This window comes from Rhinolophus sinicus, linkage group LG02, assembly GCF_036562045.2.
Source record: "Rhinolophus sinicus isolate RSC01 linkage group LG02, ASM3656204v1, whole genome shotgun sequence".
Taxonomy (NCBI): domain Eukaryota; kingdom Metazoa; phylum Chordata; class Mammalia; order Chiroptera; family Rhinolophidae; genus Rhinolophus; species Rhinolophus sinicus.
This window is the reverse complement of record NC_133752.1, coordinates 186,271,272-186,415,450: the sequence shown is the minus strand read 5'-3', so window position 1 is coordinate 186,415,450 and position 144,179 is coordinate 186,271,272. Positions and strand designations below refer to the sequence as shown.

The window sequence follows — 144,179 nt, the reverse complement described above, 5'->3', positions numbered from 1 at the left end:
CTGATTAGATTCTCCTTTCTGTGACTCCCTGTGAATGAAGAAGAGTTGATGAGAAAGGCCTGATGGCCTAGCTATGTGCATGAATGATTGGCCAGTTTCCATTTTAAATTTTCCTAATGCTGCTATGAATTGGAGAGCTCAGACCAGCATCAGGAAACCCCCTTTAAATGGAGTACCCTGTGATTTCATGACAAGCTGACTTTGAAGCTTTCATGAAGTTAAAAAAAACAACAAACAGAAAAAACAGTTAGCTTTGCAGACTTGACCTACTCAGCTCATTTCCATCAACATTTCTCCTTTGAACTTGGGGTCCCTGTGGCCTGTCTCTCTTTCCCACCTCTGCCTCCTTCACCGTCCCACTACCCAGGTGGTTAATGTTTCAGAAAAATGAGAAGAGGCTGAGAATAAGGTGAAGAATGTGGGGGCAGAAAAGGGACAATTGATTTTAATTTCAGCTCTTTTCTTAGTCCAGAAGCTTCTGTGTCTGGGGGAGTGGCCAGCTGCCTCCCTGCTCTGAAATCCCCAATGTTCATTAAACTGTATTGTTTTGAAATATCACTAACAATAATAATAATAAATAGTAAAATTGGTTAAGTACATTCTTTGTGCCCAAAGTGCCCTGAAACCTTCCATTCCTTATCTCTTCTAATCCTCACAACAACCCTCCAAGGTAGGTGTTATTATTATACTTATAGATACAGATCACTGAGGTATAGCAAGTTTAAGTAATTGGCACAAATAGTGGAACTCAGGCTTGACCTATGCATTTTGACTCTGAGTGCTGGGTGTATAATCACTGCATTAAACTGCTTTTCACATATTATAAGTGTAATATTTTGTTGTTAAAATTCAGATGCTACAAACATGCATAATGTGATTTCCACCAGTTCCTATCTTCCAGAACATTCCAGCCTGGATGACCTAGCCCAATTCTGCCTCCTTTCAACCTCTGCCAAATAACTATGCTATGAAGGGTACAGATTCTGTAAGGAGCCAAGCTACCTGGGGCAGGTGGCCTCCGAAAAGAAACACCTCCAGAGGGTCAGGCAGGCCCACACCCAGGAAAGATTAGGCCAGAGGTATGTGCACATGTGTGAGGAGAGTTCCTTTCACAAACCAAGCCTAGGAAATCCCCAAGTGGCCAGGCTAGGCCATGCTTCTAGAGGACAAAGGCCTTCCCAAGCTCTTCTCCTGGCATTCAGCATAGACTCCCAATGGCCAGCTGACTTCTGAGGCTGAGTGAAGTCCCTGGGGTGAGGGGAGCATGGAGATCCTTAGAAAAATAAACTGAATCTTACCTCCTCTAATAGGCTGTCCAAGATTCCCCTATTGTTATGCATTCACGCTTGAATCTGGCTCGCCACTTACTTTTTTTTTTCTGGGTTTCTTTTAAACACAGTTTTTTTATTTTTATTTTTTAAAGATTGTTATTAGAATAATCTAATCTAAAATAAAGCTAACACACAATATTATATGAGTTTCAGGTGTACACAATAGTTGTTCAACATTTACCTACCTAAAGAAGTGATCACCACGATAAGTCCAGCAACCATCTGACACCGTACCACAGTATCACGATATTATTGACTACATTCCCTATGCTGTACATTACGTCCCCATGAATTATTTGCTCTATACTTGGAAATCTGAACTTCTTATTCCCCTTCACCTTCCCCCCTTTTTAATTTTTCAATTACAGTTGACATTCAAAATTATTTTATATTAATTTTAGGTGTATAGCACAGTGGTTAGACGTTTATGTAATTTAAGAAGTGATCCCCCTGACTAGTCTAGTACTCACCTGGCACTATACATAGTAACTACCATATTATTGAGTATATTCCCTATGTTTTACTATACATTCCTATGACTACTTTATAACAACCAGTTTGTACTTCTTAATCCTTTCCCCTTTTACATCTATTCCTAACCCCCTTTCCGTCTAGCAGCCATCAAAATGTTCTCTGTATCTATAAGTTTGTTTGTTTTGTTCATTTGTTTATTTTGTTCTTTAGATTCCACATATAAGCAAAATCACATTGCATCTGTCTTTTGCTGTCGGACATACTTCACTCAGCACAATACCCTCTAGGTCCATCCATGCTGCCGCAGATGGCAAGAAACCATTCCTTACCATGACCGAGCAATATTCCATTGTATATATGTGCCACCTCCTCTTCAGCCATTCATCTTTCAATGGATACCCAGGCTTCCTCCACCTCTTGGCCATTGCAAACAATGCTGCAATGAACACATCCCCTCAAAGTGAAATTCTGGGTTTCTTCAGATAATTACCCAGAAGTGGGATTATGGGGTCTTTCTTTGTCACTTGTCATAGCCTTTGTTTTAAAGTCTATTTTGTCTGGTATAAGTATTGCTACCACAGCTTTTTGTTTTTGTTTCCATTTTCATGAAATAGCTTTTCCCCATCCCTTTACTTTCAGTCTCTGTGTGTCTTTTGATCCAAAGTGAGTCTCTTGTAGGCACCATATGTAAGGGTTTTGTTTTCTTATCCATTCAGCCACCCTATCTTTTGATTGGAACATTTAATCAATTTACATTTAAAGTAATTGTTAATAGATATGTAGTTTTTGCTATTTCATTATTCATATACATGTACTCATATATATATTCAAATGACTATATATATTCATATATATATATATATATATATATATATATATATATATGCATATATATATAATTTGTCTTAAAGAAGTCCCTCTAACATTTCTTGTAATACTGGTTTTCCTGCCAATCCTGTCTGGCCTGCAAAGTTTCTGTTGAGAAATCAGCTGACAGTCTTACGGGAGCTCCCTTGTACCCTGTTTCCCCAAAAATAAGACGGGGTCTTGTATTAATTTTTGCTCCAAAAGATGCATTAGGGCAAATTTTCAGGGGACGTCTTATTTTTTCATGTACAACAATCTACATTTATTCAAATACAGTCATGTCATCTTCTTCTGGAACATCGTCATAATGTACTAAATGCATCCATCTGGCTGACAATCTTAATCGGGGCTTATTTTCAGGGTAGGTCTTATTTTTGGGGAAACGTGGTAGGTAACTAACTGCTTTTCTGTTGCTTCTCTTAAGATTCTCTCTTTGTCTTTACTTTGGCATTTTAATTATAATGTGTCTTGGTGTAGCCCTCTTTGGGTTCATCTTCTTTGGGACTCTGTGCTTTCTGGGCTTGTGTATCTATTTCCTTTGCCAGGTTAGGGAAGTTTTCTGTCATTATTTCTTCGAATAGATTTTTAGTTCCTTACTCTCTCTCTTCTCCTATTGGTACCCCTATAATGTGAATGTTGGTATGCTTGATGTTTTCCCAGAAGCCCCTTAAACTCTCTTCATTTTGGGGGATGAGGGATTCTTTTTCTTTTTGCTGTTCTCATTGGGTGTTTTCTTGTATGTTATCTTCTAGATCACTGATTTGATCCTCTGTTTCATTTAACCTACTGTTGATTTCCTCTAACGTAGTCTTTATTTCAGTTGTTGTATTTATTATTTATGACTGGTTCTTTTATGTTTTCTATCTCCATTTTTATGTTTCCTGTCTTTGTTGAAGTTCTCCCTGAGATCACTGAGCATCCTTATAACCCATGTTTGGAATTCTGTGTCTGGTTGATTGCTTGTCTCCATTTTGTTTAGTTCTTTTTCTGGAGCTTTGTTCTGTTCTTTTATTTGGGACACGTTTCTCCCCCCCCCCCTTTTGGCTGCCTCCTTCTGATTGTTTTTATGTAGAGATGCTATGCCTCCTGGTCTTAGTAGAGTGGCTTTATGTAGTAGGTGTCCTGTGGGACTCAGTGGTGCAAGCTCCCTGGTCACCTGAGCCAGGTGCTCCAAGTGTGTCCCTTGTATGGGTTGTGTGTGCTCTCCTGTTATAGTTGAAACTTGATTGCTCTTTGCTTGTCAGTAGGGGTGATTGACCCTTAGACTGATTTGTTATGAGGACTGCCTGTGATTACAGTGGAGGAGCTGTTGTGCAAGGGCTGACACTACAGAGCACAGTTCACTTTAGCAGGACTCTGGTGCCTTCCCAGTCTGCACTTTGAGTGTGTCATTCTTGGAGGTGGCCGGGTGATGCTCCAGCCCAGCCTAAATCTGGCCACTGGGGCTTTCAACCCCAGGGCCAGCTGGGAGGGGACCTGCTGCAGTCCAACTTCAGCCACAGTCTGTGCCCTGCCTTGGGCCACCTAGCATAAGCCACAAAGCAATCCAGGGATGGCCTCCTCCTGCACTGTACTTGGAAGCACCTTGAGAGGCCAACTGTGAACCAAGACCAGCTGTAGCTAGTGCCAGGATTAGGGCTGCTCAGCCAGAGATGCAGGACATGCCGAAGCCAGATGCTGCTTGTTTGGGTTTTGTGAACCTTTGAGAGACCCTAAGAAAGTCTGCAGCATGAGCCAAGGCAGGCCATTTATAGGAAAAGACACTGGAAGTGGCTTGGGTGTGCTGAAGTGGGGCGTGGTCTCAGGGAATCACTAGGACGGGACAAACAAAAGGTGAGAGCCAGTTTGATGGAGACTCAGATATGGCGTCTGCCTGCGTCTGCAAGCAGAGAAGGGGAGGGCTCAACAAAGAAACAATGGTTGCTGCCAGCTCCTCCGTCTGGAAGAAAGCTGCTCCTCCAGCCCTCACCATGAAGCCAAACAAGCCAGTTTCCTCCAACACATCCCCAGTACCCCCTCAGCTGCTGCCACAATGCCGGAGCCCAGAACAAGGGAGTCCACCAGTGAGTAAGTCCGTGCATGATCCCTTTAAGGGGAATGTCTGGGACTGCAGCCACCCTCTGTCTCACTCAGCCATAGTCTCCACTGGTTTTCACAGCCAGAAGTTATGGGGACTTCTCTTCCTAGCACTTGGAACCCTGGGCTGGGGAGGGGATGGGACCCGTTGCTCCTCAGGAGGGGAACTCAGCAGCAGAGATACACCTTCTGATTTTTAATGGTTACACGTGGGTGTGGGACCAGACTGCTCCATGTCTCTGCCAATTTCAGGTGGTTTCTTCTGTATGTGTATAAGAGCTTCAGTTCAGTTAGACTTCAGGCAATTCTCAATAATAGTTGTTCTGTGGTTTAGTTGTAATTGATGTGGTCATGATAGGAGATGAGCACAGCATTTACCTACTCTGCCATCTGTTGGTTTGTTCTGTAATCAGGCTGCAGAAAAGTCTTCCTCCAGTCCTGCTATCTCTTCTTCCAGTCCTGAGAACATTATTTCTTCTTCCTCCTCCTCACTGTCTTCAGAATGGGAATCAAACACATCAGCATAATACCCTTCAGCTGTAAGTGGGTCTTCTGGGACCCTGACAGAATCACTGGCCCTGAGTTTCAGTAGTGGGGCAGCAGCTGGAGAGGCAGCAGGGACACATGTGGTGGTGGGGAACTGAGCTGCCTGGCCCCAGGTAGAGGGCTGGAGGAGCAATCCCCTTGGCTCTGCCAAATGTCAATTGTGTCATATTTCTTATTCTTTGAGCCCACGTTTGCTCATCTATAAAATGGGATTGATGATTTTTATATCTCAAGGAAGTTGGGAGGCTTGGGATTTCTATGTGCAGAGCCTGCAGTGCGTGGCTCATAGCAGATGATCAGCAAGGATTGAAATCTAGGCAGAGGTGTAGGAGGGGAGAATAAACCAGCTGGATGGGCTATGGGAGGGTTGGGTGTGGTCAGCTTTTGAATTCATGGGATTGGGAATTTTCCCTACTTCCCTTTACCCAGGTACCTGGCAGAGTGCCCTGCCATGGAAAGCACCTCTGAATCATTTGCTGACTGTACTTGTGAATAGAAATGAGCAATTAAAGGGGTTGGGGCTAGCCGTGTACTCTGAGAAGTTAAGACTTGGGGGAACAAGGAAAATCCTACTAAATGTTCTGAAAATATCTACTAGTTGAATTGATAAACATAACAAGAGGAAATTCCCTGTAGGTATTAACAAGATGCAGAGAGGATGAAATTTCTTTGGCAAGTAGTTTACAAACAAAAGAAGGGGTGGATGAGGTGGTGGGGCCTAGTCGGGAGAAATGCCAGGTTGATGACTGAAGACGTCAAACTATTTACAAAAATAGCAATATTTCTTGCACAGTCAACCTCTGAAAATGCATCAGCAAGCACAAGGAGGCTTCAACAGCCAGAGACACACCGGAAGCTGCTCATCTCATTAAGTGATCCAGGCCTATCCAGACCAATGGGAGCAAAGAAGCATGTGACACTGAAAAGCAGCCCAAAGTGAATGAAATCTCATCCAGTTCCCCCAGCTAAAGGATGTATTGGGCCCAGAGCCAGAACGAATTATTACACTGGAATTTTAACCAGCTGGCTGTAAATTTAACCAGCTGGAATTCTTTTTAAAGTACCATCCTATTCAAAATTTTGAATTGAAGAATTCGCCCTTTAGTGGGATTTGATTATAGGCCGAACACAATGTCCTTGGCTTGGCTCCTTCTTTTTACAGTACACCATCCACCCCAGTGGGACCATCTGCAGCAGTGCGTGTTAGCACAGGGGCTGCAGGCAGACACGTTCGCAGAGCAAAGATCTTGATAGACTTGACCTTTCTTTGCAGTAACCCAGCTAATGTCCTTGCAACTCTTAGTAGGCCAAGAGAGAAAAATTTTCCAAAAATGGAGAAGAGAAGGAGAAAAAAATCTTAGCATAAACTAGGATGTAAGAGAAACAGTATTTGCAATGGAACCACACCTGCGGGATGGTTTAAAGTACACACACACCTTCCTCTCTTTCCCCGAGGATAGACACTGGCTGACACAAGCTTTAGCCAAGAACTCAAGTCACATAAACATTTCACTTTAATGCCATGCTTGACTTCACTTTAACATGAAAATTCTTCTTTCTTCTTTTTGGTAAACAAATAGAGATTGATGAAATCCAAAGGGGAAATTAGATTGATGAAAGACAATCTAATACTGCTTAGCATAATCCTATTATAGGCATGTATAATGTACGCACAGACACATTTCAAAAATCTAGGATTTATATCAAAGTGTTGACCATAGGTACCTCTACATGGGAGAATTAGAAATGGCTTAAGTGCATCTTCTTTTTTCTTACTTTCATTAAAATATTTTTTGTAAGTGAACATGAGCTACTCTTGTAATTGGAAAATATTTTTTTAATTTAAAAACTTGAAAAGCTGATATATGAACCCGATTGAATTATTTACTCCTCCAACATGTGTAAAAGATGCCAAGGGTGGGGTGAAAGCAATGTGTTCTATAATGGAGGGAGACGAAATTCTCTTGGGAATGATTTCTTTACACTGTTCAGTGTGCTGATCCAATGTTTGACAATGAGACACACTCAGTAGCCTTTGAGTGCAACATTTTTCTGATGTATAAACTGAGTTTGACATAGTTTCACACTTGTGAAGGATTTTTTAAAAAAAATCAGCCATATAGTTTTAATATTCATTATTTTTACCAAGCGATCAAAGCCATAATATCAACTGTGGTTAAACTGTGCTTAACATATAGCCTATGTTGAATGAATGGATAAAGGAATGAACCAAGACAATAAAAGACACTGTCCTTGCCCTGACAGAATTCACAACTTAGTTGGCGAGGTAGAATCAAGTGCATGAAACAACTGAAGGATAGAATGAAAAAGGGAGTTATAGAAAGACAGCTGGAGAAGGAGGTTAATATTTATTAAATGCCTCCATGTGCACATTGGGCTAAATGCTCCCCATAAGGCACCTGATTTACTCCATAGCTATCCTATGGAGTAGGTATCATTTTCTTCATTGATGACTGAAGAAACCAGGGCTCAGAGAGGTTAAATCAGTTCCTAAAGATGCTATAGTCTGTGTGAGACTGAACAACTAAAGGAACTTAGGGTCAGTGTTGGATCTGCTCTACCCAATGCCCCTCCATGCATGGTCTCATGTAAGTGAGGAGCTTACCGTGAAGGTGTGTGGCATCCAGCAAGCCCTAAAAGGAGAAACCATGAAGCATAGACCCAGCAGGGGATGTTCCTACAGTGAGAATGCAGCTTGGCCCTTTGAAGCTATGGTCTTATTTCCATGGGCACCCAATAACACATTAAAGTGTGGGGTTCCAGCACATTTGGCGTCTTTTCATCCTCATCCCAAACTATTCGCTCCAACTCATTTTATGCCTCCCATCCCAGCCTGCTCCAGGTCCCCTCAGCCCCTAATCCTTTGGTAGGACCGTCCTCAGGCATTTCGAAAAGTCCCCGGAACACTCTGCTCAATTTCTCTCACATCTCCCTTTGGCTGCTTCCTGCCCCACAACTTAGTGCTCTAACCGATAGTGGCCTCCTTGGAGGGTTAAGTGCAATAATTGCATTAAGCACCGAGCATAATGTCCAGGACATTAGAAGCTTTTAGTAAATGTGAGTGCTTGTGACTGTGGGACATAATATCATGCAGGGGTGGGGACTTGAGCCCTAGAGTCACCTTGGGTTCAAATGTTTATTCTATCATTTGACAAGCCTCTCCCCACATTTTTCTGACTCGCCTTTTGACCTTGGGCAAGTCGCCAAACCTATGTGAGTCTCAGTTTCCTGTTCTGGAAAATAGGGACAATGATAACACTTTACTTATTCAGGGGCTGAAAAATTAAACGAGGAAATTATATGTGAAGCATTTAGCACAATGCCAGTCATAGAGTAAAGGATCGATGAACGTGATCATCGTTATTAATGATATCAGTTGCCATGGTTACAGAAATTCTGTCTGGAAAATTGCAGGTGCAGGGCCCTGTAACTCAGCAAAAGCCCACATTAGTAACACTTGCCCTAGCCTCACTTGGCAGAACAAGCAGTAGCTAGACATTTAGAATTCAGGACCAAAATATCAAGAGGATTCAGCACGTTGGACCACAGAGGAGAGAAGATAAAACAGCAGGAGTGGGCATGATGTGTTTGTAGGGTAAGGTATAAAACAGTCAAACATTGACAGATTTTCTGCCAGAGGTATTACCGTGTTTCCCTGAAAATGAGATCTAACCGGAAAATAAGCCCTAGCATGATTTTTCAGGATGACGTCCCCTGAACATAAGCCCTAATGTGTCTTTTGGAGCAAAAATTAATATAAGACCTGGTCTTATTTTGGGGGAAACATGGTATAGAAGGAAAATAATGTTTCATTCATTCATTCATTCATTCATTCATTCATTCATTCATTCATTCAGTAAACATATATTGCCAGTTGTTTAGAATCCAAAGATAAATAAGACAGTTCTCAGAGCTTCCAGTCTAACTGGGGCTATGGTTTCCTAATGAGATCAACTAATGCAATGTAAAATGAGCTACACTGCTGCAGTTGGAGAATAGAGAAATGAGGATCAGATATTGAAGGGCTAAGGCATAAGTGTAAAATGTTTTGATAATAAAAAAAAATTTGATAAATGCATACCCAGAGATGTTTTTATACTGTGGCTTGTAATGCTTTGTCTTATATGCTCTTGTCCATAGAACCATCACAGGTTCCCAGTTAATTGCAGGATAAATTCCAAGCACTAAGGACATTCCACCACCAATATCTCTTGTTGACTGAACCCTCCTCTCCCCCAGGCAGCCCCATTTTTTACTGTCTGTAGAAGACTCTGTGAACATCCATGGTTTCACCTTCACTCATGACTAATCAACCTAGAAAACTCTCCTTTCCCCTAGCCTTTCAGTAAATATTTACAGATCATTAGATGGTAGCTCCTGGAAGATATAACTAATGGCTGGAAAACTCACCAGCAGGATTAATAGATGTGAGTCACCAGGTTGTTGTTTTTTTCTTTTAACTCCTTGCGTGCTTTTAAAAATAATGTTTCCCATTCTCTTCGTTTAGCCAATGTGGTCGCCATCACATTCCTGGTGAGATGGCCCAAGGCTTTGGGATCATAGTCGTTAGAAGACCCATCCCCTGAACTCAACTGTGAGTGAGGACACTCAGGCTGGGCTGAGGACCCTGACCCAACTTGCCTCAGCTTTCAATCAGGGGCTCCCTGTTGTGAGCAGAGTTCACCTCTTCAACTGACTGAGTGTGCTGAGTTGTGTAGTCCCAGTTTTGTCCATGTCTGGCTTCTTATAAGATAGTCTCATCATCATACCGTGGGTCAGAGATGTGGCAAAAGATGGTGGAGAGCCAAGAAACAAGGACAGTCCAGCCATGAATGGGTCCAGATCCAAAAAGGCCAAGGTCAACAATGAGTGAGCAATAGGAGAGCTTGGAGGGATGCACTGTGGCATTGAGGTGGGTGTCCCTTCATCCACCCTTCTGCTGCTGTGAGTGAGGCTGCTGAGAGCCCAGAGCTACCTTCTTGTCTCACTAAAGAGGAGACACACAGCCTGAAGTGGAGTGGGGAGGGGAGGAGAGTCAGAAGCTAATGACTGCTGAGCACAGAGATGCAGAACTGTCAGTCACGCTCTAGAGCTCCCGGAGACCAGGCTGAAGCCCATCTCCAGCTAGGATGGAATTCTTCCTTAGCTTCCTTCCCTTGCCCTATCCTTCCCCTGCCTCATTCCCTCCTTTCAAGGGACCTCCCTCAATAAATCATTTTCACAAGAATTCTCATCTTAAGCTCGCCTTATAGAGAACCCTCACCACGACACGCACCAACCAGCTGAGGTCAAACTGAAAGACCATTTTTTTTTTTTTTTGACAGTAATTCAATTGCAAGGTGCCACGTGTGTCCTGGAATAAGAACCATGTTGGGAGGGGTTTGCTAGCACTTGCCCCGACTTTTCCTGACCAGAGAGCATCAGGAGTCACACTTCCTAGGCAAACGCTCAACGGGCCAAGGTGACGTCTGTATTCAATTGATAACATGTTTAAGTTGGACTGAACAGGGACATGGAAACAATTATAAAGCAGTTCATTGTTACATCATCTAAAACAAAACAAACTGCTATGAGCGTTTTGGTGTATTTCTTTCATGATTTCTATTGTACAGAGTTTTAATTACATTCCATGTTAATCTAATGGTGATTTTTCACTTTATATTACATGTAAGCATTTTTACTAAGTTATTTAAATGTCTCATGCTCTTTATTTTGGTAGCTGCATACCATTTTGTCATTTGTGCATATCATAATTTACTTCAAGATCGCCTTACTGTTGGCCAATTACACAGAGAGCTTTGACTGTATTTTGGATTATGCCTTTAGGATAGATGCCCATAAGTGAAATTACTGGGTCAAATGTATGCATATTTTAAAGCTAATAAGCCATATTTATTTCCCTAAGGATTGCATACATTTACCATTTCACCAGTAATGTATGTGAGTACTTATCTCACCCTGTTACTCCCACTCTAAGTGTGATTTAAATTTTGTTTTCTAATGTCACGAGGAAAGTAATATTTCAGTGTCAGTTAAATTTGCATGTCATTGTTTGCTTATAAGGCTAGGCATTTTCCCATGTGATGTTTACCAGTTACGGGCCTCTTTTTTCAGTGTTTTATATGGGTTCTTTGGCCATGTAGCTTTCAGGACCACAAGTTCTTCTTATCCACGTAGATGAACCCTTAATGCTCCAAAGATATGATCACTTTTGTCATATGTGTTACAAATATTTCCTCTCATTTTTCTTGCTCTTTGTTTTCTAATATTACCTTTGAACATGCAGATATATACATTTTTTCACTCAGATCTATTAATTTTCTTTGTGATTTATTGCCGTTATTTTTAAACATAATAACTTAGTAACAAAACCACTTTGTTGTTTAAAAGACTATCAACACCAAAATATTAGCAGATGTTGAGTTTCTTAGGATTAAGTGATGGTAGATTTTTCTTATTCATATTTTCTAAGTATTCTGTAATTAATTTTCTATAATAAGGAACAACTTTAATGTATTTCCTGAAAGTTCTTTTTTTAATGTCAAGTTTATTTTAGGGAGAGATGAATCTTTTGACTCTTTCAGGGATTTGTCATTGGCATTGTTTAAATTATCAATTGCTATGTAACAAATCAGCCTACAACCGAGTGGCTTAAAAGTCATTTATTATTATAGCTCATGTGTCTGTGGGTCATCTGGATGATCTTGGCTGGGCTCTCTCACGTGTCTGCAGGTGGACTGGTGGGCTCAGTAGAGCAGAGTTGGGCTGGGGCTACTAAGCTGGGGAGCTTTATTCCACATGTGTCTCAGCCCCCTCCTGGGATCCACCAGCTAGCTCCACCATGGTTTTCATCTGGCAATGGTAGAAGTGGCAAATTTAAACACACAAGACCCCTTGAGACTTAGGTCAACTCTCACTTCTCCTTCATTCTTTTAACCAAAACAAGTTGCATGGAATAAGGAGGTATACTTGGCCTACTGGGGGAACTCCAAAGTCACATGAAGGAATAATAAAGAATTGGGCTCAATAATGCAATCAGTCTACTCTAGGCAAAAATAGATTTTTCTCTCATTACCTATATTTCTAAAGAGAGACCTATTTATGTCTGGTTTGGCTTATCAATAAAATTGTCTGGGGAATATAGGCAATAGTATTGTAATAACTAGTATGGTGACACATGGTTACTAGATTTACAGTGGTGAGCAATTCGTAAGGTATAGAAATGTTGAACAAATATGTTGTACACCTGAAACTCATATAATATTGTATGTCAGCTATACTTTAATAAGAAAGGAAATGAAAATAGTAAGAAACATAAAGCTGATAGAGATAAAAGTCATGTTCATTTATACACATTCCTATTATTAAGACATGCATATTATTTAAGATGGAGTTGCTTAGAAATTGTGCAACTTTTATATAAATATAGTTAGTCCCAATTTTTAGAAAAGTTTATTAAGAAAAGTACTTTGTAAAAATTTCACTGACAAAAAAATTGTCTTTTTTTAATACAAATAGTATAGTACAAATTGATAGAGGATCTACCTTAAATATTTCACAAAGGGAAACACCCAGTTCCAGACCAACAGCAACAACAAAAAAAGAGCAGCTTCTGGTTCAGACATAGACTCCAAGGAACTTGGAGGAGGTGGGAAATGGAAGAGCAAGCTGGGGAGTTCTAAAAATGCCCCATTTATGGCTAAGCAGCCCCAGGGGCATCTCAACACAGAAACAAATAAGACCAGGGCAGACTTTCTTTTGTGCCTTCAGACTATGAACAGCCATCAAGAGCCGTGGACACTGATCACAGAAAGTAAATTAGAACAGACAGGTGCGATGACAAAAGCAATTCCTATGAAAAGCTTATTTACACTGATGTCAGACGTCTGAGACAGCAGGTGTGCAAGAACAAAAGGGAGCTAGACGAGAAGCTCTAGGCCGGCTCTCTCACCCGCTCCTGTCACCAGTGTCCTAGTCTGGGCCCGGTTTCACTGAGACATTGCCTTTCTTGTGCCCTGGGGACTTGCTGGCTAAGAGGTCATCTGAAGAGTGTCTAAGATGGCAGTGTTAACCATCCTGTACATTCACAAGCATGCCGCAGTTCATAAAAGCTTGCCATAGACTTCACTTCATGTATGTCTCACAATAACCACTCAAATATATAGGAATGTGTATTTTCTCTTAATACTGAAAGAAAGGAAGTCAGAATGGCCGTTGTTTAACTATCATAAACCAGATGAAGAAACAGTTTGGGTCAGAATAATGGAAACTCTTCGCAAGGTCCTTTTGTGGAGACAAAAATGCAATATGTTTGTGGTCCAAGAATTATAGTCGAGCAAGTGGACCTCCCTTGAGGTGTCACCAACAATGGACTTTGGGATGTAAAGGTAGATGAGGTCAGAGCACGGAAGGGGGCACCCAAGGGAACCCTGGGACCCCAATTCTACTCTTTCTAAGGGAGCAGCTGGAGCTCATGCCCAGGGTGGAGTGAGAGGAGATGGCTAACCTGACTACTGGGCCTGCCCATTCTCTTCTCTTCAAAGCACTCACTCAGACCTGAGGTCAAAGGTCTAATCGTAATTCTTACTGATCCTTTGAAAACACTAATGGGCTACTTGAAGGGCTCACTTGCTAAAAGCTCTACTGCTTTTGGAAAGAGGAGCTTTTAAAGAAGAGAGGTTTGTTAAGTGGGCACTCTGGAATTCTCCATTTGTATGGAAAAAGTGTTTGATACTCAAGAGGGTATTTGTCATTTGGGGGAAAGGTTAAGTCAATTATTTGGTCTGGAGATGAAAAAGACGAAGAGTCAGCTTAATAACAGGCTTCGGGTCTATCAGAGGTTGTTTTGGGGAAGATGGTGACCACCTGTCCATTCTCTCTAAAGCAGAAGAAGAATCAGGCTTTTGTGAAGGAAAGAAGATCTAAGTGAGGCCAGCAGAGTGATGATTGGACTGTAGCACTGCTTGTCCCTACTTTGCAGACTATCATTGGGATCTCCTCAATGGAAGGTCAGCTGGAAAGAAGATGGAGGTTGATGACCCTTAGGACTTTTCTTTGGTTTTCTGACTCTGGGATCTGCTGCTGTGAGATAAAATTGGAAGAGTACAAGCCAAGGAGTTCCAAGATTTAGATGTAGGTCCCGGTTACTGCTTACTTGTTGAGTGTAAGAGACAATTTCCCTGTACCTCAGTTTCCTCATCTGTATAATTGCATTAATGGTACCATGTGGGTCTCCTATCATAGAGTCATGAAGATGGACCAAGATAATATATGTGAAAGTGCACTTCAAACCACATGGTGCTAAGCAAATGAAAGATATTATTTTTCCTGGAATAAGTGCTGATTATTTTTCAAGTCTAGTGTGTACTAAAATTTTTCTTCCTGCTTTGGATAATGTTGCCAGATTTCTTTGGACCTAACTGTGAAGTAATGCGCCAATTATTTTTTCCTTTAACTCTCAGGCCTCTTCCGGCGTGTCCTCCTTAAACGAGTCCTGCTTGCTACCAGCTGTTCACAGAATTGTACTTTTTAGGGAAGGAGGGGGGCCTCAAACAGCATCTTCTAAACCAACTTTCAATTCATGTCAGGTTTCCTTGTATGGGTGGTAGTTCTGCTACATCTTGAATGTCTGTGGTGATGGGGAAACTCACTATCTCATTTTTAAAGATATTTCACTTTTAAAAATTTCAGATAGTTAATAATTCATTTCTTCTTATAGGAAACCCAAATCCATTTCCCTGTAGCAGAGCTCAAAAACAGATACATCCAGAAGCTGGTAAATAAGTGAATGGCATGGGCTTAGTGAGGGGATCCTAGACGATGACAGTTAAGTGGAAAAGAGATGCCCTTCCAACACAGATGGCAGCTACTCCACACCAGTAGATTATTGCCCTGCAGGAATGTGGGCTTTGCTTGGGCCTGGGGTAGCTTAACTCATGTGGCGTGCCCAAAGAGTCATGCTTGAAAAGATGCCGTACTTTAGGATATTGTTAACTATCAAAATTAGAAATTAAATTTGAATGCTTTAATAAACTTTTACTTCCAAAAAGAAGAGTAAGGTACAGTCACCTTTCCCAGGCTAGTCTGTCCCTCATCCCCAGTGCAGACCCTAGGGCAGCCCAGTCACTCTAAGCTCTTAAGAGACAATGGGAATCTTTATTTTTGTGTGGAATGTCAAGGTTTTGAAGTTAGCTTTATGTAAAACGTTTCATAAAGACCGTATAAGCCAGACAACACCTTCTCTGGGAGGTGAATGTGGCCCCCCCAATCTGCCATCTCTGCTGCCCTCGAGCTGTCACCCCCTGTCTTAGTTCTACTCTTGGGATCCAAACAGAAACAGTCCATTCCCAGCTCTGTAAGAGGGGCCTTCAGAGATTCAAAGACATCTCTCTGTGTCCTCTTTTGGTATTTTCACTACCAGGGTGAAAATCACTAGGCAATTTTTACTTTCACCTTTGTCAAAACTTCCAGCCACATCACCATCTCCTCCAGCCCAGAACCCTTGAAAGCAAACTATTAGAAGAAAAGCAGTCTAGAGTCAGCTTCAAGTTCCAAAACATATAATGAAGGCGTTCGGGGAACCTTCACAACACAAGGACTTGAAAAAGGCAACCTCAGAATTGGTTCAACATCTCAATGATGGTCATCAAATTGTTTACATCATTTTGTTTTTTTCTTGCTCAGAAGGTGTTTCTAGGGTGACAACCTGTCCAGGTTATCCTGGGACTAAGGGGTTTTCTAAGGTGTGGGACTTTTAGTGTTAAACTTGGGAAAATCCTAGGCAAGGTTGGATGAGTTAGTTATCTTAACTTCTCCCCTCTCAGTCACAAGATGGCTGCCTCAGCCCCAAGCTGTGTCACATGGAAGACTGACCATCTTTTCACACACTACTGTCTTATCAAGAAGAAAATCATCTTTCCCTAAAGCCTCAGTAGACTTTCCTTTATATCATTATATCATTCCATTTTTGGACCCTTAGTCCGAAGAGGAATGCGATCGCTGTAGTTGGCTTAGAACAATCATGGTTTGGACACCCTGTGAACAGACCTTAAATTGAATTCTGTTGTTATGGAAAAAGGGAAGAATGGCTTGTGGGTGGGCAAATCACAGTATATGCCACAAATGCCATGCTGAAGATTTTGGGCTTCATCCTGAAGACAGTTTTAAGCAGAAAGCGATGGGCTATCAGTTATAGTTTAAACTTGGAAGCAATATCATAACAGGATTAGAGGGGATTTGGGAACAAGACTGAGAGAGGAGAAGAGGTTCGTTGGCAGGTTACCGTGATAACCCAGGCATGAGGTGATAAGATTTGAACTAGAACTGTGATTATAGATGTGTAAATAAAGTGATGAATTTGAAAGAAGTCATAGGACACTTATCTCACATGCTGTGAATGAAAACTCTGCACAACGCACAGATTGGGCTGTGATTGTTCCCATTTGTGAATGAGAAAATTGTGGCACAGATCTTAGAGGTAACATGTCCTAGTTTCTCTCAGATGCCAAACATTACCTGCCTAACAAAGCTAAACTCCCATTGCTACTGGAGTGGGATTTCTCCTATTCCTTGGCTCTTGGACAAGTTCAACACCAGCTGGCTTGCTCTCCTGGGGCCCCCACATCTACCTGGCGCCCAGGTGGGGTGTCCGACTGGGCAAAGAGCCCTCATTCCTTGTAGTTACATAGCTTTGTAGATGATGACTGGAGCAGGATGTGTTGATTAGTGAAATCTACCTCAGCAGAGATGAGCAGTAATGTAGACTTAAGAGAAAGGACACGAGATTGGCAATATGATGTTCAAAGATTTGCCTGTCACTCCTGGGAATAGTCTTGTATTGTTATGCATGTTTTACAAATGAAATCAGCTAACATCCCAAGACCTCTAAGAGTGGAAACGTAACCTAGTGGGAAATCCAGCTTGGGGTGATGCATCCTCCCTGGGGAGCCATGAAAAGGACTATGAAGGAAACATTCTGTGAATGGTGGCTTTGATGTCATTGCTGAATGAAAAGAGGAGTTGGGACAAGAATTAGCATGTATTATGCCTGTGTCACTTTCCTTTGTAGGTTTTATCTCCTATGGCGATTATACATTCATAAATGTAATTTCTAAGTTTTTGTCTATGCAGCCTATGAGGGGAAGGGTGATGCCTAGTTTGCTCACCACTCTATTTCCAGAGGTGAGCACAGTACTTGGCACAGAGTACATGCTCAGTAAATATTTGTTGAATTAAATTTTTATTAACTGATTACTCCATGCCAGTTGCTTTGCCTGTATCATCTCTGAAGCTTTCCAAAATCCCAATGAGTAGTGAAACTGAGATTATTTCTATTTTATAGATAATAAAACTGAGATTCAGAGCTGTATAATGAATTAACTAAGGCCATACATTTAGCGAGTGGTAGAGAGAGGGCTCAAACTCTAGGTGGTCCCCAGACCCCATGTTCTTTTTTCTCTAAATGCTGTTTGGGTTTCCACTTCATGTAATGGTATTTCTCAATACAGAGGAACTAAATGTTGGTTTAGCTCTACCCTCACTTTATAGATGAGAGGCTATAGGCCCAGGGAGGCCAAATATCTTGGCCAAGTTAAATTGGTGCTCAAGTAAATCTAGCCCAAAGTTGTTTTCAGTTGGACCTTGAAGATCCTGTCAGATAAGGCAGCCACTAATTGAGAAAGAGCCAGAGTCTGTGGGGTGGACTTGACCTATCTGTACAGCACTGCTACATGTCTGCTTAGCAGAAAGGCATGAAAAATCTCATCAAATACAAGTTTCAAAATCTACACGGTTATTTTCTGGTTCTTAGCTTTAACTGGCACAGCCCACTTTTTAACTGAAGGGAAGGCAAGCCGCAAACTTTTGGAAAGCCACTGCAACTTTGCTGTTGAAAACTTCCAGGTTTGGATGTAATCTAGACTCTGGTAAAGTACTTAAGCTAATAAAGGTCTAACGCTTCTTCCAGATTCCTTAGAAACGCCCCCACTGGCTCAGCCTGCACAAACCCAAAGGAGAACGCTGTGTCCATGGCTGGGACAGCCTGACACACTGGATTCTGGCCAGAGAACTGCACCAAAGTCGGGACCTTTGCACTGACATGCCCCTCTATCCGCTCTTGCCACTTTCCTCCCCAACATGCTCCCCAAGTCTCTTCTTCAAAATTTTAATTTGTATGTCCCTGAATTTCAGCCTAGGAAGTATGTTACCTGCATGAAGCTAAGCTTGCAATTCAGCTGAAAGCATTGAGAAAACCCCAGCTTCAAAAATCCATCTCTGTTCATTCTCTGCTTTCTGAGCTGAGCCCCTTCTCCATGCCAGGCCCTTCTCCATGTAACACCCAGCTACCAAGCTCACTGCACCAGGCACATATAATAGCCAGCTGCTGCGGATGGGGCCCTCATCATCAAGTTGGGAAAGGAGTCACATCACAAGACCTAACATGATCTTGGGTCATTTCTTCATGACTCATTGGATTTTGTCCTCCTCCATGGCCTGGTGTGGTCCTCTGCAAAGAAGAAAAATGACTGCCTCAGTCCCTGTACAGCAGTCCCTAAGGAATGACAGAGCATCTTTTTCAGTAGCAAAACATTTCCTTTCCCAGAAGCCTCAACATTCCTCAGGTCTCATTGGCCTGACTTGGGACACGTGTCCATTCCTGAGCCAATCCTAGAGACTGACAGATAACATAAGATGATTGACTCAGACCCCAACTCCTAAATACATACATATATGTATGTACATAGATACGTACATATATATGTATATATTGCACTATATATATATGTATATATGTATTGCAACGAGAAAGCAAGAACTTTCTAATAAAAGCCAATTTTCATTTTCAGATTTCTGCCAAAGCATTGTTGCTTTATTTAATTGATTCCCCTCCTTCCCCCATTTTTCATCATCATCATCAGCAGCAGCAGCAGCAGGAAGGTGGATGTTTTAAACAAATCAATCATGAAGGAGAGAATGAATGACTCTATGACAACTGAGTGGTAGATTTCTTTCTACTAGTAAATTTAGAAATTTCTCATTTTCATCCCATCTTGGACTTTATCCTAAAAGCAAGGGGATGTCACCAAACAGTGCTAAGCAGAAGGTGGTAAATAAGCTCTTACTTATATTCCAATGACTCACGTAGGTCAAATCTGACAGGAAGCCAAAGTAATTATGACACCCCCGTGGGACAGCAGTGTAAATCCGTATGAGACAGACTGTCTTGAACAGGCCTGCCTGCCAAACATGCGGACTGATCCAGACTCGCCAGAAGTGTCCTGAAGGTGCCACTCTCATGGGCAGTAACCCTCTCCCCAGGCCCAGCAGCCACCTCTGATCGCACACTGTTGGTGACACACACAGGGTTATGGAGGAGATGGCCACAGGTCACGTCTCTGTGCCAAACGGACAGGAAACACTTCTCTCTTACACTTTCAGGTTGTTGGAGTTTGGATTTTTCAGTAGCCAAGTAAGGGTTGACAATGCTCGTCTTGGCTAGGGCAGAACAGAGGCTGTGAAAGAAATTCAGATCCTTGGGCAATGCTTCTCCTCTGTGGTCCTATCCCCCCAGCCCCCGGCCACCTCCTTAACACACTTACTTCTATCAGGGTGAGTTTCTGAGTACCGTGCTTCTCAGAGCAAACATTCCTAGTGAGAGGACTTGCCCATTGTATGGCTAAACCTAATGTTGGGATAAATTGAATTTTAACTAAGAAATTATTTTGAAATATTCGATTTTCTAGAGCTCAATATGAGGTCCGTAAAAGCTCCTAGATGGGTTACACAGAGGAGGGCTGCACATTAGAAGCCTTGTGTTTGATAGAGTTCCCCCAATGCCAGACTTGGTGACTTTCCTTTGGTGACGTTCCTTCTGCTTTCTAAGCCTTCACTGTTCTCAGCTGTGAAATGAAAGCAGGACTACTTCTCATACTTCAAGAATTCAATGAGATAAAATGTCCCAATCTCCTTTGGCTCATGATTTTTATTCATCTGAGAGGCATATTTTCTCACGTGTGAAATGCAAATAATACAAAACGCCTTCCTTGCTGTAGAGTAAACAAGATAAGGAAGGTGGAAGTGTTCTGTAAACTGTAAGCCTGATGCACGCCAGGCACTTCTTTTCCAGGATGAAACTCCGAGGGGACCAATCTGAGGTTCACCGGTAGCACAGAGCAGGCAGGGTTGAGGAATGTTCCAGAGGATCAGTCTTACCAAGAAGCCAGATGCTCTGCTTCCTCCTAAAGCCAATTCGCACTGCGAAGCTTCTCTGTTCCAAGAGAAATCTTGAGGGCCACTGTCTTCCCCTCATTCTGAGGGGACTCCCACATGGTTCCTCTTCTCAATCAGGAATTCCAGTCAGCTGAGGTTTACTAATGGTGTTTTCTTTCCTGTTAATCATCCCCCCCTTTTAAAGATAAATAAGTAAATAAAGGAATATAATTTTTAAAAATTCAAGTCAAAATTCCCCCTTCCCTGAAGACTTCCTGTCCGTAACCGAAACCATCTCCTGAAATTAACAAAGCATTCCGTGTGTCACAAAACGACAGGCCCTTTAAAGAGAGAGAGAGAAAGAGAGCGCTATTTCCTTTTTGGACGTGGATTGATGTAAGAGAATTGAACAGGGGAAAAATGAGCTTCCATCCAGCTTTAGCCGTAGCTTCCTCATTGGTTCAAAGATGGCCTGTTATTGGGATTATGTTGTACTCATTCAGGAAAGGGCTGCTCAGAGGCAAAAACTCAAATCATCAGAAACCGGACACTTTAATTCACAGACTCTTAAGTTTGCACGTGTATCAGGATCTCCTTGTTAAAACACAGAGCGCTGGGTCCGAACCCCAGAGTTTCTGGTCAGTCAGTTTGGCGCGGTGCCTGAGAATTTGCACTTTTAACAAGTTACCAAGTGATGCTGTTGCTGCTAGTCTGGGGACCATATTTGGGGACCAAAGCTCTAAGTTGACAGTTTTCATTCCCCAACAACGTTTTGAGAGAAGAAGCCAGTCTGGCTGGGATCCCTGTGACTTCCAGTCTCCCGGTCTTGGAGGGCATGGCTGCACAAGCTGGGTGTTTGCATTTGATCCTGCTGTAGCTACTTTCAGCCCATGCAGCGGTGCTTGGGTCCCGGCTCTGGCTGGCATCCCTGTGTCATTGTTTCTACTATGCTCCATGGTGGCTCTGAACTTTTCTTTCTTCTTAAGAGGCTGTGTGAGAATTGTCAGGGAAACAACAGTTTCGAGCGTCCCTCAGATTAATTGGGTATGAAACTGAATTCCTTTGCTTATGGATATGTGATCTGAGCAAGTGAAATAACTTTCCTGAGTATGTTTATTTGTCATCAAATACGAATAATAATAACACTCTATTGTAGTGGTTTACAAGCCTAGCTAAGATCTCTCTTCTCTCAAGCCTATTTCCCCTTGACAGTCCCCTTTTGGTCAATGACATCGCTACCCAACCAGCTGTCCAAAGACCCCTAGAAGCCATATTCGGTACTTCCCTCTCTCACACTTTCTCCATCTAATCAATCACCATGTCCTGTCCATCCTACTTCCTACCTTGGCCCTGCACACTTCTCTGTTGCCAGTGCCCTTCCCACACTCACCTAGCCACCATCAACCCTTAACTCAACTAAAAAAAAAACCAAAAAACTTTTGACATATCTTACCAGTTCCCATTTCACGTAGAATAAAATAGAAAATCCATAACGTACACTACAAAGGGCCTCAAAGTCTTCTGGTCCTGCCTATTCCTAGATGAGCTCCTCTCAGTCACTGTTTTTCTTCACGCTCCAAGCTGTGCTGGAGGAACCAGCCTTGGGATGTTTGTGCCAAAGGCTTTCCTGCCTCAGGGTCTTCACACACGCTGCTCACTCTGCTTTGTGTGCTGCCCTCCCCCACCCCATCCCCAAGTTTTCCAAGCATGTTCCTCCTTCGGGGCATTTATACCTTTTGTCCTCTGTCTGCGTCCTCCTAGTAGTAGATCTTTCCCTCACTTCCTGTAGGCCTGCTCACATATCACTTTGTCCGTGAAAGGAAGGGAGAAAAGTTGGAGCAACGAAATGAAAGAGAGCCAAGAATGACATTGAAAAAGGGCATTACAAAAAGGCCTTTCCATGGCTATGACTGGCTACAAGCTCAGTTCCAAATTTTTTAGTGGCCAACACAGAAAGGGAAATAAAGACTATGACACAATTCACCAAGTATATGAGATTAAACACTGACCAGTGTCTCAGAAGTTGAACAAGTCTTAGTATGTAAACCAGACAGGACCCCAACTCTGGAGGTAGGTAACAAATGAGGTTGTCACAGCACCCTGACAGGGGACATGATGGCAAATGTCATAAGCCCGCAGCTTCTTCAGCCTAGGCTCATGCCAACATAGCACAGCTCAGGCCTTCCTTCGTAGGGTGAAGCCCAGGGTGCTAATCTGGCTTCATTGATGACAAATTTCAGAATCGGAAGAACAAACAGGGTTTACATCTCCCAGGTGATTTATGTTGCCTTAAGGCCTGAATTACATATTTATTTTTTTCCTACAATAAAGCTTATTGGGCACCATTTGTGTGAAGTGCCGTGGCAACTCAATCACTTCTTGGTGATCAAAAACATGGGACTTAGCAGTGACTTCTCAATGGAAGAGTGAAGTCACTTGAGACATTTTCCATGTAGGCATCCAATCACCTATCCAATTGTTTATTCTCCTGCAAATATTGATTGAGATCCTGGCATATGTCAGGCACAGTGCTACATGCTAGGGTCAGAAAAATGAATGAGACAAGGCTGTTGGCCACAAAGAGTCACCATGTGCTGAAGGAGAAAGCCCATGTCAGCACGCTGCTGTATCGAACTTATGAATCAAATACTATGGGTGCTCAGAGGAGACAAAAATGGATACATTAGCTATTTGCCAGTAATTAAACCCCCGGAGAATGAACTTCTTTGGTCACTGTCCTTAAGTAGAGTGTGGATAGTGGTGAAGGAAGAGACAATAAAGTATATGAGAGTTTAGTAATGAATGAGGGTGGCTTAGAATGCAGGCATTAGTAGATGAGCCTTGAAAGTGGATAAATCTGGGCTGGAGGATACCACTGCCATTCAGTAGATATGGGACTTAAAGGTGATCTAATGCTACCATATGGAGCCATGAGGATCAAGAGAGATAATGCCCATACAGAATTTAACACAGTGCCTGGTGCACAATACATTCTATTTGTGCTTATGTTATTGTTCCGTCTTGACTACTTTGCATAGGAATGTATGTTTAAACATCAAATGGGATTGGGATGTGGGAGGACCCTGAGGACAGAAATAGACTTGCCCTTCGAAGGACCAGAGTCCAGGTAATGAAAGATTGGTAAAGTGGGAATTGTGACAAGAAGTCACCTGGCTTTTGTATGGCCTCAGACTGGCAACATCTGCTATGGCAATGAGAGTGGAATGCTAACTGTCCTCTGTTCAGTGTTGGAGGCTTATCTCTCAGAATAGTGCTTTTGTGCAGTTCACATTTATAGGTCTATAAGTCATAATCCTTTTTTTTTTTTTTAAAGATTTTATCGGGGAAGGGGAACAGGACTTTATTGGGGAACAGCGTGTACTTCCAGGCCTTTTTTCCAAGTCAAGTTGTTGTCCTTTCAGTGTTAGTTGTGGAGGGCGCAGCTCAGTTGCCGTTGCTAGCTGCAGGGGGCACAGCCCACCATCCCTTGCGGGAGTTGAACCGGCAACCTTGTGGTTGAGAGCCCGTGCTCCAACCAACTGAGCCATCTGGGAGGCAGCTCAGCTCAAAAGGTGCCGTGTTCAATCTTAGTTGCAGGGGGCACTGCCCAGCAAGGGACTCGAGGAGTTGAACCGGCAACCTTGTGGTTGAGAGCCCACTGGCCCATGTGGGAATCTAACCGGCAGCCTTCAGAGTTAGGAGCACAGAGCTCCAACCACCTGAGCCACTGGCCGGCCCTAAGGCTTATTTTTAATAGTAGCCTCATCAATCTAATTTGGTGGGTTATATCTCAAATACTGATCTCCTTGGGGAAAATAAGTCAGCTCAGCATAAATTTTTTGGGGTAATCTTTGGCTCTGATAAATTTTGAAAAACGTTACTCCTCTTTACCAAGATTTCTGAATTGTTTAAGAAAGTAGACTACGAATGCATATCTAATAGTAATAATGTTATTATATAATATGATATATTATTACATATTTTATATATTATATACAATATAATAATATCTAATTTATTGGGTGCTTATTCTGTGCCAGGAATTGTATTACATGCTTTACATAAATTATTCATTTAATTCTTGCAGTATGGAGGATTGTATCCCTAGGAGGTGGACGTGTTTAGATAACAGACTGAGGCTAAATCATTTCTTCAAGGTCACGCATCTGGTCAACTGTGCTGAGATTAAAGGTAGGCAGTCTAACTGGAGACTAGCTCTCAATTGTTGGGCTTTCCTGTATCTGTGTCCTTACCTATCTTTCTACATCTGTATCTATATCTATAGCTATTATATAAATGCATTTCTTGTAAAGCTTGGTGTAGTGCCTGATACACGCAGGAACTAGATAAATGGTAGCTATGATCAGTGGTACCATATGCAGATAAGTCTACAACTGCTTATTCTTAGTCATGAGCCCTATAGCATGGTGGTTAAGGGACTGGACTGGGGAGCCAGAGCTGCCTGAGTTCAAATCCCAGCTCTGTTGCTGATTATACATGTGATCTTGGGTGAATTCACTCAATGCTCCCACCTGTAAATTAAAACGAACATAATAATTTACCTACGTGGTTGGTGTAATGCTTAACAAGGGCTAATCACACTCATCTAAGTATGTGCCAGAATTATTATCATAATCAGTGCTAACCCAAAGAGTGGGAACCAAGCTTCTTAATGTTTTGGCTCAAATCTGAGAAATGAAGACGTGTGAGATTCAGCTCCTCGACCCCCCACCCCCACCCCCCATGGGAAAAAGATGTGTCAGGCCAGCCGCACAGGTCACTGGGTACAGATGCCCCGTCTTTGAAGACCTGAGCTGCCACACTGGATAACGGTTCAGCTAAAAGTTCACATTGCTGCACATTTGAGAACTTCCTGACCAGCCGCCCCGGTGTCAAAAGGATCTGAACCTCTCCTTGTCTTGGGCGCTGGCGTGGAATTGTGAGCAAATGCTCCCGTTCACAAGACAGCACAAGGCATCAATGGGCTAATTATGTCAAAACTTCAGAAGACAAAGCGAAATGGCACTTCAAAAGATTTAGGAAGGCCACAGAATCCCCTTTTTAGAAGTCGGCAAGTTAAGTCGTTGCTAAAATTTTGGCTTTGAAATTAAATAAAATTCTTTAATGTACTTAAACGTTGATGAAACTGTTTCACCCTCTAATTCGTGCTGAAAAAGATATTTATCTTTTTCATGAAGGTTTCCCTTTTGAATGCGATATCTATATTTGCATTCCAGCATTCACATTGCTTTCCTAAATATGTGTGTATGCATATTTATATACATATATTTTCCCCTCCAAAATGGAAGGAAGGGGTGGGGTATTGGAAAATTTAATACATCTTTTTTATTGTACAGAGGATTGTATGTTCCTTGGGCTTTGAAAAGGAAATACTTTCTAGCTATTTAGCTTGGCAAGTCTAAAAAAAAGGTACACAGAATTTTCTGAAAGGATTTTTTAAGGAAGGAAAGGATTTTGTGAAATGGCTTTTAAATAAAGGCACTTAGGGAAATATAACTCTATCTAAAATCTAGTCTTGCTTCCTGGTTACTTATTCTTTTTAAAAATTTTATAGTGTATTTCATTTTTACATGTTGACTTATGCAATTCACACTTAAACAAGTTTTTTTTAAAAAAACTTTAATTGTAAAATAAAGCACAGATACAGAAAATTATATGAACTAAGCATATAGCTTAGTGAATTATAAAGCTAACACTAAGATCAAGAAATAGAAATTTTCCAGATTTTCCCAAAGTCCTTCCCATGTATCCCCTTCCTCTCTCCAAAAATAACCATTATCTTAACTTTTAGAGTAATGACTTCCCTACTTTTTTATGATTTTTTTTTTACCCAAGTGTACATTCTTAGCACTACAGTTTATTCTCACTCACTCTTAACATTTTGATGTTTTAAATTTTCTTTTAATCTGTTTTCCCTCCATCCCTTGCTTTGGCTTATAATTTGTTAAAGATCCTCGGAGGTTTGACCTATGGAATTTCCCACTTGTCTAGACTTTGTTGATTGTGTACTCATGGTTCTGTTCAACACGTTTCTCTATCCTCTGTATTATCTGCAAATCAGCAGCTGGATCCAGAGACCAATAAAACTTTGACTCAGTCATTTTTGGCAAGACTATTGCAAGTGGCATGTTATTTCATTAGATAGCATATGTCTGGTTGTCTCTCTTTCTGTGATGTCAACATCCTTTGAGGGTGATTGCCTAGACCCATTAATTCACTGGAGATTGAAAAATAGTGACATTCTAATTTTACATCTCATTTTACTTTTCAGCTGGTATAATTTATAAAGAGATGTTTCTCTCATCTATTATTTGGTTACCCAGTTGCATAGGTTATATATAAAAGTTAGGACAGATTATTGATTCCTTCCCTTTATTTATCTGTTTTCAAGATAATGAATTAGTTCTCTATGACCCTGTAAAAGTGACTAATTCAATTTAAAAAACATATATCATTATAAACTCATGAATTTAAACATATTTAATGGATTTAAATCAATTGCATTTCTTATCTTTATTCAAACTCAAGTTGTCTCCTTCCTGGCCAGTGTAAATCTCTTAAAATTGGCAGGTGAGTCCTTTTGACATGATTCCATTAGTCTTTGACAGCATCATTTCTATTGGGTAGGACAAAATCTTCCAGCCTTGTCTTGCATAGTTTCTGCCCCAAACTTGGAATCAGCTATTTCTCCAAGAAACCCTGGTTTCTTATAATGGGATGTGATATTACAGTCTAGGTACTAAAGATGCTTATTGCGACTATAGTATTTTCTAGACATTTTTGGTAGATGGAGTTAGGAAATAAATAGATTTTTCAATGTAAAATATCTTATAAATTCATAATAGTGTTTCCAATTCAAACTCAGAGTTGTAGAATTTTTACTTAATTCCCTCCATATTATGCATGTATCCCCTTTCTTTCATTCTAAAAACCTCTGCATTAATGCATGGTGGTGATCACCTGCCACTGCAAGACAAGCAGAAAACTCCTGTGAATCACTCCCTCCCACTTCAAGGCAAAGATTGGCTGCAACAGAGGAAGGGGTAGAAAGCAAGCCTTCATAGGTTGCATTGAAATCAGAAAAACCCTTTTGCTCCTAGTGAAGGGGCAAGAAAACTCAGTCATGCTTTGGATCCTGCACTGATACAAAGCAGAGGTCTGCTGTCACTGGATGAAGGACAGGCAGCTCACTGTCTTCCAGAGCCCACTGCCTTCACAAGGCAGAGTTTGAATGCAACCTGGAAGGAGGGGCAATTTGCAGGAACACTGAGAAAGGCAAACTTAAAAAAAAAAAAATTAGGCCATTTACTTTTAATATGATTGTAAATATAGTTGCATTTAAACTTACCATTTTAAATATGTTATTCTATTTTATCCAGCTATAAAGTGTGGCCCAAAAATCTGGAGCAAATTTCTTTTCCTTGATAAGTACTAGCTGTTTTTGCCTTGGTGCCCAAGGGATTTTGTTTATTTGTTTTTTATTTTCTATCTAGTACTATTTCTTGTTATTGCTCAGTCTACGTTAGTATTCTCAGGTATACAATAAGCTCTTATAATATGAAATTCTAAATATTTAATTTCAGGAAAATTTTCATGAATTACATTTTTTAGAATTTGTTCTGTTCCCTTGTTTTGGTTTTCTTTTCAGGGGACTGGTTATTTGTATATTGGATTTTCTTGACCTCTCTTCAATATTTGTCATGTTCTCTTGAATACTTTTCCACTCTTTCTTTATTTTTTATTTAAAAATTGTTGCTCCTATCACTTTCTATTTCTCTTAAAGCATCATTTGTTCTACTTATTTGTTCTGTGCTTCTTATAGTTTGATCCTTATTTCTAAAATGATTTGTTCTTTTATTCTAAATTATTTCTTAAGTTCTGTTTCTGAGTTTTTTTCTAACTATGATTTATTTTATTCTTTCATGTCTTGTATCATATTCTTAATGTCTTTTATTCATTTTGAAATAATATATTGTAGTTTTAATCTGTTTTATGGACATGCCTTGCTGGCATGTTTTCATTTTCCATAGGGATATTACATATGTCCTAATTTCCTTTTTCTTAAAATAACTTTTCATGAAACTTGACCTCCCTAGTTTTCTCTTGCTCTTTTTTTCTTGTCTGCATCCACCACAGAGGTCAGAATAGGTAAAACCTCATTTTCCCATCTCCTGTGACACAACTTTGGCCATGAAATGTAAGTCTGTTTAGTGCTTCTGGAAAATGTCTTGCTTTTCTTATAAAAAGGACACATGTAGCATGTGGCTGGTCCTAACTCCTCATTCCTAGCTCTTCAATTGGATGTAGACTTGATGTCTGGTGCCAGGGCAGCCATCTTACAACCATGAGAAAAAGACAAAAGAATCACGGAGTACAGGCTCTGAACCAAGGATGTCTATTTGGGAAAATATTAAAACAATGACAAAATACCTTTTATTTGTTTAATCCACATTTAGTTAAGTGTACAGATATTAACACCCAGAAGTGTTCCTAACTGATATACTTGCCTTTGATATAAATAAGAACATCATAAACTTTTTAAACTTTCCTTATTCTAAGCAGTAAGAAGTGGTTAAAAGCATTATTGTAACTATAAAAAGTGATTCAGATACAACTGGAGCTAGAGTCCCCCTTTTGATGGACCCACTTGCTTTTCTAATTCTAGAATGTTTAACTTTATATTGAGCCTTGCTCAAGGCAAACTAGCAGCTACTGTATTTGAGCAGTCAACATTCATGGGGTTTCTGTTTACTAAAGCATTAGCAGAAACATATACTGAAATATATACCACCATATAATAGATCCCAGATGTGTTAAATCTTTTTAAGAGGGGAAAAAAGATAGTTGGAGGAATAAGTAACCAAAGAGCATTTTCTGTCAATTTGATCGAGCTTGGTGGTAACTCATCAGAGTGAAAACAAACGAAACTCGGAGTAAAAATGCACTGGGATGAAGATCTGGTTCACTTTTAAATTCGACAAATGATCACTGAATCTTCCTTAGGGCCAGATTACCTGTGTTATCTCCTCTCAACAGCATTATGTCTTTCTGGTTCTTATTCCAGTTTTAAAAACAATTAAAGGAAGGTTAGTGGGCTGCAGGGGTTCCAGCCATAGAGAAGCAGAACTGGGATTTAATCCTGGCCTGTCTGACTGTAAAGTCCCCATGATTTCTGCTTTCAAATATTTCAAAAGCAATTATGGTGTCTATAAACAGAAGTGGGGTGGGGAGGAAGCATTGTTTTTTAAAAGCACAGGCTGTTCTGCAGAAGGGAGAAAACATTTTGGGGATGGCTCCAGTGAGGGGGCCAACGGCATTTGGTAAGTGGACACTACCAAAAGGCAAGTTTTGACTCTACTATCATCATCCAGAAAATCTCTGTTTCCTGCCAGCTGTGTATTGGACAACATGGCAGATATGTCTCTACATGACGTAAATAAAAATAAAATTCTTAACTATCCTGGAAGGAAAGAAAAATCTCACTGGGGACATGGAATACATATGCACAAAGTGATTACACCTGTATCTTTGTTCATAGTGCCTGGTTGGGGGCCATGTTCTGAATGATTGAGGTTGCCAGGTAGTAATACATCATGGAGTAAACAGGGAGAAAGCACGTGTCCAACCAGAGCTATCCCATTAACCATCCCTCAAACTCTGCCACAATAGATTGTGGGGATTTGTGAGCCATGAGAACACGCCTAAGGGGTGGCCACAATAGGAAGGGAACCTCAAGGCCTGCTATGGTCTTCCATATACTGGAGAGAGGCAGATATATAGGGTGTGATCACAAAATACAGCGAATACTGCTGCCGAGTGCCATCCAACAGAAAGGCAGGGATCTTCAATATGGGAAGCGGTGCGTCAAACCTTAGTAACCGTATGTGACAAGTTTCAACTTGTTCGGTGCAGTCAGTCAGGTGTGAGCTACAGTTAAGAGAAGGTGTGTTTTAAAGTGTGTCGTAAATCATTCTCCATCATGACAATGCTCCATGTCACACATCACTTCTGGTATATGGCAATTTATGTCAAATAAAAACATTACAGTGTGTCCTCATCCACCTTATTCACTGGATCTGGCACTGTGTGATTTTTGGCTCTTCCCCAAAGTGAAAATGACTGTGAAAGGTAAACATTTTGAATTGATTCAGGACATCGAGGCAGCCATGACAGTGCAACTAAAGACACTCACAAAAGAGGACTTCCAGAACTGCTTCAGAAAGTGGCAAGAATGATGGGATAAGTGTGATCTGAACGAGGGGCAGTATTTTGAGGGGGATTAATGGCAACATGTCTTTTAATGTAATAATTTTTTTAAAAACATTCACCGTGTCTTTTGGTCACATCTCATATAGAGCAGGTCCTTGAATAATGTCATTTCATTCAACGTCATTTCATTATGACATTGATGAGATGCCATAGGAACTTAACTCTTACTTATATCAATTAACCTATGGTAAAATTTGTATCATTATAGGTTGTTTTGCTTCAAGTCACGGAACCTACTGGCAATATTAAGTGAGGACTTACTGTACATGCCTTATTCCTGGGACAATTTTCTCTCTTCAGAGATTCCTGCAGGATACTTTGAATTCAGGGCGTGAGTATTACCTGAGTCCTATAAAAGAACTTGTCAAATAGGTAGAATAATAGCCTACAATTTCTATGTATTTTAAGGCAAGAGAGTCGCTGCTGGCACACTCTCTAGGTGCTTAAATGTGGATAGTGCTTCAAATTTAATGCAAGTTGAAACCCTCCCTGTACTCCACATCTGGGATGGCTAGATCCCACAGAGCTGGAACCCCAGGAGCTAGAACGTTACTCGTTTTGCTCTCCATGAAATATTTAAAACATCCATACCTCTCAGGAGGCTTGATGAGTCTTAAAGACAGAGTAGATGGAAGGAGTGGAAGGAGGCTATAAACTACTTTCACCTGGATGGGCTTGGGTCCAAGACACCCTAAATTTTTAGCAACACAGGGATGGAAGAGACTGGGGGGGAAATCTACTCCATAAATCCAGTATGGAGTGGTGATACTAACCCTACTACAAAGAGCCAACCTCTGAGGATACTGAAGAGTCACAGATGACTGTGTAATGATCTTATCCAAATTCTGGGTCTGTCAATGTGGATATTGCCCAGCAGAAGGATGGGGAGGTTGAAGTATATCCCTGTTCTTTACTCAGAAGTCAGAGAGATGGGGTCCAAGACTCTCCACCTGAAACTATAGTGAAAGACGTTTACCAGAAGTCGGGTCATCAAACAAAAATCCAGTCCCCAGGGAGAAGGAGAGTTAGGCAGCAGAGCAGGGCCCTAGTGAGGCACCTGGGGCAGCTGGAAACTAAGCAGCACAAAGACTCAGGATAAGTGAGTGTGTTTTAATAGAAGACAATCCTATGGCCTGGGCCAATCCCAGGAGACTGGGAGAGCTGAGATTTGGACATCAGGGCTTCCCCCCAGCAGAGACGTCCTTGGTCTATTCAACAACCAGAAGAATCACAGGGTCTCCAAGGGAGCTGAGTGGTCATGGTCATGACCCCAAATTCAGGGACTGAGAGCCTGACCCAGTTCCAAGCCCCACAAAGAGTGTGATGGAGGCTATTGCTACAGCTTCTAATGAAGGATTTGGCCTAAGAACTGCCTGCTCCTGCCGATCTCCTTTAGGGTTTGTCTCCATCAAGCAGAAATCAGCTTTGGACACTTACATATATTTCATGGCCTTTGTTCCAATCAACTTGCCCCAAGTTGCCTTGAATTCTGCTCTTCCTTCCTCTGCCCTACTCATCCATCTCCCTGTTGATGCCTCGCCTCGTCCTGCAGACTCAACGTCCAGTGCCACTCTCCAGTTTTGATTTTTGCTTCCCTGGTCAGTACAGTTTAGACTCTGCATGGCTGCATTTCTTTCATTTGCCCTAGGTAAGCTCAGCACAGAGTCCGGGGGGCAGCAGCTCTGCCTGGCATTCCCAAGTTCATGTACAAGACCCAGATGGGGACTGGATGGGCTGAAGCCTGCAAGTGGGAGATATCAGTAGCCAGCAGCAAGCTACTGGAGGAGAGAGAACGAGGTAACAAAGAAGGGATTAGACCTCTGTTCTATTTAGAGGCTCACAACATTTTTCAAAAAGTTGCTAATTTTTTATTTTTCTGAAGGTCCTCAAGGTTAGGGGATCATGTTGGTATTAAGACTAGGAGGAGTCATATAAAGAGACTTTTAATAAAGTCAGGTAAGGGAAACTACAAAGGACAGCAAATTCTCCTGGGAACTAGCAATGGTAAGACTCTGCCATCACTCCTAGGCAAGGAGAAAGTGTGGCTCCTTGAACATGGAAACTGAAAAGGTTGGGAGGAAAAGGAAACCTTTAGAAGGACATAGCTAGTTCAAGGTGCCTTGATGGAGAGGATGCTGATGGTAAATGCACTGACATCATTCTCCCATCTCCTGCTAGTACCTCCCATTGGCTGAACTCAACAGGAAGCCAGAGGGCAAGAAAGCCCATTGATGTCCGCCACGCAGAACAGGGGTGGAAAAGGGGGAGAGTGGTTCTCCTGCAGAAAGGGGCTCATGAGCCATGGAGCTAGAGAGGGGAAGGTGTCATCTGTCAGCCTGTACTCATGGCCCCCCTAATTAGGGGACACCTCATTTGGGTCAACAAAGAGGAATGTGATTTTGGAACTGTTCAATTACTAAAGATGGGTCAAAGAAGACTTATTCCTGCTTTACAAAATGAGCTATCACCATCAGCATCAGATATAATTGAGTATACACTCAGCTGCCTGGGGAATAACCCAGACACTGGACTAAATTCAAGCGTCCACTTTGAACTTGGCACTGTGATCTAGTGGATATCTGTGGAATTACTGCCCCTCTTAAAGGATCAAAAGCCATACATCCTGGAAATAACTAAAGTATTTGAGTAAGGTAAGTAAGAGAGCAACACTGATAATTAACATGTGTAGCATTCACAGTTATAGGCGCTGTGAATGCATATCTGCCAAGCTTTCTCCCTCTGTCTCCTAAGCAGTAATTTGTAGCTGCCATGATTGGAGGGCCAGGCATTGTATTGCGTGTGTAATTCTCCAGGTGAATGGTGATTCTCTGTCCTCAGCGGAGGTCCTGGCAAGGAAGGCAGACATGCCACCTTCTCATCCTGTGCTGTAGGTGATGCAACGGTGTGAAGCTAGATGTGGCCAGAGCCTGATGAGATGGGGGTGGGGGGCTAAGACTCCTCACAAGGTTTTCTTGAGTTGGCTCTTGACAGAAGCCTTGGACTTCTGTGACAAAATGACAAGAACTTTGGCTCTATCCAGGGCCAGATTTTCTGAACGATTTTGCTGTATTCCTATGACTGGACAAGGGAAGCAGCACTGACAACTGAATCTGTGTCACTATCCAGACTGACTCAGTGCCCTCCACAGTGTTCTCCTGGCTGGAATCTAGTCACCTTATAAAAAGACTTTCTGCCACATTCCTGGGCCGCAGGGACTAGTCTCCAGGCCTTATGTCCTATGCACCACTGGGAGCCTATCTGCTCAGACTTGAGTTGTTTTTTATTTATTTATTTATTTATTTATTTATTTATTTATTTATTTATTTTCTAACCCATTGCTTCCTAACTGTGTCCTACCTCCCTCCTGGTCCTTTGAGGTTGATCTTGGCTTGGACCAGGCCCCTGAACTTGTGCGTCAGCTCTCCCTTAGAGGCAGCTCCCTTAGATTGCACCTCCCTGGCCAGGCCTACTCAAGCCCTGCAGCCACCCTGCCTCCTACACCCCGGGCGAGGTTCCCACATGATCAGGAGAGTCTGTGTGATGCCATAGTCCCTACTGGTAGTGAGGTCCCTTATGGGACCCAGGGCAGACTGTTACATGAATATCATTTCATGTTACCCCACAGCAACTCTGTCAAACAGGGGTCCTTATTTTCGCTTTCAGATGAGGAAAAAAGACTAAAGTAACCTATCCCAGGCCGTGTGGCCATTAAGTGGCAGAGCAAGAATTCAAGCTCATCTGTGTTGGAAGTACAGTACCAGACTGCCTCTAACTTGGAAAACTGGTAGGACCCACCGCTAAGGCTTTGGGAACTAGCCACTCCAAATGAAGACAATCCACTCCTGTCTCATGAAGACTGATTGTCTCTTTCTGCTAATTATTGTAGCATAGAGATCAGACAGAAGATTGGCTGTCTCCCTTCAATAAGTTTGTTATAGATGTGGGGTATTCATTCTCCACCCTCTGCTTCCTAGACCAACAGAAATGAAGGACTCTCCACCAGCTGGTGTTTTGAGGGCCTAGACAATCCATTTTGGCACAGCAACAAAGTTAGGCCAAAGTTAGAACAAAATGTCCTCAGACAAAATGAGCAATCTCTCCCATTACACATACACACACACCTCTTGACGTACTTGCTGATTACAGCTGCACATGGGACATGAAAACTTGTCACCCCAAGTAACATGGACACATCCACTTGACTTCCTTCCTCAGCTGCGTGTGTGCACCTGTTTGCAGAGTGTGGAGGAGGGACCGGTGGTGTCCCCCACCTCATCTGTCCATGTAGCCATAGGTTTGTCTGCAGAACTTAGGCAAGGTATATTATCACACCAGATAGCACTGACTTATGAATTGCCATTGGCAATCATCCCACAGGCACTTCCCATGATCTACCAACATTCCATAAGATACTGCAGGAAAATGAAACAGTCTGTTCTTAAGGAATCTATGGTCCCTCAGATATTCCCAGTCATTTCTGAAAATTCTGGGGCAGCTCCAAAGAAGAAGCAGTCCTAACCATGGAAATAGCTTAGGCCTGCTGCATGTGTCTTCTAGCCTGGGAGTAGTACCAGGGGGATATTTTTATAACCTTCAATTTGGCTTCAGGGACCAAGGCTTGAAACTAGCTTAAGGAACTGGATGAAATAAATTTGCAAGTCTCAGCTGAAATCTTGAAGCAGGTGATCTAACATCTGGAGTACCTAACCACTATGACAAACTAAGTGCTTCCTCAACCTTTTTAAAACATGTTGTTAGTCTGAAAGAGGAAGAGGAAACCAACAGGGTTTTGATGATGCTCTGTTTCCTGCTGTCATTCTCAAATAGTTCTGCTGACCCCTCAGACAGCTAAGTTTAGAAAGTACACTATAAATATGTACAGGAATGGTGATACTGCTTGGTATTCAGAGCATCAGACCTCTTCCCCAACAGTGATTGCCAGGTGCTTTCCCAATTGTCTGTTGTGTGTGTCCTCTCGGTTCGTGGCTCGGCCCACAGGTGCACTGCACTGCAGGTCTTCTTTTTAGTGACTTGAAGTCCCCTTCACCACATCTAGAAGGGAATCACCTGCTCTGCAAGTGCTCGTTCAGCTTCTCCTGTCCGTATTCTCTCTTAATCCTCTGTTGCCCCTCAGTCCCTCCTGCCTCCACCTACCCAAATCCAAAGTCATGGGCAGGTGGGCAGAACATAGAAGTTGTGGGCACCAGTCTTGGAAGGAGGATGCTGTGATCGGGGCAATGAAGAAGAGAGGCTGCCTTCTTCTTTTCTCACCTGAAGTCCCAATGAAAAATAGTCTTCATAGTTCTTTGTAAAATAAAGGGCTTGAACTTGCAATTCTCTGAGGTTCCAACCAGCTCTATTGAGCATTTCGTGAACATTCCATACTCATTTTTGGATCATCAAGATGCTATTACTTCCTTTTTTCTCAAACACTTTCCTCCATCAAACCTGCTGTAAAATTAATGCTTCTCCCTCCAAATAGCATGTTTCTCCTGTCGTGAAAAATTAACAAGGAAGACGTCTGCCATTATTCTACCCTACTTAACTCTTTCACTGAATTAATTGATTTCAAGTTTTTCCCCCAAAATGTGTCAGAAATCCACAAAAAACCAAAGTGTTGATATTTTGACTATTTTATGTATTTAATAACAACTTGAGCTGCTTTGTATATAAATTACATTATTTTTAGGTATAAAAATTTCCTATTGTTATTCATTCTTGAAAAGCACAAAAATATAGAAAAGTGTACATCTGCTTTCCTAAACTTCTTTTCTGGAAGTTTCCTTCCAGTCAGTGGATGGAAATATTCATTCGGATATATCCAACCATCATGGCAAAAGACTTAAGATTGGGTATCTGTGGAGATATTTTTGTTTTCATAATGATTGGGGGATCCTACTGGCATTCAGGGAGTGGGAGGTCAGGGACCCCTTAAATCCTGCAAGATTCAGATGAGTGCTTCTGTGTAGCCATTAACAGGCACTTCACAAATACTTGCTTATTGAATGAACAGAATCATGGTCATATTTCCCTCTCTGAGTCTTCATTTTGTAGGGGAGTAACTTGCTCATCTGAGGACTTTCAAGTAGGCCAGGGACATACACCAGAATGACAACATGAGCTCAATTCCTCATCCTGCTTCTCTAAACTGTAACCTTCTTGGGGGCAGTGATGATGGTCCATGTGGTGGTTATTAGGGCTGTTTACAAATCTTTCCAGGTTGCTTAGTTATGGACATAGGGTAGGATTACAGTTGATCACCCTTTGGATGTTAGCCATGAACAAATGACTTGCTTTGGCCAGTGAAACATGATGGGAGGTGATGTGAATCATTTCTGGAGGGATGCTTACGAGCCATGTTCGTTTCCTCCCACTGTGGTGACCATGGATCCTTGTAATGAGATGGGGACGCTGGGTGGCAGGGATGAGTAGAGTGTTCCTGCTGAGCTGTATTGGACACATAGAATCCAAGTTCCACCTTGGCAGGATGATGACCTATTGTGAGCAAGGAATAATCGATTATTTGGTTAAGTCATTGAGATTTGGAGGCTACTTGGTACCACAGTAGAAATTGCCTATCCTGGCCACTATGATCTAATCTGGAGTTTTTGAGGAAAATCAATAAAAGGTATCTCCACTTCTTCATCCAACAGCTGAACAAAATGAGGAAAAAAGACTGAAAGGCAGATGGAGGCCAAACTCTGAGCTTTGTTCTTAATTTAATCCAGAGAAGACTGGATGGAAGCAAACTTTTCCATGAAGAGTGGGGTTGTGATGAGGGGACACCTGCTCAGCTATGTCTCACAGCTTTATATGGACATGGGTTCTTGCCCAGCTAGAGTAGGTATAATATTTTGTTAAGGCCACCGTAACAAATACCACAGACTACATGCCTTAAAAAACAGAAACATTTTCTCACAATTCTGGAGGCCAGAAGTCCAACAGCAAAGTGTCCACAGGGTTAGTTTCTTCTGAAGCTTCTCTCCTTGGCTTGTAGATGATTGTCTTCTCCTACTTGTATTTTTAAATGTGTCCTGATCTCTTCTTATAAGGACACAAGTCATCCTGGATTTGGGCCCACCTCCAAAGACCTCATTTAACCTTAATTACATCTTTGAAGGTACTAATTCCAAACACAGACATTCCAAGGTACTGGGAGTGTGGGGACAGAGTCCCAGAGAGCAGTTTCCAGGCTCTTGGCCTCACATGGAAAGGTGCTGGCTCGGGTAGTAGATGGCCATCAGCTGTGACTGGTTGGCCATCAGCTGTAACCAGTTAGCCAATTAGCCACTGATATAACTGCCATGACTGCGTTGGTTCATTGGGAGTTGGCAGGCAGAAAAGTGAACGGGGGATTGCACATTGTGTGGATCCTACTTCCTGTGTGTCTTGCCCGGATGCCAGAGAGACTGGGGTGCAGGAAGACCCCTTGTTGGGGTACTGGTGGATGTTTGCTTTCTGTGTCTCCAACCCAGCCGCCAGCGAGACTATAGTGGTACGACTCCCCTATCTATGGCTCCATGGGTGTGCCTTTTTGGCCTCACCACGTCTTGCATTCTTATGTGGGGAGCGGGAGCTGAGACCCTGCATGACACCCTGCATAACAGGGAGTTAGGACTTCAACACATGAATTTGGGGTGGGGAATGAAATTCATCCCATAACAGTAGGTTTCTCAGTTGGCAATGCAACTCCAAAGAGCCAAAACGGTGGAGCTGAGACAAGCATGACCCATTATAATATTTGCAAGTGTCCTCTTCACATGGCACTCTTTCCAAATTGATTCATCGCCTGTTCCCCAAGCTCTCCGCGGGGGAAGTGGAAACTGGGGTTGTGGGGATAGAGTCCCAGAGAGCAGTTTTCAGGCTCTGAGCCTCACGTGGAAAGGTGCTGGCTCGGGTAGTTGATGGCCATCAGCTGTAACCAGTTAGCCATTAGCCACTGATATAACTGCTGTGGCTGAGCTAGCAAGCGCGATTGCAGTTAGCAAGGGGTTGGTTGATTGGCAGAGAAGCGACGGCAGGTTGCAGATCGTGTGGTTCCTGCTTCCCGTGTCTTCAACCCAGCTGCCAGTGAGACTATAAGGTATGACTCCCCTACCTATGGCTCTGTGGGTGTTCCTTTTTGGCCTCACCATATCCTGTGTTCTTGTGCGGGGAGTGGGACCAGAGTCCCTGCATGACAGGGGTAAAGAGATGTCAACCATTTCATACCAACTGTACTCCTTCCACATGGAGGAAACATTGAGAGTGAAAGGAAGTGTCCCCCTCCAACAGTCTGCATTTGATTCACCTCTGTACCCTCAGCACCCAACACAAGACTTGGTTCATGGAAGACACTCGGTAAGAAAAAGTGATCTCTTTTTTGACATTTCTTACATTGTTTTTTATTGTCATTTGGTTCCACCACTGTTGTGTCATATTACTGTTTATTCCATGTGTCTATTTTCTGCCTCCTCCACCCCAACTGCCAGTTCTGCTGGGAGGAAGGGTTTCCCAGTATCCCTAACAACACCCTGTATTGTGCCAGGCTCATAGCAGCTGCCTAATGGGGTAGTGGCGAATTGAGCTCTGAGTTTGTTTTTGATTTCTGAGTTTCTCATACTGCAAACAGGCCTGAGAAATAAGAATATGGTACAGCAGAGCCTGGCTAAGCACATGGTAGGGGAATCTTTCAGGCTCAGAGCTGACAACTATCTCCTCAGGTAAAACTGAGCCACTGTGGTACCAGCCATTGGTCCCTGCAGCCCCAACAGATATTGGGCGAGTCTGCCAAGTTCCATTGCTGTGGGAAGGCAAATGAATGTGAGGGAGCCAAGCCAAATGTGCACAGCTCTGCCACAAAAAGCCAAAGTGCCCTTTCTGAAAGATTAATGTGGCATTTGGCTCTCAGCTTCTTAACAAGGGAGAGGGGAAAAAGCTTTCTGAAATATAGCAGGGGCTTCTGGCCAGGATGCCAGAGGAGGGGGTTGAAGGCTGCAGGATATCCCTCCCTCCACACTCCCCCCACCACAAGTCTTGCTTTCTTTTTTCCCACAGTCTCTCACCATCCTACTTCTCTTGCTTCCTCTTCTCACTTCTTCTTTGGTGCTTTGGCCTCCCCAAAGGATTTCTTCCTTTCCTTTCCATTGTCCTTTCATCTGATCTTCCTATTCTCATTCATTTAGAGCAGGGCACTTTGTATGGGGGAAAGACACAGACTTCGGACTGCAGCCTGAGCTTTCAGCTCCACTCTGCAACTTTCCAAAATCCATGCAATGGTCGTGGATTGTGTTTGTCCTCTTTGCTTTGAGGATGGCTCCCATATATTTAATTGTGGAAATGTCTCTCCTTGCTGAAGATAATTCTGGTTGAGATGTCAATCAAGTGGCACTACTATCATGTGATCAGAGCAATGCAATCCCACTTGACTCAGTGATTGGTCCAAAGTAACTAAGCAGGGCCAATCAGAATGCTTCTAGGGGGTCAATATGGGCGACAAGCTGGACAGACCATAGGAATCTCTGGAGGGAGACCCATAGGGACCCATGGAGGGGAGAGAGGCTTTCTGAGGGTAAAGCAACACAGAACAAAGCAGAGTCAAAGACAGGGCATGGATGGAGCACGTGGAACCAGGGAAGGAGCCAGATTAACACTGGCACCCTGTACTTTTCCATTACGTGAGTCACTGTAGGGTTCTTTTCTCCTGAACTAGTTTGAATTTAGTTTCTTTCACTTGTTACCAGTGAAGCCCTAATGATCACATTGTGTGACTTTAGGCAACTCATTAAACTTCTTGGAATGTCAGTTTTCTCCCCAAAATGGACTCCCTGACCCTTGTGCCTGCAGCTTCAATGGGGTGCATCCAAAACAAAATACGTTCCCCTCTATTATAAAACTCGACATACTTTCTTGTAACATTTCTATACCAGACTTTCCTTCCACTAGACTGAGAGCTGAAGGATATGTCTTATTCATCTTAGTATTTTCAGCGCTTACCCTGGGACATAAGAGGAGCTTAATAATTGCTGATTCACTTCCATTTTCTCCCTTTATTTAGAAATCTAATTATAGCCTTCTGCTTATAGCTCTTACTTCTTTTCTTCTATTTTCTTTCTTCCCTGGGCCAAGTTTCCATCCAATTTCCCATAGTCCTCTTTCAGGTAAGTTCTCTTCCCTGGGTACTTGGTGTATGTTCAAAAATTAGAGTCATTAGTAATTGTGTGCCAAGTGGTGCTGTAAAGAAGATCTGTTTCATCTGTTCTTGCCAAGAAAGGGCCAACGGGCCAACTGTGCCCACAAATGGCTAGTTGCTGCAAGTATTGCAAAGCGTTAATGGCCAGAAATCATTGCTAGTACAAGATTAGGTCCAACCAAAGGTAATTTTAGTTTGGTGTTAAAGTGACGACTCATGAAATTAGTCACATGCAGATTTTATTTCTTCCCCCACCACCTCAAGTATGGCTGGTGTCTCTTAACAGAGGACATTTTTGATACTGTAGTTATCCTGGAGCATTCCCACACCAATGTGTGGTGATCCCAAGATGAGCATGTCACCAAGCAAACGCCCTTCTCCTTCTTCCCCCCTTACCAGTCCCTTCTTCTGGCTTTCCAGTTTGGGCATGTGGCACCAACAATGTCCCAAGCACCAGGCCCCCAACCTGGTGATTGTGTTAAACTCCTGTCACTTTATTCCCAAGTCACGAATATTCCATCTCAAATCCATCTCTTCTTTTACTGCCATTACTCTAATGTAGGACCACTTACCTTTCACCTGTGTTATTTTAGGCATCCTCTATTTGCTTCCTGCCCCTCTAGTATCTTCTCCATTCAGTCTAGCCCTTTACTCCCTCACTCTAACACTCATGGTGGCTCCCCACTGCCAGGTGAATCAAGGAAACATACAGTGGTACCTCGGTTTTTGAACGTCTCCATTGATGAACATTTTGGTTTATGAGTGCCGTAAACCCGGAAGTAAATGCTTCGGTTTTCGAACAAGACTCAGAAGTCGAACATGTCACACAGCTTCCGCTGAGTGCAAGATCCTGAGACCTAGCTGTCAGCTGTTTTAGAATGTTTCAGAACTCGTGGGTTATGTTCAAAAACTGAGGTACCACTGTATTGGACTGCAGCATTCAAGATACTCTGCAAAATAACTACAAGCCAAGTCTCTGGCCTCACCTTGTTTCCAACCAAACCGTGTTACATCCTATCCCCTGCCTGGTCTGCTCCTGCATTTGCTCTGCCGCCCCTTCTGCCTTGAAGAACTTCTTTCCTGTTAGAAACCCATCTGTTTTCCCAGGAGTGATTCAGATGCTGTACAGATAGTCTCCCTTTCAGCCACCACGGAATTAAGAGAAATGAGAAAGGAGAAAAGGAGAAAAACACCTTGTTGGTTTAAGTTGCCTCAAGTTTGGTGAGTTTGATGGCAGATTCTGTTTCACCAGCTTTGACTCCAGAGGGCATCTTGTTGTCTCCAAACATTAAAGCCGTCCTCAAAAGATAAAGACTTTCCATCCCTGAAAGTATTCCAGGGTAATAGCTAGCCCTCAGTGAGCGCTTCCTCTGTGCCAGGCTAAGACCTTTCCATACATTGTCTCATTAACACCTCGTCATGAGGTAGATGCAGTTGACAACTGAGTCAGGAGGCTTAGAGCAGTTAGCTTACTTCCTCTGGCAAACGTCACTGGCAACAGGCAGTTCTTCAGATTCTAAAGCCCGTGCTTTCCACTCAAAATGTGTTACAGTGAAGCTATGGAGCAAAGGAATGAGAGCTGTGCCAGCTGGAGGAATACCTTTGGTCAAGGCTCTTAGTCTCTGAGGATGACCACTTTCCTAAGGGAAACTCATGCCTTCCATATGCTTTGGGTATAAATCAGTCTCGTTCCTTGTGTGATGATCACATTTATATAATCTTGTTTTCAAAAATAACTGTTTTGTATGACTATTTAAATGTGAGATTTATGGTCATGCCTGGGGGGGAAAAGGGGGGGTCTCAGTTTTTCCTGTCCTAAAGCTAAAGAAAACAAGCTAAGACATTTTCCCTTTTAAGATTTCCGCAAAAACAAGTACCTGGGTTAGTGAGTTAGACAATCATCTGCTTATCATTTCAGTGCTTAACCACTTTTTTCTTTCTCAAATTCATTTATTTTAGATAGACTTAAAAACTATTAAAGACTCACTCACAGATGCTCTCAAAAGTCCTTCAGCCTTTTGGGTCATGCCTGTTTTCAATGTAAAATCAAATGGCTTGAGGCCACAACCTTTGAAAATAGCACAATCTGGCCAGCTATCAAAAGCTTCTAGGAAAACAAAAAGCAGCTTGCGGAGGAATTTTGAAAGCTTTGATAAATGTTAATTATAGTCACTAAGGGTAAAAAAAAAAGGGGGGAAGGGAACCAATTTAGAATGAGAGGAATATTGTAAATTAGTCAGGGTGATGCTGAGTTATGCTGCAGTGACAAACTCCCAAATCTCAGTGACTTTCGCATGAAAATCTGTTTTGCTCACATAAAGTCCACTGCAAGTCCCCTGCCTCTCCAGGGAAATTCCCTTCCAAATGGTGATTCAGGGAGCCTATGTGTTTCTGTCTTGTGATTCCAGTATCTCAAAACATGATTTCTGGGGTAACTGAGTCAGGGAAAGAGAGTCATGAAGGAGTTTTCACTACCTCAGCCTAGAAATGATACATGTGACTTTTGTCCATTGGCCAGAAATAGTCCTATGGCTTTGTCCAGATTGCAATACAAGTTCAAAGTGTGGAAACATGAATGCATGCTCTGTAGGCAATCTGTGCTGTGGCAGATCAGGGCTCCAGTTGATTCATTTACTTTTAGTCTATTTACTAGGCAAAGTCCTAAAACGTATGAAAATTTCACACTTATACTTCTGTACTTTCTACTCTAGAAACTGATGCAGAACAAGGAGAGAGGGAGAAAAGAGGTGAAAAAAAGAAAAGCAGCGATTTACTCTCTGACTTGGCTTTAATCGCTTGGCAGACAATTTGAAATTTACATTTGTATTTCATTTTGAAGACCTTAATATATTTCAAAGAACATCACAGAACAGTCTGGCAACAAGAATTCTAATCCCTATTATTTCATTAACTAATCTGTGACCTTGGATGTCTAACTGTACTTCTCCGATTCTCAGCCTGTTTATTGAGAATAACTCATATGTTTCACTCAATTTTTGTCAAGTTCACATCAGATGTCTGAAATGCTTAGCAAAGTGCTCAGTTCCTAGTAGGTGCTAAAGAATTTGTTGACTAAATATCCACGAGCAACTTAACTTCTTTCTGTTTAATCGAATAGAAGCTGCTAGCATCATGACATTAAACCTAAATGGTACGAAGCGCAGAGACTCATTTTAGTCCATCAGAATGACATGGTTGGTAAATTCATTCCTGTGGGAAGATATTTTTAAATGAAGGCAACACTCATTCTACCCCACTGAGCTATTGTGAAACTCACATTAGATATCTCTGAAAAGGCCGTGTAAACTGCAAAGGGACAGACACACACATGTGAGTGTAAAGTATTGATATTAATAATGTGACCAGGGCTCGCCTCCTAGGGGTCACCTGTGTAGTCACACAGAGCTCCACACAGAGAGAGGTCTCACACTTGGTTGAATGATATGTGATAGCCATCTTGAAATTCTTCTTCTTTTTTTTTTTTTTCATTTTTATTCCCTCCAACCCCCATCCCATCTGGTATCTTGAAATTCTTAATAATTTTTGGACAAGAAGCCCAACATTTTCATTTCGCACTAGGCCCCACAAACTATGTAGCTGATCCCGATTGTGAGTCAAAATGTTGCTACTTTTTGTCAAAGAAAGGGAGTTTTAGAAGCATTTTCTTATCCCTTTCACCCTTAAAATTATATGATTCTAAAAAATATTCCAAGTGTTGTACCATTTTTTTTAAAAACCCTTCCACCATTCTTCTATTTCTAATCAAACATTTTTTAAAGTATCTGTTATTTCTCACAAGCTCTTAATCTTTCAGTTTCCACTCCCATGAAGCTCTGGGAAAAGATTTTATTTTCCCCACTAGATTCAATTTACTTAGCAAAAGTCCTCAGAGACAATTCCAACTTTGTATTTTTATGAGGCCTCTTTCAAAATATGCCATTCTGCACCCTTGCTGGTCTGGATTCTACACTGAAGACTTGTCTTGGTATCGAGCAGTGTGTTTTAAGCTTTTGCAAAAGAACATATTTTTTAAACATCTACTTTGGAAAGAAAACCTTGGAGTTACGGCATTCTGCTTCCGAACCAGGGAAGCTGTAATGCAGTGGGAAATATAGAAGACTTGGCATGAGTAGATTCATGTTTAAGTTCTTATGCCATCATTTACCAGACATGTGAACCTAAACAAGTTGCTTACATCTCTCTGGGCCTTAGTTTCCTCATCTGTAAAGTGGGGTCGGAGCGGGGGAAGGCAGGGGTAAATAGTATCTATTTCATAGGGTTCTGAAAAGAAGATATGAAAATAATGTTCTTGAAACTACTTTTTAGGTGTGATGTATCCATAGAAGGGAATAATGTGCTATAGAGTTGTTCTCATTCTAATTTTATCTGATTAATGATAACTTAGAGAATTAAAATGACCCTGTACCTCTTTGCACTGTTTCTCTTTAACATCAAGGTGGTTAGCTCCACAGATTCCACTGGGTTAGGTAGAAAACAAAGGATTTTGTTGACCGATATTCATGTAACACATATCTTTTTATTATCCACTGTGATCTGGGCACTTTGCTAAGCATACACCAAGAATTCTGATATTAGGTCACAATTTAATATATCCTAAAAAATAAAACTGCATCGCATTATACATTCCATCATAAGCATTCCATCAGAAAATATTTAATGGACATCCACTATATGCCAGGTTCATAATACGAAGATTTTTAAAGGGGAGGTAGGAGATGCTATTAGGGATTGTAACAGAGAGACTAACGAAGTCCTTTTTTATTTTTCAAATAATGTGGCAAGGAGAGGCAAGAAAGTTAATGTAAAAAGCTGGAAGCAGAAATCCTCAGAAAATTAATAGCAAAATACCACAATGGGCCATTTTAGTTAAGAAGGGTCACCCTTGGCCCAGAGGTGGGATGGGTAAGAGACAGAAATAGAAAATCAAATATTCAAACCAAGGAAGAATGTATGCGCTGCTTGTCAAAGTAAAGTAAGAATTATACAGTTCTCCAAGGAACCTCAGAAGAGAGTCAAAGAACCTAGACTAGAAGGAAGCTGATGGAGATTACAGCAAGAAATGGGGTGGGGAAAGAGAGAGAGAAAGAACCAGGCATGAAGATGCAGGAAAACGGGGCTCTCAGAGGCAGTGATGGCCAGTGAGCAGCTCTCGGTGGCGGGAATGGCTGCAGGTTCCAATTGTATCCATTGTGCTTTGCAGAACTGCAGGCAGAGGGGTCAACCTCCTGGCCATAGTTATTAAAACAAGTTCTCAGCAGATAATAAAGATCTCCAAGGAGATGAGTTGTTTTTGCTTTTGTTTTTTTCCTAATTCACACAAAGCCATTCTTTGGAGTAGTGGGACTGCACTGAGGAAGTTTGAAAAGTGCTGTTCTCTTTCATGCTGCTGTCAGCAGTGTGGCCCTTTCAGCTCATCGCTCGCGGGCATCATCCCCAAACGGTCACTTAAACTATATTGTACCAAATTTCCTCGTATAGGTGGGATTTTTGAAAAACTCGAGGGAAAAGGCCAGTCAGTGGTGGTTAGAAAGAATGAGCTGTGCAGGGAGACGCTGGTAAGACATCGGAACTCAATAGGAGTTTGAGGTCACCAGGAAAATCTTAAGTACCTAGAGAATCCCTGTGGATATGAGAGGTTGGGGGAGGCACATTGGGGCTCCCCCGATTTATAAGATGGATGTACAAGTAGTTTTTATTTAAATATCGTAAAAACCAGGTAACTCCAGTAGGCTGGAGAACTGGGGTTCCTAAAAAGTCAGCATTAGTATTATAGGTGTTAACCACATTAGATGTGTCTTTCAGATGAAATCCTCTCCTGCCCCACAGATACTCGAGCCATTCTGTTAGTCCTTCATCCTCATAGGCATGCACAAAATGGGGCTACTGTTTATTTGGGGTTTTTTTGTTTTGGTTTTTAATTGGGGAATAATGTGTTTCTCCAGGGCCCATCAGCTCCAAGTTGTCCTTCAATCTAGTTGTGGAGGGCACAGCTCAGCTCTAAGTCCAGTCACCATTTTCAATCTTTAGTTGCAGGGGGCACAGCCCACCCTCCCATGCAGGAATTGAACCAGAAACCTTGTTGTTCAGAGCTCATGCTCTAACCAACTAAGCCATCCGGCCGCCCCAGGGCTACTGGTTTTTAAACTCTACCTATTTGGTATGGTCTGATGGGTAAATTGCCAGATATCTTCAAGAACCTTGGTACCATCTTTCTCCCACCCACAGTTGTAATGTGACTTTAGGGAAGATCCTGTACCCTCCCTAAACCTCAGGTAAAAATACCTGTCTTGCCTCTCACATCAGTTGTGATTAACACCAAACAAAGTAACACAACCACAACAACAAAAGCATCCTTGGATGCAAACATCCTTGGAAAATGTAAAAGGGCCATAGAAATGGAGGAAGCTATTCATGCAAAGGTACATGTTCTTGTCCCTGGACTATGTGTGACCACATTCAGAACGGTAAGAGACCCCGGAACAGGCCATTGTTGTCTCGGAGGGAAGACGCAGGCCCATCTAACTGGTTCCAGCTGCTCAGAAGTGGTGCTCGCTGGGGCCCAGGCGGTGTCCTCGTGCTCCACAGCAAAGGTTCTCATTTTAGTTGAAAGCACAGACTTCTCCACCCCTCACCACCTCCAGAATTTGTAATCTAGATTTGAAACCACATGTAGTCATGCTGGTCATTTTTTTCTGAGATTGTCAAACTTTTGCAGCTAATTATCAGTTGGAGTCAGTGTAACAAAACATACGTTTCTATGCTGGATTTTATTAAAATGCCTGTGATATCAGCCAGGGGTTGTGGTAAGTATGCTGCTAGTATGTACAGTGGGGTTTTTCTTTTCCCTCTGAGGAAAGCCTCAGCAGGCTTTATAAATCAATACTATGAACTGGAATGGTTGAGACTTACCATAAGTGAGTGCTATTGCTTCCGCTTTTGAGAAACAATGAACAGTTTCCTGGCTTTTCAATTAAGGCTATTGGGGGCTACAAAGGAAAAAAATGTAATGTCTAATAAGCATGTTAAGGGCCAAGTATGATTAATGGCTGTTCAGAAGGATCCTCAAAGCTGATGCCTTATAGCCCAGGAATCTGCATTTACTGGCAACCTCTGAAAATCTAGCTTCCATGAATACTGTCATGAATACTCATAATCACAGAAAACACAAAAAAACCTCTTCAAACACTACGCATTTGGCTCAAGACTTAAATCTTCCTCGAATGGTGGAGTAGGTTAAAAGGCTTTGAATGCCCCTCAGTGTCTTTTTATCATTTGCTTTGAAAACTCAACATCTCCCTGCAGATGATTTGCTGGGGATGGAGGGAAAGGAGAGGGAGGAAAGGAACACAGATAGTTTCTACCATCTTCTTTGGACTTCTGAGCCTATCAATATAGAAAATTCTAGAAGAGGTCATCAGACAAGAACATATCCCCCAAATCACTCTCATCTGTACCCTCTCCTCTCTCCTTCCATCCCTGGCCACAGAGAACCAGGCTTTCCTCCTGTCTGAAGCTGTGCCTTCCTCGGCTTCACATCTTCCCGCTGTATCCGCATCTTAATCACGTCCACTTCTTGTCTCTACAGATGTGCTCACGTCCCCTCCATCCTAAGGATGGGAGAGTCCTTTTCTTTGCTTTTCATCACAACTGAATGTCGAAAACGTACTGCCTACACACTCTTTACTTGTCACCCGTTGCAATCTGGTTTCTTCTGACACTACTTTCCCTGAAACTTGTAAGAATCATGTACCTTCTCCTGGCCACATCCTGCAAACCTCTCTTCAATAATTATTGTAATTTACCTTTCTGCTGCTGTGATTATATTCATACTGATGCTTCTAACCATCTTTCTTTCCACTGCTTACATAACGGTTTCTTCTTCTCCTGCGACTTCCAATTGCTCTTTTTCAGTTTCCACTGTCAGCTCTTTTTCTTTAATGACTCTTTAAATAGAGGACCCTCACAAAAGTCCATCCTCACTTTTCTATAATTTGAGTTTCTTCGTCTGTAAAAAGAGGGTGATGTTGCTGGTGGGAATGTGAAATGGTGCAGCCACTTTGGAAAACAGTCTGGCAATTCCTCAAAATGTTAAACATAGAGTTACCATATGACCCAGCCTTTCTACTCCTAGGTGCATACTCATGCACCCAAGGGAAATAAAAACATATATGAACACAAAAACTTACATACAGTTTTCACAGCAACATGATTCATAATAATGAGAAGGCAGAGACAGCACAAATATCCATCAACCGATGAATGGATAAACAAAATGTGATGTACACATATAATGAAATATTATTCGGCATGAAAAGAAATGGCATACTGATATATGCTACAGCATGAATAAACTTGGAATAAATGCTACAGCTTGAATGAAGGGAGTCACGAAAGACCTCACATTATATGATCCCAATTATATGAAATGTCTTTCATTGAAAAATGTATTGTTTTAAATCAACAGCAATTTACTAACCTCTCGTAATTCTGTGGATCAACCATGTGGTTCTTCTGTCTCAGGTAATAATAGCTGGGGTCCTGGGAGGGCTGGAAGTTCTGAATGTCCTCATTCCCATGGCCAGCAGTGGTGGTGCTCACTGGCTGGGTGCTGAGCTGTGACTGCCAGCCAGGGACTTCAGTTCTTCTCTGCAAGGGTCTCTCTACAGAGCTGCTTGAGCTTCCTCTGAATATGGTACTGGGGTTTCAAAACAGAGCATTCTAAGCTGACAAACTCAATGTGCAAGCACTTATCAAGCATCTGCTTTTGCAACATGCTTACCAATTTCCTATAGGCAAAAGCTAGTCACATGGACAAGACCAGAGTCAAGCTTGGAGAAGGCTGACACAGGACTTGAATGCTGGGGGTCACAGTTTATTGAGGACCACCTAAGTAACAGGCTTTATGAAGACAAAATTGTCAAGTATTGGACAAGTTTTTAGAGAACTGGTGAGAATTTTTCTGCCCCTTTGACAAGTTAGTGTAGAACACTTATAAGCCATAGAAGGTAAATTTATTCATCAAACATCAGACTAATGTTTGGTCCTTCACTAGGTGCTAGAAATACTTTATAGAGTTAGGACTAAACCTGGCTTTGAGGAGCATATAGGCATATTGGAGAGACAGGTATGCAAATATGCAACTATAACAGTGTGATAATATAATAAAAGTGTACATCTTCAAGGCAAAATGGCAGCCCAGAGGAGAAAACTCTTAAGTGTGTTTAAAGAAAGAAAAGGAGGCATTTTCTAGCTAAACAAGGGCAGGGGAAGAATAGTCTTGGCAGGGCAAAAAGGCACATAACCATCATGGCAGTCTTTGCAAGGATTACAGGTCAGAGCTCTGGGCTGTAAAGGGTGGGTGTGGGTGTGAAGATACAGTTGGACAGGTATGTGGAGATCAGATCAAGAAAGATCTTGTATTCCATGCTAAAGTGTTCCAGGGCCCCATGACCACCCCATGGGGGATGGGATCCATGGAAAATTTCTTCAGTGGAGCAGGGAGCTTGGATGTATGTGTTATGCAGATTGGCCACCTCTGCATCCTGCCTTGGATTTTCTTTTCTTTTCTTTTCTTTTCTTTTCTTTTCTTTTCCTTTCCCTTCCTTCCTTCCTTCCTTCCATCCTTCCTTCCTTTTTTCTTTTGTTCTTTTTTTTCTTTTCTTTTTTTGCTCCGTATCATTCCTGCAGCATGACTCAGTGCTTCCACACATTCCCCAAATAGAACAAACTCCTCCACAAAACACTGGTGAAAAATGTAGATTTTTCTCTACATTTGTACTATGTATTTCTATATCTCTACAGAAACTAATGGTTTCATGTGTGAGAACGCAAGGGGAGTCACATTTGAGGGTGCACAAAACCTCACTCCCCAAAATTCCCATTTCCCCCCAGGCCCTCCTTTGGCTGCCAGCAGGGTCCTCATCTCTCTCTGGACCTTCCCCCCTACCCACCCCCCCCGCAGTCTTTAATTTCCTCTGGCCCAAGACCTTTATTCCAGAGTCATGCTCCCCTCTTCCTCTATCTCACCATCTCTTTCTCTTTCTCATGCAGAACAATTGAGAACACTGTCCTAACCCTTCCATTCCCATAGCCTCACTCAGCAAAAAACGACCTGCCAATACTGATATCTTCATATACCTTGAAAGGCATCAGGGAGTGTTAATTATATAAATAAAATGTCAGTATGTATTTCTGATATACCTTTGAAATCTCACTTTGGAAGCCATACGAAGAATGGATTGGGTTGGGGACAAAGTGAGACTAAACACAGAGAGACCCATAAGTAAGGGATTGCATTAGCACAGGAAAACTACGGGGAGAGGCTAAGACAAGGGGCTGTGGAGATGGAGATAGAAGGGGCAGACCTGATAGCAGTTAGGAGGTAGAATCAAGTGGACTTTGCCATTAATCTGGTCCACAACATTCATTAAAAATCGCAGAGTTACTCTCTCCGGTGGAAAAGGATTTGTTAGGATATGGGACTATTTGTTGAGCCAGATCTAGGAAGGGAAATAACAGTGTGATAGGGAATTAGTTGAGATGTTGCTATGGTGATCCTCTCAACTCCCCGTGTCAGCCATATTGGAAGCATCAGGTAGGACAACATGAGACTGATTTTTTAAAACACCAGAGCTCACACCTCCAAATAGGTGTTGGCCTCTAAGTCACCATGGGCAACTGTCACTTACTCCAACAATGCTGCCATTGTTGAAATCCTTTCCCAGCTCCTCTTTGGCTTCTGCATTTGGAGCCAGGATATGAGACACTTAATAGTCTGGTCTCATTACTTGATGGTGACTTTTTATTTTTCCTCTGGAAAGCTTTCGCCACCACGAACATCCAAATTGCTTTCCAAACACCAAAACTAAGCTTTTAACTTAGGAAAATAAATTGGGACACGAGAATGGAAGAGCCTCAGCTGAGGCTCATGAGTGGGGAAGAGACCAGAGCCAACAGACTTGCCATGAATAGATGCCCGAGTCAGTCCTGCCTGCCGCTTCACCTCCAACTTCCTGAGCCCCACACATCATCAGAATGCAGTCCGGGCAACTTCCCCAGATGTGACACTTCATTCCCGGGATGCGAGAAGCAAAAGAGATTCAGAGACTAGGAAAGGACACAGACGCCTGGAAACGAGCTTTCCTCAAAGAGTGCCACTGCTGGTTTTCTACAGAACGAGGCTGAAAACATGTTTTCCTTAGTGGACTCTGCTCACCTCCAGGATCTGCTCACCAGGAAAAGGTGGGCATTTTAGGGTGGTCCCGACTCAGGAGGAAGTCCAGGTTCAGTATGGGCTAAGTAGACATTCCTAGTTGTTAAAAAAAAGTCGGGGAAAGAAAAGTATCAGAAACTGTAAGATATTAATGAGTAAATGCATTTAGTACATGTGAGTGACTAGCCCGATGCCAAACAACATTGCTCAATGAGTATTAAATAAATGCTCAGGAAAATCATGGGGGCTTTTTGTTTGTTTTTTATGGAAAAAACAGATAGTATGTAAATTACTTTATGCTGGCCACAGATCCTGCTGCTTCCACATAGCTGCTAATTTCAGATGATTGCCTTTTATTTATTTAACACAGATGTATATAGTACTTACCGTGTCCCAGATACGGTTGTAAGCACCACATAAATGCGAATTCATTCAATCCTGATACCAATCTTATGAGCTAGGTGTTCTGATTTTTAATTCTACCTTACAGATGAGAAAACTGGGGCCTGGGGAGGATAAATAAGTTGCCTAAGTCACTCAGCTAATAAATAGTAGGGTTTGTGCTCTTAAATACCAGTTTTCTGCCTTTTGAAATTCACCGGTAATTTTGCTCACCTCTGGTATTCTTTTTTTTACCCACGGATATTCTATGGTGGACCAAGGATAAGTGGGGTTTCTGAGTTCCCTAGGTAGAATAGGTAAAACAAAACAAAACAGAAAACACAGTTTATTAAGGCTGAAGATACCACGTGGTCGTTAGCCCAGGCATTGGAAACATTTTTTTTCTTAATAAACCTTACTTTTAGAACAGATCTAGATTTACAGGAAAATTATAGAGTTCCCACACACTCTACACCCAGCCCCTCCTATTTTTAACATCTTACATTAGTGTCATACATTTGATACAATTAATGAACTAATGTTCATAAATTATTACCTGAAGCTCATACTTGATTCAGAGTTCCTTACTTTTTACCTAATGTCCTTTTTCTGTCCCAGGATCCCATCCAGGACATCACATTACATTCAGGTGTCATATTTCCTTAGGTTCCTCTCGACGGTGAGAGTTTCTCAGACTTTTCTTGTTTTTGATGACCTTGACAGTTTTGAAGAGTATACTAATCAAGTATTTTGTAGAACGCCCCTCAGTATGACTTTGTATAATGTTTTTCTCAGATTACACTGGAGTTATGTGCTTCTGGGGAAAAGACCACAAAGGGAAAGTGCCATTCTCATCACGTTATATCAAGAGTACGTACTATCAACATGACTTATCACTGTTGATGTTGACTTTGATCATCTGGCTGATAATTTCAAAATCTGTGTTAAATCTGAGTCTGGTTCTGATGCTTACTTTGATTCTTCAGACTCTGTTTTTCCTTGCCTTTTAGGATGCCTGTAATTTTTTTTTTTCTTTTTTTGTAGAAAGCTGGTTATGTTGTATTAGGTAATAGGAACTGAGGTAAATAAGACTTTAGTGTGAGGATTCATGTTAATCTGACTACAAATGGGGCTGCATTTAATATTTGCTGTAGATGTGGGTGCCATAGGCTTCAAATTCCTCTGCTGTCCTTGTTTTGTGTGCCCATGTTGAAGCCCTATTTGGACTTCCCTCAGAAACTCCAGATTTCAGGTGGTGGTTACCTCTGCAACCTCAACTCTCTGCCGAGTCTAAGAAAAGTCACTGATTTCCCATTTGTTCAGCTTTTCTCTGGTTGTAAGGATGGGAGTGATGCCTCCTAAGCTCTTCACATGTTGGAGCTGAATCCATGTCTTCCCAAACATTTTTCAGAGCAGAAACCTTTTTCAAATGAAAGCATTTGTACCTGGGTGGGTCTCCTCACTGTCCAGTGCAATCCAAGCACTAGTGCTGGAGTGTTTCCCATCTGCACCTTCACAGTCCCCGTGGGCATATAGGGCACCCCTACCCAGCCATGCTGTGTTTCAGGAGCTTTACAAGGATCTTAGGCCATTAAAAAGTGGGTGTCCATACAGGGGAGTAAGGATGGGACTCAGCAAAATTTGGGGCACGGGCAGGAGTCTTTTCAGCTGGAAAATTCAACAGGAATAATCAGACAAGTCGTGGAAGAATCCCACAAGACAGTAATGGGAAGGGGAATGAATGTGGTTTGTTTCGTGTGATGGTGGTTCACATCGCCCATGAAAGGGAGGCAGGTGGTTCTCAGACTATGGCGTGGCCCTCACGAAGCTCCTTGGTGCTGGCCGCTCTCTGGATATTGACCTCTGGTCCTCTCTATGTGTCCTCCACCCTTACTGTCAAGGTTTGGTTCTCTTGTCTAAGACATTCTTCAAGATCATGCTCCACCTTCCTTCAGCCCTACTCTAGCCCACTGACCCTCAGCTTTGCCCCGATGGTGGTGGAGTGAGTGCCCTGGGACTTCCTCCATCCTCTACAACTCATGTTCTTGCACAAGGTCTCCCTTTTGCTCCCAAAGTCCTGGTTATTAAGGATCTTCTTTTTCTCCTGATAAAACAGCTTCATAAAGCAAAGGCTTTGGTGCTCTAGATTAGTATTTCTGAGGTGGGCTTTGACATTCTAGAGTTACACTGAACGTTGACAGTTTCTTTCATTTTTAATTTTTGCTGTAACATTCTCAGTACTCCATCAGGCAATCTGGGTGTTTTTGACTAGATAGGGAAAATGTCAGGGATTCATGAAAAGAAGTACTGAAGAAAAAAAAAAAACAAAGATAGCTACCTTCAGATACTTTTTTTCTATATTTCTCTGGACACTGTGTGTGTGTGTGTACACAGACTCTGGTTGGATTGCATAAAGGGGTCCAGAGCCCTGCATACCAAGCCTCCTCCACGACTCACCCCATCCATTAAAACTACTCTTATAAAGGTCACCCTCATGTCACCTAATCCAGTGGTCAGTTCTCAGTGTGGTGTTCACTCAGTGGTCAGTCCTGCTCTTTCTTGCCCTGTCAGCAACACTGGCCACGGCTCATCACTTCCTCTTACTGGAACACATTTCCCCTTTGTGTTCAGCATGCCACTTTCTCAGTCCTCCTCCTAATTGGCTGTTTGCCCTTTAAAGCCCTCTTTACTGGGTTCTCTCCTCCTCTTCCGTTATCCAATGCCGACATGCCCAGGGCCCCTTCCTGTCCTCTGTGGACACCCATTCCCGGCTGAGCTCTCATTCAGTGTCATGACGTTAAATGCCATCTCTGTGTTGATGACTTGCTAAATTGTGTCCCCAGCCAGGACCACTCCTCTTGCCTTGAGACTCAAACACCAAGTGCCTCACTCTGCATCTCTACTAGATCGTGAACTTCACATGATCAAACCCAGACTCCTTATCTCTCCTCCCAAAACCCGCTCTTCTCCCCAGAATTCCACATCTCCATAAATGACAATTAATTTTTCTAGTTTTTCAGACCCGTAGCCTTGGTTTCTTTTTTCTCTCATCCCACATTTAATCTATTGGCAGATCCTGTCAGTGTTTTTCCATGTCTGGCTGTTTCTCTTTTACTGTTTGTACCCTGGTCTAGGTTGTCACCAGCTCTGGCCTGGATTTTGCACAAGTCTCCTCACTAGACTCCCTACTTCCCCCTTAACATTCTAGAGCCTGTACTTTAAAATGCAAGTCAGATCTTCCCCTTTCTTTTCTCCAAACCTTCCCGTGACTTCTGCTCGTCCCATCTAGGTTGGCAAACCTTTCACGACCATGTGCCCAGCCAACTCTCTAACATCATTTCCTGCCAGTCTACAATGGACTCTTTCACCTCAGCCCTAACGGCCTCCGTTCTTGTTACTTAAAAATGCCAAGCTTACTGCCACGTCAGGGTCCTCGAACAGACACTTCCTTCTGCTTGGAGAAGTCTACCTCAAATATCCATATGGCTCTCCCCCTCACTTCCTTCAGGCCCCTTTTTATTTATCACCCCATTTTGACTCCTTTCCCCATCACCCTGATTAACACAAGACTGCGATCTCTCTGTGTCCTTACCCATCTTTCGTTTTCTTCTTTGCCTTGACCGTTATCTGGCATATTAGATATTATTTGTTTATCATTGGTCTCCCTTATTAGAAGGGAGGCTCAGTCAGAGCAAGAACTTTGTTGGATTTGTTTGCCACTCTATCTCTGGTGCATAGAACAATGCCTGACATCCAGCAGGAGCTTAATAAATAACGGACGGATAAATAATGCATGAAGAAACCCATGAAGTGCTTCCAATAAACTCAAAATCCCCAATTCTTCTATTTTGAAGATCAGGACCTGAGGTCTCCAAAAAGAGAGAAGTAGCTTTTGCAAGGTCACCCAGCAGTCAATGGCACAACTGGGTCCAGATTCTGACTCTCTCAGTTCCCAGTCCTGGCCTCTCTCCATACATGTCCCAACAATAGTGGAAGGAACAGATGTCAGCTTCTGCCTATCAGCTGACCTTATGAATCTTGTGCTTCAAAAGTTTACCCGATAAACTGTAGGCAGAGAGGCCAGCCAGGAGGCCGAGGCTGTGGTGCCACCAGGAGGGGCATGGTAAAGACCTAGCTCCCTAGGGACTGGGGACGTCAGGAGGGACGGCAAAGTCTGGGAGACTTTGTGAAAAAAGCTTGTCACATAATTGAACGTGGTGCTTAAAGGGACAGAAGGAAAAGAGCAAAGTCCATGTTCTATTTATCTTTGTCTCCTCCATCACGGTACTTAGCATAAAACGGGCGCACCACAGATATTTATCGCGAGTCACAGTCATCAGGAAGCTGAGCAGGATCACAATTGATGGTTGTTCTCATGAGCCAGGTTCATTCTTTGCGTGTAATGGGCAAGTGCGCTAACTTGGGGTTGGATAAACCTGGGTCACGTTTCATCATTTTCACTTAGTGGCCAGGTGATGCTGGGCAGAAAGCTATTCGCTCCTCAACATCACCAAACTAGGGAAAATATGAGGGGTCGGGGCAGAAAGGGGGACAGGGTGAGGGACTGAATACAATCGTGTGTATACTGTTCTATATTCGCTGAACAGTTGACCCAGGGGAAGCCCTCCATAAATGCTCACCTTTATTTACTATTTTATTGGCTTCTGTCTTCTTTTGAAATCCATACCCCTTGTTTCTGGAATTGCAATGCTGCATTCTCAGCTTCTGTCCCCTGCCCCTTCTCAAGGATATCTAGACAAGAGAGAGAGAGAGGGCTCTTGTTATTGAATTTAGGGTTGGACCCCACCTCTGAACCTGGGATTGGTTGGGTGGTCTCCGTCTGCTTAGCTGGCAGCTTTCTCATGAGGGCCTGGGTACCCTTATAAAAGCATAAATCACATCAGCTCGGCTGAATAGTCATGACAGGCACTCAGGAGCCCAGATGTGAATTACAGACCAAGGGTGGGCCTGCTGTTAATGTTTCCAAGTGGTGACAACTTGCTCCCAGTCCCATCCATACCTCCAACACTTGGTTCACATCGCACCTTTGACAATGGCATTGGTTCCAGAGGAATAAGAATTTGAGTCTCACCTCTGAGTTTAGAAGAGGCAGGAGGGCCTTGGTGTTCCAGCTTGAGAACAAGAGAAAAGCTGTTTCTGTCCCATGCTTGCTCACGGGAGCGGCCCACTTTTGCCCTTCACGGGATTGTATGCTGTTCCCCTCTGAGGCCTGCCAGCTTTGGAGCTTAAATCTCCAAGACTAAGGGAAAGCGGGGGCGGGAAGAATTTTGGAGAGAGTCCAGGACTGCCTGGGCATGCCAACCCAAATAATTCAGGCAAGCAAAAATGTGCTTGGACCTGAGCTGGCTGTCTAGACGCTCGTGATTGCACACAGGTATGGCCTTGCCCTTCGTTTGGCCTGTGTTGCGCTTACTTAAAGGTGCCTGTCAATGAGTGTCTCAGTTTGGGTTCCCCCAGAAATGCATTCAGAATGAAGGATTTCAGTGCAAACAATTTACTGAGGAACTGACCCTAGCGTATCCTGGTGGGGAAGGAAGATGTGGAGTGAGAGAGAGAGATGGGAAAGAAGCTAATACAGGGTGCGTCCTTCAGCTAGTCACCACTGTGGGCAGCTGCAACTCAATCCTTCTGGGTGACTATTGAGCTCATTGTAGAAATGCCCCCAGGATTACACCCCAACAAGAGGGCAAAGAGGCTGGGGTGTTTACAGATTGTTAGCTCTCCTCTGTCATGGGTTGAAGGCACATTCAGCCTGCTGGGAATATAGAATAAGCTGCATCTTCTCAGGCTCAGAGTCTCAGGACTGCTGGGTAAATAGCCTTCAGCTCAAGGAAGAGAACGTCTGGGCATCACCAGTGTCTGCGGCCAGCTAGTCAAAGCACAAAGCTCCCTGAGTCTAAAGTGATGACCGCTCAGACTGTACCCCATTCCTCCTAGAGATTTTTGAATCATGGTCATCAAGATATAGAAGTTAGGAAGCTTGGCAATAATTTCTCCCTCTGCCAGGAATCCCTTCTAATAATAACTACATCTATTGAGTGCTTAGGATGTGCCAGGTACTTAAATCCTCTCATTTTACTTGATAACAACACTGAGAGGTGAGAACGATTAATATTATCTCTCACGTTGCACAGCACGAGTAACTAAGGCTCACAGAGGCTGGGAACTTGCTCAAGGTCACATAATCAATGAGGAATGAAGCCAACATTTGAACCCAGGCCATCTGACTTGAGAGCCCACACTACGCTCTCCGTCACCTCCTGTAAATGTCCCCACACAACCTGTGTCAGGGCTCCCTCAGCCCAGGATGGCTTGTGCTGCTCTCAGAACTGTCTGCTAACAAGCCTGTTGGTCCTTAGCTTAAGAAGCGGTTTGCCTATTTGCATCCTGCTTCTTTCAGGCTGGAGAAAAGAGGGAAGGAAATTGGCATTTTCAGAACTGCTGCTGAATGCTGCCCCATACCTGCTCGTCTGCAATGCGCAGACTGGCCCTGTGAGGTTGGGGTCAGGATGCCCCCACATTACAGGTGAACATTACAAGTAAGATTCCAAGACGTGAAGGGACTTGCCCATACCCCAGCCCCAGAGAGGCAATGGGGTGAAATGGATGGAGTGTGGGCTGCAGGGTCAGTTGCCCATCCAAATTCAGGTCAGGCCTCCCTCTTCCTGACCAGGGTGGAAGGAGCTATTCCCTGCTTCTAATCCACACACATGTCCTACCAAAGCACTTAGGATATTCCCCATCACACACCAGTGGTTTATAAATAGGTGCTCTCTTGTTGGGAGTCCTCTGATGACCTTTGAATGCCAATTTAAATAATCATGTGTTAAACTAATGTACCGAAAAGATAAATGAGAGAATGAATGAGCAGGACCTGAGTTCAATTCTTGACACTGTCATTTTTCTGTTGAGGCTCTGGACTCTGGGTGGCCTGAATTCCCCTGCCCTGAAATGGGCCTCACCAGGCCCCATGTTGGCTCTTGCCTGGCAGGAGGCCACACTGGACTGTCCCACGCCTCCTGCTACCCTGTCAGTTGGCTCTCACTCCTCCCGCTACTGCCGCTAAAGCTTCCATGCCTTTTGTCCATTCCTTCGAGGTCTAGAAAAGTGACTAAAGCTTCTCTGACCAATCTATTTCTTCTAAAGTACTGACGGCCACTAAAAGCTTAATGCACTACCTTTCATGGGAATTTATATTTTAACAAGGAACGGTTAAACAACCAATGCTTTACCTCAGCAGGATAACAAATGTAACAATTAATAATTACTTCATTGCAACTCTATGCCAGGCACTATTTTAAGCGATTTACAAAGTTAAACCTCACACTAATTATATAAGGTAAGTTGTTAGAATAGACTCTTAAACTTCCATCAAGCATCTTCCCACCAGCCTGTCACGGGTCTCTGAAATCTTTTAATCTGGTGGTTCTTCAATCAGTGGATTGCTGCCACAGTGCCTGGCACATGGTAGGTGTGTGGGTTCCCCAGAAGAGGACTCTGCACAAAGATTCAAGTGGAAGAGGTTCATTTGGGAGAGAGGTGCAGGAAACACTGATGGGGTGGGGTGGGGAGGCATTCACAGAAGGGAAATCCACCTATAAAAGGGTGTGTTACCAAACTAGCCAGAACGATGGGCCACTGGAGCTCAATCCCATGGGGGACCATTGGAAAGTGGTGTAGAAACTGTCCCTTAATGTTAACCCACCTCAGGAGTAGAGGAGCTGAGGTATTTATAAGTAAACTCTTCTTAGTCATTGGGGGGTGGGGGACAGCTCCCAGGGAGCACTAATTCCTCACCACTTCATCAATGAGTGTAGGTAGCTTTGGAGAAATCCCTTAGGTAAAGAGATACAGGAGCTGGCAGAGGAAGTTGGCTAGAGTGCACCAAAGTGGTAAGGCACAAAGGACATGAACAGACACCAACAGGGTCCGCAACGGTATTTACTGCTATTGTTGAATTAATGAATAAGTAATGAGTGGATGAGAGATGAGATGAGATGAGGTGAGGTGAGGTGAGGTGAGGTGAGGTGAGGTGAGGTGAGGTGAGGTGAGGTGAGGTGAGGTGAGATGAGGTGAGATGAGATGAGATGAGATGATGGTGGTGATGGGAGGCAAAGATACCCTGATTTTTGTTGGTTTGGTATGACTCTTATGCTTCGTTGTTTTCTTGGTGACATTCCCCCCTTCAGAATACTATACCACAGAACACCCACAGTGTCTGATCTTGTCAGCAGCAAGAGGAAGATGCTTTACAAGAGTCCTGGGAACATGGACAGAGCCCTGGTTTCAAATTGGTCAGCCGCCACGTGACACTTCCCATCATGCGTCTGAAGCTTTCATCACAGAATGCCAAGGCCTCTGCAGTAGCTATCAGGAAAGCAGAAAGGACTCAGTGAGCAGATGTCGTCAATTTCTCACTTTTCCACTAGTGAACCCAACATAATTCTAACCTTGGTAACACAGGACAGTGGAAACTATGTGCAGCACATGTTTGGATTAAATTCTCTGTTGATTTCTCTTGATTTATAGGTTAAAACCCAGCCAGTGCAAGTCTTCCCCCCACCCTCCCAATTTCTGTCTTGACCTAAGTGTTCAGTATTTTGTCAAACTACAATTTTTGTTATTTTTAACCTCATAAAAATGATTAAAATTTCAAAAAGCCCTGCACAAGATTGGAAGATAGTTTTTCTGTTTTTGTTCCAAGAATTATTTCACATTTCTGAATTAACACAGTTTCAGGTCCAGAGAACCACATGATCTCATTGCTCTTAAACACAGATTTCTCATTATTAATTTTTTCATATGTCAAACCAGAAAATAGAGCTTCAGATCCATAAGCAACACATATGGTGATGGCACTAGGGTTAATGCAAGACCCAACTGTGACATAATCCTCTCTGGAAAAACCTTCCTTCCCTGACAGAGATAACGTCTTTCTTTTCTCCTTTTTCTTTCTCTTCCTCCTCTTCCACTTTCTCCTCCTCCTCTTTCGGTTTTTTCTTTCTTTGGTTTCCAAGTGGAACATTTGTGTGTGTGTGAAAGGCCTAATACACCTTGAATTCCAAGCTCATGTCTCAGAGAGAATTGAAAAGTTGCTCAAAAGGAGAGTCCAAGAAGACACCTGTAGCTTTGAGAAAACATGAGCAGGGTTGGGTGCTCCCAACAGGAGATTGTCCATCAGAAACTAACACTAGTTTGAGTAACTACAAACCAACTAAGACAGCTACCTGGCCACTTTGAGGTCCTCATGCTAGGGAACCAACAAGCAAAGGCGGAGCTCTCTATACTGGACAAGTGATTGAACCTGACTATTAAGAGGAAACTGAGTCCCTACTATGTGCTAAGAACAGGAAAGGGTATATGTGGAATATAGGCAATCCTGGGGATATCTCTTAGGAACACTCTGCCCTGTGATAAAAATGAATGGAAAACTATAAGTCAGTGAAGACAGGACTACCAGTAGATTTAGGATTTGAGTCATTCCACCCAACATGGAATACTAGCTGTGGGGCTTCCTGAGGGCAAAGAAAATATAGAAAAGATCATGGAAGGAAGTATAATTACCTGCTATGATGATTTGACCAGTTGCAGAAACTACGACTATTGTAGTTATGAGCATTTCTTCTTTTCTTTCATGTATTTGTGTGGATCTATATTTATACGGGTTTAAACATACAACACACATATATGTTCTTTTCATATATTATTCTTTTTCTTTTTCCTCTTCTCCCATTCATTTACTATGACATATAAGATGTGATAAAAGTGGTAAGCCTTACCTCTTGGTATTTAAGTTACAGGATATTAAAGGGAGAGTATGATTCAGCTACTTGTAATAGTGAAAGTGAACGTAACCCAAAGATGAATAAAGTATGTCCTCTCTTGGACAGGGTTAGCCTATTTCCACTTGTGTAAAGGACGGGTGCATCATGTTAGGAGAAAGTATGATTTCGCCATTGTCGTTTATTTGGAGGTTAAATAGAGAATAACAACAAAAGAGAGAGATACGCTAAGTTAATAGAAGTTGCACTGTTCTACAGGCTTCCTAAGGGCAGATCATCCCATTGTCAACTTGGTGAAGCTAGAAAATTTCCCCAAATTCCCTTCTCTTCCTCTCCCTAATCTTCATGGTTCCCGGTTAGAGTTGGCCAAAGGAGGAACTTGTTCAAGATTTTGAAGGTAGAAGTAAATCAGTGGCCATTACTCTTGGCAGATACACAATACGTGTCCAGATACGGTTGTAGAGAAACACAGAGTTCCTCAGTCTTCTTTGCTCTGTGTCCAGTTTGTATTCTAGATTGCTAACCTGCTGACCAATTTTCAGCTCTGAGCTCAGTACAAAGGCATCAGCTTCCGTAGGCTCCTCGAAGAGCCCCCCTTTGCTGTCCACTGCAAAGGCTGGATGAACTTGACTTCTCATAGCATCCTGTAAGTGCTAACTGTTCACCTGGATCTGTGCTTCAGGAGATCAATAGCTCTTTCTTTGAAACTCTTATTCCTCTTTCAATAACTTCAGTTTCCCAGTTTCTTCTCTCACACTTGTGAAAGGTCTAATTCCCATAATAAACCCTTTACTCCCATAATATTCACTGTTACTGTGCCTCTCTGATGGAACCCTGACTGATACAACCTACAACCTAACAGGAATTACAGAAGATACTTCCATGAAAACAGTCATCTCCTAAGGGGATGTAGTGAGGTTCTGAGGTGAGCAGCGGGAAACAATAGGTGTTAGATACGAGATCGCACAAACCAGCGACAGTCAATCAGGCCAAGAAAAGATAGCTAAAAATAGACTGAATCCTTCAAATCCTCCTTTGAAAAAATAATATTTCTTAATTTCAGAAAAGATTTCAATTACTGTTTATCTCCCACCTTCTCACTGGCATCTTTTATAGATATTTTTTTTTAAATGCCAATAGTGCCCAGCATAGGTTAGACAGAGACATAATTCCAGGGTGAAGCTGTGGACTCCCAAGCCAGGCATCTTGGAATTGTACCCAAAGGACACACATAAATGGTAGGTGAACTCAGGGCCACCTGCATCTGAGGACTTTCTCTGTCCATTCTCATCACAGCACTTGAAGGTGGTGCTCAGATTCTACCTTGGTCTAGATCCCAGCCTATTTCATTGTAGTTCCGGAGCTCTGACATTCTCCTTCATTTCTGGACATTTTTCAATTCTCTAGTAAAGTGTTACCAACCTTTCGGCGGCATATTCTACTGATCAGATTCAAAAGACATGGGTTCCACATAATAGAACCAAAAAGCTAAAACTTTCTTTAGCAAAGGACTTTATAGGTTTCCAAGCATTCCATGACCATATCGATCATTTATTTTAAGTGTTCAGGATGTAAATGTTGTAACAGGGACATGGGGAATATGTTATACTGCTCTGGCTTTTAACATAAGGAAATAGAAATAGAAATTCTATGTATAGCTGGAAACAGTCTTGAGCATGTGGCATATAAATAGTCTCGGGCATAAGGCTGAGACGTAAATCAGCCTTGTAATTAGTGTCATACGTGCAGACGGATACAGAGTTCAAGACGCAATTAATTATGAGTAATTTTTCTGACATAGAAGCCTGCATCATACTGTATCCAACTCATTGTTTCAACCCCCTGGTGTTACACATTCCACTTTTGAAAACCCTGGTTCGTGGAAGGTTTCTCATCCCCTAAGGGGGCCTCTGAGCCAGGTGGGATGGAGGACAGACAGAAGCAGATGCATCCCAAGCACCTGAAAGTATGTTTATGATTTCACTTGGGGGGAATTCATCTCTTGGAGCTCTTTGATCACAGGCAACAGGAACAAACTTTGTCCAAAGCAAAGAGGAATTTGGAGGAAGAATGGGAAGCAGTTCTGATGATACAAGGTAAAGCTGGAGCCGTGGAGGGGGCGGGTCGAAGGGGCCAACACTAACAGGCAATCTCTTCAGAAAGCTACTTGCTTGAACTGCAGTCAGCGCTAGTCTTGAGTCACTCTGCTCAAGACTCAGCTTCAAGGAGAAGGGACCATCAGTTCTGCTTAAGTTTCAGGCTACCCTGGCCAGAAGCAAGTGGTTGTCAGACCCTTGAAGACTACGCATTGGGAGAGGAATGGTTTCTCATAGAAAAATCAGGATGTTCTTACCAGATAGTGAGGTCATAGCGTTATGAAAAGATGGGTCTCATGGTATCGGTCCACTGACATTCTGTACAGGGGAAAAGATAGGGTGGCCCGAGGACAAACTCCTCTCAGTGCTATGCTTCCCTCTCCTCTTTCCCTATTCAGTATCCCTGGGTTTGGGGGGGTTACCCAGATCCAGATGGTATTTGTATTTCCAAGAGCCCCAGCCAGTCAATGTCTGATATATGTCACATGAAGAAAGTTATGAAAGGAAAGCCAAATGACAATTGGGACAAAATTTTCCAGACAGCTCTCTGTATCTAGATCCCAGTTACAAGGAGTCTGAAAAGTTTCATTATCTAGGCAGAGAAATCCCCCAGAAGAGTTTTCTAAGGCTGTTGAATTTCTTTGCTGCCCAACAAATGCTCAGTTCTCAATCCCAAATCCCTTTCCTCCGGTCAAATGCATCTTTTGGCCCCAATCCGGACTCCCATTTAGATAGCTCCTAATATCTGGAAAAGCCTCACAGCAAAGCCAATGAGTCAGTTTTCTGAGTCTCCTCAAATCCCCAGAGATTTCCCTCCAGAAGCTTCCACCAATGCCCTGAGGATGTATAAATATGTCTGAACATCTAGTTAAGTGTACGCTCTGGGAGTATTTGTACATAGATTCATTTATCTGCCTTTGTCCTGTCTCCCGTTTGAGATCAGAAGAGTCCCAAGGAGAAGGTCACATCTGGTTCGTTCTTTTGCCTCTCCCCACGGTGTCTCGCAGAGTGTATGCTTGATCAGTGCTAGTAACTAACTCACATAAAGAATGTGGCGGAAATGCAACATGTTAGGAGACACAGAATTGGGTTCTAGCACCAGTTTTACGGTTCGCTAGCTGAGTGACCACGGGCAAGCCATTGAACCTCACCGAGCCGCCATCCTCTCCTCTTTGCCAAGGTGGCCACAATCCATTCCAGATTTATGGCAGAGGGCTATTGCATGCTCAAATGAGGGAGCCGATATGCAAGTGGCTTATAATCTCAGCTATGGACATGCCGCGTAGTTATTAGTTTGCCCTGGCACGCTAGAGACCATTTGAATGAAAACCAGAGAAGTTCAGCCAGCCCTGGAGATGCTGGTACTCCAGTTCTTCCTGGACAGTGTCTCGTGTTTATGCCTTTTGGGGAACATTCAAGCTAGGAGACCACAGAGCAGAGGCCCTGCTGTTTTATTTCGAGCACAGCAACAAGCACATTAAAAACAAGGCCTGCTGAACACCGGCGGCGATGAAATACTTTATCAGAGGACATGAAGGAGTCAGGCTCTTCCTTTCTCAGCAGTATTTCTCTAATGTCTCTTTTTCCATCTGTCTCTACCATGAAGACCCTTGTTCACACCCAAGCTGTTTCCTGCCTGGATCCCTGCCACCTCCTACTGCCTGACTTTCTATCTCTTGCCTCCTGACCTGCTTCAGTGCCAGACAGTCCAGGATGCCCCTTCTCAATTCAACTTGGAGTGGCTTCTGGGTTTCTATCCATCCTGCCTTTTCTGTTGAGAGGAATAGAGATCTTTAAAATTGCCTTTCATATCACTCCAGTGTTTCCTGTTATCCTTTCTTCCCCGATTATGAATTCTGTTTGCTTTTCTTCCTAAAATTGCCTGCTCAGAGCAAAAGCTCAAAGAGCTTTACCTCCTGTCTTGGTCTTTTCTTTTTGTGGGTTTAATATAAATCAGTTTTTCTGTCTCTGGAAACTAAAAGCAATGTATAACCCAAACCCCAGCATTGCAAGATGGTTCTGAAGTCTCGGTAGAAAGTCCTAGGAGATTAACATGAAAAGGAACTCCTATCTTGCAAACATTTGCTGGGGAACCCGCCATTCTGTAATCACCCCAGTGCTGAGTGCTCTGATCTCTTGGTCAAAAACTATGCAGGAGTTTTGCTCCCAGCTTTTCTCCTAAACCTGGACCCAAATTCCTTTCTTTAGAAGCATCTGGTCTCCTCATTTAACTTGGCCAAGCACAGCTTGACAAGTCTCCCCCACTGTGATGGCACAAAAGGAAGAAAAGGAGACCTGAAATCAGCCTGATACAGCCTCAGACTTCAATTCCATGCTATTTAAGGTGAAGTAAACCATCAAAGTGATATATTAGGGAACTCTGTGCAGCAAAGCCATGTTCATTCAAAACTAAAGGCAGGGAAGAAGTGGATTTAGAATAAATAGTTCTGGTGCTTTGGGAAGAAATGACTGGAAATTCTATCCTGCTGTGCCTTTCCTTCAAAATAATAATGGCCAACAGTATTTGTGTTCTTCAGAGTCAACGGAGTGCTTTTACAAATGGGGGGCATCAAAGAACAGCATAGTATTAATTTATATTTGACTCTTTCTATTTTCAAAATCCTTTTGGACTGGACACCTCAGTTCATCCTCTCCTGAATTTTAGAAGGTGGATAAAGTGAGCTTTATTCAATCAATCATTCACCTCCCGTTTATTGGATACCGATCGTATGCCTGGCACTACTCTAGGTCCTGGAGACAGAAGCCCTTGAGTAAAGCAGATGAAGCCCTGAGCTCATGGAGCTTCTGTTCTAATAGGGGAAAAAGACAATAAGCAAATGTGGACAAATATAGACTATATCAGATGGAATCAGGTGGGGATCAAAGCAGGACATAAAAATAAAGCAAGGTAAGGGACCAGCAAGGCATAGGGGCATTCTGTCGGGTGGTTTCTGATGGAATGATACTTGAGCCAGGGACGTAAGGAACTGAGGACTGAGATGAGCAGATGCCTGAGGGAACAGAGGGCTCAGAGGAAACATTTAGGCAGGAATGTGCTTGGCTTGTTAGAAAACTAGCAGGGAGGCCAGCATGGCTGAAGCAGAGTGAGCGAGGCAGAGAGAGGTAGGAAATGAGGTCAGAGAGATGTGAGAGACAAGACATGTAAAGTCCTGTCGGACATTGCAAAGGCTTGGGCTTCCAGCCTGAGTTGAGTGGGAAGTTTGTCCACAATTTTAAGCAGAGTAACATCGTCCTATTTACAGTACAAAAGGGTTACACGGGCAGAGACTGTGTGCTGTCCCCCAGTACCCATTCTGTCTTACTTGCATAATAATGGAAAACCCAAACTTTTAGCTGGACTCAGGGCATCCCAGAATAAAGACTGTATTTCCCAGCTTCTCCTGCAAGTAGGTATTACCACATGACTAAGTCTGGCCAATAGGTAATAAGTGGAAATACTGTGTGATGCTTCAAAAGATCATGCCTAAAAGATAGGCAGTTTGTACCTTTTCACCTTTTCCTTCTCTGCTCCGTCCTTCATTCTCTGCCGAGAATGCAGATGTGATGTGATGATTGGAGCTCTAACTGCCACATGAGGGTCACGTCTGTAGTCTGTAGATGGCATAGTGGTGAATTGGAAGCTTAAGTCCCCAAGGACTTTCTGAAATAGATCCATATCTGCCCACACAGGCTGCCTCCACATATTTGTTTCTGTTTCTGGCAGCACAACCCAGGCTTAATTGCTACACTCTTTCTGGCCACTGTGTTAGAAATAGACTATAAGGGGGGACAACAGGAAAAACAAAACAATATACAACAACAACAACACAACAGGGATCATCTCTATTTCATGAATGAGAACACTGAGGCTCGAAGAAGTTAAGTGAAGGCTATTAGGATTGTGCTTAAAGGGTTGGCTTTTAAAAATCAGCAAACCTGTCTATGTAAATCCCGCCTCCAGCATTTTCTAGCCTGTAACCTTGAGCAAGTTCCTTAGCCTCTCTAGGCTTTGATTTCCTCATCTGTCGTATAGGGATGATAACAACACCTATCTCAGATTATTACTGTGATTATTAAGTAAAACAAAGTATTTTATTTTGTTGGACTCCTCACCTGTTAGTTCCCTGTCCCTCTTTCTCTCATTTCTACCTTTCCACACCTCTGTCTATGCCCAGGAAAGAGCAATCCTTCCAAGGTTAGGATGCGTCACACACAATTAAGAGGAATTATTTTTGGTAGTAAGTAAGGAAGAGAGAGAGAGAGAGAGAGAGGAGAAAGGAAGCCTTTGCACATGAATGGATATGATCGACTTTCAAGGACTCAGAGGCTCTCAGTTCACAGGAGAAAAACATCAGGAGAGGCTCTGGATGTGCTGAAAGATCTAAGGAAACAAAGCCAAAGGTTCAGCCTTCAGCCTGGGACGTTTTCAGTGCTCCAAGCTATTCCCTTTCTGACTCCCTTCTTTTCTCTCCCCTTCTCCATCGCCTCTTCGCTTTCCTCTTCCAAAATAAAAATAGGAATAGTGAAAAATTTGGTAAATCATCTTGTTCTCCAGCTGTTTTTCCTTGAAGTGCCTGAACGTTTCAGTGGCCTGGCAGGATGTTTTGAGACTGTGTGGAGAGCACTCTGTGTGTGTGTGTTTTGTTCATCTGAGTACTGGGCTTGGCAATGCAAAGCGGCCCATACATGTTTCCTTTTTGGTAGCGGATTCTTTTCCTAATTATGTTTTGCTCAGGCTAATATTAAAAGGAATTGGCTTCCTCTGACAACAGTAAGTGTAATAATAACAGGAAATGGCCCAGAATCACACAATAGTAAAAATAGAGCTGGAAGAGAAGCAACAAGACTCTTGAGAACATTTTTGCTGCCAATCTTTTCCATTTCATCTCATCCCATCCCATCCAACCCCATCCCATTCCATCCATCTATCCGTCCATTAAATGCTTGGAAAATTATGAAATGGTTCAGAAGACTATGTTTATAACTGGTAAAACTAATGGGGAGCCTGAAAAATTCAACTTTCTTCTATATCAAATACCAAAAATTAGATATAAGATACACATGTCAGTCTCTCTGTAAAGAATGACCTGTATAATGACTAATGTAACTCTTTTGTAAGAAAGGTTGTGTCAAAATAATACACTTCCACTAATTATATTCCACATTGAAGGCTCTGATAAGTCCTGTAGAAAAGCAACCTGGCTAAATTTGTCTAACCTAGTGAGGCCCAAATGTTTTTGACTATGAAACTAATTTTTCCTTTTTCCAATGACTACTTATAAATTTTGGAACCAGGACTACAGAATGCAAACCTTTCAAGGTGTTACGTAGTTCTCAAGGGAATGATCTACTTGTGTTCTGAATGCTGCCTCCTGGACATTTAGCCTTAATACAGTGTTCTTTAATTTTGTTAGCTGGTTGTTTAGGCCTCCATAAAGAGGCTATTCTCTTAACAATAGTATATTCTGTTCATCAATATACTTAATGCCACCAGAAATTTAGAAGGTAAAATGCCTTCATAAGCTGATAACCATCGCCTTGACTTTATCTGGCCAGGTATACATTCAGGAGGAGGGAAAGACAGTATCTATGTGCCAAAGCACTTTATTTTCCTCCCTTCCCTGCACAGAAAGTTCTTGGTCTCATTTCTACCACAGGATGGACTCTCAGGCCAGTTCACTTCACACCAAACACAGCCCCTTTCTGTTAAAGAGAGAGATAAGAACCAGTAACAATCACTTCACTTCCCTATATCTGGGGAATGGAGCATCCATTGTAAATCCACCAACGACTGTCAGGGTAAATGGATGGATGAAGAGCCTAACCTGTATGTATGGTAAATGAGGTGACAGGAGACAAGGCCTAGGTCAGAGTTCAGGGAAAGCCAGTCTGAGCATGCTCAGTTGGCCCAGGTTTATTCAGTAGACTCGGTACACAGCAAGCAACAATCAGTGAGCATGTTTGATGAATGACAATTGCCAAATGGAATCACACACAGTACCAAAGCCCAGCTAAGCCCAAAAAGGGTCAGCCTGTGGACACAAAGGCTTTTTATTAGGTGAGACATCTGCTCCAATCTCTGTTGCCAATTAGGTCGTCATTAGATTCAGCCAACACTTATTGATAGCAGAGATGCCATTGAGAGGAGACATTAACACCTTTACCACTCACTGTAAATCAGGGGCTGCTGTGGTCCTCTGAGAGCCTCTGCAAAACACCTCCCTCTGGCTTTTCCAGCTAGTGCTTCTCCCACTGCTGGAATGACGCACACTCTGAGTGACGGTCTAAATACCCAGGCCCGTGGGATCAGTGACAACTTCCAGGGCAAAGGGAATGAGCTCCATGGGAAGTTTTATAACAAAATGTTTATGTACTTTTCAAAATAATACACACGTAGTAGAAAATCTAGAATACTACAGATCATCAAGGGAAGGGAATAAAGATCACCTGGAATGAACTAATTCTAATATATCTTCTTCTACCCTTTTTTCTCTGCATTTGCTATTTATTTGTACAGAGTTGAAATGATGCCGTTCCTGGTATAAAAGCCTTTCTGTCATTCCATTCCAGCGACACTGGCCCCCTTGAGACCTTCCAGACCTGCCAGGCATGTTTGTACCCCAGGGCCTTTGCACTTGCTGTTCTCCATGGATTGTTCTTCCTCGGGATTCTCCAATGACTAGCTTCTTCTCCTTCAGTTCAGTAAGCAAATGTCATCTCCTTCTAGAGGACTTCTTGACCACACCAGCTGAAATAATTTTTTCCCTTTGTCATTCTTCTATTCCCTTGCTCTGCTTTATTTTCCTTAAATGCACTACACTACCTGATATCATATTATGCCATTGTTGGTTCATTATGAATGATTTAGGCTTCACTGAAAGTTAAGCTCCAAGAAGGCAGATGTTTTGTTTTATTCACCACTGAATCCCTGTAAGTTAGAACAGTGTCTGGCCTGTTACAGGTTCTTAATAAATATTCAACGCAAATGAGTAAATAAATATTTTTTGCAACTTGCATTTTCCCCCTTTAACAATATCGTACAGAGCCTTCAGGGTCACTAAACATTCTTCAGAAAACCATTTTTTAAAACGACATCACATTCTACACTGTGACTATATTATGGGCTTAATCAATCTCCTATGATTTGAACATTTAGGTTAAGTGGTCCTCCCATACCCTCCCCCCACTTCTAAACACATGTAGTGCATTGAAAGTATTTAAATGATTTATCTATGATGGGAAAAATTTTACCCTGAAAACTTAGTTGGAAGCTTGAACTGGTGGAAACAGTCATCAGTAAGCTCTCGAGGAGAAGGTGAGAAAACTGAGGATGGGTCCTTATCAGCAGTCTTGGTGGTGAGTGACATGACAGTCACCTCACATGTTGTTTTATACAAGTACTTAAAGCTACAGAGAAGAAGAAAGAACACAGAGTACATGGGTATTGTGGGCTGAATTATGTCATGTTGAAGCCTTAATCCCCAGTACCTCAGAATGTGATTGCATTTGGAGAGAGGGTTTTTAAGAGGTAATTAGTATAAGCTCTGATCCAATCTGACTGGTGTCCTTATAAGAAGAGGAAATTTGGACACAAAAGGGAACAGCAGGGATAAACACAGAGGGAAGACCATGTGAAGGCGCCGTGAGAAAGCCGCCAGCCATCTGCACACCAAGGAGAGAGGCCTCAGACGAAACTAAACCTGTTGATACCTTGAGCTTGGACTTCTAGCTTGTCGAAATGTGAGAAAATAAAATACATTTCTGTTGGCTAAGCCACTCGGGCTGTGGTATTTTGTTATGGCAACCCTGGAAAATTTATACAATAGAAAAGTACAATGCTGTTAAGATGCCCCTGAAAAAGCATTTGAGGCTTCCTAAATATACTTTTTTTTTTGTCTATTGAAGGTCAAAATTTTCAATGCAAACGTTTCTAAAATCAAAATAGAAGTCATTCAGCGCATATGAACCAACAGTCCCACATTTACTTTGATGCAACTTTTTCTTAAGTGGTTCATCTTAAAAAATTAAACAACAAAAATTAACGTTTAGTCTGAAAGTCATCAATGTGATGTCAAAGGTCTGGTAGTTTCTGGGCCCCTTAAAGGCATATTTTATTTCCCTTGCTCTGTATCCACCCATTTAGTCCTTAGTTAATTAATGTGAGTAGTATTTAGTAAGCTTATAGTGTGGGCCAATTCCTGGGGACACCCAGTGAATAAGACAGAGGTCCCCTGGACAATGTGGAACTTAACTCTATTGAGGGAAAGAGTTAAAATAATAGGCAATTACAACATGACACCTCCTACTGACAGAGGGAGGCTTAGTCTCCTAAGTCAGGAGCCAGCAAACTTTTTCTATAAAGGACCCGAAAGTCAATAGTTTCAGTTTTGGGGGTCACGTGGTCTCTATCTCAGTACTCAACTCTGCCATTAGAGAATGAAAACAGCCCTAGATATTATTTAAACAATGAGCATAGCTGTGTTCCAAAAACTGTATGCAGGCCAGATTTGGCCCAGGGCTGTAGTTTGCTGACACTTAACCTATGTCCTACCCTGGACAATGGCTTGACCATCTTTCCAGGCCAACACAGAATATCTTCATATAAATGTCCTGTCATGTGAGGTGTGTCCAGTCAAGTATGGATAAGTACTTGGGCTTTGCAGCATATGAAAGACAACAAATGATGCTGCAAGATCTGTCTGAGATCCGTTAATACACAGAACAGGAAGTCATATATCTCAGCTGGTTCTGCTGAAATACGAGGTCAGGTCACCTGAGCTTATGGTGCAGTCCCTCCCCTCCCCCAACTCTTCGGAACACGGAACACCACCCTTTTATACAATTGAAGCCAGCAATGCCTGGCAGCTGTAACTAATGTTTTGTGCTGAGCTGACCGCCTCTGAGTATAACTGTCCTCCATTAGAGTTTATTCATGCTTCCTATCCAAGTTTCCAAAGCCTTCACTCTCAAAACAGTGCTTCTCAGAAACCAGGGTTTGTGGCCTAAACCGCCTGTACCACACCCTGAGGTAAAACTTCCAGGCTACATTAAAACATGGGTGTGCACAATTTCCAGAGGTTTCTCTGGAGAGTTTATCCACCTGTATATAGCCATGGCATAAGGCCTTCAATCTTTTAATTATATGTTCTCTGAAACCCTAACATTTCAGTATAAAAAAGAGCAAAGTTCAGAATTACTGGGAGCTGGGCCATAATCATGAGTGAACCTATGAACATCATTCCACATAAAAAAAAAAAAGTTGCCAGACTATAAGCATAGACAAGGTGTAAAACATAGAGGACCATGGCTCTTGATTCATGTATTCAACAAACCTGTATTCATTGCTCGCTATGGGCCAGGCACCATTCCAGGTGCTGGATGAGACCAAAATCCCTGCCCTTATAGAGACTGCCGTCTAGATCCAGAAAAGCTTCCTAGTAAAGGAGACATTTGAGCTGGAAGCGGTCTTTATATTGCACAACTCCAGGGGCCGCCATTCACGTCACCATCTATGTCAATGGCACTTCCTAGAGTTGTGAAATGGACAGTGTGTGGAGTCTTACATGGTGATTGAAACTCGAATCTTGAAAGACTAGGATTTTCATAAGCACAGAAGCTGAAGGATGACAGTCCCAGTAGAGGGCAATAGTATGTGCAAAGGTATCGAAAATCATTTATTTAGTGCCCAGTGTTTACCTGACTCTACGCCTTGGGGCTATTAGGAGGTGAATTCTTGTGACCTGTATTATAAAAATGCACCACTCCTTCAGTCATAGAATTTTAAAAATAGTTATTGAGCACTTTCCGTGATTCAGGTTCTGCTATAAAACGTGGAGATGTAGCAGTGAACAAATTGGAAATGGTGCCCAACCTCATAATTCACAGTGCAGTGGGAAAGACATGTTAAATAATTACAAAAATGGGCATTCCTACTGTAAAGAACCAGGTCTTAAGAGCATATATAACATGGGGTAACGTACCTAATTTGGGTGGTTTGGAGACTTTTGTGATGAGAGAGGGTGGAAGAAAGGGGATAAAAGCATGAGAGAGGGAATAGATTTGGATTATTTGAGAAATCCGACATCCACAGCCAAAACAAATCAGGAGCATCTTTAAGGAAAGTGGGCAGCTCTCCGCACCCCCCAAAAATGCACCATCTTTTGTTAATCCCAGGTACTACGTCTCCATGGGAATGAGTCAGGGGGAAAGTTGACTTCAGTGTGCATTCTGCAGAGAGACAGCCTTCTTTCTCTAAATGACAGTATGGTCATCATTATGAGAATTACTGAGTATTAAGGGAACAGAGTCTGGCTTCTCTTGGAAATGTCCAGGCAGAGGAATCCCACAGACAACCTCTGTAAGGAGGGGAAGAGTGGTCCATTGATAAACTTGGGAGTTGGAAAGAGGATGCAATGTGTTAATGCAGAAATTATGGACTGGGCTGATTTCTGAGGTCAGACTTCCCTGAAGATATCTGACATATGATCCAGAAGCCAGCAGATGCACCACATAATAGACATCTGGTCAAATTAACCTCAAAGGACAACGTCCCTCAGGAGGGTTAGGGAAGATGTTCTACAGTCAACACAAACACAGCAACAGTGGGATCAGAGGAGAATTCCAAACATCTTGGACTAGTTCTCAAACTCCAGCATATACCAGAATCACCAGGAGGGCTTGTGGAAACAGGTGGCTAAGCCCCACCCTCAGAGTTCGCGAATCAGGAAGTCTGGGGGTGGAGGCAGAGAATTTGCTTGTCTTCCAACTTCCCAGGTGGTGCTGATACTGCTGGACCATATTTTCATTACCACTGTCCCCGCACATATTGTGGGGGTTTTCAGGATCTGGCCCCAAGTCTCTTGTTCACACTTCTTTGCCATAGTTGGGTTACCATGGTGCCCTTGACCATCCCAGAAAGTGAGATTTTCTTTCACATGCTGAGAACATAAATGAGGTCTTCTCTACATATCTGTTTAGTCTGTTCCCTCCACCCTTTATTCCTCATTTGTGGAATGAAATCCTTCAAAGAATGGCTTAAATATTGCTTTCTCCATCAAACTTTACCCTTATCTCTAAACTTCTGTAAAAATAACTTTTTAAATTCATCTAGTATTCTGTGCACTAATCTCTGGGGTAGATTGTGATCTCTCTAAAGATAGGAACCTTGTTGTTTAGGCATTCATTCAATGAGCATGTATGAATTACCAGTTGGGTTCATGTGCCTGGGCCCAGCTGTGAGCTGAGGCTGTAATGGTGAAAGATAGAAGCTCCACAATTCCCAGGAGCTTATTTCATTGGGAGAAATTCAAATAAACTGGAACCACCATACAGAGGGATCAGTACAAAAGGTTGGTTATGGAAGTCCTTGGCAAAGACACCGACATAGCGTTGGCTGGTTCAGGAAGGACTTTCCAGAAGAAATGATTCCTTTCTGACATGTGAAGGATGGATGGGATTTAATGACAAATGGTATAGGAAGAGAAAAGTAGGGAAGGGAAAGGGTGACTCAGGCCAGAGATGAGAGAGGAGGTCTGGCTGAAGAGTCAATCTGAGGAAAGGAGTGCCTCCAAGAGGTGGAGCTGGAGAAAAGCTGGGGATGGTTTTTGAAATCCTTAAATACTGTGGGTAGCAGTTTTGATTCAATTAGGAGCTAGAAACCATATGGTAGGTTAAACAGAGGAAGTTTTAAGCCATAAATTGATAACTGACATGTCATGATGTCAAAGCATTTTTAATGAACTACCACTTTCTCTTCTTAATTCATGCCCAAGATGGAAAAGCAGTGCTTTCTACAAATCATTACTTTTTTATTTTAATTTTCTATGGAGCCTACTACATACACAGCAACAATAAAAACACCACCACCACACCTAGCCTTGAGTTTGGAGCATATTTTCCACCTAAAGCCATGTTCCAGATTCAGGACTGGGCACGGAGTGCCTGGGAGTTCCTCAAGCCAAGCCTCAGGGAAATTCATCCAACATTCCCAATTGCAATGAATCCCCAAATCTAAAAAAGGCAATTTGTGCAGTGCCCATTATGGTTTTCTTATGGAAGTTTCTGTACAGCTGTGGTTAGGGTCCTCCCAGTGTTTATGAAGGGATGAATCACAGAAAACAAGTGAGCGTGCATTATTCCAGAACACTGACCATACAATACATTTATGTGCAATACCTAACACCCTTCATAGTAAACACATGAAATTTAGACATATGTATTTGTATAAAAAGGTTTTTTGCAATGGTAAATAATCTTTCATTGTGTATGTTCTAAAGCCTTAAAAACAAAACAAACAAAGAAACAAACAAAAAACCCTGAAATCAACTCTATTCTACCCCTTTATAATACTTGATTCGGTTACAATAGGAATCTAGTGATGAACAAATGGGATCAGAGACTTCAGACAAATAGTTCAGTTCACTTATCTGGCTGAGAAGGAAGGTAAGAAGAAGGTTAGGAGTAGGGGGAATAAGCCATAAAATGCCTACGGTAAGAATTATTAAAATTTTTGTAGGACCTTTGGGTGTTTGAAAGACGACTTCTGACAACACTTTCCTTTTGCACTTTTGATCCTCCTCCAGCCTACTAATTGCTCCCCTCATTCTCCTGTCTGGCACTTAGTCCCTAAATGTGGTCTTCCTGAAGGTTCCAGCTTCCATCTGATTCAACACTCTCCCCTCTGTATGCTGTCAAACCCATTGATGGCTTCAACTACCAAATGTGAATTCCCAGCTTTGAACACCAGTCCCATATTTTCAGCTGCCTGTTTATTGTAGCTGAGTTATTCTGTCCAGTCCTTTACTTCCTCTCAGTTAAAGAATAATAATATATCCATGTCTGTTGCCATGTAATTATGCAGGACATCCCATAGAGTGGGTAGAATACATTTCCCCACCACTTTGATGTTAGGCTTTGCCACGTGAATTGTTTTGGCCAATGGAATGTTAGTGGTTGTGAAACAAGGAGAAGTTTTATGAGCCTGCTTGACTTGGATGGCTGCTCGTGCCTCTGTTATCACTAGGAGAGGAATATAGCTTATGTGGTTGCTGGTCCCAGGATGAGACATCTGGAGAAGACCTGAACGTAACCTGCAGCCTGGGGCCCGGTGGGGCCAGAGGGAGAGATTACACAGGTACATGAGAGAACTTTTGGGGGTGACAGATATGTTCATTATCTTGATTGTGGTGATTTTTTCATGAATAAATTCATACATCAAGACTTACTAAATTTTAAATGTTTGCAGTTTATTGTATGTCAGTTATACTTCAATAACTATTCAAAATATAGTCTTGTTTTTTAAATGAGCAACTATTACATAAAAGTTCAAAATGAATAAGATTTTGTCATATTAATGACAGATTCATTTGTAACTGTTCTTCATGTGAGGTAAGTTTCACATACAGTTGGGTTCTTTTTATTTCTTTACTTACAAAATTACAGTATTCTAAATAAATGGACTTATTGTACCTATTGTCTTTGAGAGTTACCCATAATATATTTTTGAGTAATAAAAAGCAAGTTGCAGAGTAAAATGTATGGTAAGATGTCATCATTTTGTTAACAAAAAGAATGAGAAGGAAGAGAACAGATGTGTGTTTATTCATATATTAATTTACATGTTTAAGCTTAGAGGAAGACGGTTGGAGCTGGTGGCAAGCATTCAGTAGTTTGGGATATCTAGTCGATAAGGGTATCTTATCCAAATGCTGGAAATTGCCTTTTTCAACTTGGGAGATATTTATTAGTCAGTGAATTCCTAATGCACCCATTTTGTTACTTTCTGCTCTTGAAAGTATTTCTTCATGGTATGTTGAAGCATTTGAATGTGGTTTTAAAATATGACCAATAATGTATCATCAATGATTATCTTCAACAAGTGAAGAACATCATCAAATACTGGGAATGACTTAAATTCCCAGCGATGGAAGAGTTTATACCAGTTTGGTTTTCTTAAGTAATCCTGCGATGCTATCTAATCCTTGACAGTAAAGGTCAGGGCATTTTGGAACCAATATGGAGAATATATATATCATTGAGCCATGTTTGGAAATGATGTTTTCCAAAGGGTATTTTAGTGTCGTGGAAAAATATTGCTTTTTCTCATCTTTCATTTGAAAAAAATTATAATTGCACATTGCCCCTCAAGAGCCAGCAAATGCTAGTGCCCAAAAGCAGACTGTTACTATACTCGCTGCTCAGTTGATAACAAAGAACAAGACTCATTAGACAACTTATATTCATTAGACATGGTTTGCTTGGATTTGGAATTTTCACCACTTTTTTTCAACCCTGACTCAAGAGCAGGTGGCATAGCATCAGGATCACCTTGTTGCACAACTTTGAGAGGTAATAGTGCCATTGTCTTCCTAGAGCATAATGTCAGTACTGTTTCTTGGAGTTCTTTCTGCTGGTTCTCTTTGAATCAAGTGGTGTGTGAAATGGCACTGGGTGCGAGCTCTTTTATTTGCTGGGTAATGTCATCACCGCTGATTCCACTGATTCCAGCCACCTTTTGTAGCCTGCACGTGAATCACAAAATAACTGTTAACTGCATGGAAAATGTCTTCTCCTCAGGTGGGGACTTAAGCAATTAAATGGAGCAAGATGTTATATTTTGCACTTGCCCCTCACATGTGTCCTGCATAAAAGCTAAGAGCTATTCAGACTCTGCATATCAATACTCATCCATCAATAAATAATAGCAATTTCTCTCTGTTGTGCACCACCCCAAATAGGAAATCCAGAAGTATCATTGGATGAGGGGACCTTGCCAAAGCCTCATCCTGATTGCTTCCAGGGCATAATATTTTTTTATGAGGCCAGTCTTAATAATGGTCTCGGCCACAGGGTGGCTAAGTTGTTTTGCTTCAGGGGATATGAATTTGGATGATTCTTAAAGAGTTTTGGTCTCTTCACTTCCTTAACTAATTCACTAATTTTGTACTGGAAAACATTATTTTGTTCTTTTTCTGGGGATACTCAAGTAATACCATTAGGCTTTGTTTAGAAATTAAGTGAAAGTATTGTTAGCTTTATGTTTCTACTCTATAAAATTTCAAAACAGATAACACCCTGGGTATTAGAGAGTAATATGATCTAGCTGTCAGATATTCATTCATTCATTTTGAAAGTCAGGATCCTCTAGGTATAATTTGTTTATGGTAAAATGTACTCTCAGACATTAATTTTTATTCTTCTGGTGAATACATTTGGGGGAAATGTCACATCAGCATACATAGTCACTTGTCCCAACACAGACATATTGACACTTACACTTGAGTCCTTTTTCTTGTTTATAATATTATTTTGAGTGGTAGTAACTACATACCTATTGTCATCACTAATATTATGCTCAGCAAATCACTTTTGAGCCACCAATCTATGTATGGGAATTGTAGATACAACACCACAAAATAATGATGGAAAATGAGAGTTCGACAAATATAAACAGTAACGTGTAAATGAGGTGAAAACACACTAGTTAAGTGAACATGAGCAAAACAACCTTGAAAAACATAAGAGAATCTCTGTGAAAACTACGGTTATTTTTACATTTCAAATTTGTGAAAAAATATGAATAAATTTAGGTTATTATATTTGTCTTGGAAACTACCAATTCACTTTTAACTGCCAGCAAGACCGCACTTAAAGACGTGTAGCCATAAAATGTCCAACATCGTGCTAAATGAATGAATGAATACATGAACTAAACCAAATGATTTGGAGAAACAAGTTGCCAGGTTAATTCATGCCATATTCCCAATGAATAAAGACAATCTTTCTCTATCGAAGGCTACGAATTTTAGATCCAAATGGAAGAGGCCATTCCAAACTAACAAAAGGGCCAACACATACCAGTAGAGAACTACCAACAAAAATACAAATGTGGGACATGAGAAAATCCTTATTCTGAGTTTACCATTTAGGCAGATTTTAAGAAACTCTGCTGGATCATTCTTAAAGATAGAGTAAAATAGCAAAAAGCATGGCTACTCAGGCAGGAATCTATGCTCCTTCTTAACATTAAGTGACTGATGACAGACCCTGTGATTTATCTACACCGGACCACAAAATTTAGATGGATTTTTTTGAGCAATGATGTAGAATCCTTTCAAATGTATGAACTCCCATTTGTGGACTATCAGGTTTGTTCCATGTCTCTGAGTTTTTTCTTTTAATCTGATTACAGTTTGCAAAACACTGATTTACACTTCTTTATTAGCAACACTCACTGCCTGTGACTACTTGGGGGAGACAATGGCAAATATAGATATTTATACCTAATTTCACAATCTAGGGTGTTCTATCTGACTTGGATTTCAATATCGCCACTCTGCAAGATTCAACCTCAACACGAGTGAGAGGGTTACTTTTGTTTCATCACCAAAAGTCATTTTCTTTAGCTTGCCCTTGAAGCAGCTTCCTGGTCCTTAGCCTTGAATTTAGAAGGTTCAGATTGGCATCGTTCTGGAATGACTTGCCCTACAAATACTGGGAAATTGGATTCACTGTGCTAAAACAAATCGAGGCTTATTTATCTGACATAAGAAGAAGTCAACAGGTAGGTGGTAACTGAAGTTGGTTCAGTGGGTTCACATTGCTGGGGTTGACTGCCTGGTGATTCTCTTGGCCTCAAGGTTACAACTTGGCGGTTGCACCTCCAGACAAATATCATGTTCAATAATGGATCAAAGTGGACAGGAAAGGGGGGAATGCCAGCTATACTTGTCACTTTTTTTTTTTTTAAAGAAATCAAGAGCTTTTCCAAGTCCCCATCCCCCCCCTCCCGCCTGCCGGCTTGAAGCCTCTTTCTGCGTCTAACTCTTTGCCCCAGATTGTGTCATATGGCCAGCCTTGATGCAAAGAATGCTGGGAAACAATGTGCTTAACTTTCAAGTCTCTTAGGAGAGAAGGGTTGGGAGAATGGATGTTTATAGAGTCAAATTACCATGTCTACCATGTGGCTACCACCATTATGCTATTTTAAGAAAAGAAGAAAGGAAAGGAAAGGAAAGGGATGGGACGGGACGGGACGGGAAGGGAAGGGAAGGGAAGGGAAGGGAAGGGAAGGGAAGGGAAGGGAAGGAAAGGAAAGGAAAGGAAAGGAAAGGAAAGGAAAGGAGGAAAAGATGGGCTGAAATTTAGTCCCAGCTCTGCCACTTCCTAGCTGTGGGAAAGGTAGGACTTTCAGAAAGTTATTTAATGCATCTATGCCTCCATTTTCTCATCTATGAAATGGACATAGTAATAAGAACTATCCTATAGAGAAGCTGGGAAAATAATGAAGGGAACCAACACTTTGCCACTGTGAAGCTGTTTTGGGGGATATTGATTTTAAGCTGTTTATTAAGAAATAAGCTTCAGAAAGAACTTTTGGTCCTCCACCCCCTTTCCTGCTCAAGAGAGTCAGTCACAACCCTGCTTCAGGAAGGAAATCTTAGAATGCTGCCTTAGCCTAATCTGAATTAAGTGTGGTAAATAAGAGGACATCGGGCAGGGGCCTGTTAGCTAGTTACCCTGTGTCCCATTGTTTCTGAGTTGCCCAGCAAAAACTGTCCATATATGCCGTATGTTTTGCTATTCCTCAGCTACCTCTAACTCGCCCATTCTCACTTCTGAAATCTCATACCACTTCCCCCTTTCTCCTTTGTCCCAAAATGTCTTATGTACCCAGGGTTGCCTCACTGCCTTTGGAATTTCCATGCTTATGGGAATTTCCCATGCACATGAATTAAAATTTTTATTTTCTCTTGTTAATCTGTCTTTGTTAACTTGATTTTTAGACCAGCTAGAAGAGCTCAGAATGTGGAGGAAAAGTATGCATTTTTTTAGCCCCCACAGTAAACTATGATTTATGCCAAGAACTAAGCCCTTGTACATGGTAATCGCTCAAGGCCACTACCACACCCCACTGTTATTATTACCACCACTACTAATTAATAATAATAATAACATAATAACCATCATTTTTACTATACGTGAAAATATTTCCACTTAGATGAGGCACTCTACAAACAACAAAATTTATAGAATTTTATAAATGCCCTTCCTTCTATCTCTTCTCTTTTAATCATCTGATGACAGGATGTTATTGCAAACATTTGAAAAATTGCCTTGGGATTTCATTCATTCACTTGATCAACAATGACTTATTAAACACCTGCCATATGCCAGGCACTCTGCTGAAAACTGAGGCTATGGTGGTGACCCAAAATAGACAGTGTCCCTGTCCACATAACATGTACTATCTAATTGGTGAGATAGCCATTAAAAAAATAAGCATAAACATGAAAGCATAATGAAAACCTTGGTCATGCTAAACACTGGGGTTTTTCTCTTTTAAGAACATTAGTGCTTTTGAAAAGGCCAGAAGTTGAATAATTTTCAGACATATGTGAAAGACCCTCTGAAAATCCAAAACAACTTGAAACTATTTGCCTGCGTTTGTATCAAGGGCATTTTGAAAATTAATTCCTGTACCTTGTTAGGAATGTATTTCTTTGTATGAGAACTCTATTTCCTGCGATTGAAAATTAATGTAAGATGTTGGCTGCCCTGGAATGGAACAACCGACTGTATGAAATCATTCTGTGGTTTGATACTTCATTATTAGCCAAAGGAGTCTCCACTCCCTCCCCTGCCCCCAACCTTATGCCACTGCAAATAGCAATTAGTTCAAGTAGAAAAGATTACAGCCAGGTGCACTGTTTGAAGTCTCAGGGTTTTTTCCCCCCTCTTTTAGTTGTGGTGGGGGTGGGAGTGTGGGGGGTGTCAGGGAGGAGAAACCTCTTTTGTTAAGTATTTGCAGTCTGTGGGCATCCTGGTAATTCAACAGGCATCTGTGGAATCTTAGGGCATTGGGACCTTTTGTGTTTAACCATCAAGCTCTAATCTCAAGGGCATTTGCTGTGGGTTGAAATGAGAGTTGTGAGGCTTATTCACTGATGTGCAAAATGACATGATCCTCTTAAGAGTTAGAATGAGTTTCATTAGATGAAAGGCAAGGACACAGTTGAGCTTAACATTTTATAAAGGAATTGAATCTAAGAGATATTTATTAGAAATTGAATTGTCTTTTTATAAATAAGTAAGATGTGACAGATAAAATCCAGATAATGTATGTTTACATGATGGCCCTTTTATATTCCCCAAAAAGCAGAACAAATACCTGTAATTTTTTCCTTTCTGAGTTTTTCTTTTTCCCCTGAGAGTTCTTTAGAATTCGTGGCATAAAAATTTATATTAGTTTGAAACTTAGAATTGAATTAAAAGAAACATGTTGAGTGGTATTAGAGAGGTTCCCCTGGGGTTCTAAAATTCTCCCAGGGTATTATTTGTTATATTGGTCCCCCAACGTCCCAAGGCAGGACAGAGTGACAAGTGCTGAATCCTGAGCACAGAATGAAAAGTGGTCAGTAGCCTCGCAGAGCTAACCTGGGAGCTTCAGTCTCTTTATTCATTAAATAATGAAAACATTAGCAGCCGTGCCTTGGTCTCTGAGCATCATGTGGATGAAACAAGACAAAGAAAGCGTTGGCATTTCTCTAAAGGAAAACTCCTACTGCACAGATGCCAGGAGAGCAATAGAACATCCCCTCTGCTTGAGCCACATATCACCTTTGAAACCAAGGGTCCTTGTGACTTTGATTAAATTTAGTTTTAAATCCTCGCTCTAGAAAGTCTCTCTCTCTCTCTCTCTCTCTCTCTCTCTCTCTCTCTCTCTCTCTTTCCCCCCTCCCCTCCCCCTCCTCTCTATCCCTCAGAGATCCAGCCTTTCCTCCTGATACTCAGCAACTCCCGAGGCAGCAGAAGACAGTAGCCCCTATCTGACTAGTGTCACACAGTCTGGACTGCTGGCAAGCTAAAGAACTAGGTTTCAGTTCCTAAGCCCTAAAGGTGGAATGACCTCCTGGCTACTTTCCCATGACACTGGACAAAGGAACTCTGGGAATGACCTCAGCACTGTCTCAAGACCTGAAGAGACAGTTCATTATCCTTACTTCACCTACAACTAATCAGCTCCCAACGTGACCTTGAACCCCTAACCCATGGTGTCTCGTGATTTTGCCCCATGTAACCTGTAATCTACACATCATTGGGGAGCTAGGTCTTTGAGCACTAGCTCACCTGTGTCTCAGGCTTGGTGCCATTTCCTTAAATAAACCTCTGCTTTCTTTGCTGCAAACTCCTGTTTGTGTCTCCATTGACTTTGATCCATGGAGGCAAAGTGAACCCCTTGAGTTTGGCAACTCTGGGCTAAACTCCTTAGGGACAAGGTCTTGCTGGTTTCTTGCCCAACCATAAATCTTGATCCCATGAAAAATGCTTAAAAGAAGGTAGAAAAGAAGAATGATCTCAAGAAATGTTTGGAAGGGTATAAAATCCACAACTCACAAATTGGTGAAAAAGCATGAATTCACTCAAAACAGAGCGTTGTTCTCACATGAGAGCAGGATCTGGAGCCAGACCATCCATGTATTCAAACCCAGTTCTGCCACTTAAATGTCCTCATCTGTAAACTGGGGACAGTGATACCTCACAGGAGTATTGTGAAGGTTAATTGAAATATTCTCTGTAAAACACTTGACCTCATTAGGAATAGGTCTAGCTACTTGCAACAGAAAATCCAAAATAAGAACAGCTTAACCACAGGAGGATTCATTTCCACACGTAAAAGATGTCTGGAGAAGCCACCTTCAGCTAAGGGGCTGCTCCCGTGAAGGCACAGGGAGCTAGGAGCCTGCTATCTTTGGCTCTGGCAACTTAGACAGACGCCATCTTCAAAGTAATCTCATGGTGCAAAATGGTTCTATTACAAGTGTCAGGAATGGGGAAAAAGGCTTTCCTCAAATGTCTTTCCACCTTCTAAAAGGCTCTTCTGGAAGTCTTTCCCAACATCTTTGTTCTAGATCATTGGCTAGAACCAGGTCCCAGGCCACACCCAAACCAAGGGAGACTGGGAAATGTAGCCTCACATGTCCTTACCTCAATAAAATAGGTGCTCTTTTAGTAAGGAAACCTGTTAGTAAGAACTTGGGAATTAGTAGGCAACTGACAGTCTCTGCCATAGAACCTGGGGCAAAGCAAGGGGCCAGTTAAAGTTAGTGCCTATTGTTGTTGCTGTTCTTAGAGTTATATCAATAAAGTGGGTCTTCACAATGCACTCCTATTCTTCCGTATGAACAAGAAAATAATATAGCTGATTTCAGACAGCCACATGTGCCTCTGCATGAGTATTGCCCTGCTGAAGTTGTTAGTGGCAGAATATCGATCAACTGTTTTGCAGCTGCTTAAAATACATAAGTAAATAAGTAAATAAATAAATAAATAAATAAATAAATAAATAAAAGCTGTTCCCATCTTTAAAGCGGGATATTATTCAATTAGTACACAAACATTTATTTGGCACCTAAGCCCTATGCCAAGTGATAGGGATAGAAGAACAAGTCCCAGTTCTCTAAGCGCTCGAAAAACAAGTGACAGAAGAGCCCAAGGAGCATCCCAGCCCACAGAGTGGACAGAGGTAAACCCTGGGTGTCCAGGAGCGCACGAGAGGATGGCAGAGAGACTTATCCTTGGAGGGCAAAGAATGACTTCCAGGGGAAGAGATAGCTGAGCCGATTCTAGAAGACAAGTTATGCAAATATAGGAGGGAGGGAGGAAGAGCCTGGAGGCGGAAGTAGCGGTAAATCCAAAGGCACAGACACCGGGAGAACCACGGTGTCTTAGAGGAAAGGTGAGCACAGTGGTTCCATAGGACTTAAGAGCCTGCAGCACAGTATCTTACGTATCCCCAGTGGGGAAAATTTCCATCCTTTGAGTACTTTAAGGAAGAAGCTAAAATCATTGGGGGTAAGTCATGTGAACAAAGTGAACAATTAAGGTAGGTGTCTCTATCTTAAGGAAAAATAAAGCTGGGGGAGCCAAAATAATGGGACCTACATTCTTGTGCAACTAGCAGCCTGACAAAAAATAACGGCCCACCCGTCCCCCCCAAAAAAAAAACACACACCAAAGAACAGACAGGTTGGCACCAACAGCTGGCAGCATCGTTAGTCATAAGACTATACAAACTCCCAAGGTGACCCCTTGAGAGCAAACAACAGGTTGGGATGGATTGTCTGTTAAAGTGTTATAGTATATGATGGCTGTACGTCATTATAACATACAGAGTCAATAAAAGGATCGCTACAATTCAAATTCATGGTTTAAATTTCAATTCTGACCCAACGTAAGAAGTATCTTGACTCTCTCTTTTAAAACTCTTATTTTTCAGTGGAGAGTTTAAAAAAATAGTTCACTAATTTATGTGTTATATATTGGCCCTTTAAAAATATGGGATTTGCTCTGATTTCTGTACCTCTCAGATTTCAGAATATTCAGAAAGGGGGACCCTTTTCATCTTCTCCTTTTACATCTAGTAAGTTGATTTTTTTTTAATTAAATTTATTGGGGTGACAATTGTTAGTAAAATTACATAGATTTCAGGTGTACAATTCTGTATTACATCATCTATAAATCCCATTGTGTGTTCATCACCCAGAGTCAGTTCTCCTTCCATCACCATATATTCGATCCCCCTTACCCTCATCTCCCACCCCCCACCCCCCGCCCCCCTTACCCTCTGGCAACCTCCACCCCTAAATATTTCTCAAGTGTATCCTTTCCATGTTACCCACCCCAACCCCCCACCCCCACCATTGTCTTGATCTAAGGCTTCGTAATCCCTTTCTTAACTCAGCACTTAACTTTCCAACTGCCTTCCCTGTTTCTTCTCTCCCCACCCCCCAATGTGTTCCAAACACTGTCACACAGTGATCTTTCCAAAAGGAAAGTGGAATGATTTTTCTCCTTTGCTTAAACTACCCAAAGGGTCACCTAGGAGATCGTTTAGGACCTAAAGTTTCAGTAAACATCCCACATCCTTCCATTTGAAGAGAAATGAAGTCCTGTCTACCTTCCCAGCCTCATCTCTCCTCGCTCCCAATCTTACATTTGTGATCCCACTGACAGGTGCCTCTTTTTGTCCCAAGGCCAGCACGTAATCCGTCAGCAAATCCTGTCCCTTGGCCATCAGACTTTATCCTCGCCCTATCCACTTTTCACCACTCAACTGCTGCTGCCCTTGTCTAAACCACCATCATAGCTTGGAAGACTGTGGTACCCTCTTCCCTGGTCTTCCTGCCACCTCTTTTGCCCCCTCTTTTTTCCCAGGCTTCATTCACGTGGGTATAAATAAGGTTATTTTGTTTCTCTTGTTTCTCATCTCACCTGGAAGTGAAAGTCCTCAGATGGAGGCTACAGGACTCCATGCACTATCTCCTGGTTCTCTTCCCAGCTGCTCTCACTCACTTCTCCATGGTGAGATTCCTGTCCTTGATGCTCCTTTAACCTGCTCGATAGAGCTTCTCTTCACTACCTTTGAATGTACTGTTCCCTCGGCCAGGAATTCTCTCCCTGCCTTCCCCACTAGACTATAAGCATCAAAAGGGCACCGATTTGGGTTCATCCCTGCACCCCTAGCACACAGAATAGTCTAGCACATTGTAGGCACTCAATCAATATTCTTTGCTGGTTTTGTCTGATGCCTTTATCCTAGGCAGTGGGGGAAACGTGAAACCTGGTGAGTTCAAATCCCAGTTTGTCTTTAATGAGGTAACTTGGGGCAAGTAATCTCTGAGTTCTGTTTGGATATTTGTAAAATGGCAAATCTGTAAAATATTCAGAATTGTTGTGGGACTAAATAACATGGAAAGTGTTAGTTTCTTTCTCTAGGAAATCAGCGTGGATGTCGTCAAGTGATACTTGTAGCAACCTACAGTGTCCCAAACACAGAAATGTGACTTTTCAGTTGGACCAGAGAGAAATGTCTGATTACTAGAGCTATACAGCTGGCTTCAAAATTACAAATTGAGGTTCTTTATTCGTTAAGGTGTATTCTCTCCCAGGAACGTAAACATTTATTTTGAAATGATTTTTTTTCTTCTCATTCATCCTTACTTTGAAATAAAAATACATAATGAACAACCTCTTGGTAGGAAAACTACAAATTTTAAATATTCTTCCTTGTGTCTTTATCTGATGTTTGCCCTTATGCCTCTGGCCCTTAACGGAAAAGAAAACAGTGCTCATAGACTTTGTTCCTCTGTCAGATATAGTTTCCTCATTTGCTCCCTTCTGACTGACACATACTCGGAAGTTCCTGCAATGGGTAGGACTGTGGTTACAGTGACCATATGGCCTAGCTTACACCTGTTGTCCCAATGCAATTATTAATAGTGTCCCTTTCACTCTCAAACATGTCCTGGTTTGGACAATAAATTTTGTTGTCACCCTCTTATAGTTGAGGTCTAAAAGCACAGTTTGACAAGAATAGACATCTGAGGCCCATTACATTTCTTTTGTTCTCTCTTGTTACCTTACTTAGATCTGACAATAATCTTAAAATACTCTTTATAACTGCTACTGTGCTTATATCACAAAGGGAACTTGAGGGATTTTTTATTCTTACAATATGTGATGCTTTCCTAACCCTGCTTTCCCCCAAATCCTTTCTCCAATATAATTTTTCTGATTACCTTTTTTCTGTACCTATAGCAACGTCAGATAGAAATAAGCCTCATTCAGAAAAAAAAATGGGTGTTTACTTACCTGATTTTTTCCACTCTGGATAACCGATTCTTGACTCTACTAGTCCAGGGTCCTCCTGGCCCAGGGCATGACAATCAACAGAGAGCTTCTCGGATTTTGAAGAACTGACAAAAAAGGTGACAATCTGTGGAAGGTATAGCACATGTGTCAATTTTAGTATTAATAACTTTATTTCAATAAGAATATATAAGGTCAGCTTTAGAATGCCAGGCACATGGACTGGCTATACACAAAACATTGCCTATCCGTGTGTCTCATCTCACCATCTTAAAATGAGAGGGGAAGAATGGCTACATAGACATCAACAATTACTCTGATGGGAGATAGGGGGCAGAAACGTTACAGAGTAGGGATGGCAAATGGTGTTCTACCTTGAGTACAACTCCATTCTATTGGCTATTTAGGTGACATGTTCAAAGGAGCCCTGAGGCCGAGTTTGGCCTCAGTCAGAAAGAGGGGTATCATTGATTAGTAATGTCTGCCTTGGACTTAGGAAGAGAAAGTGGCTGCATCAAGGTCCATGCATTAGCTAATCCTGGTCAGAAGCAAGGGGTTCAGCAGAGAGATTCATGACATGTTAATTGGTGCTCATCAACAGCAACAACTCTCCCGTTTACCACTGGCACAGATACAGACACGGCCCCTTCTTTAGGAAAGAAGAAGTCACTTTCCTAAACTTCTCCAGGTCAATCAGCTCGGCCATTAGTAGCCAAGGATCTGGTCCATTGGATGTTAGTCTATTAAAAGAGTAAAAAAAAACATACAAAGAAAAAAGGGATGAATGGTGAATGCATACTTCCTCCACTTCCCAGTCTTGTTCCAGGTTGTGTGTTGATATAAGAAAGCAAAAGCACAACAAGGCAAAGCAACAAACACATAAACAAAAGATGAAGGAGGCTGATTTTTAAAGGGCCAGATCGATTTCTAAGTTCAAAAGCCGTGGGAAACAGGTAGTCCCTTAACAAGGAAAGTTTAAACTTAAAGCCCCTTAGTGACAGCTTTGCCATCGAAAATGCAATCAAGCTTTTCCTCCAGAGATGAATATAAGGACCATACAAGTCAGGCAGTATCCGGGAAATATGTTCTCTGCCCGGAATTTTCTGGGAGGGGCTGGAATGAATCGAAACAGCTGTGAGTGGCTTTCAGAGAACTCCCTGCTCTTGCTGTTGATCAGTTGTGTGATCTAAGTAATTTGTGTTTAAAAGCAGCTTACTGCTCACTTTGCCATTGAATGCAGTTAGCCTCATTCATGAATTTATTTATGTTGTATCTCCTGCTTCCTGGAAATAAACCAGCTTGGGTTATATGGGAATGCTGGGGCGGGGGAATTCATTGTCACTTCTACCTACCTTCATGTTTTTCCAAGGTCAACCATGACAAACACAAGGTAGCTTAGGAAGAAAGGGGCTCCTGTGATAAAGCATCGTGTACATTGCCTGATTCATGGTGAAAAGCTCCGGTCCACCGACTGCCCATTTGAAGACCACACTTAATTTGCATCGGGACTCATCTTCTACCAAGTTCAAACACCAATGTAGTTTTTAAATCTGGGTCAGAAATCCACAGGGGCTTAATTGCTAGACACCAATGTGCCACTCATATCTGAAGCTGGCCTTACTAGCTGCTGCTTCTCTGAATATCCCCAATCCCATGGCACTTCATCCAAAGAAAGTATTCTTCAGTGGTGGGATTTCAGAATCAATGAGATGTTTTTAGCAATTTCTAATCAAACCAGGTAACAAAATGATTACTCTGCCCTCATGTAGAACAAATCGTTCTTATGTGTAAAGTTAAGAAAAATCATCCTCCCTCCCATCCTTAAGCCATGATCTAAAGCACTTTCTTAAATTGGGCTGTAAAATCCAAAACATACAGGGGCCAGGAGGTGAACAAAAATATCTGAATGGGATGAGTTTGAAGGGATTCGTGGAGTCTGAGAAACTGGAACTGTCCTCCAAAGTCACTTACATTTATTTTTAAGATACTAATTATCTATCAAAACATCCCAGTTCACAATCTGTGAACTTGAAGATCCAATAATAAAATAAAATTTACTGTGTACCTCCAAAATGCCAGGATCTCCCCTGAGGTGTTCACACACATCAAGTCACTTCATCACTATATAATCCTAAAAATAGCTACCAGTATTATTGCTGTTCTACAGAAAATGAAACTGAGAAAGAGAAAACAAATTAATTGTGCAGTCAATAAGTGGCAGAGCCAAGATCTGAACCCAAAACTCTCTGGTTCTAGAGCCCCTGCGTTTAACCAAGAGCAAGAACTGAAGTTAGTGTCTTTGTCTCTTGCCAAGAGATTTTGAACCTAGATGCTCCAACTATGACATAGATGAAAAAAAGTCAATGAGTGGTTTGGAGTCAAAGGGAGTCCAGGAGAGACAGCTAGCTTCCCCCGGGCCAAACCAGAGGGTGGCTTCCGTAGATCATACAGTTGGATGGAATTATCCTTTGTAGGTGTATTCTGTGCCTTACTGTGGTGATATTATCTTAAAGTAGTTCCGTTCAACTCACTTTCCTAGCCAGCATCCATCTGTTGATAGTTAATTCCAAATTAATGCTCCATTTGAACACTGGAGGTGCCTTTTCAATTATTCAGACAGCATATGATGACCCTCCCTCAATTAAGCTATTGTTTGAGTGGTTCATTGCCCTGGTGATGATGTATCTGGCTCCAGGCACAGAGCAGATGCTGCCTATTGTTTTTTTGCTGTTGTTTTTAAAGACACACAGTACTGATGTATTCTTATAGGTCACCACCAATGTCAGAAAATAAAATCAAGTAACAGATAGGGAGTCATCAGAACCCACTGGTGTTCAGCCCTGCGATCGTCCAACCCTCCCCTGAACATTCCTACCTAGAGGCTCACAGGCAACTGAAACTCAGCCTGGTTCAAAATAAACCATTTATTGCTTCCCTCATTTCCAAACCTGTTCTTCCAGAAGTATTTTTTATGCAGGTTATCCATTCTGCCATTTTACGAGTCTACTTAATTTGATCTTACGCTTCCCCCTCTCTCTCAAACCCCACATCCAACTGATGGAGTCTTGTTAATTCTTCCTCTGAAACAGCTCTCAAATTTAATACCTCCCTTCTCTGTTATCACTGCTTTGTGTAGACCCCCGTTTGTTTGTTTTGTTCTCATCTGAGCTATTGAAGTTGCTTCTTCATTGTTCCCCTTAACTCTTCTCTTTCCCTCCTATGATTCCTCACTTCAGTCTGAATGACTCTCCCAACATGCAAACATCGCGATGTTTATTTTATTTATACTTCCATTCACTCTGTTTCTTGTAATCCAATGTGCTTAGCAAGACCTTTCACCTCAACCTGCCAACCATTCCTCATCCCTTTCCCAGCACCCCAACCCAATACCAACAGGTATATAGAACTCTATATACCCTCCACCCAGCTGCTGTACACCTTCAGGCATTTCCTTATACTTTCCTTCTGTTTGGGATGTTTCCCCATTTGGAAAACTCACATTTATCTTTTGAGACACAGCTCAAACATTGCATCCCCTGGGAAGTCACTATAGATTCCTTTGGGTGGATTCTTTTGCTCTTTCCTTTGGATCCCAAGCTCTGTGGTCATCCCTCTATTACGTTCTTGAAATTAAAAGCTTTCAAGTCTGTTTTTCCCACTAGAGGGTGAGATCCTAGATATACAGGGCAATATCTAATGCGCATTCACATCCCCAGGGAATGACATATTTAGTGATGTAAAATAAATCTATCAAACATCCACCATTCAACAAATATTTATCGAGGGCCTACCCTGTGACAAGCATTGGAGTAAATAGTTGGGACCCCATGGTGAATAGGACCAGATTTGACCCCAGTCCTCGTGAAGCTCACAGTCAATTACAGAAACAGGTAATAATCAAGCCAACACAATGATACCTGTAAAATTAAAACTGCACTAAGTATTCTGAAGGATGGTCCATGCCGCTGTGAGAATGAGGTTTGACCTAGCCAGGGAAGTGAGGGAAGCATTTGAGCTGAGTTCTGTACTGTGAGTAGCAGTTACTTAGATGAAGAGGTGAGGGAAGATCAAACAGAGGGAACCGTGTGTATAAACACCCTGTGGCAAAAGGCAGTCTGGAAAATATAGGAAACTGAAAGAAGGCAATGGTGGCTGGAGCAGAGGGAACAAAGGGAGCTTGTTGGAGGATGAGGTTGGAGAAGTGGGCAGGGTCCATGCCAGGAGAGCCTTGCAGTTTCTGTTGGGAAGTTCTGTCTATCTTAAAAGCAACGGGAAATCATGCAGCATTTAAACAAGGGAGAAAGAAGATTGTTTTGCATTTTGAGAAAACTCTGGCTACAGGGTGGAATACGGATGGGACGTTGAGATACGGAGCAGGAAATTAGGGCAAAATCCTGAGAGGATGGTAACTTGGACTAGTTAGAGATATGGGGGTGATGTAGAAAGATTAATGGATTTGTGAGGTTTTCTTAGAGTTGAATGTAATGGAAGTTGTGCGGGATTAGATATAAATGAAAAATAACAATAACAAATAAGAACCTAAGGCAGGGTATGTTTGAGTCACTCATTAAGTAGTACAAACTAAAGGTTTTCAGCATTACACTGTGGTTTCCCACTACAGATCTCAGGAACGTGGGAAGAAAGAATAGTACGGGGAGACTCGGATTCTAGCACCCACCAGTATCTCTAAGGTGGGGAGTGGGAGTGGGGAGAACCAGCAAAGGCAATAAGATTTGCTCAGCCAAGGTGAGGATTGGTTCAGAAGAGCTGCTAAACGCAAAAGTGCCATGGAAGAGCAGGTGACAATAATTCATGTGGGCTTCCCAGTGAGGCCTGAGCTAACCCTGGATGATGAGTAGGTTTCAGACAAGTACAGACAACACCCCTAGCAGGAGAATATGGGACCTGGGTGATGAAAAGTGAAGAAAAAGCTGTTGAGGTACCTCCTCCCATGCTCCGTCATTTCCTTTAAGCTAGGGAACAGATAAGCAAGCTTGGTGCATATTCTACTTAAACGATAATACAACAGCTATGGCTGAGGGCATGTTAGTGCGAGTTAGTGCGAAGACGCAAAGACTGGCCTCGTGGAGGTCAGATAATGTTTATGCTTTGTGGTTCAGAGTTTGAGGCTGTGTGCTGTGGCTATTTTAAACCACAGCTGGGCCTTTGGTTCAGTGACATGCACGAATACCTCCTGAGAGTCTACTGTATCACAGGCAGGGTACAGAGTTCTAGAAACAGAAAGAAGAATTTGACGTGGCCTCTACCTAGTGTGTCGTGCAATCTGTAGAATGCTGTCAAGTAAGTTCAAGTATAATATGAACAATACACCTAAGCTTTTCAGTGTATAAAATAGCAAAAAAAAAATTCTAACTAGACAAAATTGAATAAATATGAGACCAGCTTTTTTAAAAGTGCAATCTCCCTGGACCAGAAGTATATGAATCACTGTGGAATGCCAGTTAAAACGCAGATTTCTGCACCCAATTCAGCTGATAGAGTCAAACACTCTGAGGGGTGGGGTCTGAGAATCAACACTTAAACAAGTTCCCCAGTGATTGTAACGGTGCTTTAATACAAAGCACCATTGTATTAAACCAGGAGTCATTCTGGAAATTAAAAAATTAAAACTTCTCTTCTACTCTTTGGCCCTTTTTTTGGAAAAATAAATATTAAATTTAGTTTATAAAAACCCTTTATTTAATAAACATTACATTGATTTAAACAAAAACCCTGTGTATCCAGCTTTAAGATTAGCATCCTACATAGTCCAAAGAGAAGGAATTCCAAAGTGAAAATTCTTTCCACCCTCCCTTCCCTATACATAGTCTGCGTCCTTCTTTGCCAACGCTAATCACAGGCCTTCATATGTGATTATTTCTGTTGCCAGTTATGTTACATGAAATATAAGTTACTTTGTGTATGACTTTTTATCAGTGCTGAGTATGTACATTTCAACATCAATGTGAAATCAGCATTGAATTTGCTGCTATGTGGCCTCTATACATACATAATTTGTAAATAAACCTGTTATATTTGTTTAAGAAAAGATATCAATGAAATTTTGCTTAGTTGTACTGATTCTGTCCTTATTGCTTTTCACCTTAATCACATTAAAAAAAAAAAAAAGATAAAAGGTGAATCCATTTCGCAAGGAAGAACTCATTCAAATTTTAAATGAGGAGAGACCAAGTAAGATCTGCTGAGAGACCTTTGTCCTATGTAGCCTGTAAATAGGAATGTGAAGAAAGAAAACCAGAGTTGGGCTTTAATATGGACAAAAAAGTCCAAAGAAAAGAGGAAGAGAAAGAGAAGTCAGACCTTCCATGCTTATCTGCTCCATCTACTTCCTGCCTGTAATCTACATTGTAGGTTAATTCCAGAGAGGTAGGAAAAAGACTCACTTGCATTAAAGTTAAACCTTGTGGAGAATATGTAAAATTTCAAACAAATCCCAAAGCAATGTACGTAGAAAGAGTAGAGGCCTCCTAAAAATGGGGCACACAGATGTTTGAGCCTCAGAGAAGCTTGGACTCACAGGCTTGGAGATCAAAAGTCCAGAGAGAGAAATCCCCTAGCACAGAGGCAGATTATGAACCCCAGAGGGGTACCCCTCCCAAATTCACACCGCTAGTCAGTGGCAGAACTGGTCCAGAAACTGCACCCCTGACTTCCAGCCCTTCGCTGCCTCTATGCTGCCAACCCCAGCTTTAGACAATTTTGCCCACTATGTGGTCCCAACCAAATCCTTTATGTACAATGAAAGACCCCAAAAGAACTGTCTCATCATTGTCCCTCACCCCAATAACCTGGTGGTCTTATCCTCACAGCACAACAACTTCATTATACTTTGTTTATACTTTCATAAGTATAAACCTCTAAGATGACCACCCATCCCCTGGTCAATATTTTTCAGCCAGCCTTTCAAAGCTCAAGGCCTGGCTTGGGGGCAGGAAGGTCCATGTGTGTGCGCATGTGTATGTGTGTGTGTTCAAGACAGCGGGGTGAGGGGAAGCCAATCACATGTGCCTGGGACGCAGCTTTGACCCACATCTTCCACTGCCCAGGAAAACAACTTGTAACCACGAAAGCATTTGGAGCATTGTTATCTGATCCAGCAGCCATCGGACCCTTTTTTCAGATGACCAAATGCCTTCACAATGAGACCACTCACTGCACTTACCCAGAGAGGGAGGTCCCCTCATCACTCACCTAATGTCATTCCTTTCAGGGGGCCCAGGACAGTCCAAGAGGCTTTAACTATGGGCTCTAATTGGACCCTCTGGAGTTGGCCTTCCCTGGTGAAAAGGGGGCAAATGTGGTTTTTCATCTGTTTCTTATCATCATGGGTCTATGGGAAGGGACTGAAAAGGGCCCATTAAAAGTTTGCATTGAAGATGGAGAGGGAAGGTTAGAGGAGAAAAAGCTGGGAACGTGGGAAATAAAAATAATAACTAGTACTTTATTCAACTATTTTATAACAAGTTAAAAATCAGGCTCCTTTCAGATCTAAATGTGTCCTCCAGTCCTGTAATTAAATTGAGAAAATGAAGCCGTTTCACGCCTTTTGCTCCCTTTGATCATTGTTATTTTTGTGACTAATGTGTAACTGGAGCTCCTTTTTGTGTGGCATGAGCCTCACATGGACAGCTGCCAGAGAGAGCCCAGGTCTCCTGTCGTCAGCCTGCGAGGGCTGATGGCCAGGCAGGGCCCACATGATTCCAGCAAAAGCAGACTCAAAGAGATGCACCTGCGCTGACAAGCCTTCTTCTGTTTGCATTTTCTTCCGGCACATTTTTCCATGTGTTGCCTCCCACTAACGGACTCTGTGGGAAATGGGATTTTTTTCCCTTGAATGGAAGGGATGGGGGGGAGGGGCATTTTGATGACAGTGCAAAAAATGGTCTCTCAAATTACAAAGAAGGTGACCTGTGAAGGTTCATTATTTTAATTTTCTCTTCCTTTGGTCTCTCATCAATTTCTACCCCTCACTACTCTTTGCCCCCCTTCATGTGTGCAACACACACACACACACACACACACACACACACACACACCATGAACAGCCATGCACACAGAGTTGGAAGCTCTGTGTATCTTTCTCAGGCTAAGGAGGCTCAATCAGACTAAAAGGTGAAATCTGTTCATTAATGCAACCCCCTCCTCCCCACTTCCTATGACCTTTGCTCTTGTTGATTTGCTAGAGCGCCCTCATGCGACACTCTGTTGTAATACCATCCAAGCCTTTGGAAAGAGAAGAATACATTTAAACGCAGCATCAGCACAATTCATAATACCACATTTCTCCATGCACCTTTACTTCTTGGCTGAGCCCATGAAGCTGAGAACTACTGCGCGAGGTCTTGAAATATCACTTGTCATGTGGGTCTAGGCAGAGCCCGGGACTTAGTCTGGGACGTAGGGCTGAGTTTGAGTTCAGAGTTAGCGCCCTGAGTGCTCATTCTCAGCCGTGAGCTCAGAACACAGCTCTGAACTGCAGGGAGACCAAGCCAGAGGAGAAGCAGCTCCCCTCCCTGCCTCATTAGAGAAGCGGTCAGCATAGACTGAGCTGACGTCTGGGCCAGGAGTCCAATTAATGAAAGCCGAAGACTTCACATTAACATAGTGTTTCTCAAAATGAGGTTCGGGGAACTTGTCACCAGAACCGGAAGTATTGTTAAAATTTCAGATTTCCGGGCCCTACTTTGTACCTGTTGAATCAGAATCTCTGCTGCTGGGACCCAAGAATCTGTATTTACAGTAAATTTTCAATTTGAGTTTTACACACAGTAACGTTTGAGAAACCGTCCTTATTCTTTTCACACCCCCTTAGATTAGAGACTTATATTTTCACAAAAGCTTTTAATTCCATAAAAAATGGGATGACTTCAGATACTGTGTTAGGGAAGCAGGGGAGATATTTTTAAATACATAGAAGAGAGGTTTCCAGTTCTTCCAGATTTTTCCCCCAGAGGCAGCTGCACATGGCATCCAAAAAAAAAAGGCCAGCCTTCTCTGTTCTCTCCTCTAGGAATGCACCACAAGTGTAGAGTGCAGCCTGGTGGAGGGCTGGCTTCTGGGATAAAGAAGTCTACCTCGAAACTTGGACACTCACTAGGGAGGGGAAAAGGGCTGTCAGAGACTCAACTCACCTCTAGAGGGCGCCAACCCAGATGGCAGTAGAATGCACTTCCTGTTTCTCCTCCGTCATCTTTTTCTAGCTGAGAAATCTTGCTCAAGTTGCCCTTCTGTGCATCAGTTTTCTCTGAGGAAAATGGAGACTAATATTTGTGCCTGACTCAATGAATACATTATTATTATAATTAATTTCTAAGGGTCCTAAGATTGCTGGGATGATTGTGTCCTCAGAGATAGGTGTTGAGAGCAGTGGATGTGAAATTACACAAAAGTCTTCCACAAGCTGAGTCTGCGGTAAAGGAAAGGAAATACCTAGTGTTATTAAATATATTAAATTACAATAAATCAAATATATTAAAAGAGCTCTGAGCTCCCTTCTCCCCCATTTTGGCCCCACCATCCTTTTTTCTCTATTCCATCATGTGAGGCTTCTTTCTATTCCTTGAACCCAACAAACATTGCTGGCCCTTATGAGGAAACTGAGGCTAGTCTTTGATATTTCCTGGTCAGGAAGATAGTGTGTGGGGCTCTTTCTTCTCCTTGTGGCACAGGGCATTGAATGCTCATTCTGATTGCCATCCTTGGCAAGGGGTGGGATGAAGTGGGAAGATGGGAGAAGAAGGATTCCCTTCTAGAAGATGCTCAAGAAGATGCTCATGGCCAAGTAAGGCCATGAATGAAGCAAGGAGAACTTTACTTCTGGTCAGATAGATGGGGTTTATTCCCAACTCTGCCACTTACTACCATGTTCCCCCCAAAATAAGACCAGGTCTTATATTAATTTTTGCTCCAAAAGATGCATTAGGGCTTATGTTCAGGGGATGTCATCCTGAAAAATCATACTAGGGCTTATTTTCCGGTTAGGTCTTATTTTGGGGGAAACACGGTAGTTGTATGAACTTAGTTAATATTCTTAAACTTTAAACCTCACTTTTCTCATCTGTAAAATTACTCTAAATAGTATCTACCTCATAATTGTTTTGAGGATGAACAGAAGAGAGGTGTGTAAATCAAATCCACTGCGTCTAGTGCACGTAAGTGCTCTGTTCACATTAACTATTGTGATTGGGCATTTGGAGGCCACACCCCTTACTGGATGACTTTAGATCTGGCTAAGGCTTCTCTTGATTAATTTTATATTTTACCGTTTATTCTCCAATCTCACTCCTACTCTCTTCCTTTCTCCTCATTCCTGGGATTTCGTATATGTCCTTAGATTTTTGTGTATCTTTGAAAACCTCATAGCTTTGTTCTGGGTGCATGTTAAAATTTAATATCCTTAAATGGTACTGTACTATAAATTGATTTCCATGTTTTTTGCACTCAACAATGAGATATTTTAGAGCTGTCCATATTACTATTTGCCAATGGTTCTCAACTTTACTACATAACAGAATCACTTGGTGAGTTCTTGAAAAACACCAATATCTGGATTTCAGTTCCAGGGATTCTAATTTGTCGAGGTTGGGGACTGAGCCTCAGGTCATTCTAAAGTGCAGCCAGGATTGAGAACCACTGCTGTAAATGAAGCTAGCTCACTGGCCAGGATTTCTTAGACAGGTAGAGGTCCAGGGTCCCACCTTTTTCTAGCCTCAGCAAGTCACTGCAGCAAATCAATTAGTAATGAATTTAAGGGCAGTGGCAAGAGGAAAAAGGAAGAGAGGGCAACTTGCAGCCTAAGGTGTAGATAAGGAAGGGCAGAAATCAGTCCTACCTCTCTGCCCTCCTTGTAAGAGTCATGGAGTAATATATTGTTGATTCATCTGTTTGCCCATTTAATCACCCAATATTTATTGAGCACCTCTGCGCAACCAATTTATGAGAATCAGGTTATTTTAATCACATTTGGCAAATGTACCCTATTTCCCTCCTCTAGAACTTTCTGAGAAAGCAGAAACTCCATTTCCTATATGCCTTCAGCAACCAGTACAACCTTGGCTGATACATCATTACCCTCTTCCTCCTGCCAGACCTTCCTACACAAAATACAACCAACAATTAATTCATTTGTTGTATACCTGCATCTGTGCATCTGTGTTGCTATAGAGACATTGTCACATTTCACTCCTACAAAAATTCTATGAAGTAGGTTTGACCTTTCATGTGAAAAAAACTGGGCTTATGTTGGTTAAGTGACTTTCCCAACGTCCTACATCTTCAGAATTTAACCTGACATTCCTTTGAGTGGAATAATCATCCATTAGTGCTGTTGGGCCTTCCAAAAGAAAATAGGACAAGAGAAGACCGTCCTAGCATCCTAGGGGGCCATATGCAACATGATGGTGAATAGCCCAGGTTGTGAGATTATTGCGTTGCCTCTGGGTCCCTAGAACCCCGGGATACTCTTCACTCATCCTATTTTCTCTTGGAAGGTCCAACAGCATGAACAGATGGTTATTCCAGTTAGAATCACTGAACCAGCTATTAGCTGGGTGATACATTCTTCCCATACATGAAATATTTAGAGGACACCCTCTTATCTGGCATTAATTGGCACAAGTAGTTGGTTGGCTCATTGGAAAAACATGGCTAAAGCTGGAAATCATTAAAAGGTGATGTATACATACATTAAGCATTTTATTTTAACCTAAAACATATCAATGTACATTCATGAGCCAGACTTTTGATGTAGAGCCAAGGCATTTTCTTTGTCTTTAAGTTCTCTAATTGGAGTTCCAACATTATCTCTTACATAAACTACATCCATAACGTGTATTTTAGGATTTCTAGTTTCTATTTTCTTAAAGTAGAGTAGAACTCAGTTGCTCTTCTGAAAAAGCCTAGGTGTAAAATTCCATTTAAAGAATATATTCCAGGAATTTGTTATTGAAATTTTAAATATAGAGACAAGTTGAAAGAGTGTCATAATAAACACCAAAACATCCACTGCCACAATGGAACAACTTGTTACCCTATTGCCACATTTTCTTATTTCTCATGATATATAAATCTACATTGACATTCATTCACCTATCATCTACCTATACTTATTTTTGTTAAATATTTGAAGATAAGTTACAGACATCATAAGACTTCCCACTATATACACAGCATGTACCTCCTGAGGTGGACAATATGCCTCCATATCATTTCACCTAATGACAAATAATGATAACTTCACAATAACCTCTGACATCTAGCCTTCAAATTTCCCCAGCTGTCACGAGATGGTCATGTATAGATTTTTTTCTCAACGAACATCCAGTCCTGATTTATGTGTTGCATTTTTTATGTTTTATTTTTTGGCTCATCTTTGTTTTGTTATGTTTTCTCATTGGTAATATAGTAACTTTTCAAAGAGTTCAGGCCCTTTTGTACACCATTCAATATTCTGGATTTATCTGAGTATATTCTTGTAGTACCATGGTTTCTTTCATCTGCATTTACTATAAACTGGAAGTTAGGTTTAAAAGCTTGATTAGATTCGGATCAAATATTTTAGGCAAAATTCTCCACTGGTATGTCATGTGGCATCAACTCTTCTGCAGGTATTTTTGGTGAACAGATGTAAACATTTATTTTGGGTACATACCTGGAAGTAGAATTGCTGGGTCAAAGGTTATACAAATGTTCAGTTTCCCCACGTGTTGTACCAGTTTACACTCCTACCAGCAGTATATGAGTATCAGTGGGGTACCACACCTTCATCAACATTTAAAACTGTTGTTCTAGTTAGTTTGTAACGGTATCAGATTGTGGTTTTAATTTGCCTTCTCCTGATGACCTTAAGCACCTTTCCATGTGTTTATTGATCATTCAGATGTAAAATGCTTCATTCACTTTTTCATTTTTAAATTGGTTTGTCTTTTTTAATAACTGGCAATTTGTACATTTTAATTCCTCCCCCTTTGCCCCCTTCCCCCCAACTCCTCTCCCATCTGGCAACCACCAATTTGTTCTCTGTATCTATGAGTTTGTTTCTGTTTTGTTTGTTCATTTATTTTTATTTTTCAGATTCTATATATAAGTGGGATCATATGGTATTTGTGTTTCTCTGACTGACTTATTTCACTTACATGATCCCCTCTAGGTCCATCCATGTTGTCACAAATGGCAAGATTTCATTCTTTTGTATGATTGAGTAATATTCCATTGCATATGTGTACATCTTCTTTACCCATTCATCTACTGATGGATGCTTAGGTTGCTTCTGTATCTTGGCTATTGTAAATAATGTTGCAATGAATATAGGGGTGCATATATCTTTTCAAATTAGTGTTTTGGATTTCTTTAGATAAATACTCAGAAGTAGAATTGCTGGGCCATATGGTAGTTCTGTTTTTAATTTTTTGAGGAACTTCCATACTGTTTTCCATAGTGGCTGCGCCAATTTGCAATCCCACCAACAGTGCATGAGGGTTCCCTTTTCTCCACATCCTCACCAATACTTGTTTGTTGATTTATTGGTGGTGGTCATTTTGACAGATATGAGGTGATATCTCCTTGTGGTTTTAATTTGCATTTTCCTGATTATTAATGATGTTAAGCATCTTTTCATGTCTATTGGCCATCTGTATGTCCTCTTTGGAGAAATGTCTATTGAGGTCCTCTGCCCATATGGTTTGTCGGCCTTTTTAAACAATTGATTAGGAAAAGTGGATAGGAGTTCTTTGTTGATTACAAGTAAATAAAACATCTCCACTGAGTGGTTTGCTTCTTTACTCCCAGAACTGTGCCCTTTAAAAGGCGTAAGTTCTTAATTTTAATATATTGCATTTTATCAACCAATTCCAGTATGTTTAGTGATTTTACATCCCGTTGCAGAAATCTTTGTCTAGCCCCAATATCATGAAGATATACATTATCTTCCAGAAACTCTATGGTTCTAGTTTTTCTTTTAAATTGAGATTCACAGTCCTTGTTGGATTAATATTTTGAGTATCGTGTGAGACGGGGGTCGTTATCATTTTCCACTTGACCAGACATTTTATTGAAAAGATCATCATCAGGTCTTCACTGCTTTACTATATTCCTTTTGTCATAAATCATGTGTTTATATACATTTAGTTCTCTATCTGGACTTTGTTTTGCTCCATTTATTTGTCTAGTCTTGTGCCAATGATACCATGCTGTTTTAATTACTATAGCTATTGATCTCTTAACATCCAGTAGTATGTGAGGTCCAAACTTGCTCTTCCTCCTCAAGATTACCATTGTAATTGGGAAGCTTTTGCTTTTCTGTAAAAAATTTTAAAATCAACTTGATAATTTCCAACAAAAGCTACTGGATTTTGATTAAGATTGCAGGGAATCTATAAATCAATTGAGAGAGAAACCATAGTGTATTTCTCTTTATTTAGATCTTAATTTCTCCTCATAGTACTCTTTAGTTTTGCTTAAATCACTGATTCTAATGTATTATTTGTCAATTGTTTTGGATTGCCTAGGTACACAATCATGTCATATTCATATGTGAATAAGGTAATGTCTTCCTTTTTTTTTTTTAGTTTCAGGTGTACAAAACAACATAGTAATTAGACATTTACACACCTCACAAAGTGATAACCCCAATAAGTCTACGACCCATCTGACACCATACATACGGTAGCTATTAAAATACTACTAACTATATTCCTTATGCTGTAATTTACATCCAATAACTATATATTTTTTTAATTAGAGCTGACATTCATATTATTTTATAATAGTTTCAGTTGTGCAGCATAGTGGTTAGGCATTTATATAATCTATGAAGTGATCTCCCCAATAAGTCTAGTGCCCATCTGACACTACGCATAGTTTTTACAATATTATTGACTATATTCCCCATGCTGTATTTCACATCCTCATGACTATTTTGTAACTACCAATTTGTATTTCCTAATCCATGATCCCTTTAAGTCACGTATAAGTATTGAATTTTATCAAATATTTTTCTACATCTATCAATATGATTACCTAATTTCTCTTTTCTATTAAGGTACTGAATTATACTGGTGATTTTCTAATGTTAAATCAACTGTGCTTTGTTGTGGAAAAAACCTGGATTTGTCATGACATATACTGTTTTTGTTTATCTTGTTTATATTAATATGTACAGAAGGTGCCAAAAAAAGTATACGCATTTTGAGAAAGGAAAAAGCTGCATTAAAATTGTAATACTCAATATATACTGATAACAAAAGATAAATACAAGTCACATTTGACTTCTACAGTTACAAGAAGTGCTCAAAGTGGTTACCATCAGCGTAATTTTAATACGTTTGAATAGTTTTTCCCTTTCCTAAAATGTGTATATATTTTTTTGGCACACAGTATTTTGTTTAAAATGTCATGAATATTCATGAGAAAGATTGCATCCTTCCTTGTAATATCCTTGTCAGGTATCCAGATTTGGTGTCCCAGTGAAAGTTGAGAAGTCTCACTTTTGCTTCTAGTCTCTGAGAAAGTTAATCTGAGATTAATGTTATTTCTTCCTTAAATATTTGGAAGAATTCATCAGTGAAACCATCTGGGCCAGGATTTTTTTCATAGAAAGATTTAAATTATGGATTTACTGTTTTTAATAGATATGAATTATTTAAATGTTTCTATCTTGTGTTTTTCTAGGAATTTATCCATTTTATCTCATTTGGCAAGTTTATTCATAAAAAATGTTTATCATAACCTATAATTATCTCTTTAATGTCTGTCCTCTTGTTTGTACTAGTTATTTGTGGTTCTCTTTTCTTTTCTTTTAATTATTTTTTTTTTCTGGGGGTTATCAATTTTATTAGTCTTTTCAAGGAAACAAATTTCGGTTTTGCTGATTATTTTCTTTTGAATGTTTATTTTTTTATTTCATTAATTTCTGCTCTTATCTTTATTATTTCCTTCCCTCTACTTTCTTTGGATTTAATTTGCTGTTCTTTTGCCAACCTTTTTGATAGATATTTAACCATTAATTTTTGGCCTTTTCTCCTTTTATAAAGTAAGACTCTAACTTTTGTTTCTTCTCTATGCATTCAATGCTTTTTTTTTTTCTTCTTTCCTTAGAGAGAAGGGTGAGGAGGAGACCTTTTCGCAGTGGAAATGTTCTCAGAGCTCCCAAGGGCCCTGAGGCCTTACTGCAGTTCCACCAGCCCTCTCTGTTCCCTGCTGGACATTCTGAGCAGAAGGTCTTCATGCAGATCTGTTCTCTGGATCTAGCTGGCCCAGTTCTCTCCTGGGTTTAAGATTTTGCAAGTCAGTAGAGAAACATCCAGGGAACAAATGAGGGCAGGTAGACATTCCATATATTATCATTTAATTTGAAACATTTTATAATTTTCAAACTGAGTTTTTTAAATTTCACCCATGGATAATTTTCAGTATCTTGAAATGTCTACCTTAATTCTGCTGTGGTCAGAAAACATTCTGTGGATAATTTGAATTCTTTCAAATTTGTGAGCCATGCTTTATAGCTCAGTGAGTAGTAAATGTTCCATGTACCATTGAAAAGAAAGTATGTCCTTTGGTTTTGATGTACTGTAGCCTATGTATGATGTTTGCTCATTATGTTGAAATATTCCATACCTCGCTGATTTATTTTGGTCTTTGTCTATCAATTACTATGAGAGATGTTAAAATTTCTAGCTGTGATTGTGGATGAATCTATTTCTCCTTCTAGTTCTGACAAGTTTCGCTTTATTTTTTTGATATTCTATGATTAAATACACTTAAAGTTTCTACTATATTTTTCCAAGTGAAATGAACCTTTTATTTTTATAAAGTGTTCTTTTTTGTATCTAGTAATGTCTTTTGCTTCAAGGTCTCCTTTAGGTTAGTGTTGAGATGGTATGTATTTTTCTATGTTTTTACTTTCAAACTTTCTGTATACTTGCGACAATCTGACTACCTTCCCAAGGCTATGTAACTGCTAATGACATTCATTTCTATCACTTGAAACCCATATTTTTTTTACTAGAGTGTGTGTGTGTGTTGTTTAAGATGGTTCAGCTACAAGAAAGATGACATAGACTTTGGAACAAAGAAAATGACCAGGGATAGAGAGGGACATTACATAATGATAAAAGGTTACTCTACCAAAAGGTATGGCTATTCTAGATGCATATTCTGCCAACTGATTTTTGACAAAGGTACAAAAGTAATTCAAATGGAGGCAGGATAGTCTTTTTAAAACATATGCTGGAGCAATTGGCTGTCTACATGCAAAACTGAAGCTTTGACCTAAGCCTCACAGATGATGAACTGAAAAATGAACTTAAAAAAAGAATGATCATAGATTTAAATGTGAAGATAAAACTTTTAGGAAAAAAATCACAGGAGAAAATCTTCAGGACTTAGGGCTGGAGAAGAGTTCTTGAACACAACACCAAAAGCATGAGCCATAAAAGAAACAAATTAATCATTTGGGCTTCATCAAAATTAAGAACTTTTGCTCTATGAAAGACCCTCCAGAGGATGCCGAATAACTCAGTTAATGCCTCACAAAAATGGGTCAACTTGCAGTGTAGACTCATAATGGATGCCGAGGCAGTTCAGAAACAGTACAGGTAAAGGATGAAGAATAACGAAGAAGACTCGATGAAGTCCAGACTAGGTACCATCTTAGCTGCCATGATCAGAAATGCATTGATTGACATTAAGAAACAAAAGAAAGAAAGTAGAAAAGGGACTGCCTTGGAACCACACCACTGACTATTACTTCAGGGAGCCCAAGTGAGTGTCAGGTTTCAGGGTAGAAAAAAAGAGGCATGAAATTCCATTTGGCTTTTGAAATATAAGCGCAGACGCGCACAAACATTCCTGTCCCCCAATTTCTGCTTGGAATGCAGGGTCCTGGGAGGACCTGGGTCCACAGAGGATGTCTTAGATGAATCATATAAATGGAAACCCTTCAGAAGTTGACTTTGTTAAAACTAGTTCAGAAGGTTGTGGGGAGAAAGTAAACATACCCTATAGTTAGCTTTCTTTAGAAACTCACTTTCCATTTTCTCTGTAAATATCAGTTGCCATATTTATACATTTGTAATTAAGTTACATTTTAATCTTAGACTTACTGGCTGTACAGGAACTATTTAACTAGACCACTTCTTCACACAAAACAAGTGTCCAACAGAATGTATAAATGAATTTGAAGGAAGGGTGGGGGTACAGAGCAGAGAAAGGAGAGGATAGTCTGGAGCAAAGAATATAAGATTGTGACAGGCCCTGTTGTAGCTCTAATTTTGAATTTTCCCCTCCCTCCCTCTCTCCCTGCTGACCCCTTTCCTCAACAAAAGTAAAACTTGATTATTCAAGATACAAAGATGATACTGTATAAGATACTTCTTTTGAAAAGAAACTGACACATTTTCCATTAATCATTCTTAAAAAAAAAGTTGGATGGATATCTATGGTCAAGAATAATCATCATCAATTACTTAATGCTTGTTACATGCCTGGCAAAGTCCTTTTCATTTGATTATCCACGAGCTCAGCATGGCCTGTGGTATAGCACCATTCCCTTTCACTGTGTGTAAGACATATACACTGTCCCTTCCGTTAAGCCTGAAAGGCAGCCTAGGTTAGTGGAAAGTATACAGAATTTAGAGTCGGTCACTTGCAATTAAAAACCCAGCCACAATTCTTTTTCCTCACTGATGTAGAGCATGGTAGATGAACCTTAGACTCTAGGACCAGACTGTCTCGGTTCAAATCGCACTCACAACTTACCCCTCTGCTGCTTTGCCTCTCTGTGACTCAGTTTCTTCAGCTGTAAAAAGGGGATGAAAATAACCGTGTGCTTATCTCCCAGATGTGAAAATGTAAGGAAAGCATGTGTGCAAAGTCTTTGGAACAGTCCTGACCCAAGGGAAGTGTTTGCACTAAATTCACCTCCAGCCTTTGTATGGCACCTGGAAAGTACTACTGGCCAGTATGTATTTCTAAAATTAACAGGAATTAACTGGAATCTGTTTCTTCACCTATACAAGAATAACTATTTCTACCTACCTCCTGCAACTGGCTTTTGAGGATTGCCTCAAGTTACCCATATAAAAGTACCTGGGACCTCACCTGGACCATGGTTGGTGCCCAATAAGCTTTATTATTACTTCTGATTTGAGCGTCAGCTTCCTTTCCAGCAAAATGGGCAGTCTCAGGAAGCCTCCTGGTATGATAATGCAGGTGGAAATGCTGTGGAAGCAGAGAAATGATGTACAAAGGTAAGTTGCTACCAGCGCCCACCCGTCCCTACCTCCTTCACCAGCACTTCCCCTCCCTCCGTGCTTCCTCAGCCTCCAGCCACTCCCTCCTTCCTTCCTTTTCCTGTTGGAAACTGACCCCTATTCCCTCTGTTTCCTGGTGTCTCCCATCCCTTGTTATTCCCCAGATTGCCCTGGACCCCCTCCCCTCTTCCTGTACATGTCTGCCCCACCCTCTGGGCCCACTGTGGCCTTCCCACTCCTTCCCTTGCCCACTGGGCTGTTGGCAGGAAGCCATTCCCTCCTCCCTCCACCCTGTTCCCTTTGGTAACACCCTCTACACATGGGGATTATTTCTCTTGGCAGCAGGTGTCCAGCTGTCAAAGAGAGAGATCAGTCTTGGCCAGAAGGAGGCAGGAAGGGAGGTGGGGAAATGAGACCCAAATGGAAAAGGCTCCCCAGCTGGGGATGCTAAGAAACTCGGAGGGTATGCGCAGATACCACTGAATCTGGAAGGGTGCAAGAAAGCAAATCACAGATCTTTATCTGAGGATCCAGACTTCCCAGACCACCTACTCCTTACACAGATAAGCACCCTGAAGCTCCTCTCAAGTACAAATAGGCTGCGAGAAGGGGGTGCAGGAGAGAGCAAGGGGAGATGCCAAAGTGAAAGGTTGCCTGCTCTGAAGACTCGTTTCTCATTACTTGTGTGTTTGCATTTTCCACCTGCAAAGTGTAGCTTCGGCTTGTCACAAAGGTTAAATTAGCTAACGATGGTAAGCACCAGAACAGTGCCTGGCACAGAGTAAGCACTACGTAAGTACTGCTAATTGTACGGTGCTAACATCAGTAACGATGAGAATGCATCCACAGTTCTGGGAATGGAGATCACAGAGTTTGGAATCAGGGACCTGGTGTCAAACTCCACCATGGCTATGGCCTAGCTGTGAGAAATTGACCCAGAGACTACTTCTTTGAGCTTCAGTTCCCGAATCTGGGAAATTAGAGCAATATTATCTTTCTTGCTGCTATGGACTGTATCTCCCCCAAATGCATGTGTTGAAGCCCTGTTGAAACCCTCAATATGACTGGCTTTTAGGAGGTAATTAAGGTTCCATGAGGTCATAAGGACAGGATCCTGATCTGATAGGACGGTGTCCTTGTAAGAAGATGAAGAGAGGAAGATTGCACCAAGCAAAAGCTTTGTGAAGACAACATGAGAAAGCGGCAGTCTGAAAGCCAGGAAGAGGGCTCTCCCCATAATCCAACGATGCGGGCATACTGATCTCAGACTTCCAGCCCCCCAAACCTTTGAGAAGATAAATGTCCATTGGTTAAGCCACCTAGTCTATATATTTTGCCATGACAGACAGAACAGACTAATACACTTGCCTTCTTGCTTTGAATGGCAACTGAGAGGTATATCCTCTTTCTATTTCTAAGCTAAAGAAATAAAATGAGAGACAAGAATGGGTGATAAAAATCATCTTCTACAGTGATTCCTTCCCCTTATTTGGCATTTGTGAGAACCCAGCGTAACCTCTGGGGCACCAGCCACCTTTCACTAGTGGGGGTGAGGAGAGAAGGAAGGTGGGCTGTCAGAGAGAAAGGTAAAACAAGGGAAGTGGGTGTGAAGTGTCGCCTCCATTTCTGGAAAGAACACCAGCTTTGAAGTTGGAATATTCAGTTCAAATCCAACTCTGGCATTTACCAGTTGTGTGACTTAGGGCAAATTATTTCATCTCTTTGAGAATGCACATTTTGGGGGGAACCACATAAGGAAGTATATAGTATAAGTCTGGAGAATTAGTCAACTATTCTGTTTTCAAGGGACAAAAACAAATTCAAACTATGTTAGACAAAAGAAGGGACCGCACTGACACAAACAATAATCTGAGTTCCCGAAATGCAGGCTCTCTCCACCCTCTTGACTGCCCCTTTCCTCTCTATTCTAACTTGTTTCTGCCTTTCCACCTTGAGCTCATTTTCCTTGAAACTTTTTTCCATTCCAGTCCTCAGTTGTTCCCTTCCCCGAATTGATTCGATTTCCTTTTACCTAAACTCTGTTTACTTTTGAGAATGCATGTTTTCATTCCACAGCCCCCCACCCACCATGCACTTGGTTGCATGGAAAAGACAAACCACGGAAATAAAAACCTCATAAACCCCTTGACCAGGACTCTGACAGCCTTGCTCGGAGGTTTTGAACCCTAACCTCCAGTCATTTCCAAAGTTTATTCTTCCAGAAGGTCAAGCTACATACAGTGGATGTATATTTTGAGTCCAAATTCCTGAGGGCACCAGTGACTAGCATTTAAACATCTTCTTCTTGAGAAGTTTCTAAAAGGAGAGTCAGATCCAGGCTAAAAGATATGACATTCCACTTCCAACACCAGATTCCATTCTGGAAACTCGACCTCAGTCTCCTGGTTCAGTTTTTGTTTTTTTTTCCTTTCATTTTTACTTCCTATTTCATGCCTGACTCCACCCCCCACCCCAGACACATACTTAATGCAAATGAACTCTGAGTTTCCAGCTACACAGAGCTATTCCGGGTTCCCCAAACACCATGCACTCTCATCCCCATCCTTCATGGAAAACCTTGATTCATCCATCAAGTCCTGGCTCAAACAAAGAGTATCCAGTGTGTCTCCCAGGAAATGTTACTTTCTCTTGACTCATGACACTTTGCTTTAACATATTATAATGTGGCCATTTATTTAATTGTTGGCTTTTCTTTCTGATTATGAACGCTTCAATGTCAGAAACTGTCTTTGTCCCCCACTTTCCCTAGTACCTAGTAGTATACCTAACATATAGTAGGTGCCCAGTGAATGTGTGAAAAAGGAAACAGTGGAATGTCTGGAAGGTTGTTATATGTGAATGAGCCTCCTACTTCATCTCGGGCCTGCTGGTGAAGCCATCGTTTTCTATTTATTTACTACTGTATAACAAAACTCCCCAATACACAGCAGTTTAAAACAACAGCCATCATTGTAATATCTCTCACAGTGTCGGTGAGTTCGGAATTCAGGAAATACTCGTCTGGGAAGCTGGCTCAGGGTCTCTCACTCAGTTGCAGCCTGACGGTGGTTAAGGCTGGAATGTGTGGGACTGGAGTGTGGCTGAGCATCGAGGGATGCTCATGCAGTCTCATGGCCTTGCCACATGGTCTGTTTGCATGGGCTAGTTTGGGCTTCCTCCCAGCATGGCAGGCTCAGGGCAGTTGGACTGCTTACGTGAAGTCTGGAGGATTTAAGATGAATCATCCCTTATGTTCTAGACTTGGAAAGTCACCAATCGTCACTTCCTCTGTACTCTATTGGCCAAAACAGTGGCCAAATCCTGTCCAGTTTCAAGGCAAGGGGATATAGACCCCATTTTCCATGGAAGGAGTAGCAAAACATTGGCAAATGCATTTTAAAACCACTACACTTAAGTGCAACATGGATAGAGACAGGACAGCAGTGGAGAAGTGGTAAAATGGAATAAAGTCTAGAGTTTAATGAATAGTAGTGTACCAAATGCTAATTTCTTAGTTTGGACAAATATACCACAGCAATAAAAGACATTAAGGGAAACTAGATGATGGGTACATGGGCTATATTTATACTACTTTGCAACTTTTCCATAACCCCAAAATTGTTTAAAAAAGAAAAAGCTGAATTTAAAAACAATGCATCATGCCTCCTTCTCTCCACTCTAATTGCTGGTAGAGAGTAACCAGTCTCAAGAAAAGGACCTCATGTGCACACAGTAACTAAAAACCGATTCTGGTCATCTTTTCTATTCTGGTTAAGCAGATTTGCCACACCCTCTATGATTGCACTACTCACAATGTTCTGGAATCATCTACTTAAATGCTCATTTTCCTTATTGCACGCCGTGTTCCCCAAAGGACTTTTTCTTACTACTCGTTTTATCCTCAGTGCCCAGCACAGTGTTAAAATAACGCAATAGGTGGAACGACGAAAATGCCAGTTTTGTAATTCAAAAACAGTTGAATAGTGGCAATTAATCTATAAACAAAATTGAGTGAATGGACTTTCCTTATATTATTCCATGCTTTTACTCAAAGGGAATAACACAGCCCAACATTCCTGAAGGAAGAACTCTTTCAGAAAGATAAGTATCGACCCACATTTTCTACTGGGAGCTCCACAAAGGCCTTGAATTCCTTACCCACAGGCTTCTGGAGTCCTCTCTAAGTTCTTGTCTCTCAAGCCAACGCCTTTGCAGGGCTGAGAAAGTCTGCCTTGCTCTAGTAGGCCAACAGCCAGAGGCCGTGGGGGCCTCCAGATGCAGACACGAACGTGCAGGGTGGGGTCCACGATAGCAGAGTATCCAGGCCCAGCTGGAAGGCAGCCATGGGTGCTGCTGGAGCGGGAGGCCGCAGGAAGTGGAGGAAGGAGGAAGTTATCTTGTTGGCAAGCCCCACCCCTCTTCCATTTCCCAGGAGGTCAAGCAGATGTCATGGGATGAATTTTTCCAGACTTGAATGGAAGCTCTAATCGGAGTCTAAAAGGAGACAGTGGGGGGTCATATTTTTGCCACTTTCTCTCTTCCTTTTTCTCGTTTTAAACCCACACTTAGGAGCAACAGCAGCTGCCCTGATATCGTGTTAGGTTGTGCCTCATTCTGCCAGGCCCTCCTAAGCAAGACATGGTCACCAAAAGGACGAAGGCAATTTGACAGTTTCATGCATGCTGCATGACTTCGTCCAGGATGGGATTGAGACATGGCTTCAGACGCCTCTGAGGGGAGGAGATGGGGAGTGGTGCTTCGGCCAAGAGGGGTTCTGCCAGCATGATGGCTTCCAGCTAGTTGCTCAACCAGATCCAAAAAATGTGTTGCCTGTTTCTCTGTTTATGAATTATCCTTCCCTGAACAGAACAGCTGGGGCATTTTGTTCTCCATTCTTTGAATATGGCTGGGCTTTCCAATTTCTTGTTCTCCATAGTTTAACACACACAGCAATAAAACGTAGAGGCATTTTCTGTCGTATTTAGTTAATGATGCAGTCTCTGGCAGACTTTCCACCTTTACCAAAGCTATCCTTGGGGAAAGTTCTCATTCAAACACTCCAAGAGTTGTTTTTAACCAGCAACTCCTAAGACTTAGACATTTTAAGGGGGAATCTGGTTCTTATTTTAACCGAAACTAGTTTATTCTCCTCAGAACAAAAGAATGCCAACAATCCGGCGGTCCCTCACCCTGCTACGTCACCAGCCAGAGTCTTCCTGAGCTCTGAGAAACAGCACGGTGTAATTTCAGGAGATTCAAAATAGAGAGACATTCCGATAGCTGCGCAAGGCATCTGTTTTTAATTGGTCTCGTTGTTTATTTCTCTGGGACCATGCCGTCAGTCAAGAGTATGCTGAGACCCAGTGTACATCACAACTGAGAGTCTTTGGGGTCAGACACATCACGGAGGTGTGAGCCTTGTTCCAATGTGCACCTGGCTGTGGTTGATACAGGGCTAGCAGGGGAGAAGGCTTTTTCATTAAAGATTACAAATGCGATGTGGACCAAGGGCCTAGATACAATATCATCTTTCTGAAAGAGCGTCCCTACAGTATTTTCTTCTCAGGAGGCTAGAGGCACCAAAGAGGATGGTAACACCACACTCAGGGATTTCCCTGATGACCACCTAAAACAAGACCTGGCTGTGCCAAGATTCCCGGATCCCGTCACTAAGCCAAGATATGCCTGCCTTTACAGTTAGATCTCAGTCTTTTGAAGGCTGTGGAAAGTCTTTATTTTCCTAGATGGAAGAATTTTTATTGTTTTAGGCCATCATCCTAGAGATGATGACCCATGATGAGTCTCATCCTAACTCTGTCCAACTGTCTCCTTCCCTCTTCTTCCCACCCGTCTTTTCTTCTTTCCGTTATTCACTTGGTCAACATATAATTATTGAGTACTTAATTATGTGCCTGATTATCCTTGGGCACTGGAGGACACAACAATGCATCTGTCAGGATGGACTACATTATGTTGCAGTAACATACAATCCCAAGTACGTCATGACTTAAATCACAAAAGCTTATTCTCCTCCTTGAGGATTGAAGGAGTGCTCAGGTCACAAAGTCCTTAGTCAGGAACCTAGGCTGACAGGAGCACCAGGCTGCCATGGAGGGCAGGAAGATTTCAGATAGAATGCCACGAGGATAGAAAGAGATTACTGGGCAGGGTGACTGTGATCGCTGGTCATGGAGGCCATTCTGAGGAGGTGACTATAGAGCTGAGACACGAAGTGTGAGAAGGAGATGGGCTTGGGAAGATCTGGTGGCAGGCATTCTGGGAAGGGCCAGCAGTGTCAATGTCCTGTATCAAGAACAGGCTCAGAATTCAAGAAACTTGAAAAAGTAGCTGAACCATGGAGTGAGAAAGAAAATGGTAGAGGAAGTGTCCTGTGAGGTAACCAGTGGCCAGGCCCGACTATAACCCAACACAAGGAGTTGGAGTTGTATTCAAACTCTTTATCTCTAAATGTATCTTAGCAAACAAAGCCTACCTAATCTTCTAGACATGTCAAGCCCTTTCAGAATTTGGGCCTCTGCTGAGATGCCCTCCCCCATCTTTCCCAACTCAACTCACTCAAGTGTCACCTCCTCCAGGAAACCTCCTCTAACGCCCCAGTCTGATTAAATGCCTTATGTCACAGATACTATCAATTATGCACTTGCTTTGCAAAATCCCTCACTATTATTGAGGGCAAAGATCAGGTCCCAAGCACAGTGATGGACAATGGTAGGCCCTGAATTGAGGATGATTAATTAATTAACTAATTAATTAATTAATGTCTTTCTTGCACCTTGTGACATTAGGTAGTATTGGGACAGAGCTTGATAAAATGCATACATATCGCTATTATCACCACTTATTTTCCACGTGACCTAGACAAGAGCTTATCATACATAAAGTGTTTAATCGAGACCTTCTAATTGATTCAGAAGAGATCTAGCTCACTTCAAGAACATATGCAAAAGTAGGAAAATAGAGGATGGATTGATTACATCCTATTTACCAGTAGATCATCAGCTCCTCTGACCATATGACGTCATTTAATTTTCACAATAGACCTACAAGATGGAAAACTAGGGCTCAGAGAAAAATTAGTAACTTAAATAAGTTGAAACCTACCACATAGTAGATGCTCTATAAATATTACCTGTTATTATCATTGCTAGTATTATTATTACTGAAAAGAAGGGAGAGGGGCTTAGGGCAGTATATTTCATGCAGGTGGAAGAGTGTGTTCAAAGCAGGGAGGAGAGTCCAAGTTGGGAGAGCTCCAAAAATGAGAAGGAGATTCCCTTGGGCAGAGAACCTTTAAATCTTAGGAGATTCGGGACTCCTTTGAGATTCTGACGAATACCATGGACCTACCCCTCCCCCCAAAATACATACATCCACACAAATTTGCACAGATCTTCAGAATTACAGACACACAAAATCCCATTCATGGATTCTAGTATAATGAATAATAATGGTGACCACATAATGCCAGGCCCTCGTCTAACCACTTCACACAGATTCTCATTTATTCTGAAACAACCCTAAGAGGTAGCTACTATGATTATTTCCTTCTTTGTAGACAAGGAAACTGAGATGAAAATGTTAACTAATTTGCCAAAAGTTACTCTAAAATGTGAGGGTAAGTGACATTACTGGGATTTGAACGAAGCTGGTTCTAGAGGAAGTACACCCACACACCATACTCACTGCTTCAGAAGACCCTGCCCCCCGAGAGGGCCCTGAGCTGTCCTCCTGTATTCAAAGAAGAGACTTGCTCTTTTAAGAGCAGACTCTATGACCAATCAAACAAAAGCATGGACCACCTGTTCTTCTTACCTGGCACCTGCTGATCAAGACCCTTTCCCAGCATGACCTTGAAAGTAAAACCACCTGATTCTATGGCCATCTTGATTGAGAAATAACTGGTTCCAGAGGTGTCCCTGAGACCCGTGCAAATCCTTTGAAATAATGAGCTCCCTCACTTAAGCTGAAACTCCCTCCCAAACAGTCTCCTCATCCCCTCTCCTGAGGAGTGTGCAGAATTCCTTTCCACCTCAGAGTATCAAATGTATTGATGGCTTAAGCTCTCACCCACACTACACCTTCAGGTATGCTACCAATCCTGTTCCATTAAGCCCAGCAGAATAACAGTGGAATGGAGAGGAGAAGCCAAGAACAAGAGCTGTGGGAAGGTCTCAATGAGCAGAGACAGGTAGCACACCCACAATTAATTATACACATTTATTGGAGAGCTGGTAAGCAAATCAATGTCATTGATGATTTATTCCCTAATTTGCTTTGAGTATGCACCTCATAAATCAATAATAGAAAATGGCATTAAAGCATTGGTGTTAACTGTCAACAGAAGGCAGTGTACCGATTCTTTTAATTAAAAGAATGTGTGTGGTGAATATGTCCATGTGTTATATTAGATAGGCTACATTTTAAAATTGCTTTTTCAACATCAAAAGAAATGCTCAGAGTTTGGAATAGGATGAAGAACTGTAAATTCACAGTAAGTGGCAAGAGTCCTGGCGTTCTTGGGTAATGTATGGTAATTTGACATGTAGCCTCATCCAAGAGCATTCTGGGAATGGAGATAATGTTCTCTGGTTCCAGGACAAGCTAAATGAATCCAGAATGAAAGCCATTGTGACACACCATCAGAAAGCAGTAAAAGACAACGAGATGTGGCATCGTCTCCTTTTGGGTGCCATATAAAATTGATTCTCTCTCTCCCAAAGAGGTATGCATGAACTACGGAAATTAAGTGGTTATTCAAAATAAAGACAGGCAGGATTAGCAATGCTTTTCCCATCCTTCAAAGTTCTGAGGATTAGATAAGTTTTTTAGAAAAGTAATCAACAAAAGTTTATATTAAAAATCACCATATTTGCCTGAGTGGAGAAAAGAAGCCATTGTAATAGAGGGTGAATTTCCACTTCTGTCTTGCCTGAAAATGCCAGCTGTTGTTAAAATGGGTGGCAGATGGAAGAAATGTACTTTTAAAAGAGGAAGTCTACTACTTATGTGCATGGAGACTAGTGTCTCAAGAAGAATATAGGCTGCTAGCCAGTCAATGTTTCCAGTCTAACAGGAATCAGGCTTCCACGAGGGAGAAGCTGTGGGTAACAGGCATTGTAGCTGACTGGATATGAGTACAGGCTTTGAGTCAGGTTGACATAGGCTGAAATCTTGGTTCAAGCTGTGTGAGCTGGGGAACAACACTTCAATCTCCCATCGTCTCCATTTTTGCTTCTGTAAAAAGAGCATGAGAATACCTATAATTTACAGGATGCTGGTAGGATTACAAAAGATGACGTATGTAAATCGATTACCAGAGTCCCTTGGCCCATGGTAATGCTCAACATATAATCAAAAACAAAATAAAATACATCAAAACAAACATACCAAAAACCAAAGGTGTGTGTTGAGGGGTGGGGCAGCGGGGGGCAGTTACGGAGATCAAGTACATTACAAAGCCACAACTTGAGGTAATAAATCAATGTTCACACCAGAGGGTAGAAAAATTTATTGGAGCTGTTGGGTTAGAAGAAGGGAGAAAGGGGCTGGGAGAGGGAATAAAATTCCTGAATAAAGGGTCACGTGACTATGAGGTCATCACTTCCCATCTTGAGTCTCAATACAAAGGAAGTAAAATGGAAGCTTTGGGCTGGACAGTTTCTGAGTCCCTTCTGCTCTGAAGCTCTGGGAGAGTGTTAGCCAGAGATCACAGAGGGCTGAGGATTTCCTGACTTCCAGGAGGTCATATACACGTTCTGTCCCCACATTTAGATCAATGTTAGGCACCTATTTCTTAAATTAAGTTCCTTTCCAAAATTTCATTCCACAAACTAGGACAAGGAAAGGGGAAGGAGGCCAGTGGAGACACACTTTTCCACTTTGGGATGAGTGCTGAGTATGAGTTCTTTGCTGCTCAAGGACTGCAGAAATGGAGGCCCTAGTAAATATTCAACTAGTATCTAAATTCTGTGTGTGTCCCCATGACTACAGGTGTACTGTGTGCTGTTGAGGGCGCCAGGAAGAGACAGGCAAGGCAGGAAGAGGAAGAGCAGTGTCCTCTTCCACAGCCACTCTGCCTCTACCAACTCCCCGTTCTACGCACACTTCTCTCTGCCTGGAATGCCCTTCTTACCCTGGATCTCTCTCTCTCCCTGCAGAAACTCTTCCGTATTTCTTTCAGGGTCTGAAGGAAAGGGCGCTCTCCCCAGGAAGGCATGTATGTTTCTCTCAAGTAGGTGCAGTCTCTCCCGAATGTTGCCCTGCAGCAGGGTGTCCTCCTCTGCTGGCATTCACTGCGTTCTCATTTGTGTTACAGCCCCTTCCCAGGCTCCTCCCGTGTGCAGGCTTATTAGTCCAACTGCGGGCTCTGTGGCAAAGGCAGTCAGGATATCTCCCCGCAAAGGAGAGGGGTTAAGAACCCTGGAGAGAGACAATCTGGCTCAATCATACCGAACTGGGAAACCTGGGGCAAGTTACTTAATTCATCCTGTGGCTTCTCATCTGTAAAATGAAGATAATAGTACCCTAATTTGGGTCAGATCCCCTTTCAGTGCTGTTGTGGTATCCTGTACTTCCTTCCTTTGTGTCACATATCACAAACGTAGTTAAGTCATTGGTTAGGTAGTAGTTAGTGCTTTAACATATGTCTTTTCTATTAGAATACAAATGCCACCGAGGCAAAGACCACGTCTGCATTATTCACTGCTTTCTTTCAAGTTTCTAGAAGTTGGTTGAATGAGTGAAGGAATTAATGAATGGCTGAATGAACATATCTATGAATGAATTATATACTCGTCTTATTTTCCTCCTAGAAGGTTAGTCCGTTGAGGAAAGATCGCATCTTTCTCATCTTTATAGCCCTCACAGTGCCAAACATGGAATCAGCATGGAACATTAAGCAGAACTGAATTGAACAGCCAGTTCTGTGGAGGGGCAGGTACCCTCTGGGAGCAGTGAGAACTCTCCCCATAAATCCTCACTGTCCTTCTGAGGTAGACCATTGTCTTCCTGCTGTTCTGGTCTCAGCTTCTCCAGCTATGAAAGCACAGTAATTGGCTCGTGACGTGCAAACACTACATGACTGCAAACACTACCCCAGGCTGTCAGCTCGGAACCCAGGGCAAAGCCTGTCCAGCTCCCATGACCTCATCGAACGAAATCATGGGGCACGGTAGACCGCACCCTCATTTGAGCTCACTGGCATGAACACAGCGTAGACACTAGGGCTTGGACCATCCTTGTTCATTCAGCACAGTTGCAGCCTCATCCCTACTCTTAGTGTTTTAAATTTGTGCTGACTTATACTATAGGCCATTGCTTCAAAGTAATCCCCCCTCAGACATATTGAATCTGAGAATCTAGACTTATAGTACATGGATTTTAAAACTGGGGTTCTTTTAAATTTCTCTACCCTCTGGGATGAACACTGACTCATTACCTCAAGGTGTGGCTTTGTAATGTACATTACCTCCCTTACATTATCAGCACCCCCCACACACACACCTTTGGTGTTTGTATGTTTGGTTTTTTCTATGTTTGTTTTGATGTATTTTTTTAAATTTTATATTGATACATATTGGGTATTGCATCTGCCATGTCCAAACATCTGAAAGTACGTTGGTATTTATTATTTTCATATATAACTGTAGAAAGCACTGAACCTGAGACTTGCAAAAAGTCTAAAAGACCATATGCATACAAAGTCATAAACATATTGCTGTAGATACATTTTCATAGAAATATCTCACTAGATTAGGCTCTTTCCAAGCCATTATCCATTTATATGGCACATGGTACTATGTGTGCCAAGGAGTCAAATAAAAACATAAACATGAAATAGACCCAGCTCCCAATGAACCTACTGAGAAGCAGGGGAAATGATATCAAAATAATTATTCATATCAATTATAGTGTCTTTGGATTCAAATAACAGAAAATGCTAATTAAGACTGCTTCAGTAATTTGGAAGCCCAAAGGTAGGGTAGATTTTAGAGTTAGGTGAGTTTATGTAAGGCTGACAATGTCATCAACAGCCCAGATCCTTGCCACTTCTCTGCTCTGCACCGTCCGTGTTGCCTCCTTTCTCAGTTTAGGAAGGTACTTTGTGTCAGTTCCAGATGTAACATCTGGCGTGACAATTTCCAAAGGCAAAAATGACGCTGTCTCTTCTGTTGTCCTCTTTGTAGAGAAAAGGATACCTTTCCCAAAACTCCCCCTCCTATCTCATTGTTCTGACCTGGTTCATATTCCCTACTCCAACCATTGGCAAATGGGTATGGGACCACCATGGTGGGAATTTATTCCGGAGGTTATGAATGTGGTCCATGTGGGAGAATTAGCCAACAAAGCATAGCTGAGGCTCTGGAACTCAGGGAAAAGGAGGATAGATGGCAGGAGGGCAACCAACACCATGTGCTAGAATAGTTAATGTTAACTTGGCATTTGATGGTATTCATACACGTTGTCACTTGACTATAAACTCCATAAGCTTAGGGACCTCGTGTACATTTTGTTCTAGGATATATCACAAACATATAGCAAATACCTGGTACATAGTAAATACTCAAGATATGTTTGTTACATGAATGAAATATTGACCGCATTACTGCACCCTCACTTTACGAATGTGGAAACAGAAGCTGAGAGTGGTTAAGTGGATTATCCAGGAACTAGTTGTAGAATGTCCTAAGCAGGATTTGAACTTGTATTAGCTAGACTCAAATCCAGTATGTATGCGACTCACTTTGGCTTTGATGCCTTGTTTATTAGAGAGGTACAGATAGTGTTCTGGAATTCCCCAGGACATAGGCATTCATTCTTTCTGGGAAAGCTAGGAGATTTCATGGATAGAAGGCGCACATAATTTCAGTATGGAAATTATAGAACTCTTGCTAGCTGGGATCAAGTCCAAAATTCTAACTTTTCACGCAATAGTCCTAGTCACACGATCTATGCATGAGCATAACAAAACATTTTTATTATTTTTCCTTTAAAATCTTCACAATATTTTTAGCTACTGTATTTAATAGCAACCTGTTGGATGTTTATCAGCTTCTATGTTGTTATGTCAACATTTACCTTAAGTTATAATGGGAGGTTGGCTTCATCATCTGGAATGATGTGCCTGGACCATTTCATTCACCAATATAGTCATTCAACAACTATTTACTGAGCACATCATGAACCGTGCACTGTTTTCAAATGTAGAGGACACAGCAGGGAACAATACTGGCCAAGTATCTGCCTGTAGGCTATGCCAGGTGGTGGTGGGAGCTATGAAGAGGAATGAAGCAGTGGAAAGGGCCAGAGGCCCAGGGACGTGGGGGAAGAAGAGGATTTTTCTTTATACATAGTTGCTAATGACAGCCTCCTCGCTAGGTGATATTTGAGCTGACTTGAGTGAAATGAGGACGTGAACTCAGCAGTTATCAAGATGAAGAACATTCCAGAATGATAGACCAGGAAGCACAAAGTCCTTGAGACGGGGGAATGGTTGATGTGTTTGAGGAATAGTGAGGAGGTCAGTGAGATCAGAATGGAAGGGGTGAGTGAGTAGAATGTTGGCAGGAGGGGACGTCAGAGGTCACCGGGGCGTGTGACGAAGGTTCATAGTCTTTGTAGGCACACCCTGTGACAGGGGTGGTAGAGGAGTATGCATGCCCCTCAGGTTAGCCCCACTCAATACCATCTGGGAGACAGGACACATCAGCAAAGGCTATCACATAATATCCTATACACAAATGAATTACTCCAGCTCAGCCTCTGAGAGAAGCCGTGTGACATAGTGGTTACGAGGCTGGACTGGGGAAGGTCTGTAATAGAATTCAGGTTCTGTCATATAGCAAATATCACATACTTTGTCCCTAGGCAAATTATGTAACATCTCTGGGTCTCAATTTTTTCATCTCAAAATGTGACAGTCACACCTATCTTATGTTGCTCTGAGGACTAAGTACAAAAATGCATGCCATGCAATTAAAACAGTGTCTGGCATGTAGTAGGTGTTTGATTAAAGCTCACCGTGGCTATTACTGTCACTACAACTGCAGTTATCCACTGGTATTTATTCAAGATGACAAACGCACTAGCTAGGTGAGGCACTTTCCAAACCAGGCTAACTATTCCAAACTGAAGAGTCTTCCCAGAAACATAAACCATGCTCTCTTGCAGAAACAACAATGATGTCCTGTAGTGAAAGTCTGGCAGCCACCCAAGGCAGCTGAGAAACCGACATCCCTCCATGTGAATGACCAAAGGCCAGCCACCCGAGGCCAGGTGAAGGGGGAAGAAGAACACAGCACCCTCTTTGAGAGCCCTAGGATGCTGTCTGCGCTTCCACACCTAAGAAGCTCTTTCAGGGCGCTCTCTCAGCATCCTGAGAGCAGACTGTTATCCCTGTGTGTTCTCTGAAGAGCCAAAGATGACTCATCCAGACCACACACCCAGTCCTGTGGTTTGGGCCATGGCAGAGGGCAAAGGAGCAGGGAGCCACTGTAAGGCCTGAGATGGATTCAGGAGACATTGATGCTGGAAAGCCCAAGGTTGCCTGACTGCAAAGCCATCCTGTCTCTCTGCACTGTGTTCAGTAAGAATGAAGGGGACCCATTTGTCTTTCTTAAACTGGATCCAATGAGTTTCATATTGGGGCTTGGAAGATGACCATGTATCTGGAGCAACTGTGGTACCAGGTGGAGGGAGAGGATGGTACAGGTGTGAAAGACATGGAAAGGACCAGACTCTGAAGGGCTGCTGTTTGCAACATGGTGGTACAACATGGAGGCAGAGAAAGGCATTCCATTCTACTCCCTGGTCCCCAGCCCTGCCTTTCTGACTGAAATAAGGGAAAACACCATATGTTATTGCTATTGCACTGTACAGTTTAAAAGCACATCTCTCGGGCAGTCCTTTATTATAATCTCACTGTGCATCAGACCCCCGTGTCAATGCCCTGGCCTCTCCCCAGCCGGAACTCCTGCTCCTGTTACATACAGGCTCAGCCCTCCCCTGGTTCCAAGCCAATCCTGACTTCTGGAGGTTTCCTTTTAACGCATTTTAACAAATATCCAAGACGTCCTGCGAAAGGCAGGCACAGGTCCAGGCAGCAGGATGCAAAGGTGCAGAAAACTGAGCCTCTACCTTCCCATCTCTCAGTCTAGCCTCACTCTTCAGAGCTGCCCCTGCACCTGCCTCCTGCAAACACATACCTCCCCATTCAATGGCCTTCTTAATAAGCTCTGAGTTCAACCTCTGTGCTACCACTCACCAGCTCTGTAAGCTCTGGTAGGAAGTGTATTCTCTTAGACACTGTTTCCTCGTCTGCAAGATGGGAATAATCACTCCTACCCTGCCCACCTCAGCCTGGTTGTTTTCAATCCCTGAGACAACAGTCACAGAAGACATGAAGAAATTAAACATCACATGAAACCCCAAAATACCAAAAAGGGCTTAAAATTCCTCAGATGGCATGAATAACAAATATGGGAGGCTTTAGGCACAATGGGATGGTGCCCAGAAGGTATCAATGTTGGGGTTCTAGAAGCCTGCAGGGTCCTTCTCAGCTTTCTTCCAAAGTGCTGATTAAATCCACACATAAGGGACTAAAAGACCATCCAGAACCAAAGCAAGTAGTCCCAAACACCCACACGGTTTCCTTCCTGTCTCTCCTCAAGTGACTTGTTTTTACTGGAAACAGGTTTTCCTCTTCCTGTCTGGAAAACTCTGTTTACAAAAACTAGCTCTGTAAGAAAAGCAAAAAGAAACCTTTTACCACCAACCAGCCTTGGAATTTCACCAGGTTACCCTTCTAACCTGGATCAAAATAGGCTGTGACTCATCATTTGTGCTTGGGGGTTCCATTCTCCATTTATCTTCCCAGGAGATTACATCCTGCGTGATTACCAGTAAAAAGCAAGCTGTAGAGATGCCTCCATGGGGAAACAAATGAGGAAAAAGTTTATTTGGGGAAGCTCCATCCTGACCACACTTACAAAGTTTCTCTAAGGATGTTTCTCTAAGTTTTCTCTAAGGATGATTCTCTCCCACTTTATGCTTGTCTAGCACACTGGTGCTTTCCCTACTGTATCTGCTCACTCAAGCCAAATTTTCCCTCAGTGCTCACCCCTCCACTTCAAATCGACAAATTTCTGGCTATGTGACCCTAGACTCAGCTCTTCAAGCTTTAGTTTCCTGGCCTGTATTTGGGGCTAATAATGACGGTAATAGTCTATATCAGGGGTGTCCAAACTGCGGCTCGCGGGCCAACTGCAGCCCACGATCCATTTTTTATTGGCCTGCAGCAAATGCCAGAAATATATTTAGCTTACTTAAATAAACCAGGTGAGGCAATACGTACTTCACCTCGAGTGAGTGGCCCGGCTGTTTGTGTATTTTACCGCATATGGCCCTTGGTGAAAAACATTGAAAAAAGTTTGGACACCCCTGGTCTATATCGACAGAACACTTCAGAATTGCCATGTATTCATTCATTTCATCTTCCAAAGAAGCCTACAAGGGGAAAGCTATTACGATCTTCATCTCATAGGTGAGGACACTGAATCCTGTGATGGTAAGTAATTTACCTACAAAGGGGCAGAGCCAAGATCAAAATCCAGGCAGTCTGGCCCGTGGTTTTAAACAATACACTACAGCCATCTATCCAATTCATCAATGTTTTGAAAGTTAAAAGAGATAACTGGAAAATGGTAAGCGTTTAATAAATATTGTTATATTATTGGGTGAAGATATCAATGTACTTGCTGTAGTGCTTGATCCATAGCAGGCCTTCAAATTATGTTAGTTCCCTTCCTTTCATCCGTCTTCTCAAAACAACCCCTCACCTCCATGATCTTCCCCTCAGGTAGCCTAGAATGTGCTGTTTGAAGGTTATTCCTGAGAGAGTTACAGCGCTCAGTTTCTGAGTAACGTGATGCATAGAGGTGGGACCTGCCATTTTCTAGACGGTACTCTAGTTCAAAGGCGCTCAGCCATGGGCACCAGTACCATCAGTACAACACAGAGATTCTACAACAGCTTCTAAGAAACCGAAGTTCTTGGTGAGAAAGCAGGGTGGTTGTTTTCAGTGAGGGAACTACCAACAGAGTAATATTCCTGCCCTTACCCAGTATCCTCTTTTCTCTTACTTCTCACCAAACAAGGAGGAGAGGTCTACCCAACAATGACACTGACAGACCAAAGTGGGCATGCTACTCTCAGCCTCTTTAGAGTCTCTTTTCTGACCTGCCTGTGGAGAGACTATGTTCTGGCTCCATAGCATCATGGGGCAAGAGGGCTGTGGTTATCCAGCTACGCCAATCAGTGACTACGAAGATAAGCATCAATTTCAAGGGAGGTATTGAGCTCCTTCTCTATGTCCACATCTGAGCAGGGCCAGTCCAAGTTGTATCAGCAATACGAATGTATGTTGGCCTCTGTGGTAGATATTAGTACTGTATGCCAAATATTTCTTCTTCCCTTTCTAGGCACAGGCTTGGAGGACACTTCATGGACCTCTTGTGATGGGCAGGGTCATGGGACTCGTTGTGGGCAATGTTTGGGGAGTGGAAGTGACATGTGTTGATTGTGGCATCAGAATTCAAAGCTCAATGCCGACTCCTGGTTTCTGGTCCAGCATGTAAGGAGCTTACCAGTCTTTGCTCCATCTTAACAATAAGTAAAAAGGTGAAAACAAGTAAAAACCTGAAAAATCAACAAATCTTCTTAGTTCTGTCAGAGAAGTGAAGTCACAGGGCAAATCACTACCCCAAAATTAGAGAGGCAGACAGGTAGATACTTGCTGGAGCGGAAGCCTCCTTGAGAAACAGCCTGGAAAGAAAACCTTAACTGCAATTGACAAATTGCTGGAGGCTCAGTGTAGATAACCCTGAGATAAAAACACTAGGGGAACTCATAAAAGGGCCCTCACACTAGTGAGTTTTACCTCCAGGAACTCTACCAGGTTCTCCCAGTGAATACTGCAGAAAAATGTCCTGCCTCCAGCAGAGGGAGGGGAAAAGGACCCATTTTGAATATGCCAGAGCCTTTTGTGCTTCCTAACTAGGTCTGCCCTCAGGGAAAACTATTTAGCAGAGCCTAACCTACTGTGGTTATATCAAAGCCTAGCATGCCTGGGGGAAGGGGATACTCAACTCCAGCCACCTATAGCCACGTTGTCCCACCTCAGTGGAAAACAAACTGAGAAATATGGGTGAAGTTCACAGTCTAGGGGCACAGGCTCAGCAAAAGACTGAGAACTTTAATCAGAAAACTATAGAATGCTTCTCCCCTCCCCCGTGCTTTACCACTGTGTTACTAAAGGCTTATTTACCATAGTTTCTTTCACCCAGTATGTTGTGTCCAGATTTCAACAGAATATTATTACAAGGCATATTAAAAGGCAAAAAACACAGTTTGAAGAGACTGAACAAGCATCAGAACCAGAGTCAAATATGGCATGGATGTTGGCATTATCAGACCAGGAATTTAAAACAATTCTGATTAATATGCTAAGGGCTCTAATGGATGAAGTAGACAGCATGCAAGAACAGATGGGCAATGTAAACAGAGAGACAGAAATTCTAAGAAAGAATAAAAAAGAAATGCTAGAGATCAAAAACACTGTAACAGAAATAAAGAGAGCCTTTGATGAGCTCATTAGTAGACTGGACCCAGCTGAGGAAAGATTCTCTGGGCTTGAGGATATGTGTCATGCAGGGTCTCTGGTCCCGCTCCCCACATAAGAACGCAGGATATGGTGAGGCCAAAAAGGAACAGCAATGGAGCCATAAGTAGGGGAGTCATACCACTATATTCTCGCTGGCGTCTGGGTCGGAGACACAGGAAGCAGGAGCCATACGATCCACAATCTGCTGTCCGTTTCTCTGCCAACCAACCAACTCCACTTGCTAGCTGCAATCCGCGATTCTCTGCCAATGAACAACCCCCTAGCGTAGCCATGCCAGTTACATTAGTTGCTAATGGCTAACTGGTAACAGCTGATGGCCACCCAGCCACAGCGGATGGCCAACTGATTACAGCTGATGGCCATCTAATAACCGAGCCAGCAACTTTTCACGTGAAGTCGAGAGCCTGGAAACTGCTCTCTGGGACTCTGTCCCCACAATATGTCAATAGAAACTTCCAAAACTGAAAAGCAAAGAGAGAAAAGGTGGAAAAACACTAGAGAGAATATTCAAGAGCTGTGGGACATCTACGAAAGGTGTGACATATATGTAATGTGAAGACCAGAACGAAATAACCTGTAACAAATAGAGGTTACAAAATATTTTCAGGTTCTAGCCCACTTTGATCACAGTATATACAGAGGGTACCAAAAATATGTATACATATTTCAAGAAAGGAAAAAACTGTATTAAAATTGTAATACTCAATATATACTGATAACAAAAGATGAATACAAGTCACGTTTGACTTCTGCAACTACCAGAGGTGCTCAAAGTGGTTACTGTCAGTGTAATTTTAATATAGTCTTTTCCTTTCTGAAAATGTATATGCATTTTTTTTTTGGCATGTCTGTATACCTAGCCCTTACTTCTATTACATCAGTGGCTCTGTGTGTGCGTGCATGTGTATTTGTGTGTGTGTATATGTGCACACTGAGACTCGGGGCTTGGCAAGAAATCAATGCAAAAAGTCCCATACCACAAAGCAGGTTTTGTAACCTGCTTTGTGATATGTGCCAAATAGCTTAACATACATGATGACTTTTAATCCTCACAATTACCCTGAAAAATAACTGCAGTTCTTATGCTCATTTTACAGAACTCGAGCTCAATGGCAAGTTTCTCAAGGTCATGCCGTGGATCTGTGATGAAGCCAAGTTCTGAATATGTATCCATCTCTCTTCAAAGCCTCGTGTACTTAACCACTATGCTCTTCTGGCTTTTAGTTTTTACTTCCTGTATTAGAACAATGATGGTCAACACATAGCTGGGCCTCAACAAATACTTTTGCATTTACTGAATCTTCAGATAGATTACTGTTAAAACTATTTTTAAAGTACTTGTTTTGTTATCAGCACTTAATGCAATCCCAGTGCCTAGCACATAGTAAATGTTTAATAAATAATTTTTGTTTTAAATATGTAATATTACATCTAACTAGGACACTTGCTATAGAGTGTGAGGACTCATGTTTAATCCCTATTCACAAACATTATTTGTCTACTTTAGTGTGATGTTTTTATCATTTTATAAAGAAAGATAAAGCATAGCTGAGTGGAAAATAATACTTCCTTTGATCAATTCTTCCTTCTTCACCATGGAAGTCTAATTACTTAGCCCAAGAGACACTAACTTCAGTACTACCTATTTCCTCCTGGCACAGATAGAATGTACGATCATTCTCAGGGAGCAAACAGCCTCTGAGTGTTGACAAACCAAGGGCAAGGAGAAAAGAGAAGGGAAGTAAATCTCGTTTTTGCTTCTCCAGTGTCCATTCAGCTTTATCCTATCAAGAGCATTCAGATTGTCTTATAGAGAATTAACTCTGTCCCCCTCTCAATCTGTGTGATCCTGGGGTGGGTGGAGGGCGGCACTCCATCCTCTCTCACCACCACACCAAGCTCCAGGAGTGGGCATATCGCCTCAACCTGACCTGCTGGTCTATTACCCAGCTTTACGGCACAGTGATCACTTCTGTACCTATTGGTACCATTTTGTGTTTTACCACAGCTGGACCAAAGTGGCTTCATTCTGGGGCCTTCATTGAAAATATTGGGTAAGAAAAGTCTTCTCTTTTCTGGACTGGAACCTTGTAGGAATAAGCCCAGAGCTGCTCACAGCCGTCTTGTCACACTGAAAGGAAGCTGGCCTGAGAACATCACTGATGCAGAACAAAGCTGTGATTTCTAATGATAACATTTCGGCCTATAGAACCAGACTCTCTTTAACCAAAATCTACTCAGCACCATACAGGTGTCCCTGCAAATTCCCTCTTATGCTCAAGTCAGTTTGTGTTTCTATTATTTGCATCCCAAGAGTCCTAAGAAGGGGACCAAACAGTTACTGTGTCCCACTTGCCTAGGGGATATCATTTCACTTTACTGTCACAACATCTTTAGGAAATATGTATTAGTCTTCCCTTCTTGAAAAATAGGAAAACTAAGACCCAGAGAAGTTCAGAAACTAGGCTCACATGACTAGGAAGTAGTCCTACCTACTCCCACCTCTCCCTGGCTTTCCACTACTGAATACAACAGAAACAAATTTCTGATAGATCACCCTTTCTAGTGGGGTGCATGGAAAGCACACCAGACAAGGGAGACAGATTCCTGGCCTTTTCTTTTTTTTTTTTTGCCTGGCTCCCCATACCTTTCATATGACCTTGAGCAATTTTCTTCTCTAAATCTCAAGGGTTTTTGTTTTTGTTTTTTGGTCTATAAAACCATGGGGTTTGGACAAAATACTCATGATTTAAGTTCTTTCCATGCCCCAAAAATGTATAATGTCAATTCTTGACTATTTTCTTAAAATTCCCAAGTTAAGTACTAGAAGAACCAGACATTGAAGAAAGCCAATAGGCGAAAGTTCCCTCCGTAAACCTTTTCTCCTAATTTGGGCAAATGGATGAGGTATGTGTAATTAAAACTGCAAAAATAACAAGCTTCCGGCCAAGTTCTACCCTCACTTAACCATACTCTTGAGGGTTGATTTCGGGGGAGAGGGGGAGGGGCAGCGGATGTTGAACCCAGGGTGGAATTTGGCCTGATATGTGGATTCTTATAATTTCCAAATGATGTCAGTGCACTTATTTGAAAGAATGAGAAAGTGCTGAGTTTAGTCTATTCACCTCCATAAAGAAAAACTGGAAACCGTTGGGTTAGGGCCAGTGTTGACCAATGTTATAAAGCTAAGAACACTTTTGGCAAGCAAAGTCATTCGGGGAAGATCGTACCCAATTTATGTCGATTTATGGTTGTGGCCTTTCTTTCTGATTAATAGTTTGTTCTAAGATAGGGAATACCATCCCTGTTCTTGTTAGCTGGCTCAGAGAAAATGGATCTGCTAAAAAGTTTCATCAGCTGTTCATCTCAGAACCATGGACGTTACAGAAGTTTCAATGGCAGCTAAGCCGGGCCAGAGTTAAGTGCTCATTCAGAAGAGAGTCAGCAGGTTATTGAAAAAAAGAAATCTGTCTAGTTAATGCACCTCAAAATAGAGTTTTGGTTCTAATTAGCCAGATAATGGCTTCACATTCTTGTGTCTTTTTGCCTTTAAATTGGCCTCTATTAGGGATTCTGGGCAGAGTTTTGATGACACTAAGATGGTACTAACATGATGTATGTCCAGGGGACCCAAGGATTCCAACATTCTAGTTTGATCACCCATCCCCTCCCCCAAGCAGTTCCTAAAATGATAAAGTGTAATAGTTAAAAGTAGAATTGGAGGAGGAGGTATGTGTAATTAAAGGCCTAGGTTCAATCTTGCTCACTCCCCAGTGAGAAAACCTTGGGCAATTTTTTTCATTTGGAAAAAAACACACAATAATAATAATAATAGTGCCTTCTCACAGGGTTATTATCAGGATTAAATGAGCTGCTTTATGAAAAACACTCACTGTTTGGCACAGAGTATGCACTCAGTAAAGGTTAGCTATTAATCCTGAAGACACTATATACATAGGAAACAAGAGCAAATGTATACAAGATAAAACCTTATTTTTATTAGGACCACTGCCTGACATATCCAAAGCAAAACTCTTGTAAAACTGAGGGCAAATTGCAATCTAGTCAAATTGCCTACAGAGGCTTTTACCTCCCAACTGCAACTTTGGGATATTTTTACATTCCAGCTAGGCCATAGGATCCAGGGAGCCAGAGTTTTCATGACAATATTTAGGAAAGCATGAAACGAAAACAAAAGGCAGGATAAAGTAGTCAGATACTGAGGGATCTTGATGCAGCTTAGTGATGTGACATCAAAGCACAGCAAGAAGCAGAAAAGAGGGTAGAAAACACAATTACTTGTCACTGAAAAATGTAATGATCATGTCCATTGGTAAATACAGCCTGGTCTAGATCCCAGAATCCGGCCAATCAGATAAGCAACTCCACATATAGAGGAAAGTGGGGGAGGGGTGGAAAGGAAACAGGGACTCAGACACCCTTCCCCCACCCCAACGCCCTACTTCAGTGGTTCTCACAACCAACGTGGTGAGTGAAACCGCCATATCAGACTCACCTGGGCTGTTTGCTAAAATGCAGATTCCTGGACTCCAGGCAAACATACTGGGAGGGTTAATTGTATATATCAACCTGACGTGGTCAAGGGATGTCCAGACATCTGGTTAAACACTATTTCTGGGCGTGGCTGTGAGGGTGTTTCTAGAAGAGATTGGCATTTGGATCAGTGGACTGAGCAAAGCCGATGGCCCTCCCCAGTGTGTGTGGGCATTGTCCAATCCCCTGAGGGCCTGAATAGAACAAAAAGGTGGAGGAAGGGAGAATTCTCTTTCTCTGCCTGACTTGGGGATGTCTCTGAGCTAGGACATCAATTTTCCTCCACCCTCAGGTTGGGACTTACAACTTTGGTGCTCCTGGTTCTCAGGCCTTTGGACTCAGGCTAGAATGATACCACCAGCTTTCTGGGTCTTTAGCTCATAGACGGTAAATTGCGGGACTCTTCAGCCTCCATAATTACATGGAAAAATATATATATATATATGGAGCGAGAAAGAGAGAGAGGAAATATACATATTTGTCCTACTGTTTCTGTTTCTCTGGAGAACTCTGACTAATACACAGACTGAAACTGAATCTTTGTAGCTAAGGCTCAAGAATCTGTATTTTACAGATTCCTCAAGTGAACTCAAGTTTAAGAGAATCATTTATCTAATTCACTTTGAAGTCATCAAAGAGTGGAGGTGATATTGTAAAATGCTCTTTAAGTAGTCATATCTGGGCAGGAGGGGTACTATAATATGAGGGAGGAGCTGAAAGGCCTGCAGCCATTCCCCAAAGTGAGAGTGGAAATAGCACTGGGCCAGCTGGTCCCGGCTCTGGTCTCCATCATGGGCTCAGTCACCCCAGAGTCTGGACACACCATGGGCTTGCTTGCAGCCTTCTTTCCTCATTTGTCAGCATAGCAAAGGAGCGCTCCCTTGCTTCCTTCATAGGGTTCCTATAAACATCGAACGAGCTGATGTGTGAAAAAGCCTTTAAAACTTATTTAACCCAAGGAATTACTTATTCCTGTGAAATGATAAATAACCTCCCTTTCCCACTTCCCCTGCAGTTATGGGGAACCAGAGGTTTGTGTTTTCCCCTCAATGGACTCTCCACAAAGATCGCATTCACTGGATAATTGCAGACTTCATTTTATTCAACGGCGGATTCAGTCCCAGGATGGGTGCCCATAATGGGAACGTACCCCACCATTTCAGGCAAAAACAAAAAGAAAATGATCTTCTCTCATTAATATCATTAAACAGTTACTGCGTTTTAACTCTATCAACCTCTCTCTCAAGTTCAAGGCCTGGATTTCCAGTTGTGCCCTGGGTAGCTCCCCTCAATATGCCTCTACCTAACCCCAGAACACTGTGTGTCCCAAACTGAACTTCTCAGATTCCTGCTCTTGACTTCCTCATTTCTATTCATGGCTTCACCATCTTCCCAATACCTCCAGCTGAAGAACCCACAGTCAACCTGGACCCCTCCACATCCAACCCCTCACCATTGGGAGAGAGAATCACTCATAGATTCTTTTTTCTCTAAGCCCACCACCACTGCCCTCATTCCAACGCCCATCTATTGCCACTTTGGCTCAGGGTCATGGCTGTGCAGTAGTAGAAATGTTGTAAAATAAAGTCTACAGAGTCCATTCAGAGCTGAATCATTCTTAAGTGAACATAACCATAAGACAAGACCTTTTCCATGTCGATGCCTAGGTGTTTGCTAGTAGACAAGACCCCGGAGAGGACGTGGGAAGTCTTCCCCTGTGAGACCTCTGCTTTAGAATACACATAGGGAAGCTTCTAGCTAAAACTGAGAGCAGCGTCTCTCCTGGGACTCCGGAGATACACTGAGTGATTTGGCTTATTTCTCTCACCATCGTAGTAGCCTTTTCTGAAAATGAACTACCTCCCATGGAGATCCTTGGGGTTTCATTTTTGTCTCACAACAACAACACCAGGATGCAGGGCAGGAGGCTGAAAGGAGCTGGAATCCCTGAGCCACAGTGAGGGCCCTGACCTGCCTCCCTCCGGACTTCTGGTTGTGTAAGGTGAGTAACTCCGTTACTTGAGCCATCACTGGCCAACTGTTCTGTTGCTTGTGACCAAACGCAATCTTGACTGAGAGTGAAAAGATGGAGCTGGAATTTGAGTCCAAATCTGTCCATCTCCACCTGTTCTCTTCACCTCTGCTCTGTGCCGTGGCATATCTGAGGCAAGAGCTGTGCAAATGGAGAAGAAATATGTCCTAACATGACCAGAGAAGGCTCAGCTAGCAGCTGATATCCTGTAGCCCCTACTTCAAGATTTTCAACGTGGATAGCCACTCTGAAGGGTGCCATCCATAGCCAGCCAATTCCAACTTGGAATTGCAGCTTTAAGCATGCTAGGAGCTAATTCAGTCACGTGTCTCAGGGATTGGGGTGCATCAAGACACTGATTTGGTTTTCAGAACTTGCCAGGGGCTGTTCATTTCTTTTGACTGTTACCCGGGCCTTCAAACTTCCATGTCTGTCTCAGAAAATTTTATGAAATCAGGACCTGGATCACTGAAGCCACAGCCTCCATCAGCATTTGAACCAGATGGTCCTTCCACTCTGGGTGACAGAAAGAAATTTTTTTTGCCTGGTGTTTTAGGAAACAAGTGGCCCTCATCTAATTTGATCTGTATCTGAATCCTGTGGCCCAGCACCAAACTAGAAACATGGATGAAAATAAAAACATAAGGTGGGCAGTTTTGTACTAATCAGAAACTTGCTTCCAGGGCATGCCTAATGGGTCACAATGAAAGAAAGGATCATAGCTGGGACACAGAAGGCTGGAAGGAGTGGGAGAGAGAGGGCAGCCAGTGAATTAAGGGTGAAGGAATGTACCATCAGCTTTTATCAGGTTTGACATGGCATCCGTCCTCGGCAGCAGGTCCCCTTCTCCAGTGTTTACATTTGTCACATCTCTTTTCCTTCCAAACAAGAGATGCTTGACAGTCTGCATGGCTAATTTGTAAGGTGCCAGGGTGCCTCAGCCATCCATGCATATACATTTTTGGATGGAGAGAGGGCAAGTGTAAGGTAACAGCTACAATTTGGAGGCAGTGAGACCACAATACCCCTGAAACATGCCTCGTGCGAAATAACATATGGGGGGCCATTACCTTCATCATGCAAAACTAAATTAATGACTTTCTCACCCACTACAGAGGCCAGTGTGCACCAGAGCCCAAACCTTCAAGAATGAGACTCAAAACATATTTGTGGGAAATTTTAGTGATTTTGACTTTCTGCCCAGACTAATAAACTTCATCACATTTGCAAAATTCTCATTTCAGTTTCGGTTGTCCTGGCCCTGTCTATTGCATAAAAAAAAATCAGTTCAGATTTCTCCCTTCAGGTGTTTAGAGCAGTTAGGGGTTTGCCTCCATTTCTGCAATAGAACTAAGAGCTGTGTGTGTGCGGCATGAGCACGGGGTACAAAGCTCTATTGAACCTTTCGTTCCTAATTAGTTTGGGTCACAATAGCTGGGCCTGATCCAGTTTATTTTTGGTCTTGCAAATAACCTCTAATTGTTGACCAGCTACTCGTTTGTTTTTAGTTGGACTTACTATAGGAACACCAAACCTTCTTGGTTTAGTCAATCAGCATATCTATTGGAGTTATTGTTCTAAGGAGGTACAAGACACAACTAAGGGAGGAACCAGGCCTTTAAGAGATGATGGTAGAGCTAAGGAGCAAAAAGTGAATGCAGTCTTATGGGCACGTGCATGTGTGAAATTTTCTTGGAAATGACTCTTTTGTTTGCACCAGATTCACAAAAGGATTGGATGCAGTGAAATGCTACAAGAGAGAGCATTGCCTAGTAGGTTCTGGAGATGACTGAGATCCTTGGGCTGGGGCAGAATCGCCGTGAACCTTGGTTTCCTCATTTGTGAAATGGAAATGATGATAGGGATTTGTTATGAGAATGGAACAAAATAATGGATAAAAGCATTTACCATGGTGCTTGGAACACAATAGGTAATCAATACGTTTTAGCTATTGTGAGGAAGAAGGTGAAGAAGAAGAGCAGGGTGAGGAGAAGGAGGGAGGAGGGGGAGAAGGTGAAAAGAAGGTATTGGTATGTGGAATTTTCTAAGAGAGGACCATGGTTTGTGAGCCCCAGGTGCCGTTCTCTTCTTTAGCCTACTTCCCTTGGAAGCAAGACCTGACTTTAAAAGTCCTTAATTTGCATTGAATTAACAGGAGCCTTAAAATAAAATGAGCTGAAATATTAGATTTTGTTAAGAGAGACCTAGCATGAGAGAAATTCTAGTCTAATGGAACTTTACTATGAAAACCAGCAGAACAAATTGTCTTAAAACCAGGTTAAAATTTATTTCTTCAGTTACCAAGAGGAAAATTAATATGTATGGAGCCATTTTTATTTGCATCAAAATTCACTTACTAAACAATAACTTATATAACAATTTTCTGAATCAATTGAGTCCCATCTCTAAGGTCTTATACATGACAGTCCCAGGGACAAAGAGGTAAATAAGGAATGTGGTAAGTGGAACGTACTCATGAAATAATACATCTGTAAGTCTCCGTACAAGTTTTCCAAATGCACTCATATGTATTGTCTCATTTGATCTTCCGAAGTTTTTGTGAGGAGTATGTCATATCTATTGTTATTATTAAAGCTATTTCCACATTTAAAACTTGAGGAAGTCTTACGTCCACTTTACACATTTAAAGTTTGAGAAGTTATTACTAATAAGTGGAAGAGCTGAGATTTAGATCTGAACCTTTTAAATCTAAATCCTGTTTCCTTAGGGTTCACCAGGCTGCTTGAAGCAGTTTTACACAGATAAGTGAAAATATTTACTCTAGGACTAGAGTGAGTAATTTGTGCATCTGATGGGGGATAATGCTATTGAATGTTCACTTGTGTACACGGTGAGGTTGGAAATATATATGTGTGTGCAGTGGACATATGAAATATATACTTACATATACACATACACATGCATATAGTTTTATATATGTACACACACGTATGTGTGTGTGTTTATGTGTGGTGTAATATATTTGGGGATATACATATATACATACATATATCTGTGGACGGGGATATCTTAATGAAATCTTGTGAGGATATCATAAGCTGATTGAATAGAGAAGAGATGAGTGGCATAAGAACATTGGGAGAAGAATCAGAGAGCAAAAAGGAAAGATTCGAAGAAGTAAGAACTGAGAAATTGTCCCTGCTCTCAGTCCATTCAACAGGGATGTAAAAAGTCTAGCACTCAAATCACCATCAACTGCACACTCATGGCTGACCTCACTCATTGATCATGGCACTGAACTTGGCTACAACCACAACGCTTCTCAAAACTGTGCTCCGAGCAGTCTTGCCATCAGATCAGTGATAGCACCTAAAAAGCCTTCTCAGCATTCATTGCCTTAGGACATACTGACATTACTCTCAGCAGTATTTTTTATTGAACACGGTAAACCACGAGTACCTGCCATTTAGATCCATCCACTCAATTAATCATGGAGCAGTCGATATGCTCTGTCTTAAAGCTAGTTCCTCATTTTCTGGGTCTTAGATACCACATCCTCAGGGAAACTTCCTCAGAGACCCTATTTATAATATAGGAGCCTTCCCACTTCTTTATCTCAACACCTTCTTTGCTTCCTTTACAGTTTCATTGATTTGGTTCCTGTGTTTGCTGTCCCCTTCACTAGACAGCGTGCTGTGTCTCTCTAGCACTGAACTCTCTGCTGAGTTCAGTAAGTACTGATTTAGTGATTAACGGAGCACAGGAACACATGAATGAATACTTGGTGCCTGACCTCTGCTGGCTCAGAGTCCAGGGTGAGAGGCTCTTACGTGAACAGATAAACAGCACGAGCAACACTGTACAAGCTCAAAGAGCACAGGGTGCAAAGTGCTAGGAGAGAACAAAGAGAAGGCAACGGGAAGACTTCCCAAGAGATGTTCCTCGAAGGGTGGGGTAGGGATTAGCAAAGCAACAAAGTGACAAAGGACACCCAAGTTCAAAGGCAAATTTAAAATGATAGCATTGAGGATGAACCTGAGCTTGAGTGAGGCTGAAACACAGGAAGGCATCATTGGGGCGGAGATGAGTGAGTGGCCAGTGAGGAGGCCACGGAGGCCAGAGAAGCCCCATCAGCAAGGGCTCCCAGCTGTTTCCTTCTTCTCTCTCCTCCTGCCCAGCTCCCACCCCTCCTCCTCTCAGACTGCCTGGTCAGGAATCCTGTTCATTTTTACAATGAACGTGCTTCTCTTTGGTAGACAGTCTAAGTCCAGAAATGGAATAAGATTATCTCTGTGTTTATTTTACTCTCACTTTAAGGATCTTATCTTTAGCAAATCCACCATCATGGTTCACCACAGCAGGACACGATAAGAAGAGCCACTTTGGGGGGAAAGGAGGGAAGGCAATTATTTTCCTCAACCCCATTAAACTGTCATGAAGTTATTCCTTATTTACAAATGCAGATTCATTGCTTAGAGTTCACAGGCCCCAAGAGAGGAGAGCAGAGATGAAATCCTGAGGTACACAATAGTTCTGGTGTCTGGACTTTGGGGGAACTTTTTCAGGTTTTATGAAGAATTAGCTTTTATACTAAACTTTATTCAATTCTATCCCTGAATTCTTTCCCCTTTGGAAAAGACCTTTCAGCCATTCAGCCTGGAGAACAGCCCACGTCAAATTCCAAATGAAATGTAGTAGAGGGTCTGGAATCCTCTGAGCGCAGACAACAGAAGTCTCATTAAGTGTGTATAGACATTCACAAGAAAGCCTGACTCACTTATATCCCAAGAACGGCACTGGGAGAGACCAGGTCTCAGGGGCATACACAAAAGAAGGCTGCTAGGAGAAAGCAAACATCACTCTCCCTCATGAAATTTTCTTTGGCTAATTGCAAAGAGAAAATCACTTGGAAATGTCAATTAGTCTCGCTTGTTTTTGTCCATTTTCATTCCTATTCCCTTATCAAATCAAGATCTATGATGGCTTAATCCCAGCTCAAACTCTGGGTCAAATGTTTAGAGGCCAAAAGGGATAAAGAAAAAGACTGAGTGAAACCCTAGAGCAGGACTCAAGTATTTAATTTACCTTGATGTAATAAGTGCATTTGTAGTAACTTCAAAACATAAAATGATGTTATGTGACAAAAAGAGCAGATCTCCCTGTTTTCACCCCTTACACTCTTCCCAGGAAGCAGAAATAATCCTCAGTTGCCAACTATATAGAAACAAATATTTTGGGGCTTTACTGGGGTCCTATTTTTAACAGCAGTTTTTCCTTCAAGTATAGCAAATTTTACATAGTGAGTAAGCAAACCACTTCTTCTCTTTGCAGACCCAACAAGCTTAGACCAAATATATTCTGTGAAGTTTGATTTTAGCGCAAGAGAACAATCTGGAAGGTCATATGTGAAGGGGCGGGGCTACATGATTGAGAGCTCTTTGGTGGAAGAATGATGCAAGAAAAAAATTCTTTAGTTAAATCGGTACTGAACCCTTCATTGACATTTCATAAATAGTACCTATTGGGATGTGTCTTCAACTCTCAGACCTAAAACTTCTTCACATTTTAATGTTTGTGGAATTGCATTGTGTCTTACCATTAAAATGTGCATCTACTTAGTATAATAGTATTTATTTTCTTCCCGAAACGTTATTATTAAATTGACAGTGAATCTCATAATAGGTAACACTTGAATATTGAAGAAATTACTATATTATCATTATTATTATTATTCTTATTATTACTTAAAGTAAAGAATACACACAGGGAGACATCACATGTGAAGAGACTCTGGTGGATTAGTAAACTGACAATTAAGTGAACAGACCATGAAGACCCTTGGGTGCAATGCTTAGGAGTTTGTAAATTTATGGTCTGCGGTGTTCATTGTTTTTTAAGTAAGGGAGTAGCATACCTAGAGACATTATAATAGTGACATGGAGGGATGAGACACTAGAGGAAAGGGGAATAAAGGCTATTGCAAGTGTCCTGAGAGCTCAGAGAACCTGAGCAAGAGTAAAATGAGTGCTGAGATGGAAAGAGCAAGATTTGAGGGATATCTAGAATGTAGAATTGTCACAGTCTGGGTGTGGACCCTGGATATGGACAGCTTTCCTAGATTTCTCATTTCTCACAGACATGGCTGTTGACTTTCCTCAGCATGAAGTTTGAAATGGAAAGCTCCAGGTAGGCCTCCAGGCCATGGACCTAGTGCAAACTTTGGAAGCTTTGCAACACACACTAAATCTGTCAACCATTCAGCCTGAGACCCCGGGAGTGCAACAAGTATGTCAACCCATGAGGCACCCTCAAAGATAGAGAAAGGTATCTGCCCACACAGCGGAAACAATCCCTAAGGGTACCACCGCTTGTGTCCCAAGGAGAAGATGCAGTAGAATGACATCTAGAAAACACTGCCTCCACCCAAACCTCATCAAGGGCAAGGTGACATTTGAAGAAGGTTCTTAGATCTCAAGGAACTGATTATATAGGTCTAAACCACAGTAGGAAAACTCAACACTCCATAGGTTATCATGACTTTCAAATAAAATTAAAATTTCTAAGCCCCATATCCAATTCACCTTTTTATCTTCCGCTGCTTTATGCACCTGTACTAATAATTATTGATAACAACTACTGAGTGTGTACTATGTGCCAGGTGTTTTGCTAAGCACTTTACATTATCTCATTTAATCTTCAGACTAACTTTATGTGATTTATTATTATTATGACTATCATCATCATCATCATCATCATCATCATCATCGTTGTCATCATCCCCATTTTACAGATGAGGATGCTGAGGGTCCCAGAGATCAATTAACTTGTCTAAAGTAAAAATCTTAGTAAGTGGCAGATCTGAGAATCAAATTCAACTCTACTTGGCTACAATATAGGACCAATGCCCTCACAGAATACAACTAAAATGTCTGGAAAAAATGTAAAAACAAATATTTGAAGGCAATACAGAGTAGTTAAAAGAAAATGATAATGGAGGGGCAGGGAGCTGACATTGAGGACAGGCAAAAATTCCAATACAAAACCCAATCTTACTGACTGGAAGAACAAAGCTTGGGGCTATCCCAGCCATTGTGGGGGAAATCCCAGGAAGGAGAAAACCAGAAAGAAGGAGCCCTAACTTCTATATATAAGCCCTGTCCAAATCTCTGGCTGAGCCCTGAATCATGAATAAATAAAGCAGACTCAAAGCAAACCAGCTAAGAACAAAAGATTCAACTGAGATTACAGCTGCGACCTACTGCAGGGGAAGCAATGTTTGCAGTTGGAGTCTAGCCAAGTTAAGTGCCCACTAAGAAAATAACAACCAAATCCACTGTTTGAAAGAATAGAACCAGATCCAAACTCTCTATAATATAACATTCAGAGTCCAGGAACAATGCAAAGGTGATCAGCATACAAAGAAACAGGAACATGTGATGGATATTCAAGAGAAAAGGCAATCAATGAAGACCACCCTGAGATGACCAGATATTGGAACTAACAGACAAGGCTTTCAAAGCAGCTGTTTAATTACAATTAAGAATATGCGGGGGGTGGGGGGGGTGGAATGCACCATAATGGATAAGAAGATAATGAGTCTCAGTAGAGAAACAGAAAACATAACCAAATGGAAATTCTAAAACTGAGAACTAAAATATCTGAAATAAAAAATTCCCTGGATGTGATCAGCAGTGGACAATGACTATAAAAATAGATCAGTGGAAATAATCTCAATATGAAGAACAAAAAGAAAAACAATTTTTGAAAAGGAAAGAGAATCTTAATAAACTAAGAGAGAAGGAAAGAAATAATAAAGATGGAAAAAAAACCATGAAAATAAACAGACAAATAATAGATAAAATTAATAAAGCCAAAAATAGACTTTTGACAAGGTTAAGAAAAACCTCTATAAGTTCCTAGCAAGACTGATAGGGAAAAAAAGAAAGAGAACACCAAGTATTAATATTAGAAATACAGGAGGAATTAACATTACAGATCTTACAGACAATAATGTAAGATCTTACAAATGATAATAATAGAATTTTATGAGCAACATTACCCCCAAAATTCGACAACTTAAATGAAATGGATTAATTGCTTTAAAAATGCAACTTAACACATTGATACAAGGAAAAAAACAGAAAATCTGCAGTCACTAACCTACTAAAGAAATTAAATTCATTATCAGAGAAATGCTAACAAATGAAATTTCAGGTCCATGGTCTCAATGATGCATTACCTCAAACATTTACTAGGAAAAAACCCACTAATCTTACACAAAATTTTTCATAAAATCCTCAGGGACATAGATGCCAGACCCTTAACAAAATATTATCAAATTGAACCAAGCAATGTATAAAAAAGGATAATACATCATGTCCAAGCAGAATTTATCCTAGAAATACAAAGTTTTAACATTCGAAAAGGAATCAATAGAAATTCAACAAATTTAGAGAACAAAGGAGAAGAAAAACCCATGTGATCTTTTAATTGATTCAGACAAAGCATTTGACAAGATTCAAAATCTCTTCATGATGAAAATTCTCAGCAAACTAGGAATAGATGGGACTTTCCTCAATTTCATAAAGGGCATTTATAAGAAGCTGATAGTTTAAATCATACGTAAATCACTTAATGGTAAGATAGTAAACACTTGTCCTCTGATACTCATAAAAGACAAGAATGCCTCTGTCATCATTTATATTGAACTATTGTACTAGTGGTCCTAGCCATTGTGAAAGTGCAAGAATAAAAATGCATAAAGTTCAGAAAACAAGAACTAAAACTGTCTGTTTGCAGATGGCATTGTACACATAGAAAAGTGTAAGGAATCTACAAAACAAGTCTTAAATAAATGACTTTAGTAAGGTCACAGGATATAAGATTAGAAAAATCAAATGCATTTTTACATACTAGCAGAAAAGAATTATAAAAAGACATTAAAATATGAACAATTAAATTTGTAAGAGTGTTAAAGAACATAAAGTACTTAGACATAGGTTCAATGAAAACTAAAAAACACTGCAAGAGAAGTTAAAGATAACATAAATAAATGGAAAGCTATATCATGTCCAGGGATTGAAAGCCCCTAGTGTTAAGACATCAGCTGTACCCAAGTTAATTCATAGAACCAATGCATTCGGAATAATAATCCCTGAGGGTGTTTTGTTTTGCAGAAATTGACAATCTTATTTGAAATTCATAGCTATCTCAAGCTGGAAAAAGAAGACAAAGTTAGAGCAAATAGTACATGACTTTCTGAAAATTAAAAAAAAAATGGTCCACCAGTTTCATAAACACTGAACATATAGCTACAAAGACTGTGAGGTGTCTGAGATTCTACTGAATGTCAGTCTAATAAGTTAGCCTGACACAGTTTCTTGGGTGCTGGTGGAGGTCATCAGACTTGGGTTAGAGACAAAGGACAGTTTATTATTCACAGGGATAGCAGTAGCCAGAGTGTCAGCCAGTGTCGGTTCTCCAAGCCTCAATTCCCATAGGGTGACATGAAGCAAACTGGGGACATCCGCATATATAGTGGGTTGGATTACACAAAAGAGTAACCTTTTAAAGAGGACTTCAGGGAAGCCAAATCTTCTACAATGGGCAGTAAACCTGCCTGACCTTTGCCCTGGGAGGAGATAATCTCTTTATTATACTATCCCTTGCTCTAGAGCAGAGGTGTCCAAACTTTTTTCAATGTTTTTCACCAAGAGCCATATGCGGTAAAATACACAAACAGCCAGGCCACTCACTCGAGGTGAAGTACATATTGCCTCACCTGGTTTATTTAAGTAAACTAAATATATTTTCGGAATTTGCTGCGGGCCAATTAACAATGGATCATGGGCTACAGTTGGCCCGCGGGCCGCGGTTTAGACACCCCTGCTCTAGAGGGAGACACCATATTTTCTAAGTGTTCACAATGTAGTCGGGAATGAATGCAGTCAGTGCCTCTGCTCATCAGATAGATGGGAATGGAAAAGAGCATGTGATTTCCCAACCATCTACCTTGTAGACCTAGCAATTCTACTTCTAGGTATTTACCCAAGAGAAGAAAGAACCTATTTCTGCTAAAACACTGGTACAAGAATGTTCCCACCAGCTTTATTCATAATAGTCAAGAACTGGAAACAGCTGAGGTGCCCATCAATAAAAGCATAGATATCCAAACTGCAATATAAAAGTTTAGACAATTAAGTTTGCAAACTCATCCTAGAAAAAATGCTGCATACCTCATTGCTGAATATCACTATGGTCACCTTCAAAGTACTTGCCTTGGGAAGCTATGCACCAACACCAGTACCTAGTCCACTCTTCAAAGCAATTTTGGAACTCTTTTTCTGGAATGGCTATCAGAGCTGTCGTCATATTACACTTGATGTCCTGAATGTCATCAAAATGTGTTCCTTTCAATATTTCCTTTATCTTCGGGTAAAGAAAGAAGTCATTGGGGACCAGATCAAGTGAGTAGGGAGGATGTTCCAATACAGTTATTTGTTTACTGGCTAAAAACTCCC

The 144,179-nt window shown here is 41.8% G+C and overlaps 2 long non-coding RNA genes across 2 annotated transcripts; one reads left to right on the top strand and one right to left on the bottom strand.

Annotated features, from left to right (window-relative positions):
- Positions 1–49,421: 49,421 nt before the first annotated feature.
- Positions 49,422–108,383, bottom strand: LOC109445814 (uncharacterized). Its single transcript, XR_012494080.1, has 7 exons — positions 108,299–108,383; positions 98,297–98,571; positions 89,148–89,271; positions 60,832–60,985; positions 57,238–57,349; positions 52,237–52,312; positions 49,422–49,699 (listed from the first exon to the last, which is right to left on the bottom strand). It is a non-coding gene; the product is annotated as an uncharacterized LOC109445814 (long non-coding RNA).
- Positions 51,465–60,936, top strand: LOC141570157 (uncharacterized). The gene is made up of 3 exons (XR_012494081.1): positions 51,465–52,245; positions 53,393–53,467; positions 60,808–60,936. It is a non-coding gene; the product is annotated as an uncharacterized LOC141570157 (long non-coding RNA).
- Positions 108,384–144,179: the final 35,796 nt, after the last annotated feature.